General features: G+C 45.2%; 1 protein-coding gene across 1 annotated transcript; it reads right to left on the bottom strand.

The window, feature by feature from the left end:
* Positions 1–43,333: 43,333 nt before the first annotated feature.
* Positions 43,334–121,895, bottom strand: cyld (cylindromatosis (turban tumor syndrome)). Its single transcript, XM_072518231.1, has 17 exons — positions 121,723–121,895; positions 111,354–112,025; positions 104,899–105,198; positions 100,996–101,098; positions 97,699–97,794; positions 96,688–96,813; positions 85,539–85,912; positions 82,989–83,154; positions 78,968–79,109; positions 72,665–72,787; positions 72,117–72,208; positions 70,170–70,236; positions 57,760–57,892; positions 56,816–56,924; positions 53,531–53,649; positions 49,847–50,063; positions 43,334–48,319 (listed from the first exon to the last, which is right to left on the bottom strand). The coding sequence occupies exons 2-17, from the start codon at positions 111,855–111,857 to the stop codon at positions 48,135–48,137; spliced, it is 2,856 nt and encodes a 951-aa protein (XP_072374332.1). The 5' UTR covers positions 111,858–112,025; positions 121,723–121,895; the 3' UTR covers positions 43,334–48,134.
* Positions 121,896–144,179: the final 22,284 nt, after the last annotated feature.

Genomic DNA, 144,179 nt, shown 5'->3' with positions numbered 1-144,179 from the left:
CCCTGCGAGGATGCAGTGATGCTCTGCAGAAAATCCAAGAACTCACCACAAAAGACCTCCTGAATACTTCCAGATACTTTGTAATCAAAAATATTGATGGAAAATTACATTACTTCCAATTTGGGTGCATGGCCCTTTAAGGAACATGAGTGTAAGGCACAGCTTGTAGCCTCATGTGCGATCTTTGAAGCGTGACAAATGGGTACGGTATTAGGTGTCCTGGTGTCACATCAGTTGGGTTGGCTATATGATAACAGGAAGGTGTTAACTCAAAGCCTTCGGGGCATACTGGGGGCATACCTGTGTGTATCCTTCTCCTCTTTTGTAATACTGCCTGGAAAAGAACCCTCAGCACCTCAAGCCCCTAAGAAGTGGCTCCAGGCCTCTGTACTAGCCCTCAAAGTGGCTCTATACCATCAATTGAATTTCTAGTCCAGTGAGACTACAATCAGGATGGACATTCATAGAATCACAGAGTCCCTACAGTGCAGAAGAAGGCCATTCAGCTCATTGACTCTGCACCAACTTGAGAGCACCCTACCTTGCCCTATCCCCATAACCCCACCTAACCTGCACATTTCTGGACACTAAGGGGCAATTTAGCATGGCCAATCCACCTAACTTACACATCATTGGGTTGCTATGGTTACCTTAGACTTGACCTCAAACATGAAGCAAGACAGCCACCATCAACAATAGACATGGTCTGGAGAGAGCTCCATGTGCTCAGCAGAGAGGGGCGTAGTAGTGGACTGCAGTGTCCAGGAGGCAGTAACTGCATAACAGGATGTACAGGCAGAAACTGAGCTTTTTAAAAACATTTAAAGTATCCAATTCATTGGTTTTTCCAATTAATAATAATCATAATAATTGCTTATTGTCATGAGTAGGCTTCAATGAAGTTACTGTGAAAAGCCCCTAGTCGCCACATTCCAGCGCCTAAGGGACAATTTAGCATGGCCAATCCACCTACCCTGCACATCTTTGTGTTGTGGGGGTGAGACACACGGGGAGAATGTGCACACTGACAACGGACAGTGACCCAGGACCAGGAACAAACCTGAATCCTTGGTGCCCTGGGGCAGCAGTGCTAACCACTGCGCCAATATGCCACCTAGAAACCAAGCTTCTTTGACCTCTTAGAAGAACAGTGCTTCAGAGGCCAAAGTTGCTGCATCAGGTGGTGACAGACTTCAGCAGGCTCTTAGAAGAACGCTGCTCCTTGCTGAATTTCATGGCCACACATTACCTCACATAACCAGTAGCTGTGAAAGCCACCACTGGCCTAATTTTTTTTTTTGCCTATGGATCCTTTCTGGCTGCTGTCAAAGCCAACATTTCCCAGGCAGCTGCACACAAATGCATACTGATGGATTGTTTGCAAGAGCAAGCGATTAAATTGACTTTTCCTGTGACAACATCAGTCATGAGTGGCACTAGGGCTTGCGTATCTAGCTGGCACTCCACAGATGTCATTGACTCCATATACTTGGAAATCTGGGCAACCACAGATCAATCAGGAGCGATCGTAAACTGCAGGAGTTTTGTTCGATCAATGTTCAGCTGGTGTGCAACTGGAATGCAGGGAATGATTTTTGTAGGGAGTGTGGTGAATGTATTACTGCTACCATTCACCATTGTATTGTATTACATTGTATTGTATTATGTTGATGCCCTTGTGGGCTCCGCCCCCTCGGGGAGGTATATAGATCTGCAGCCTGTAGGCGGCACTCAGTACAGAGCAGTCACAGGCAGGCACAGATCTAGCTGATTAAAACCACTGATCACTTCAACTCTTTGTCTCGTGTGAATTGATGGTCGCATCAAGGAGCTCCTATGATACTTTCACCCTGCCCCACTTCCAGCTCCCTATCACTTTGGCCCTACAAGCAGACTTAGGGGGTGGCCGTTCAAAGACATAGGATGCCCACTGAAAACTTAGTTGATTACACTGGTGAGAGACCCAACCAATCAAGCCTGGGAGTAATTCAATTCTTCAGCATCTGGCAGTTGCCAGGGAGGGCAACAGAGATTATATTATAATGTGGATTTCGCATCCAACCAGCTCCGAACACACCTTAGATTTAATCTTGCCCTTATGTCACTCTCTCAATGCCTCAGTCAGTCAGTTAATTTGGCACAGCCAGAGATGGAGGTGCAGACGATCCTCCTATCTGTTTACCATTTCATTCATACTGATGGGTGACATTGAGAAATAGAAGAAGGGAAGAAAGGGAGGATAGATATCAAAAGGAAAAAATAAGCAGGAAGACTTCTTACAAACTTTTTTAAAAAAGACATCTGAATTTATATTTTATCCAAAACTTTATTTAAAAATATAAAAATATTAAACTCATAAAAGTTATAATAGACAGAACAATGATAACTATTATTCTCCAAAACATCAATCCAGTGATTTAATCTTGCAGGTTGCAAATTTTATGAGACTTCTTTTGCCTTGGTCCAACTTTAGAATTATATTGGATGAAGAAATCAGTAATCCATCTTATCTGACCTTAAATTCTTCAATACCCCTCATCTTGTGATACCAGCAACCATTCTGAGGGATCTCAATAGAGAAGCCCAGTCATTCTTTTGTAAATCGATTCTTTTTGTTAATTATGGTCATATTGTAAGTTAATGTAAAATGTATTTTTCACATACCTTTAGTTTTTTTTCTTCATTTCAAGTAGCATGCTGTCAGGAAGACCTTTAATTTGCTGGCTTTGTATTGTGTTGATCAAAGTGACCTTTGCTTAAGAGCAGACACAAATCAATTTACTCTTGCTCAACAATTGACAGATAGCAGTGCAACATATAATAAATGACGAGCAAACGGCAGCAATGAGAGAATAGAACTGCCAGCTGTTTTTCACACCAGCAATTTTCAGACAATGTGGTGGTGTTCCAACATCGAATTTATTTGTTCATATTATAATGCAGATGGTAATAATAAATATAAAGTCTTTTGCACAAAAAAAACGGTTCATTTCACAGTCAATATTGACAAGGTTTGAGCCTTCGCCCTGCTGATGGAAGAAGAAACGCGTAGAATTTTACAGACAAAAAGAAAAATTATACCCCAGATTGCTATTTCTTTTGAGGCAAAGCAAATAGTTTTGTTCACCGGAACTGAGCTTTTGGAAAAAAATGACTGCAAGTTCGTCTCCAGTGATATTATTATTCATAGTGAGTCAGCAGATCGTGTAGACACTGGAGTGATGTGGCGACAGTCCTGGTTATGTGTTCTTTTGATGGGTCCATGGTAAGCTGAAGCGGAACAGAAAAGTTGTGACTTTTCGTTTAGTGCAATGGGCATTATTTTTTTAAATTCAGGTACGGGATGTGGACATCTTTGGTGAGGTCAGCATTTATTGCCCATCCCTTGTTGCCCTTCAGAAGGTGGTGGTGAGCTGCCTTCTTGGGCAGTCATTCAGGTGTAGGTACACCCACAATGCTGTTAGTGAGGGAGTTCCAGGATTTTGCCCCAGGGACAGTGAAGGAGCGGCGATATATTTCCAAGTCAGGATGGTGAGTGACTTGGAGGGGAACCTCCAGGTGGTGCGGTTCCCAGGTATCTGTTGCTCTTGCCCTTCTAGGTAGCAGTGGCTGTGGGTTTGGAAGGTGCTGTCTAAGGGACCTTGGTGAGTTACTGCAGTGCATCTTGTAGATGGTACACAAGGCTGACATTGTTCATCGGTGGTGGAGGATTTGAATGTTTGTGGAAGGGGGAGCAATCAAGCTGGCTGCTTTGTCCTGGATGGTGTCGAGCTTCTTGAGTGTTGGTGGAGCTGCACTCATCCAGGCAAGTGGAGAGTATTCCATTACACTCCTGAGTTGTGCCTTGTAGATGCTGGACAGGCTTTGAGGGGGAGGGGTGGTCAGGAGGTGAGTTACTCACCATAGGATTCCTAGCCTTTGACATGCCCTGGTAGCCAAAGTATTAATGTGGCTAGTGCAGTTCAGTTTCTGATCAATGGTAGCCCATAGGATGTTGATTGTGGAGGATTCAGTGATGGTATGCCATTGTATACAAGAGGGCTAGAATACAAGACCAGGGATGTATTTCTGAGACTGCATAAGGCTCTGGTCAGACCCCATTTGGAGTATTGTGAGCAGTTTTGGGCCCTGTATCTAAGGAAGGATGTTCTGGCCTTCTAAGAGGTCCAGAGGAGGTTCACAAGAATGATCCCTGGAATGAACAGCTTGTCGTCTGAGGAACGGTTGAGGACTCTGGGTTTGTACTCATTGGAGTTTAGAAGGATGCGGGTGGGGGGGGGGGCAGCTTATTGAAACGTACAGATACTGCGAGGCTTATATAGAGTGGATGTGGAGAGGATATTTCCACTTGTAGGAAAAACTAGAACCAGAGGCCACCATCTCAGACTAAAGGGGTGATTCTTTAACACAGAAATGAGGAGGAATCTCTTCAGCCAGAGGGTGACGAATCTGTGGAACTCTTTGCCGCAGAAGGCTATGGAGGCCACATCACCGAGTGTCTTTAAGACAGAGATAGATAGGTTCTTGATTAATAAAGGGATCAGGGGTTATGGGGAGAAGGCAGGAGGATGGGGATGAGAATAATATCAGCCTTGATTGAATGGCGGAGCAGACTCGATGGGCCGAGGGACCTAATTCTGCTCCTATGTCTTATGGTCTTATGGGATGTTAAGGGGATGATGATTAAATCCTCTTTTGTAGGAGATCGTCATTGCCTGCCACAAATGTAACTTGCCACTTGTCAACCCAAGCCTGGATGTTGCCAGGCCTTGCTGCATTTGGACATGGACTGCTTCACTATCTGAGGAGTTGCGAATGGTGCCGAACGTTGTGCAGTCATCTGCAAGCATCCCCACTTCTAACCTTATGATGGAAGGCAGGTCATTGATGAAGCAGCCGAAGATGGTTGGGCCTTTTAAAAATGCTGCAGTCTGTATACAGGATTTAAAAAATATATATCTTTTAACACCCATGCTCAACAAAGGAAAGGGAGGTGGGGTAGCATTGCTAATTAAAGAGAAGATTAACACAATATTAAAGAAGGACATTAGTCTGGATGATGTGGAATCTGTTATCGGTGGAGCTGTGGAACACCAAAGGGAAAAACATGTTAGTGGGAGTTGTGTACAGACCAACAAACAATAGTTGTTAGGTTGGGGATGACATCAAACAGGAAATTAGAGATGAGTGCAGTAAAGGTACAGCAGTTGTTATGGGTGACTTAAATCTGCATATTGATTGGGCTAATCAAACTGGTAGCAATGCGATGGAGGAGGATTTGATTTGATTTATTGTCACATGTACCGAAGTACAGTGAAAAGTATTTTTCTGCAGCCGAGAGAACGTACACAGTACGTACAGAGGAGACAAAAAAAGAATAATCGACTGAGTACATTGACAAATGGTACATCGACAATGTGAAACAAAGGGTCAAACAAATACATGAGCAAGAGCAGCATAGGGCGGCGTGAATGGTGTTCTTACAGGGAACAGATCACTCCAAGGGGGAGTCGTTGAGGAGTCTTGGTTTAGTTCAGTGGGCTAGACAGCCAGTTTGTAATGCAGAACAAGGCCAGCAGTGCGGGTTCAATTCCCGTACCAGCTTACCTGAACAGGCGCCGGAATGTGGCTTTTCACAGTAACTTCATACTTGTGACAATAAAAGATTATTATTATTATTGTAGCTGTGGGGAAGAAGTTGTTCCTATGTCTGGATGTGCGGGTCTTCAGACTTCTGTACCTTCCGCTTGATGAAAGGGTCTGGAAGAAGGCAATGCTGGGTGGGAGGGGGTCTCTGATAATGCTGTCTGCCTTCCCGAGGCAGTGGGAGGTGTATGCAGAATCAATGTGGGGGTATCAAGCTTTCCTGGAATGTATAAGAGATGGTTTTCTCAACCAATATGTCGAGGAACTAAATGGAGAGCAGGCCATCCTAGACTGGGTGTTGTGCATTGAGAGAGGATTAATTAGCAATGTTGTGGTACAAGATCCTTCTGGAAGAGTGACCATAATATGGTAGAATTCTTCATTAAGATGGAGAGTGACACCGTTAAGTCTGAGACTAGGGCCCTGAACTTAAAGAAAGCTAACTTTGATGGTATGAGACATGCATTGGCTAGGATTTGCTGGCAAAGGATAGGCAATGGCAGGCATTTAAAGAACACTTCGATGAACTTCAACAATTGTACATCCCTGTCTAGTGCAAGATGAGGTGGAGAAGGTGACTCAACTATGGCTAACAAGGGAAATCAAGGATAGAGTTAAAGCCAAAGAGGAGGCATATAAATTGGCCAGAAGAATCAGCAGACCTGAGGACTGGGAGAAATTTAAAATTCAGCAGAGGAGAATCAAGGGTTTAATTCAGAAGAGGAAAATAGAACAATGAGAGTTAGCTTGCAGAAAATATAAAAATTGACTGCAAAAGCTTCTATAGATACGCGAAGAGAAAAAGGCTGGTGAAGACAAATGTAGGTCCCTTACAGTTAGAAAGAACAAGAACAAAGAAAATTACAGCACAGGAACAGACCCTTCGGCCCACCCAGCCTGCGCTGATCCAGATCCTTTATCTAAACCTGTCACCTATTTTCCAAGGATCTACTTCCCTCTGTTCCCCGCCCGATCATATATCTGTCTAGAAAAGGTGAATCAGGTGAATTCATTTTTTAAAAAAATAATTTTTATTCAAGTTTTCATAAAATATCAATAACAAAATGAAAAATGAACCCAACAGGGTTAAGTACAAAACACGGTCTAGGAAAACAACCCTCCCTCCCCCCCTCCCCCCTGTACATAAATAATAAATTAACATTAACACCCCGACTAAACACAACTGGTATATACACTCCCCTGGACCCTCCAATGTAAATAACAGAAACAGAAATAAATTAACCCCCGCCCCCCGAGTTGCTGCTGCCATTGACCAATGTCTACCGTTCTGCCAGGAAGTCTAAGAACGGTTGCCACCGCCTAAAGAACCCGTGTACCGACCCTCTCAAGGCGAATTTCACCCTCTCCAATTTAATGAACCCCCCCCCCATATCGTTGATCCAGGATTCCACGCTTGGGGGCCTCTCATCCTTCCACTGAAGAAGAATCCTTCGCCGGGCTACCAGCGACGCAAAGGCCAGAATACTGGTCTCTTTCACCTCCTGCACTCCCGGCTCCTCTGCCACCCCAAATATTGCGAGCCCCCAGCCCTGTTTGACCCTGGATCCTACCACCCTCGACACCGTCCTCGCTACGTCCTTCCAAAATTCCTCCAGCACTGGGCATGCCCAGAACATATGGGTGTGATTTGCTGGGCTCCCTGAGCAGCTAACGCACCTGTCCTCACCCCCCAAAAAATGGCTCATCCTTGTCCCGGTCATGTGTGCCCTGTGCAGCACCTTAAACTGTATGAGGCTGAGCCTCGCGCACGATGAGGAAGAGTTCACCCTCCCTAGGGCATCTGCCCACGTCCCTTCCTCAATCTCCTCTCCCAACTCCTCCTCCCACTTACCTTTCACCTCCACTACCTAGGCCTCCTCCTCCTCCTGCATCACCTGGTAAGTTTCCGAGATCTTCCCCACTCCCACCCACCCCCCCAGAGAGCACCCTGTCCTGTACTGTGTGTGGCAGTAGCCGCGGGAATTCCACCACCTGCCGTCTAGCAAAAGCCCTTACCTCTAAGTACCTGTAGGTGTTCCCAGGGGGGTGCCCATACTTCTCTGCCAGCTCACCCAAGCTCGCGAACTTCCCGTCCACAAATAGATCCCCCAACTTTCGTATCCCTGCCCTGTGCCACCCCAAAAGCCCTCCACCTGTTCTCCCTGGGGCGAACCGGTGGTTCCCCTGTATTGTGTCCACGCCGAGGCACCAACTTCCCCTCTATGCCGCCTCCACTGCCCCCAGATTTTGAGTGCAGCCGCCACCACCGGGCTCGTGGTATACCTCCTTGGAGGGAGCGGCAGCGGCGCCGTTGCCAGCGCCCCGACTCGTACCCACACAAGACGCCGTCTCCAGCCTCTTCCACGCAGCCCCCTCCCCCTCCATTACCCACTTGCGCACCATCATCGCTTTGGCGGCCCAGTAGTACCCACAGAGGTTGGGCAGCGCCAGTCCCCCCCTATCTCTACTCTGCTCCAGGAACACCCTTCTCACCCTTGGAGTCCCTCGTGCCCAGACAAACCCCATTATACTCCTGTTAACCCGCCTAAAGAAAGCCTTCGGGATAAATACGGGGAGGCACTGGAACAGGAACAAAAACCTTGGGAGCACCGTCATTTTGATTGACTGCACCCTACCCGCCAAGGACAGCGGCAACGCGTCCCAACTCTTGAACTCCTCCTCCATTTGCTCCACCAGCCTTGTAAAATTAAGCCTATGCAGGGCCCCACAGCTCCTAGCCACCTGGACCCCCAAATACCTGAAGCTCCTCTCCGCCCTTTTTAGTGGGAGCTCGCCAATCCCCCTCTCCTGGTCCCCTGGGTGAATCACGAACAGCTCGCTCTTCCCCATGTTGAACTTGTACCCCGAAAAGTCCCCGAATTGCCTAAGAATCCTCATTACCTCTGGCATTCCCCCCACCGGGTCCGCCACATATAGCAGCAGATCGCCCGCATAGAGCGACACCCTATGCTCCTCCCCACCCCTCACCAACTCCCTCCAGTTCCTTGACTCCCTCAGTGCCATAGCCAGGGGTTCAATCACCAGTGCGAAGAGCAGGGGGGACAGGGGACACCCCTGCCTCGTCCCTCGGTGCAACCGAAAGTACTCGGGCCTCCTCCTGTTTGTGGCCACACTCGCCATCGGGACCTCATACAACAGCCTAACACACCTGACAAACCCCTCCCCAAACCCAAACCTCTTCAGCACCTGCCACAGGTACCCCCACTCTACCCTATCGAAGGCTTTCTCAGCGTCCATCGCTACCACTATCTCCGCCTCCCCCTCCCTCGCCGGCTTCATGATAACGTTCAAAAGCCTCCGCACATTCATGTTCAACTGCCTCCCCTTCACAAACCTCGTCTGGTCATCATGGATGATCTGCGGCACACAATCCTCAATCCTCGTGGCCAAGACCTTCGCCAGCACCTTGGCATCTGCATTTAGCAAGGAAATCGGTCTGTAAGACCCACATTGCAGGGGATCCTTGTCCCACTTCAGGATCAAGGAGGTCAGTGCCCGGGACATCAACGGGGGAAAAGCCCCCCCCTCCCTTGCCTCATTGAAGGTCCTGACTAGCAACAGGCCCATCAGGTCCATGTATATTTTATAGAATTCAACCGGGAAACCGTCCGGCCCCGGTGCCTTCCCCGCCTGCATGCTTCCTATCCCTTTGGTCAGCTCCTCCAGCCCAATCGGGGCCCCCAATCCCACCACCAGTCCCTCTTTCACCTTTGGAAACCTCGATTGGTCCAGGAAGCGGCCCATCCCTCTCTCCACCCGTGGGGGCTCGGATCAGTATAATTCCTCGTAAAAGTCCCTGAAGACCCCATTGATGCAAACCCCACTCCGCACCACACTCCCTCCCCTGTCCATAACTCCCCCAATCGCCCTAGCTGCGTCCCGCTTCCGAAGCTTATGCGCCAGCATCCGGCTTGCCTTTTCCCCATACTCATAAATCGCCCCCTGGGCCTTCCTCCACTGCACCTCCGCCTTCCTGGTGGTCACCAGGTCGAATTCGGCCTGGAGACTGCGCCTCTTCCTCAACAATCCTTCCTCGGGCACCTCTGCATACCTCTTGTCTACCCTCACCATCTCCCCCACCAGCCTCTCCCTCTCCCCCCACTCCCTCCGCTCCTGGTGGGCCCTAATGGAGATCAGCTCTCCCCTCACCACCGCCTTCAGCGCCTCCCATACCATCCCCACTCGGACCTCCCCGTTGTCATTGGTCTCCAAGTACCTCTCTATACTTCCTCAGACCCGCTCGCTCACCTCCTCGTCCGCCAACAGCCCCACCTCCAAGCGCCACAACGGCCGCTGGTCCCTCTCCTCCCCCATCTCCAAGTCCACCCAATGCGGGGCGTGGTCCGAAATGGCTATTGCCGAATACTCAGTATCCTCTACTCTCGCTATCAGCGCCCTACTCAAAATGAAAAAGCCGATTCGGAATAAGCCTTATGGACATGTGAGAAGAATGAAAATTCCCTAGCCCCCGGCCTTGCAAATCTCCAAGGGTCCTCCCCTCCCATCTGGTCCATAAACCCCCTCAGCACTCTAGCCGCCGCCGGCTTCCTACCCATCCTAGACCTGGAGCGATCCAGTGCCGGATCCAGCACCATGTTAAAGTCTCCCCCCATTATCAGGCCCCCCACTTCCAAGTCTGGGATCCGACCCAACATACGCCGCATAAAACCCACATCGTCCCAATTCGGGGCATACACATTGACCAGTACCACCCTCTCTCCCTGCAACTTACCAATTACCATTACGTACCTACCGCCATTGTCTGCCACAATGCCCGACGCCACGAATGACACCTTCTTTCCCACCAAGATCGCCACCCCTCGATTTTTGGCATCCATCCCCGATGAGACGCAAAATAATGGTGCCGGTCCTTGTAGGTGACCCACATTGATGGGATTAAAACCCAATAAGTCCTCAAGGCCTGATGCTCTGCATCCCAGAGTAAGAAGTAGCCCTAGAAATAGTAGATGCATTGGTGATCATTTTCCAACATTCTATAGAATATGGAAGAGTTCCAATGGATTGGAGGGTAGTTAACGTAACCCACCCCACTGTTTAAAAAAGGGAGAGAGAAAACTGAATTATAGATCAGTTAGTCTGACATCGGTGGTGGGGAAAATTATTAACGATGAAATAACTGAGCATTTGGAAGTGGGGACAGGATCGGTCCAAGTCAGCATGGAATCACTAAAAGGAAATCATGCTTGACAAATCTTCTGGAATTTGTTTGAGGGTGTGGCCAGTGGAGTGGACAAGGATGAATCAGTAAATGTTGTGCATCAGGACTTTCAAAAGGCTTTTGACAAGAGATTAGTGCCCAAAATTAAAGCTCATGGTATTGGGGGTAATGTATTGACGGTTGGCAGACAGGAAGCAGAGAATGGGAATAAATAGATCCTTTCAGAGTGGCAGGCGGTGACTCGTGGGTACCGCAGGGTTCAATGCTTTGGACAAAAGAATTGCTATATAATATCTCCAAATTTGCAGACGACACTAAGCTGGGCGGCAGTGTGTGCTTGTGCTGTGAGGAGGATGCAAAGAGGCTGCAGAGTGACTTGGACAGGCTGACTGAGTGGGCAAATACTTGTCAAATGCAATATAATGTGGGTAAATGTGAGGTTATTCACTTTGGTGGCAAAAACAGGAAGGGAGATTATTATCTGAATGGTGACAGTTTAGGGAAAGGGGAAGTGCAATGGCACCTGGGTTTATGGTGGAGCAGTCGCTGAAGGTCGGCATGCAGGTACAGCAGGCGGTGAGGAAAGCTAATGGCATACTGGCCTTCATAGCGAGCGGATTTGAGTATAGGAGTAGGGACGTCTTGCTGCAGTTATACAGAGGCCTTGGTGAGGCCACATCTTGAGTATTGTGTGCAGTTTCCGTCTCCAAGTTAGAGGAAAGACAGACATGCTATTGAGGGTGTCCAGCGAAGGTTCACCAGACTAATTCCCGGGATGGTCAGCCATTCAGGACTGGGATGAGAAAGAACTTCTTCTCTCAAAGAGTTGTGACCTTGTGGAATTCTCTACCACGCAAAGCTGCTGGGGCCAGTTTATTGGATATATTCAAGAGAGCTGGACGTGACCCTTGCGGCTAAAGGAATCAAGGGGTATGGAGAGAAAGCGAGAGTGCGATACTGAATTTGCATGATCAGCCAGATCATACTCAATGGTGGTGCAGGCTCAAAGGGCCTAATGGCCTACTTCTGTTCCAGGTTAAACCAACAATGGAAACGGATGTAAGCATGTGCTTTTACTGCCTGATGCACCACTAGGCACAGGAAGAGTAAACAAGTAGTAAGATTTCATTTGGTACCTGACATCTCAACTGTTTCTGTCCCAGATTGAACAACTGAAGATTGTCCAGCTGCTCTTCCGGCCTCAAGCCCTTCATGCCAGGATTCAATCTAATGGCTTTTCTCCGCATTTGAACGTATTCTCGGTGCCTCAGTAACCAGAACTGACCATAGAACTCAAGGTGGAGACTGAGCAGAGCACTGAGCCAGTTTGATCACTACTGTGGTGGTTTTTAAATTAAGTCTGCCGCCTTTGAGGTTCCAAGACACAAAGCTTTGTTAGAAGAAGTTAACAATACAAGCTGCTATGTTACACTGCCCATTTGCCTACGCAAATGGCTGATCGATCGGTTTCTTAAAGTGCCTCTGTTACACTGCAAAGCTGCTAGTGAGGAAACATTAGAAATACCATGAATGTACAACAACTAGCTCCTTTGATGCATGTTCTGTTTTGGGCTATGTAGCTCAGCATCTTATTAGCATTGGTAATTGCATTGTTTGAACATTGAATCTACCAAGATCAGATGATGGTCATGAAAATAATCTATGAACTAACTGTTCATCCCAAGTTAAATATTATTGCTGATTAATATTAAAATTACTTGCACTGTAATTTTTAAATGTATTTAATTTCTCATTTACAGCTTCTTTTGCTTTGTAACTAGAGATTAATTTTCAGCACCACTGAAGCAGTGGAAGGGGCTGGGAAGTGCTCCAATAGTGGACAATAACTGCCTGCTCAGTTGTTACTGCCACTGTGGACCTTCTACTCTGACTACTGGAAGGCCAGTGGCTCCCGGAGTCAGGTGGTAGGCCCATTTGAAATAGGGCTTGACATCTTTTAATGTCATAGGCACCCCGGTTGCCAATTTGGACCCGAGGGGGGGAGGCCGTGGTGTAGTGGTGTTGCCGCTGGACTAGCATTCCAGAGACCCAAGATAATGATCTGGAGGCCCGGGTTCAAATCCCACCACAGTGGAATTTAAGCTCAATAAAATATCTGGAATTAAAAGTCTAATGGTGACCATGAAACGATTGTCATAAAATCCATCTGGTTCACTAATGTCCTTTAAGGAAGGAAATCTTCTGCCATCCTCACGTGGTCTGGCCTACATATGACTCCAGACCCATAGCAATATGGTTGATTCTTAAATGCCCTCTGAAATGGCCTAGCAAGCCACACAGTTGTATTCAACCGTTATGAAAACACAAAAAAAGGAACGAAACCGGACGGACCACCTGCCATCGACCCAGGCACCGGAAACGCCTGCAACCCAGCCCTGCCGATCCTGCAAAATCCTCCTTACTAACATCTGGGGGCTTGTGCAAAAGTTGAGAGAGCTGTCTCACAGGCTAGTCAAGCAACAGCCTGATATATTCATACTCACAGTATCATACCTTACAGACAATGTCCCAGACACCACTATCACCATTCCTTGGTATGTCCTGTCTCACCGGCAGGACAGACACTGCAGAGGTAGCGGCACAGTTGGGAGGGTGTTGTCCTGGAAGGCCTCAACATTGACTCTGTACCCCATGACGTCTCATGGTCTCTGAAAGAGCACCCTACCTAAGTCCATTCCGTACCCTGTCCCCGTAATGTTAAACATGGGCAAAGATACCTCCTGCTGATTACCACAAACTGGCCACAATCATCTGATGAATCAGTACTCCTCCATGTTGAACACCACTTGGAGGAAGCTCTAGGGTGGCAAGGGTGCAATATATCTGGGTGTGGGATTTCAATGACCATTACCAAGAGTGGCTCAATAGTACCACCACAGACTGAGCTGGCCAGGACACAAAGTTAAATTTTCCTAATATACAACATGGGACTATGCAGGTCAATTACTTATTTACAACAAGAGAAACTCATTTAGTCTATTTCTCGGAGTGTTCCCTCAATGTGGATCACCTGTTTTATCATGACATGCCATCTAGGGGTTTTAAAGATTTACAAACATCCTCTTACAGTGAAAGAGTCTTGCACCTTTGACGTTTCCCCTTGCATGTTGAACAATCCATAGAATCTCTTTGTGCAGAAGGAGGCCATTTGGCCCATTGCATCTGCACCCACCCTCTGAAAGAGCACCCTACCTAAGTCCATTCCGTACCCTGTCCCCGTAACGCCACCTAAAATGCACATCTTTAGACACTAAGGGGCAATTTAGCATGACCAAACCACCTAACCTGCACATCTTTAGACTTGACAATGAATTTGAATTTTGTTTATACTCATGGTAGTTATTGAAGCAAAAGCAAAAAGCTTTCTTGCATCCAAACTGCAGATATCATACACAATTATATCTTAATGTAAGGAAAACTAAGCAATGTTTTTCTAACTAATGCCTTTCTACAACTATGCATTAAAAAAAAACAATTGAATAATTTCCCAGAGTTTAAGCCAATTGATGGGGCACAATCTCTTGTTACCTGGCCTTGTTTTAAGTATGTAAACCTAGAACTTGTTTAAAGTACTCTGCTCAGCAAGGTTATTTTATCATATAGTAGTAGGCATATTAAGTAAAAATAATTACTCAGTGATATCTGATATTGCGGCAGACAATGATGAATTACTTATGCAGCTACTGGTCTTCTCATTCGCTATAATCAGTTGATAAATATGTTTATTCAGGGTTCCTCCAGCCTCATCCATTAGAAATATTGTTTTTCTAAACATTACATTGATTTAATTTAACACTAATCAATTTTAAATGGTTCTGACAATTAACAAAGCTTCAAATATGACCTTAAAGCAATAAGATTCATTAACTATGATTAGGATTAAACTTTTCCTAATGGGACCATTTTTCTTCTGAGGGTATTTTTTGCAGGGCTACTGTTGGTCAGTCAAAACATAATCAATTATTATAAATTATACATGCTCAACTTGATTACCCAGTACTCACTAATTTGTGTAATTAATAGCCTTTTACAACAGAAACAATTTATTCATAACTCTCTGGAACTCCAGCCTGCATACATATCTTCTGTCTTTGTATTGCAGGAGCAGGGTCATCTGTTTGGTATGTAATATCATAATCAATGGTGCCAAACATGCATGCTAATGAATCTCTGAATTAAATGAACCAGTTATAATTAAAATCAACATTCTGTCAACCCCCCTCGTCCTATTATTCATGACAATCCACAGGTTCAAAAGGCAGCACTAATTAACAATTCATATGTTAGCTTATGGCTGATAATGTAGCAGAGTGACTGTTAACAGCTGGTATGCAGGGCCATCCTGGTACATGGAGGAAGTCCACTTTTAACCTCTTTGGTCTAATTGAGGTTGCTCTGTGTATGACTAGAATATGATAAACTATTCAATAAGGATTTCATTTCCCTCTACCATACAGTTGAAATATTTCTCTTGCAGATGACAGTTAACTGTATTTTTTCAGCTAATCAGCCCTCAAATTTTCTATACATTTAAATATAAGAATTAATATAGCCACGATTAGTACGCATCTATCAATGAGGCTGAATGACATTCTTTCAATCACTATTTTGACATAAACTATAAATGATTTACTTTAAATGGATTAAAGTGTTCACTTGAACACAGGAATTTCATACAAACACCTTGAGTATTTACCTGCAACCAATTGCTAATGATACTTTTTAGGTTTAGTATCTCCATAAACAGTTAACCAAAATACCAATTAAGGTCGATTTAGGCTGCAGCCAACTGGGTCCAGCCACTGCCTGCATTAAGTTAATTAGAACATAAAACTTCAGTGAGCTTATTTGAAATCAATGTTGTTTTAAAAATAGAGTTTTAACTTAATGGCAGTCATATGGTGCGCAAAATAAATACTGTAGTTAGAGCTTTAAATTAAAATGCCTTAATGGAGGAAAGGTTAGGAAGCTCATCAAACTTTAAATATTCTGATCATTGTCAAGTAATGGAAAGCTCATTTTTCATGCATCTTAAGCAACTGTATTTTTTTAATAGCACGTCCTGTTGCAATCTATGGAAACAACGTGGGTGACACAGTGGTTAGCACTGCTGTTTCACAGTTCCAGGGACCCAGGTTCGATTCCGGCCTTGGGTGACTATCTATCTGTGTGGAGTTTGCCTGTTCTCCGCATGGCTGCGTGGGTTTCCTCTGGATGCTTTGGTTTCCTCCCACAGTCCAAAGATGTGAGGTTTAGGTCGCTTTGTCATGCTAAAATTGCCCCTTAGTGTTGAGAGATGTGCTGGTTAGGTTACGGGTAGTGGACCTGAGTAGAGTGCTCTTCTGGCAGGTCAGTGCAGACTTGATGGGCTGAATGGCACTGTAGGGATTCTCTGATTCAAGAACACAAAAGAGGGAAAGTAAGTGCATATCAATATTGTACTCTCACTGTCGTGTGGAATAATAATTTACTTGCTTGCAAAATGCAAACTGAAGCCAAATCTGTAACATACATAAAGCAACAACTTCGTCCACTTTGGGTGGGATTGCTTTTCAAATAAAACTATGCAAAACCTTTCACCAATCAGCAAAAGATGATTCTTGAGCTCTGTGTTGAATTCAAATTAATTTTCATCATTTCCATCTTTTTATTGATCACTGAAGATCTCCAAAACATATTGAAGATGGCAGAGTTGGTCAATCTCATTCCATAAAAAATTATTTGAATTATTAAGATAATTGTCAATGTTGTATCTCAACTGAAGTAAATATGGGTCTTGACAGCTAAACTGCAGAGTGGATTTTACAAATTAAACAGGAGGGTGTTGATCAGGAGCAGTATCAGTTCACAGATATATCTTCAGTAATGAATCCATTAGTTCCTATATGTTAGAAAATATGATATGCACAGCTGCACAACAGCATGGTGTTTTGATAAGAGGGGATCCTCAAGAAAATTCAAAAAGACCAGATTTATCACCAAAAGCCTGATATTAATTTGCATTTTTGATATAAAGTTTGACCTTTTAAAAAAAAATCCAAGGCTCGAGTTATATTGATATAAATTAAAACATAAGCAGGCCATCTATCCAAGCTAAATTTGACAGCACAGTCTGCATCCTAACAATGCGAACTCACAGATATTTCCGTTATTTGGTGAGCCACTTTATCATGTTAAAAAGTCAATTTATGGTGACTTGGTACAAATCATTTTAAAGCAGTGTCATTTCTAATTCACTAAACCATTGCACATATTTATCATAAAATGGACTACGCTAAAACAAGGCACAATCTACAACCTGTCAATTAGATATTTTGAGCATTTATTCAATTGCAAACAGTGTCAAATTGGGTACAATGTTTTAACCTACTGCAAATATTGCAGTGTGAATCTTTCTTCGCCTTAAAACCGAACATTTATTGAGTTATTTATCTAACCAGCAGTTTTCACAATCCCGGTCATTATTGGGTTGTTACAAATTGATGCAAATCATCCTTTGTGCAGAAGGCAGTTGTGAATTAATCCACTTTTTAAACTGTATTCTCACTCTGCAGAATGTTGTGAAGTGTTTGGGCCGCAAAATTCTAGTAAACCTGTTACCTGCTGGGTGCACTAATAGTCTTGCCACCACTTGTTTACTTTAACTTGTTTGCGCTAAATTAAGGGTTTACCTAAAAAGTGAATTCTCAGTTCAAGAAATCTACCGCTTCACACAAAGCTGCATTTTGCAGTAATAACATTAACAAACTGCAAATTCCACCTGAGACAAGTGCGTTTAAATGTTTTGCATGCATCTTACTCCTACAGTTTGCAAACATTTATTTTAAAAAGATCTGGCATCTGGATACTTTTTTCCATAGGTGATTTGTATATGTTTTAATACTGTGCTGTTGTGTCACAACTAAATTCTGATTCAACAATTTTATAATTATGACCTTGGGTTTCCTTACAAAGAATATTTCAGTTTTGAACTCTTCAATTCCTCACTTATGAAGCTCCAAATCATACTTCCTTCAGCATTTTCCTTCCTCTGCCCCACCCTCCTGCTAAATTACCCTTGAACTTTAGTTCCAATGGTTTTAACATTTTTGCCCTTGGATGGACAGCCCGGCCCTTCATGGCTTTTAATTCTCCTTCATTCCCATTCTTCAGCATATAGGAGCGTCCAATTACAATTGCCCTTTGCTCCTGTGAAGATATTCTGCAGTTTCTGCCTCGCCACTCAGCACAGAGCAGATCAACACCATAGCACAACAAACATATATTCAGTGATCGAGCACTCAGTCCCAACATTACATACCTATCATCACTTCATTTTTTCTTGCAATGAGAATTGACGGTCTCCATACCTTATTAACAGTTCAAAGAGTGAATCCTGGCACCATGTTTTTTTTACTCTTTCCAAGCCTATGATTTGGTGCTGATGGTCTGATTTCAAGAACTTGATAAAGTGTTCCAAGAGTGGTGTCAATGGTGCTTTCCAGTGCATCACTCGCACTTCTCCAGTCTTGTGACCTTACACCTGGCTATTCAACATGTGCGTGAGTGTGATTTGAAGCACGTGCTGGCAAATGTTCATGCAAGTATGTATGCATCTTCTCAAGCCACCTTTGTAACTCAAATGCCTGTTATGGTTTCATTCACTGTATCTTTCACAATTATTTCGTCTTTTGTTACTTACAATGAACTCAGTATGTAAAAATTTGTAGTTGGGTTAATGAAGTGAAAGTTTTAAGTGGCCCAATAGGCCAGTTATTCTGCCAGCTTAGAGCCGTGGTAAAGCAGTTTTGGCTGAAAACAGTAGGGAGTCGGGTGATGGATCTGGCTTTAGGCCACATCATAGCAAGAGTGCGAGACTACTTCCTGCATACTCTCACACCGCCACAATTTCAGAACATCTGGAAAATTTTTATGCTTAACACTTTTTAATGTATCTAGTGTTAACAGAGCACTGTTATGCCAGCCATATGCCTTTTTTAACATTAAAATCGAACAAGCCATCCCAGTCTGTTGAGTTACGCTCTATACAAGTTTCCACAATTTGCCATATTATTACTAGGGGACAAAAGCAACGCAAAACATGCAGCTTTTAATCGGGTCTGCGCTTTTCAAGCACCGGTCCTAAACCTTCGATTATCGTCTTCTCGCCTTTCTATTTTTCATTCACACCCAGTGTGTTAAAGTTAATCCAGCCTTCAAATCATATACCCTATCTGGGTATGACCTTAAACAATGTCTGAATGTGCAGCTTACATTTTAGATTTTCTACTCATGTCGTACAATTGTAAAATATTTTTTATAATTTAACAAATGTTATAAAAGAATTTCTGCAGAGGACACAGATTGGTGACATTACTTGAACTAATTTTCATTATTGTTGTTGCAAGACACCACATTGGGGACAGCAAACAAAGGCTTTCATTTTTCTTTCCCTATTGTGGCTTAATTTCATGTTATTGGCTCAGTGACCTAGAACAGAGACATGTGAAAATAACAGCCATCGTTTCTTATTTCATCAATAGTACTGTGCATACTAAATGTAGAAAAATGAAGGTAAAACCACTGACACATTTCCAGAAGGACAATAAAGGTATTTGTAATGCTCTAGTAATCCATTAGTGAATGATATACGGTACTACTGCGACACAATGGAACCCCCAGCAAATAGCAAGACAACACGCTCCAAAACTATTCATATATAATTTTCTTGTGAAGTAATTTATTGCAAATAATTAGAAAATACTGTCATGAAGGAATCTGTGACTTAATCCCAGTGGTTCACACAGTCCACTATAGCACACTGGGGTTCGTAACATCAGAATATTTCAATTAGCTAGCCTAACAACATTATTAACTGTTACAGATAAAATAAATACAGAATTAACACTTTTTGCATCTATAAAGTGCCTTCTCACATGAGTGCAAGTCCAAAGCATTGATATATATATTTTTGGAATGCAATGACTGTTGTTATGTAGGCAATCCTGTAAATCCTTCACATTCAGCTCAAGTACGAGGCCGGAATAATGAGCCAACACTGAAGAAATTACACCTCAACCATTTCCTCTTTGCTCACTGTTTCTGTAACCATGCTATAAAAATGCAGGCGAGCACAGCACATCTTTTCAGCCTCTGAAGTAACCTTTAGATGATTACTTCTCGTTTATTCACTGTTACCTTCTTTGAATTTTTACCCTTTGCTTCGCGCGAGAAGCTCTTCAGTTCTTAGCATGCATTGAAATGGAAGAGATTTGCAAATGTTGCTGTCAGATTAAAAAAGTGTTGTGATCTGTTCTCAGGCTTGCTGCAGCCCGATAATGACTTTGGGAACAGAATGCTGAAACAGTTCCAATGAGTGCATGTGAAGACACACCCTGAAGGAGAACAGAGCTGAGAACAGAACACAACCGAAGACATTTCCTGTGAAAAATTTCAAGAAATTTCTCATGTGAGAGGGAGACCAGACTCTGCCTGGTATCAAAAGTTCATCTTCCTCCCTCCCACCCGACTACCTCCTCCAACTCACTCCATTATCAAGAGAATATCCTTTTAGGTAAAGTATTCCCTGATCAGTGTGAGAAAGTTAATGACTAGCTAAAAAGTATTTGTTGACACAGCAGCTGGTTGATAACACTTTTTTTTTAACATCTTTATGCCACAGCATATGCCAGCTACTCAGAGCATGTGAGAATTTAACCAGGGCTGATAATGCACCAGCAGATGGGCTGAAGCATTGTTATTTGCACTCGAGCTTTAAACCCTTGAGGGATCACCCAATAAAAATCAAAGCATATGGACCATTACAGGCTCATTTATGTTTGCAGCAAGCACCTCTCTCTACAGTTTTAATAAACTGCAACACCTTTCTATCGAATGACATGCATGGTAACATGACCCCTTGAAAAATATCGTCTCCGCTATCAAGATATCTGGCAAGTCTCAAAACATTACACTTGCAACACACATTACTTCTGGCTCCTAAAGTGATGCTGTTGGTTTTTGATCACATGCACAGCAAACAGAAGCTAGTTGTAGATCTTGCAGACACTGTCAGCTCTCGATAGAGTTTGTGTTGGCTTTTACATTCAAGTCTGATTTTACACACATTTCGTGCGGAGCAGTGAAGCCATGATTTTATTTAACAGGATTACTTTTAAGTGACAGGTATTGGAGGTGTTGAAATCTGCATTAAAATAAGCAATGGCTTGCTACTGAGATACAACTCATTAGCTGGAATTAGAAAGATTATGTTGTGATCGAGTGTCTGCTGCAGTTTCACTGCAATCTAGCAAAATTAGCTTCCATTGACTTCTGTTGCAGATAGCAGGCAAATGAGAGCATTTTTAATATGTTACAAACAATAAAATAAAAAATGCTGGTGACTACGAAGAAACCACATGAATCAAGCGGCAGCTGAAAAGTGTTTTCAAATAAACTTAAGCATGCACAGAAACAGCGTTCATTTTGGCAAACAACATTTATTCATGGGGTCGTTATTATAAGACTCATTTCGCAAACGTACTTTTTTATTCCATTGTCCTGAACTATTTATTTAGTACGCAGTTTGAAACTACAACAATAACTGCAGACATGTTCTCCGTGTTGATTTTCAGTCCAATACACGCTGTCGCTGGGTTAAAATCCTGGAACTCCCTCCCTATCAGCACTGTGAGTGTACCTACACCACGTGGACTGCAGCAGTTCAATAGGCAGATCACCATCACCTTCAGTAAATGCTGACCTAGCCAATCCCAGGAATGTGAATAGCAAAACAAAGACTCACATCCTGGGAGTTACCATTGACCAGAAACTGAATTGGACAAGCCATATAAATACTGTGGCTACAAGAACAGGTCAGATATTGGGAATTCTGAGTATCTCACCTCCTGACTCCCCAAAATCTGTCCACCACCGACAAGGCACACGTCAGTAGTATTATGGAATGCTCACCAACTTGCCTGGATGAGTATAGCTCTAACAGCACTCAGCAAGTTTGACACCATCTGGGCCAAAGCAGCCTATTTGATTGGCACTCCATCCAAAATACTTCAACGTCCACTTCCTTCACCACTGACCAGTGGCAACAGTGCATACCATCTACAAGATGCACTGTAACAACTCACCAAGGTTCCTTCGACAGCACCTTTCAAACCTGTGACCTTTACCACCTAGAAGGACAAGGGCAGCAGATACGTGGGAACCCCACCATCACTTGCAACTTCCCCTCCAAGTCGCTCACCGTCCTGACTTGGAAATATAATCATTGTTCCTTCATGGTCACTGGCCGAAACTCTGGAACTCTCTTTCTAACAGCACTCTGAATTCACCTACACTAGGTGGACTTCAGCAATTCAAGAAGGTGGCCCCTCACCACCTCCTCAAGGGCAATTAGAAATGGGCAATATAAATGCTTGCCACGGCAGAGACACCCACATTCCATGAAATAATTTTTTAAAATGTAGTGTGGAGAGCAGTTAGTCTAAGAGGGAGTGGCAGCTGGCGAGGTCCAACCAGTACATACAAATAATGGACTTCATCCGCCACAGTCAGGGGAGGGCTGATCGGCGGGGGCTTCATTCGGGTCTGGGGGCAATGTGGGCGGGTGGTCTGGTGCATGTGAACGGCCAATGCGAGGCACTAATCTGGCGGTCCAGACCCGTGGGCTGAGTCCGCTACGATGCACGACGTGGCTGCTGCAGGCTGACGCCGTCGTGTGCATGTGCGGCCTCTGACCTGCCGGGGGCCATTTTGGCAGCTAGAGCATAGAGTTCTTTGACGGCTCCCTGCTAGCCAGTTTTCCTGGCATAAAAGACCATAGTTTTCACAACGGCGTTTGGACTTAGCCTCCAAAACGGAGAATCCAGCCCAACATTCTCCAGTTGGGGATTGGAGGAAGGCTTCCATAACATGTGGAGACAATTCACCAGCCGATTCCAAGACCTGTTTGTGACCAGCAACAAATAAAGGGGGAGGGGGGGAGAAGGGAAGGGAGGGAGGACCAAAATGGAACCGGAAGCTGAAAAGAAAGGGGGGGGGGTGGAGGATAAGGGGGGACATCAAGCAAAACACAGGGCAAACAGGAAGCCGAAGGGAGAAGCAGTGGGGACACGCATGGGCGCAAGCACAACAGCAATACCAAAGCATGCCCAGTTGACACCAAACCTGATATGTTCTATTACCAGGAGGTGGCATGTACATAATTAAAACAGTACGATTGCAGCAACCACCGGGGGTTCATAAATAAGGGGGTGGCCCAACCACTTTGAATGGCTAGCCCTCATTAATATGCATTGGCCCAAGTCATAGAATTTTAAAGTGCAGAAGAAGGCCATTCGGCTCATCAAGTCTGCACCAGCCCTTGCAAAGAGCACCCTACTTAAACCCACGGCTCCACCCTATCTCCGTAACCTTTTGGACACAAAGGGGCAATTTAGCGACAGCCGAAACAGTCCCACAGGTCAGCAGGAGGGTGTTTGTGTGTTAAGATTTGTTGGCAGGAGGCCGCAAGGGGCCGGGGGGGGGGGGGGTGTACTGAGAAAGATTGCGCTTCACCTTGCCCACAATAAATAAAATAATTTTAAAATAATTTGGGATCACATCCAGCACAGGAAATCATGTGGCAATAGGTTTGACCTAGTAAAATGAGCAGTGGGTTTCCTGCTGAGATGCCACTCAGTAGCTGGAGTTCAACAGATTATTTTGCTGGGGGCTATCATGGGTGTGGGTGTAGATAGATCATTTTCTTACAAGTAAGAGATGGCCAGAGACACAAATAAGCAGTGCACCTACTGGACAGGATCACACAACAGAATCTGCTGGAGAGAGCTGCACAGGAGAGTCCAGGGCAAGACAGAGCAGTGCTAATGTAACCTCTGTACAGAGCTCCAGGGACTCTGGTTAACAACATATAAAGAAGAAACTTCACTCGGGAACAAAGCAGTAAGAGAAAGATGATTTATTGAGGTATGGCTTTGTCAATTGTGCCAATGCAAATAAGGATGCAAAGTAAATGTGTGCTATTTGCAGGGAAGTACTGGGAAATGAGAGGAAGAGTTTCAGGTTTTGAAAGAGAAGTGGTGGCGGAAAAATTCCTTTTGAGTTGAGACCCCAGAGTCAGTTATTAACTTACAGCTGACTGCAAATTAAAAGACGATGCTGCTGTATCTGACCTGTGGCACGACATTAAAAACACACTAAAAGCCCATAAGGCTGTCTGCATTCTGGAGTAGCATCTCCCAAGAGTAGCCAGTTCGGAGTAAAAGAAGCATTTTCCGGCTATTGCCCTTCATGATGACCGACATGTGCGAGATTGGAATTTCTGTTTTCGCAAAGTTGAAGACAGCACTAAAGAACTGGCTGAAGTCTGCACCTGATACGCACTTTGCCCTCACCTCCTCTGAACCTGATTCAAGTGAGATCATGAGGATCAAGCAAGCACCCCTTTCACATTAAAGGTAAGTGAATGTGGCATTTGTCCCGAAGGTCAGCTGGCGTGGGGTGCGTAGGTCGGCTGATTGGTAAAAGTGGGTCCTGGGAAAAAATGTTTGAAAAACACTGCTTTAGGGAAGCAAATTAGCCGTCCTCACCTGCTTTGCCCTACTTGTGGCTCCAGATCCACAGCAGTGTGCTTGACTCTTAAATGGCCTCCAAAATGAAACCTGATGGACCACCCAGCATGACCGAAGCACTGAAGACCGAAAACTCAGCCCTGCAAAGTCTTCCCTACGAACATATGGGGGCTTGCGCCAAAATTGAGAGACAATTGTCTCACAGACTAGTCAAACAACAACCTGACATAGACATACTCACGGAATCATATCTTACAGATGATGTCCCGGACACCACTATCAGCATCCCTAGGTATGTGCTGTCCCACTTTCAGAACAGATCCAGCAGAGGTGGCAATCATAACTGCCCCCTAAGGGCTCTTGGGTTCATCCTCTAGGTTGCTCCCAGAACTGCTAATTTGACTGGGGTCATGTTTAGTGCCTATCAGGCCCTCTTTGCATTTTAAACGGCATTTAGGGTTGGGACCTGAAAACAATCCAGGTGTTGGGTTGCTGAATCCAGATTGAAAATCACAACCCGGATCTGCTTAGTTCAATAAAAGTGAAATACAACGGGTGCTGGTGATTGAAATAAAAACAAAAACTGCTAGAAAAACTTAACAGGTGGGGCAACATCATTTCCAAAGAAGAGTCATACTGAATGCTCGAAACATTATCACCGTTTCGCTCCCCAGGGCCGAGCAAAATTGACTACCATTGACTTCTGTTATTGAAAACAAGCAAATTGAGAGTATTTTAAATCTAGTACATAATGGGTGTGATTTGGCGATTGCGTTGCACCCAGCCTGGATCTGGGCATGCCGAGTGAATGCCACAAGAGCCCCAAATCAGTCTCCGGTCCGGGCACCAGGCAGATCGCGAGTCATCCGAGAAACACCCTGCCAAACACCCCGAAAGTGGACTCCATTTTATGTCCGCTGAATCGCGCCCAATGGTTCTGAACAGGACAAACAACTAGAAAACTGGACGATATGAAGTTAACATATAAATTAGGCAGCTGCTGAAAGTTGTTTTGAAATAAACATAAGCATGCCCAGTGAGCAACTTTCACTTTGGTTCAGGTATCAGTCACACCCCAATGATAACACTGGGGGATGACCTCCCATTTAAAGAAGCACCTTCCTGTCCAGGTCTGGTGCAGGATCCAATGTGCTTGTGGAGGAGAATTACCACCAGAATGGGCCCCAAAATGCTACTTGGCCGTTTCTAGTTCTCAGGCATAAAATTTCAGTCTCTGGTTTGCTTTCATTACTTTTGGGGGAAAAAAGGGGGGGGGGGAAAGAGAAAGATCCCAATCCTCTGAGAATGAAGGGCAAACCTTTTCACCCTGTTGGGGCAAGATCTGCAGGTTGAGAAACTGCCAACTCCACACTTTCAGAAAACCTTGACATAAAAGTATTCTGTCTAAGCCCAGGCAGAGATTTTGAGGCAGAGATCTTCAAGTAAAATCTTTATTAAGGGAACAAATGGCAATTTAATTGATTAAATTTAAGTAACTTAGAATAAAATGCAAATAATTCGAATCATTATTTTGAATATTAGAAATTTCAGATAAGAGGAAAAATGGAGCCTGATGTCTTTTCGGAACACATTTTGGGTGATGGACGTAAACCAGATGATCAGATTGCACAACCTCATCGCTGCAATGAAATAGCCTAGCCGTGTATTACAAGGCATGACACATCACACACAAAAAATACAACTCGACTCCAAGGGTAACAGGTAGTTAAAAATGAGTTTTAAACTAAACATGTGCCCTATATTTACTGAATGTAATGCATAGGGACAGGGAAACATAGACACAAATCATTCAATTAGATAATAGCTGATCTGTATCTGAACCCATCGACCCCAATGCCTTGATTCCATAATGCTCAATAGCCTTGCCTTACTATCGATCACAGTTTAAAGTTTTCAGATAACTTCACGTGCTTTTGGGGCGAGACGGTTTGGGATTTCCATGATTTTCTGGCTGAAGGGGTGCTTTTTGACATAATTCCTGAATGGCATTGTTCTAATTCGAAGACTATGCCCCATTGTTCTGCACTCTACATCGAGAGGGAATAGTTCCTCTCTCTCTATCCTATAAAACCTTTCAATCATCTTAAAACAACTCAACTGGATCAGCCCTTAATCCTCTGTATTCAAGGGAATACAAGCCTAATCTCTGCAACCTGTCTTCATAATTTAAGCCTTTTAGCACTGGGTATCATTCTGGTGAATCTGTCCTACACGTCCTCCAAGGCTAATATAGGTTTGGTGCCCAGAATTGAATACAATCTAACCAAAGCACTATACAACCACAACAAACTCCCCCCCCCCGTTTGTATTCCAGCACTCAAGCTAAAAGCTGACATTCCATTTGCCCTTTTAGTTGTGTTACCTATCCACTAGGCTTTAGTGATATCTGTACTTGGGCCCCCAGAACTCTCTGTGCAACCACGGTTGTTATATTCAACCAAGTATTTTCTTTGAACACCTCTTACTGTTCATCCATAGTTTTATCGGTAGCCCAGTCTACAGTGGTCAATTCATGCTTCAACCCTCCAAAGCTAGCCCTACTTAATGTGTAAAACCTTGGTTCGACTCCCCTTCTTCCTTTCAAACCTAACATCGAATTCTATCATGTTATGATCACTGTTCCTTTACTGTTGGATCATTCAAGCACATTGCTCTTTATTGAGACGAAGATGGTCTGTTCTTTTATTTCAAGAGAAAATTGTCCTGAATATACTGAAGAAATGTGTTGCCTTCAAATGTTCTACTTCGCTCGGTCTGTGTGAAAATTAAAGTCTCCCATCATAAGCTTTCTATTTTTGTCCCAAACCTCTCTTATGTCCATATTTTTGTATCCCATTACTTTACCGTTGATATCTGGAGCTCTATAAACAATTCCCACCAAAATCTTAACTCCTTTCCTTTCCTCAATCCATTGTGTTTCTACTGCTCGTTCATCCTTACTAACTTCCCCACTTTCTGATGTTGCAATAGAGGGCGGGATTCTCCATCCAATGACGCCAGAATCATGATTGGACAGAGAATTGGGCTTCAGCCTAAAATCTAGGTCGCCGCCGGGTGCCCAACCCAACGCCATACTCCGATATTTGATAACATTCCACACTCCGCGCCAACATGACCATGCAAATCGTACAGTAACGGCAGTTAGCATTGTTACGTTCTAATGCATTGAAATGATTAAGTCAGTGCACCAAAGAACATCTAGTTCGTGTCTAGTTAAGATTTATTAAATTGGATAGAAAACAATACTAATAACGAACTGTGAACTGTTAACAACTAGAATACGAAAGCTAATACTAAACACGACTATCCACGATGACTCCTCACCCAGACTCTGAGGGTGCAGTGTCACGTGGTGTAGTTCTACTGCCACCTGCTGGTTGGAGGTCTAACATATTAACATACAGAATTGCTGATGCTTATCATTAACGGGCCAACCGGGTAGTCTCCGGCCTCCCGCGATGCTCCGCCTCAGCCAGGCGGAGGTGACGCTGACGTGGTTCACTTGTCATATTTAAAAACAGGAACTGGGCACCGTGGCTGCTGAGGATGAGAGAGGAGGTAAGAAATGTTTCCAAAGGCGCAGCCGTGGGCTGACAGTTGTGCTGTTGGCTGTGGGGGTACATGCCAGGAGAAGTAGCGGGGTGCAACCAGTAGATGGACTGTGGGTTTGGAGTGTCGCCCCGGGACATGGGTGGCAGGACACAGACCACTATTGCCGCTGCCTGCAAGGCAGCCATTTGGCTGCTCTCTCCACTGACTGCCCGCTGTGACCCGTAAATGTACGGAGCGCCACCGGCTGTATAAGTGCCCCTGCTCTCCCGGGTTATCCCTCTAGGAACCCCCAGACCTCAGCTGACACATCAACAGGATGTTTTTGGCCCAGCACGCCAGTGGCCCACCAGCTGTTGGCACCCCTCAGTCCATCCATCCGAGGGGTAGCTCCACTGGAGGGGGGGGGGGGGCAGAGTGCAGCCCGAACAGCGGATGCATGCTATGCACTGTAGCCCTTGCCACCCTCCCCGGCACACTGTCCCCCCCCCCAGGACGGATGCATCCACCAGTGGCACCATCAGCTGGTCCACCCTGCAGGACCACCAGCCATCACCAATCCCTGCCTGCCCACTGCGCCTCTGATCCCATTCATCCTGCCCCCAGACATGTAGGTATTACCCTTTGCTTCGTACAGAAGACCCATTGCACACTACAGCTATAGTCCCAATGGGTGCCCACCCCCCTCGCCCAGCCTCGTCCGCGGTCCTTGCCTGCACATATGCCACCAAGCATGGCGCCAGTCGGTGGCACCCTGCTGGTGGAGTAGCATGCGGCCCACCCAAGGAGGTCAACCATGGTAGACCCCACAGAAGGGTGCAGGCTGTGGTGAGCTAACGCAGGGAGCGACAGGTGGCGGGGCAGGAAGCCCCCCGGTGCCAGGCAACAGCAGGCCTGGTATGAGGTGCAGAGGGAAGAGTGTCTGGACTAGGATGGGGAGGGGGACATGCGGGGGCAGGGGCTGCTGTGCAAACTAGGGCCACTTTGTAGCCCGTTGGACCTGGTTGGGCACGGGAGTACTCATCAGCTAACATGTCTTCCCCTTTTTCCCTTGGAGAAAATGGATTTCTCAATGGGCTCATATAGTTGCATTTTGAAGATATCTAGTGGCATATTTGTTTTGGTCTTTTGGAAAGATTCGGTTAATAGTAAACTATAACAAATGAAAATGCAATTGACCTGGTAGCAAACCAATCTGTGACATTTTAACGGGGATTGGTGAGAGGGGTACAAAGAAATGCTAGAAAAGGTTTTTGTTTCTTTACACCAATAGATACGAGGGTCCAGCAGTGTCTACAATTAATAGTAGTGTAGTGGTTAATGGACTCGTATCATGGGTTCAAATCCTGCTGGGTAGTTTGAGAACTTGAATTCAGTTTACAAAATCTGAAAATTACAAACTGGTAGGTGACAATAATGCTCTCAGATTGATGTCAAAACTCAACTGATTCACTAATGAGCTTTCCAGCCTTTGAATGGCAGAATAGGATCAAGAGGTTACGTAAGACCATAAGACACAGGAGCAGAATTAGGCCACTCGGCCCATCGGGTCTGCTCCGCCATTCAATCATAGCTGATATTTTTCTCATTCCCATTCTCCTGCCTTCTCCCCATAACTCCTGATTCCCTTATTAATCAAGAACCTCTGATTCCCTTATTAATCAAGAACCTATCTATCTCCATCTTAAAGACACTTCGTGATTTGGCCTCCACAGCCTTCTGCGGCAGAGTTCCACAGATCCTTCCTTCATCTCAGATAGCTGAAGAAATTCTTCCTCGTCTCAGTTTTAATGGATCGTCCCTTTAGTCTGAGATCTAGTTTTTCCTACAAGTGGAAACATGACTTACTCCGGCTACTATTTAATGTACTGCACACATATGTCTGCATTAGGATCAGACTGCTCTACTCTAATAATCTTTCTGATAAAATGTGGTTCCCAATTCAGAAACGAAAAGGTAGCTTTCATGACGTGCACATCTGTTTGTATTCAACGTAAATATATGGTTGGATTCCATCTCTGTTTTTACACACTGTAAAAGTAAATACACAACAGTTTTGAAGGTTCATACGCTTTCTTATCCCAACAATAGTATTAAAATATCACACTTCCCTGTCATCGTAAAAAGAAGTTTAACCCAATGCAGTTTGAACAATTTAAGGAAATACTACCCAACCTCACAGAGAATTTGAAGGATTAGCAGATTGTAAAAACATTCACTCAAACACAGACACACCTGATGCTTCTGATGAATTATTTACATTCCCAATCTTCCTTTCTTAATTCAGAAATCTGAGTGCTCCGCATTAGGAGTGTGTGAATAAACTATCTCCCCAAACATCTACCACTATTCTGTTCCTTAATCAGATAAATTGCTTGTATATCCATTACATAGAAAGCGAGCCACAGAAAGGAAATTAGTTTTATCTTCCTCGAGCAACTCAACTTAAATTACCAAGTAACAATTGAATATGCTTCAACATAACTCACATCTTATCCAGTTATTGCCATGGTCTAAAGAATGGACTTCAGGATTACAAAAATATTTGGAACAGTTTATTGACAATGAGATAGATTGGTTATGTAAGATCTGCTCATTTGATCAGAATAACTTGTAAAATGTCCTAATTTTAAAAAAGCATATGTATTGTGGTATCATTTTATTTGCCATCACTGCAAATGGTTCTGTTTTGGGAATTTCTGAAAAATCGCTGAATGGATGAGATGACAAGATTTCACATTGAAAGTTGTTTACTGTGACAAAAGATTTAAAACAATATTGACCAAACACAACCTTTGAGGGAAACTTGTACTCTAAACCCATGGTGGGCAACCAGCAGCCCAGGGACCACATGAGGTCCATCTGGGTTCTGAGTGCCAATCACAAGACATTTTGTTGACTGTTGTCTATTTGCAGGGCTGCCACATTCCACTAATTTCGGTGCGTGTAGTTTTTTTCCTGGTATGACAGAAGTGATACACATGTAAAGAAATAGCAAGTGAAGTGAAGTGCGTGCTGTTTGCACACAACATGGACTGTGAGAGCCATGCCTTCCCTCTGCTTCCAAAGCATAAATATTTATTTTGATTCGTTAAGTCCGGAGGACTGGAGAATAGCCAATGTTGTTCCTTTGTTTAAGAAGGGTAGCAAGGATAATCCAGGGAACTACAGGCTGGTGAGCCTTATGTCAGTGGTAGGGAAATTACCGGAGAGAATTCTTCAAGACAGGATCTACTCCCATTTGGAAGCAAATGGACGTATTAGTGAGAGGCAGCATGGTTTTGTGAAGGGGAGGTCGTGTCTCACTAACTTGATAGAGTTTTTCGAGGAGGTCACAAAAATGATTGATGCAGGTAGGGCAGTGGATGGTGTCTATATGGACTTCAGTAAGGCCTTTGACAAGGTTCCTCATGGCAGACTGGTACAAAAGGTGAAGTCACACAGGATCAGAGGTGAGCTGGCAAGATGGATACAGAACTAGCCAAGTCATAGAAAGCAGAGAGTAGCAATGGAAGGGTGCTTTTCTGATTGGAGGGCTGTGACTAGTGGTGTTCTGCAGGGATCAGTGCTGGGACCTTTGCTGTTCGGATTATCTATAAATGATTTGGAGGAAAATGTAACTGGTCTGATTAGTAAGTTTGCGGACGATACAAAGGTTGGTGGAATTGCGGATAGCGATGAGGACTGTCAGAGGATACAGCAGGATTTAGATCGGCTGGAGACTTGGGCGGAGAGATGGCAGATGGAGTTTAATCTGGACAAATGTGAGGTAATGCATTTTGGAAGGTCTAAAGGTAGGGAATATACAGTGAATGTTAGAACCCTCAAGAATATTGAGCCAGAAAGATCTAGGTGTACAGGTCCACAGGTCACTGAAAGGGGCAACACAGGTGGAGAAGGTAGTCAAGAAGGCATACGGCATGCTTGCCTTCATTGGCCAGGGCATTGAGTATAAAAATTGGCAAGTCATGTTGCAGCTGTATAGAACCTTAGTTAGGCCACACTTGGACTATAGTGTTCAATTCTGGTCGCCACACTACCAGAAGGATGTGGAGGCTTTAGAGAGGGTGCAGAAGAGATTTACCAGGATGTTGCCTGGTATGGAGGGCATTAGCTATGAGGAAACGTTGAATAAACTCAGTTTGTTCTCACTGGAATGACGGAGGTTGAGGAGCGACCTGATAAGAGGTCTACAAAATTATGAGGGGCATAGACAGGGTGGATACTTTTTCCCAGGGTAGAGACGTCAATTACTACGGGGCATAGGTTTAAGGTGCGAGGGGCAAGGTTTAGAGGAGATGTACGAGACAAGTTTATTTTTAGAGGGTAGTGGGTGCCTGGAACTCGCTGCCGGAGGAGGTGGTGGAAGCAGGGATGATAGTGACGTTTAAGGGGCATCGTGACAAATACATGAATAGGATGGGAATAGAGGGACACGGTCTCCGGAAGTGTAGAAGATTTTAGTTTAGACAGGCAGCATGGCTTGAAGGGGCAGAAGGACCTGTTCCTGTCCTGTACCTTTCTTTGTTCTACTAATATATGAATGATTAAGCATTTTCAAAAGTTATCAAGTATTGGGCTTGTTCACTATGTGTATTAAGTATATCTAATCTCACTTATGGGTTCATGGTTAATGAACAAGCCCAATTTCAATTTTGCGGCCGATTGATCTGAAGGAGGGCCACTCATTAAAATCCAAGCATGAGCTGCTACCCACATTCCGGTGTAGTGAATCACAGCATCTGGCTACTGAGCTGCTTTCCCTCTCTCAGATTCTTGGAGGCTATCTTGTAGTGACAATTTTCAGGGATATCTTCCCCTCGCAAAGGCCATCTCCATGGCAATGTGAATCATATGGGCCTTGTATCCAGCTTAGCTATCATTTAGCTTGCAAGTAAGTGGACAGCTTAAAGCACAACCTTTTACAACCCAACATTCTCATCACACTTGGAAACTTGTAGTCTGTCAACTGATGTAACACCCAGGCTACTGCCATTGACTCAAAGTGTAAAGACTTGCACTTTCGTCCTAGTAAAACGATCTGGGCCACTTTACTCTCTAAATATCAAACCACCTAAATTTGCTAACAGGCAGACTTCAGAACAGGTCACATTATCCCCCTTCATTTTACCTTAAATAAAAGACACAGTACGAAAACATGATAATCATATAAATTTCATAACTGTAACAAAATACTGAAAGCTTTTAAAGATGCAAACACAATGAAAATTGTAGTGCAGCCTTTGTTTATAATGGAGATACTTAAGAATGGAGATACTTAAGAACAGTCAGTGATTCATCAGGCATTACGATAAATCTTCAATGAAAAGACTGAGATGCAATCCATCTGACAGATGTTGTTAAAGCTAGGATAATTTTAATGGATTTCAAAAAATAACAATATTGTATGTTTTAAGCCACGATTCATATGTTGGTGTTATCTTCACAGTCCCTGCCAGCAAGAAAAATGAGAAAAGTAGATTTAAAAGTTTGGCCCATAGCGCTGGTCATGGGAATGGATGTCATATGTCCATAAGACATCGGAGCAGAATTAGGCTATTCGGCCCATCAAGTCTAGCAGTGACCAGTCGAGAAGCTCACAGCTTTTGCTGCAGATATAGGCCCCTCAAAATTAACCCGGTGCCTTATAAGGCCCACCCTGTCCTCCAATCGACTGAGTTCGCAGCCGCCACGTTAGTATCCTGACCGGCAGGACCATGGGTGGTTCACGGTGATGGGACTTTGGTCGGTTGGTGGCGGAGAATGGCAGGCGGGCCTCCAGCAATGGCCACAGGTAGGGGATACGCGGTGCGGCATGCTCGGAGTGTACACCGCTTTTCGGGGCCTGGAGAATCGGGGAACGGGCGCGGTCCCAATTCCATGCGCGGAAATGGATTCAGCCGCGATTTTGGCGACGGGATGCGGAGAATCCAGCCCGGGGTTTCCCATTGTGGCCACCCCCGCCTTCGGGAAACCCGTGAGCACGGGTGTGCTGCCGGCAAACCGGAGGATCCCACCGACTGAAAATTCCGCTGATTCACTGGCGTCATGATATTCAGGTGAACATCTTGGTGCAAACATACATACATATTGATGGACAGATGAACGGATCAATCAATACACACACAACACCACAGCCAATCACAGGCAAGACCATACACACTATAAAACGGGGAACACGACACTTCCCGCTGATTCCAGCAGGAGACAGCTCAGGGCATAGAGCTCACAGCAAGCCACTCAAATATCCACCATGTGCTGAGTGCCACTCCAAGATAGTGTTAGGGATAGGTCCACAGATTCAAGGGTAATGAACGAACCACAGTAACCAGTTTACCATTGTAAATATTGTTAATAATAAAACTGAGTTGCACCATCCGCAACCGTGTTGGTTCATCTGTGTAGCAGAGCACCCAACACGACAACTGGCATCAGATAAAAGCACAATTATCCAATCACCTTTTTCAGATGCAAATTCATTTTATTTTCTCTAACGTGGACCTTACGGAAAGAGACAATCATCTCATGAATTAGCTTTGAAATGTGGGTTTGGAGAATGGAAACGATCTGCTGGACAGAAAACGTAACAAGTGATGAAGTACTGTGGAGAGGGAATGAACTAAGACTTTTGCTGATCGTAATTGGAAAAAGGCAGAGGGATTGGGTAAGACACTGGCGCAGGCATGATGGGCTGAAGGGTCTTTTCTGTGTTCTACATCCCTGTGACTCTATGACATATCTTAAGAGGGAAAGGATTTTTAAGAGATGTTACGGAGGGAAGATTTCAAGCAAAAAAAAAAGAGTAAGAGAATATCAATGATGGATGTTATAACAAATAGGATGGAGACATGGAAAGAGAAACTTTCCTGAACTGCAACGTTTGAGAGTGACTGGTCACTGAATTACACCATACTCCTTTCACAGTGATTGCAGAGTTTGAAGTGCCATAGAGGAGCAATTAAACATTAGGATAACAGAGGTTTGATTCTGCCGAATGTTAATTACCAAGATAGCGAAATTAGATGATAGACTGTTTCATGGATTACATACTTAATATGGTAAATGACTGAAAGGGATACAATGGTATCATTAATTAATTAAGCCAAAGACAAGTTATAATAATTACTTTGATACTAAATGAATTAATGTCTGATGTTTCAAAGTCGTGTCTGGTATATGTATATACCTCATTAATTTGAAACACTTAAGATATGTAGCTTTAAGGGTGATGTAGTCATTTATTAAAGGGAAATACTTCTTTATGTTCAAGATGAGCTAATCACAGCTGCAAGAGCCCAAAGAGTGTAATATAATATATGCATTGAATGGATTCGATTGCACTAAGAAAACAAATTGTGCTGCTGAGAATGGGGACAGCGATAACAGCGAACAAGACTATTTAAAGGATTAAAAGTAAAACTGAAAATGCTGAGACTGTCAAGCAGGTTGATAGAACCTGCAAAAAGAAACTGGGTCACAACAAAAGCAATAATCTTTCTTCCATCTTCCAGTGGTGCAGGATCAATGGATTTCCTGTTCTTAATTCAGATTCAAAAGAAGCTGCCCAAAATCGGAAATAAAAACAGGAATGACATGGATAGAAAGTCAAAGAGCTGGTGAGTCAGTAATTACATGATTAGGGTTTCTGAGCTCCACTACTGTCAGACCAAGGAATCCAGAGTCCATCTTTTGCTCGACTTTCTGCTCCTCAACATTTCATCAATGTGAACAATATTTGATTTGAATCCTTCATCCACTAGAAAAAAAGTTAACGCATGTGGCAAAACAAGAGCAACGTGGTCATGCCACCCACCCCCAGACCTTTTTCAGCATGGAACATTAGGGGCTGGATTTTCCCCATGGGGTTTAGGAGTCTGAAGCACACTTGCTGGGAATGAGAATCAGCCTCCTAATTGGCTGCCGGGTTTGGGCACCTCAGAAATGTAAAACAGAGTATCTATAGGGCAGGGGGACCAAACTGCAACCATTGTGGGTTCATTCGGGAACCACACTGCTTGGATTGTTGGGGCCAAAGTAGCCTTTGATTCTCTTGACCACTTTTTTGGGGGATGAAACCTCTGGCTCTGTTACTCCACTGTCCCTTCATTAAGTTGACCACTTCTGCATGCAGCAAGGAGCTGGGGGTGGGGGGGTGGGGGGGGGGGGGGTCACTCTGCAGCCAGCAAACTCCATAGAATTCCTACATGGCCCATTAAGTCTGTACCGTCCCTCTGATAGAGCACCCCAACTAGGCCCACTCCCCCGCAACCCCGCCCAACCCACACATCTTTGGACACTAAGTGGCAACTTCAGAATGGCCTTTCCGCCTAACCTGCACATCTTTGGACTGTGAGAGGAAATCTGAGCACCCGGAACAAACCCACGCAGACAAGGAGAGAATGTGCAAACTCCAGTCACCCAAGACCGGAATTGAACGTGGGTCCCTGGCACTGAGGCAGCAGTGCTAACCTCTGTGCCATCCGTGCAGGTGAGTCCTCAAAATCAACCCAAATTGGGGCCTGAAATATGCAAATTGCCTTCCCCCACTGTCATGCAGGAAGCCAATCCATTTCTCAGGCTGCCTGAGAAATCTCCCTGGTGGTGGGACCATGTCAGGAGCTGTCCTGACCCAGCCTCCAGCTGCGATTCCCACCTGGGCTTGGAAAAATCTGCCCGAGGAACCTATTTTTCAAAGAGAACTGCATCGATTTAGGTGAAGTTTTGTGACTTTATGAAATGCTGAAAAGCGATGTGATTATTAATTCACTAAAGCAAAAGCAATGAATGGCTTTGCCTAAACCATGTCAAGACTTGAAGAAATATTTTTGTTGCACTGACCTTTATGCAAAGAATGGCAAAAAGTGGAGCCAAGTTGGCAGTATCAGCTAAAGGTGTGGAACGAAGTTTCTTGCAAAGGGCAGGAAATACTATTTTAGAGGGATGTGAGGTATATGCAAACTTGTTGTACATTTATGGATGAAAGATAAAGTAATTGTAAGCCAATCGAGTGGGCGAAAAACAAATGTCATCTAACATGGCACAAGGCCAGAGCCAAAGAGGGCATAAAACAGCTGGTTAGGCCCGATGGCGCACACCCCAAGAGAGAGCAGGAAGACGGCAGTCAACCAGACACAGCAAGAGACAGTGCCAGTCAATTGGAACCACAGTCCGATGTCAACTGAACTGACTGCATACCACTGCCTTTAAGTATCAAACGTTGTCCTTATAGTGAAATATCTTAATACATCTCTACCTAGAATGGCCTGTGGCTAGTAAAGGGTCTTTAATTCGGATTGGGCCGGACAGCAAGTCCCTCAGCTCCATTTCTATTTGTGCCAACTTCGGAAACAGAAATTCTTCCAACTCCATTCTGTCATGCAAGAGTGCCTTTAAGAAATGGATGTGTAAGCAATGTACCTTTAAGAAAACAGTGATGTCAGAGAGTGGGTGGAGCTTAGCTCAGTTCAGCCATTTTGAAGTTTCAGTTTTGGAAAAAGTGCCTGGCTGTTTTGCAGTTTGGAGGAAAAGAACTGGGTGTGTGTCTGTGTTTTGCAGTGGGTTGGATCTCTGCCTCTATCTCTGGATCATTTGGGTGATTTAAACTTATAATAGTGAAGCCTTTAACCTGATGTGATTTTGTTTAAAGGTGTTAAGTCTGTTGGAAGTTTGAAGGAACATTTTAAAGAGTTATTTACTGTTGCAATATTTTCTGAGTTATCTTTGAAGTAAGGGGTGTTAAGAGATCCAATGTTTATTTAAGATGTTAAGTTGAGTTCATGGAATAAACAGTGTTTTGTCTTTAAAAAACCCACGTGTCCATAATTGAAATACCACACCTAGGGAACAAGCCGTGCTGGGAAAAGCAACAAATCCATTAAAGGGAGAGGTTGGTTGAACTCCATGATACATTTTGGGGTTCTGAAAACGCCTTGCCCATACAAATTGGGGGCTCGTCCGGGATAAAAGTCGAACTATTGGATTGGCTTTTGTGAACTTAAAGACAGTGAAGGATTGTTGCTTTTCCGGTGTGGTATTTTAGTTTAAGAGTGTTGTGAACAATGGCTCTTTCAGAGGCTCAAAAGTTTTTGGGGGTGGAGAATGTCACACATAGTACTTTACGGACAGAAATGAAAAGCAGACTGTTAGATTTGGCAGGAACATTGCAGTTAACATTACCTGATAAAATGCAAAAAGGTGAGGTAATTATGGCGGTGGTTAAGCATTTAAAGTTGCCTGAGATAGAGTTTGACTCATTGGAAATGGCAAAAATTCAGTTGCAAATTAAACAAATGGAACATGAGAAAGAATTAAAGCGGCTGGAAAACGAGAGTGAGTGAGAGGAAAAAGAAAGAGAAAGAGAGAGAGAAGAAAGAAGAAAAGAAAGAATAGCCCTAGCAGAACAAGAAGCAAAAGAAAGGGAAATACAGATCAGGGAAAAAGATAAAGAGAGGGAGTTTGAACTTCAGAAAATGGCCATGAAACATGACAATCAGTTAAAATTGGCAGACGTAAAGGGAAACGTACAGTTGGATGATAGTGATGAGGATAGTGAGAAACAGCATCATAGTCAAAGGCTTGCTGGGAATCTATTTAAATATGTCCAAGCATTGCCAAGGTTTGACGAGAAGTGGAAGCCTTTTTAATTTCATTTGAGAAGGCCGCTAAACAAATAAAATGGCCACAGGACATGTGGGTGTTACTGATTCAAACAAAGCTGGTAGGTAGAGCTAGTGAAGTGTTTGCATCACTACCGGAGGAGGTATCTGGAACGTATGAGGTGAAGAAATCCATCTTACGTGCCTGAAGCTTACAAAGGTTTAGAAATTTAAGGAAAGAATTTGGTCAAACAAACATTGAGTTTGAAAGGCTCAAGAGTAATTTTGAGAGGTGGATAAGGGCTTTGAAAATAGACCAAACGTATGAAGCTCTCAGAGAAATTATACTTTGAGGAGTTTAAAAATTCAATTCCTGATGTAGTGAGAACTCATGTGGAAGAACAGAGGGTTAAAACTGCGAGATTAGCAGCGGAAATGGCAGATGATTATGAATTAGTTCATAAGTCAAAGATTGGTTTCAGCCGGTGAGGGATAGAAACTGGGGACATGAGAAATACTCAAGTGGTAAAAGTAAAGGTGATCTGATGGGAGATAATAAGGAGAGAGTACCTCATATTAAAAAAGAAATCCAGGAGGGCGGAAAAGAAATGAAAAGTTTCAAATGTTTTCACTGTAATAAATGAGGCCATGTAAAGTCAGTGTTGGTGGTTGAAGAAAAGCACTGGGAAGGCTGATGTGGTAAAACAGGATAAGACAGTGGGATTTGTTAGAGTGGTAAAGGAGAGCCCAAGGGAAGCGAAGGAGGTGCAAATGATTGTACAGCCTGTTCAAGAAGTAATTGTTAAGAAGATACCAGATGTCTTTAAAGAATTTACTTGTGTGGGTAAAGTTTACTCATGTGTATCAGGAGGACCAGGTAAAGAAGTCACAATTTTAAGAGATACAGGGGCTAGTCAATCTTTAATGGTAAGAGATGAGGAATTATGTAGTTTGGGAAGAATGTTGCCAGAAAAGGTGGTGATATGTGGAATTCAGGATGGGAGGAGTAGCGTTCCATTATATAAGGTAAGGTTGGAAAGTCCGGTGAAGTGGTAGGAGGAGTAATAGATAAGCTATCTTGTCCAGGAATACAGTTCATATTGGGTAATGATATAGCTGGATCGCAGGTGGGGGGTGATGCCTACTGTGGTTGATAAGCCAGTGGAAAATCAGTCAACTGAAGTGTTGAAGGACGAAGATCCTGGGATTTTTCCGGATTGTGTAGTAACAAGGTCGCAAAGTCACAGGTTAAGACAAGAGGAGAAATCGAAGATGAAGTGCAATTATCAGAAACGATTTTTGATCAGATGGTTGAAGAAGAACAAAGAAAAATGGACTATATTATTATACCTGTTTACGTGTGTTGTTTTCCTTAAATGAAAATGTATATTTACTGTGTGCATTTCTTAGTGGATGATGCAAAAGTGAAACCATCTTGAAGTTGATGGGGTTTTGTTTCTTGGGGGGAGGTGTCATGCAAGAGTGCCTTTAAGAAATGGATGTGTAAGCAATGTACCTTTAAGAAAACAGTGATGTCAGAGAGTGGGTGGAGCTCAGCTCAGTTCAGCCATTTTGAAGTTTCCGTTTTGGAAAAAGTGCCTGGCTGGTTTTGCTGAGAGCAGTTTAAATGTGCCTTGGAAGTTTATTTATTGTTATTTACTGTTGCAATATTTTCTGAGTTATCTTTGAAGTAAGGGGTGTTGAGAGATCCAATGTTTATTTAAGATGTTAAGTTGAGTTCATGGAATAAAGTGTTTTGTCTTTAAAAACCCACGTGTCCATAATTGAAATACCACACCTAGGGAACAAGCCGTGTGCTGGGAAAAGCAACAAATCCATTAAAGGGAGAGGTTGGTTGAACTCCTTGATACATTTTGGGGTTCTGAAAATGCCTTACCTATAACAATTCATTCAATTAGTGCTGAATTAGAACAAGTTTGTTAATTACAAGCTAAGTTTTGAGTTTCGCATAGGATCTCTACAGGCATCAGTTTGAGGATTTACAATCTATCCAATTGTATTTGAACACAATTCCAATTCCAAAGGCAATAGGCCACCATCTTAGCTGCTGCATAATACTACCCCCCCCTCCCCCCCATAGTAAGGACTGTAATAACCCAAAGTGTTCTTTAAAATCAAAAAATATTCTCATCATGTGCCAGATTAAGAAAGAGCTTATGAATGATTGTCAGCTGGGCGGCGCGGTGGTGCAATGGTTATAGGCCCAGGGCCACTGTCCGTATGGAGTTTGCACAGTGTCCCCGTGTCTGTGTGCGTCTCACCCCCACAACCCAAAGATGTGCAGGGTAGGTGAATTGGCCACGCTAAATTGCCCCTTAATTGGAAAAAAATTGGCTACTCTAAATTTATGTTAAAAAAATGATCGACAACCAGACATGTAGCTGGCAATGTTCAGCATTCTAGACCACACTGATCAAAATTTTGCAGTTGGCCAAATTGGGGCAGATATGATTAAGACTAGAGATTAAGGGAGGGGAGATTTAAGATGACTAGTCCAGATACGTCTACTACCATGAAAGGTGAATTAATGCAGAAGTGAAAGATCCAAAAGTTAGCATCTCTGTTGATTGAAGTTCAGCACTCAGCTCTCTCAAGTCTCATAAGACAAACGTCATTGGTGTGAGGTCAAGGCAACCAGCTGATCCACACCAGCTCACAAGGAGGTTATCAGTTCTGTAAACATTGATAACCAGGCTTAACTACATGCACCCAGGACATGGAATTAATTTGCATAGCGCTGTTGGGAGTGAACATCATGCCATCTCAGTGCATGTAACTAAGTTAGAGGGGGCAATGTGGGAGACATTGCTGCCTACTTTCCACCCGGTCCAATGTGAATCAACAGAATTTGCACATACAGATGTGGCACCTGCCTATGCTTGAAATTGCTGAATGCAAAAAAAATTCGCTCAACTCACTGGCCTGATGCACCACAAAAATGCCAAAATTGATCAACAAATGTGCAGGGAATGCGTAATTCAGTTCAGGTGTTAGGAAGCAGGTGTTTGTTCTGGGACTTTACATTTAAAGAACCATGCAACAGGTTGCAGCTGAGGCAAGGGCAAAGGGCAAGGGAAGTCCATGATCACTTCAGCTGCTGTTTCCATTTCATGGCACCTTTTAGGATGAGGGCGAGTGAATGAAACAGGTGCATAAGGCAGGAACAATGTCACCCAGGATGGTCTTGGCAGTGTCAGATGCCATGACTCCATGGCACTGGTACTCATGATCCAGAGGATTATTGACGCGAGGGTACTGAGGGATGAATTCTTGATTCCCCCGTCAGTTATCAGCCGGTCGTAGATGACCCTCCCATGCAAGAGTCACAGAATGGTAAAAGCACAAGAAGCTGCCATTTGGCATACCGTGTCGATGTCGACTCATTGAAGACCGATCAATCTCCTGGTGTGCCATAGCTTGTCCTTAAATAGAAAACCATTAACCAGCAGTCTGCAGTGTACTGCTGCAACTTCCACTGCCAGCATCCCTATGTGTAGCCTCTGGAGTGCGCAGAGGGTGCCTGCACAGAAACGGAGACTGGGGCTACAGAGGCCACTTGCGGACATGTTACAAATCATGAAGGTGAATAGGTAAACAGATTTTGTGACTTATCTCACCTCAATTCCACACACATGGGAACACCATGAATAGTGGCCCCTGCATCCAGAAACTACAGCAAATAAATTGCATGTCTCTAAAAATTGGAACTTTTCAATAAATTAGTTAAAAGCATTAAAAAGCCAATTATCCTAGGAATTTAATCCTAAATTAATTTCACAACTTTCACATTCTTGACCACAGCTGCAAACCTATCAGCAAGCAGTTAATGCTGAATTACTGTGACATTACCAAACGGTCTCTGTAACTATTCATTTATTTTAACTAATCACACTTACTAATTATTTGAATAATTAAGTGCTATGATTCCATGGTGAGTAAACAATTATTTGTTGTCTGACTTTACCAATGATTACAGTCAATTCACTCTGTAGCTTGCACATATACTATTGAAAGTTTTGTACTTTAAATATTGTTAGAATTTGAACTATTTGAACAAATTGATACAAAACAAATTTAGATATCAGGCATAAAATGATAAACCAGGTGATTGCTTTATGGTGGAGTTAGTGAAGGTTTGTCTGGTGAACTCAGTCAATAATCACAGGTGATCTCATAATATTATGCAAGTACATGCAAAGTTGACAATTGCACAATTATGGAACACAACTGACTTGTAGAGTTTGGTCCTTCAAACAGCTGGTTATATTAAAAAATAGGTTTAAAATCAATAGGAAGTTTGTAACAAAATCTATGAAAAGCCAATTTTTGAATAATGTGATTCAAATAATAGCCTGAAGATGGAGCCATAATTCAAATCATTACTAAAAAAAAAATATACAAACTTGCCTAAACCTTGAAGTACATCACATAAATCACAGAATTGTGACAGCACAGGACACAATTTCATAAAGGTCTCAATTCCCTCAACATTTTGATTAAGTAAAGATTAATTACAACTTTTTGAACAAGTAATGTTTTGGGAAAGGATTGTACAACTTGGAAAGCTCATCCTCCCTTTGAATTTGAATATATTCTACAGCATTAAGTATTTTCCATATAGGCTGCTCTGCCCTCTAACTGTGTGCATCCAAGAACAAACTTGATGCAAGCAATGGAAAAAAAAAACACTCCCACATAAAGTGCTAAAACTATACATTTCAAACATTTTAATTTTGAATTGAACACTTGGTACAGAAGGCAATCACACAAGCAAAGTAATGAAAAAAAATCGACTTTGTTCCAAATAGACTTTGCAATCAGATTGGAACAAGGATCATTTAAAATTGTTCAAGTTATCAGAATTCAGTGCTCCTGTAATATGGCTGCAAAATACCAGGCAAACATTTAGATTATCTTCTGTAAAGTCTGGAACACCGCCCTTCTTTTTCATTGCCCTCAAGTTTTGCACCTTCAAATCACCAAAAGCTATTTTGCCCATCCTAAAAAGACTCTTGAAAACTCAAAGGAATTGAACCTCATTTAAAATAAAGGTTAACCAGGATCTGTAGTTCAAACTTAATTAACAAAACTGTAGCCTTAACTGCTGGTGGTTCTTTGATGGGAGGAGCAAATCACAACATTATAAACAGCCTTACCCAATACTCAAATAGATGCGTGCTATTACTGTCCTTGGTAGAAAAATAAACCAGCTGTGACTAAAAGTCACAATGTTTGAGTTCACCAATTGAGACTTAAAGCTATACATTGCATTTGAGCAGTTGTCACAGATGCTACATGTGCATTTACCAGACTTGAGGCATGAATTTACAAAAGCATACAAAATGCTAAATTATTTTCCAGGATTAGCACAAAATGGACTAAGATACAATACAAATTCAAGTTATTTATTTCTTTAGGTTGTACAACCAAATAAATAAAAACATTAAACAAAATTCAGCTTCACCTCTTAAAATGCCGCTTCATTTTCCAATAGTACATCAGACCTGTGTCATCATTCTGAACCAAGCTATTTAAAAAGAAATGCAAGGACTGAATGCACTGTAAGGCCAACTACACTGTTACCAGTCCAAGATTGGAAGCTGCAAAATCAATTCACAGCCAGCAACATCTGATTTATACCGACTGACTGGAATTGCTCATGCAAAGAGCCCTGCACATGTTCTAAAAAGAAAACTATCAATTTTAAAGTGCCTATGAGATCACTACTTTTAAATACAGACTGGCCCCACATTGGAATTGCACACCACAGTGTCAAGGCCAAGTGACGCAAGAAAGTCTCTCAAAGGCTTCTCGTAGAACTGCACTAAGACTGGGACCTGGTTCCAATTAGACTGTCACTTCATTGAGCTACTGCAAAAAGGTTACTTCATTAATGATATAGAACTCAACTATGCTCTACGTTGTCCCCGAGGTTAAGCAAATTACCACGGAGGAATTAAACATTTTACCCATTCATTACCCAATCATAATAGCAGACACCTTCTGGTCAGATAAAGCACGGCCCAATGCAAACTTCGTAGTCTAAAACACTGCAAGAAGCCACTCCCTGCTACTTTGGTCAGCTTACATTTCCCACAACTACGATCCACCCACTTAATATGACTTTAGAGTGTGGTTGCCAATTTGTGGCCTGGACAGAGTTGAAAAAATTTGACAACAGGTAAAGGAGATTCACATGTGAAACATCCAATTTTCATGAAGAATTGACTTGAAAACTGACAGATAGAAAATGCAAAATGAAAAACCTGATTCAAAAACTTTAAATTAAAAACTATTTCCCAGTTGTGCAAGTTAAATGCTGAACAATAATAAAATTGCATTCTATTTTGGAACTTGCAACCAGGATCATTGTAACAGATTAATTGACGAAAAGCTAAAAAACATAAAGGTACCCTATCATACTTCATGGAATCTTTCTAAAAAACACACAGAAAAGTTAAAAAAAATAATGGTAGTACATGGGAGGGAATTTGAACATTTATGCACTGAAAAGCAATTAAGGTTAGTTTCCCTTTCTATTCTTCTGTTGCCTCCAATCAGCAAGTGGAACAGGAGGAGATAGACTTCTTCCAGGATTTTTAGCTCCCACCAGGTTTGGATCAGCGGTAGGCTGGTCCTAAAAATAGTGCTGCTGTCTGACAGGCTCTTTCCTTGGCTCTGTTTTGCAACAAGGTGCTTTTTCTGGTAGAGGGATGGGGTGGAGGAGCTGGCAGGGTTGCCCACCCGCAAGTGGGCTAGCCCATCGAAGAACCACCAGCAGTTAAGGTCTATTGCCAGAGACCAGATAGAAAGATCCCTTGCCAGTCTGCCTGGTGATTAGGTACTCCCAACCCCACAATGGTGGCCCAGCTGCAAACATCTTTTTGCACATTTGCAGGTATTTCAGATGAGAGATTAAACTGAGGCCACATGTTTGCTCCAGAGGATGTAACAGATCCCATGACACTACTTTGGAGAGTCATCTCTGCTGTCCTGGCCAATATTTCCCTCTCAATCACCACCACAAAAATAGAATAACTGTTTGTGGGAGCTTTCAGTGTGTACAATCGGCCATCGTGTTTTCAACAAGTGACTGCACTTCAAAAGTACTTAATTGACTGTAAAGCACTTTCGAGACATCAGATAGCTGCAAAAAGCACTATATAATGCAAGTCTTTCTTTTGCTTTGTTTCAAATGTTTAAAAAGAGAGGTTGCCTCCATTTTGGGGTACCTTCTTCCTCAGTAAACTCAGCTTCCTAAGTTCCAAAGGATAGTCTTTGAACTCAAAACGTTAACGGTTTCTCTATTCACAGATACTGTCAGATCTGGTGGGCTTTTTCAGCTTCTTCTATTTTTATTTTATGGCATCTTGCTTTTGTTTTCAAGTGGAAAAGTCTCCGATTGGTCCTCCAGCTTTAAAGACCTGTCCAACATTCTGGATTTGACAGTGGGTCCACCCTCTGGCCTTTATTTGTCAATTTGGGGAAAATCACAGATGAGTCACTATTCACTAGACAGCGTGGACTTCGGATTTCCATTTTAGCTGATGGTGGGATTAGGAAGCCCATGAGGAAAACTCTGTCCTGGATCTTAAGCCTACTCATGGTCGATCTTCACCATGGCTGGTGTATTCATTTAGGGCTGTATTCCACACAGCTCAACTCTCAGAAAGCAATGCTGAATCAGAATACCAATCAAATCAGAGTGCAACTGTCTTGTTAGGAAAACTCTGAACCAAAGAAATGCCCAGTGCCTATTTTCCTTATAGCAAACAAATCATCTTTCTTCATGAATAGCTCATTTTGTAACAAAATTTAGAATTACTGAAACTCCAAATGTGAAGGCCAAGGGTGTATTTCCCATGGCATCTGACTTAAAAGGACATATTAAAAGCTAGAGGTACTTAACTGAAATTAAAAAGAAAATAATGAAAATACTCCAAAGGTCTGGCAGCGCCCATGGAGAGAGAAATGGCATTAATGTTTCAAGTTGATGGCGTTTCTTCAAGTGCTCCAAATTGCTGCAAGTGAACATTAATACTTGGCTATTTTGCCGATTCCAGTTATTTCTTTCCAAGTACTATATCAATACACCGTATTCTGATAAAACGGCAGTTAGTTATAGATGCTTACCAACAACCAACCCAAGACTGGTTTAGCACAGTGGGCTAAACAGCTGACTTGTATTTGAGAACAAGGCCAGCAGCGCGGGTTCAATTCCCGTGCCCGCCTCCCCGAACAGGCGCCGGAATGTGGCGATTAGGGGCTTTTCACAGTAACTTCATTGAAGCCTACTTGTGACAATAAACGATTATTATAATTATTGTAGAATTATAAAGACCCCATGCATATAATACTGTACTTTCAGACGGAATACAAATTGATTTTCAAAGCTAATGGGACCATAGTACAATCAGGATGAACCTGTTCGTATATGTATGTATATGATACCCAATTTTATTTTCCAAACTCTCTCTCTCTCTGGATGTGTGCGGCAGAGTCGAAAGGTGAATTCAATTCATTAACTAGGTGCAGGAAAAGGGTTGCATACTTTCTGCTCAGCAGTATTTTTCTTACTACTTTAGAGAAATAGCTTCCCTTTGATCAACATCTCCTTCAGATACAGATTTTGCTGTGCAAGAATAAATAAGAAGAGAATTGCTTCCCATAGTGCATATTTTGCAATGATAAAAATTTAAAAGATAAAGAACAGATCTCTGCAGTTTACTGTATTATCCGATGCAAGGATCCGACCGATTAGGCCTCATCACAAATGAATAGAAAGATACAAATACTTAACTCAAGTGTTGCTGTGTCCCTGCATCTCATTCTCCCACGAGGTTCAAAAGGAGGGAAAATAAGAACTTGCAAAGACAAAACCCTATTCCAGTATAACCAAGATTTTTGGAAATTACAAGAGAATTGCAATAATGTTTTATAGGTGCACAAAAATATCTGATTCATACGTTCATAATACAATGGAAAACATCACAAAACACACGGATATTGATCTACTGAAAAAAACTGGGACTCATGGAAAGTTTCAAATGGGGGCTGACAATAAAAAATAATTTGCATTTGTTAGAATGCAGGATCGCCACTGAGCAACATGTGCCAAATAGTTAACAGGCAAGTTAGGAGTTTGCATGTTGCAATTAGTCAACACTATTCCAATGATGTGTAGGTTAACAAAACAGTTTTCAATGTTAAATCTGTTAAAGCTGTAAAGGCATAGGATTCATTAACAAATCAGTACCTATATACCTTCCCCCCCCCCCCCCAAAGTAAAATGAAGAAAAAATTCATTATTTACACAAGAATTCCATTTTAAAACAGGCCTTAGTCCTACTTTTACAGTCAACTACTGAACACTTAATACTAGATATATTCTACAGTGCAAAACATGTTACAGCAATACTTTCACTTTATTTTATGTAATTTAGAATTTCTTTTTTTAAAGTGTAATAAATTAGTATCCGGGGTTCTCTCTTTAAGCACTGAAGGATTCACAGTCTATTTGTACAAACTCATAGTTGGGCTCTGGTACATGCACATGTATGCATCACATAGCAATCTTCGTGCAAAGCCTTGGATACTTTTAGGATCCAATCCATGTAGCTCCTCTGGTGACATTTTTAAATATTCTCCTATCTCAGGACACTGAGTCACCTGAGGGATGTTGTAACCATTCTGCCCACCTACAAAAAAAAAATCAAACAGCGGTTTTAATTCTAATGCTTTCTAAATCATATCCTCGAAAGAAAGAAATATGCAGATTATGTTGAGTGCAATTAATTTTAGATCTGGAATTTCAAGAAAATCAGTTCAACTTGAATTCAATTCAGTAACCGGGCAACTTACTTGCCAATAAAAAAGGGCATCTACATGACTATGTTTTGAAACATCTACATTAAGGGAAGATTTAAAATCAGTGAGGACATAGCCTCACCCAATAGTTAGCATGATGAAAACAGCATTGATGAGCAACTGCGAATGTTGCAGCGGTGGTGGTGGGAATAGAATCGGAATTTGGTTGCTACAATGCATTAATTTTTGTTTCAGTAAGATATTCACAGGATATCAGTTCCCAATGCCCAAATCTAAGTGAACCCTGAACCGATTGAAAGTAAGGTGAAAAGACACGCAAATGCTTTTATTAAGGTGTTGTGTTTTCATTTAAGCATTTTATCTGATGATGTGCAACTGCTTTCCAGCTCATGCAGTTTAAAAAAATATATATTTATTGTGATCTGAACATCACCGTGAGGTCGGAAATTGTTGCGCAAACTGCATTGGTCTTTAACTGAATGGTTTGCTCGGCCTTTTCAGATGGCCATCAATAGTTAATGACATCGCTGTGCATCTGGAGTCACATGTAGGCCAGAACAGGCAAGGAATATTTCTTTCATTAAAAGGACATTAGTGGACCAGATGAGTCTTTATGACAACCAATGACATCTCAGAAGTACTTCTTTGGCTGTGAAACTTTGAAACATCCTGAAGATTTGAGATTCAAACGGTGCATTACAAGTGTACACCCTCTTCCATGGTGGGAACAGACAAATTAACCAAAATGTAATCTTTAAGCAAGTGGGGGACAATACCATTATTTTCCAAAGCATTCTGCTTTGCATGCATGCACACATCGGATGTTCTGCGATATATTAAAGGCATTTGAATTCCTTGCAACATTCACAGAAATAAAAGTTTATATAACTATAATTTGAGTCGTGCAGAAGCTTGCAGCAGGTTCAGCGACTTAACAGCAGCATCCTGTGTCTCAGTGTTGTGATAAAATGAAATCTTTTCCTGCATTTACAGTATTGTCTTAAAGACAAGTTACTATCACGTAGTATGCCCTTAGCTTTTTGCAACCCAGTGCATATTATAATATACTTTAGCATGTTAAATTGCTTACAGTACCAGAGAAACATCAATTACCTGAGACTTAACTAATTTTTAGCAGTCAGCTCTCCTGTGCAATTGACTAAAAATGCTCATGAATAAAAAATACAACTATACAAATTAGATAAAATAGAACAACAAAACCCATTTGTAGATTCTAGTTAACGCAAATAAAACTTTGGTGTTACATTGCCTCTTATTTGCTACACAGAACATCTCTAGACACAAATTCTAGTTTTCAACACAATGACAACACCACACAAACAGCACAAAACAGCGAAGGCACAAAATAAATACAGGGCATGAAATTTGCACCGTACCATCTCGATCTGCCATGCTGTCAAAAAACAACCAGGCGGAGTCATCTGGGCCATATTTGACAAAAGCCACATAATGACTAGTCTCTATACAGAGCACAGCAAACAGTTTCATCGTCTGTCTGGGTACACAACACTGCCTCCAGGCATAGTCAGCCATCTGTTCTGGTAGAGTTACTTTTCTCTGCTTATGTCCTTGTCTCTTTGGATGGAGATGTACCTGGAACAAAGAACGGCATAAATGCAAGCTTAAGACACCATTATAATCTTCTGCAAGGTTCAGAGTCTGAGCAGCCAAAGGTTCAAATACTCAGATTTGTCCAAATTATTTGGGCATCACTGGCAAGGCTGGATTTAATGCTCAGCTTTTCTTTTAAAACAAACACAGCTAAGTGGTTTGCCAGGTCACGTCAGAGGGCAGTTGAGAGTCAATGACATTGGTGCGTATATAAAAGCTCCGGAGGCCTGAGAAGGTAACATTTATTTTGTTAATGTAAAGACCGCAATGCAGCTTACGACTCAAAAGGTCCACCGGAAATGCCAGTCCCAGTTTGGGCCGTCTTTTAAAGGGCGAGTTTACGAGCCCCAGCTGGGCGGATCTCCACCGAATTGCAGGGAAGCTCTTATTCTGAGTCCCAAGGGGAGATTGATCAATGTGGCCCAGTGTGTCTCATGAGGGTTATTATAGTGTCCAAAACGGAATTGGATATAGGCCAAACCGGGTAAGTTTCCTTCCCCACAGACATTGGTGAATCAGTTAGATTTTGATAACAATTTTACAAATTTATATTCATTCTTATGCTGGTATTTTTAAGTTTGAAGAGAAGAAAGGAAGAATTAAAAGCAGCCACATAGAATGGTTACAGCACAAGAGGCAGCCATTCTGCCCATTGGGTCCATGCCAGCTCTCTGCAAGAGCAACTCGGCCAAGTTAGACTTCCTGATCGTTTCACCGTATTCATGCAATTTTTCTCTCTCCAAATCATGATCAAATTCTCTTTTGAAAGCCACGATTGAATCTGCCACCACCACACTTTCAGCAGTGCATTCCAGATCCCAACCACTCAATAAAAATATTTTTCCTCATTTTATATTGTGTGGATAATTTAATTATAATCCTATAGAATTTTAATTTAACACCTCCAAATGACTGGACAATTTTCCTTTCAATCACTTTGAATAAGCGTCCTGAAGTGGTTAGGATTACCCTTCTCAAATCAACTGTAGGAGAAACAAGCACAGAAATCACCAGATGTTGGCAAGAGCATAATGGTGTTCCCACTGGCAATGTTCCCCCCACCCTTATTGTTGATAAAAAATCCCTACATGTAAAGAACAGTTTCATCAACAGACTGAGAAATTCTAAAAGCACATTGCCACTTTTCAAAACAACTCTGTAGTGTAAGTGCAAGACCCAGTTTAGCATTGTAAAGTAATTCGATTTTCATGCCAATATTAGACAACCAAACATCATTCGGGAACAAATAAGTGATTAATCAAGACTTGAAGACTTGAGGCTATCATTTACTGAACATTAATGGGGCCAATAGATAGGCCCAGCTAAATGCAATTATTCTGGATTTGTAAAGTGTCCTGTTATTTAGAATACTCAACCCAACAGGTGACATGTTCATTAATTAATGGTATTATTTCAAATTAAATTTAGATTTAAAATAAATTAAGAGAATATGGGCAAAATGAGTCCATGTTAGATCACAGTAGATAAATAAATTGGGCACATTTTGCTACAAAGAGGAAAAGTTGAGTGGTGATATGATTGTATAAGGTCTAGTTAATGCAGGCATGACAAGTTATTGCACTTTGTCCAGAACTGTAAAGCCTGCACTTGGAGGGGCCAATTCAGAAATAATCTGCAGAAACAATGCGCGCGATTCACTCGGAAAAAAGTCTGGTTTCGGGTGTGCTTGGCGGGGTGTTTCTTAGCAGCTGCAATGCACAGAATGATACCACTATTCAACGACAAATAGCCGTTTTTTGGGCCTCAGGGAGTTTCTCTCCATGGAGGCCACAATTAGGAAGAATTCTTGCACTGGGGAGCTGAGCTCGCCAACAGGACTGGTTCCTCACAGATCAGGGTTGCACAGACCATTTTTAATGGCTGCCTCGAACTCGACACACAACCCCTCCCCTTCACCCTCCTGAACTTTTTTGTTGGCCCTCTCAAACTCCCTCTCCCCTCCTTTCATGGCATGGCCCCCCATGCCCTGACCCCAGGCAGTGCCAACCAGGCACCTAGGCAGTGCCAGCCAAGCACTCTGGGGAGCTCAGTGGCCTGCAAGATTACTTCCCCCCCGCCAAGGTGCCATCACACTTGGTCCACAATTGTGGAAACTGGTACTAATTGGTGCCCGGTTGAGGCCTCGCAGATGGGGCCATTAACTCTTGGGTGCCAGGCGAATATGGCATCTGGATATTTAAATATCATTATCTGTATCATGCCCAGCGAGGGCGAGATCCAGATCATGCCAGCGCAGAGATGTTTGGGGCTCTCCGGTGATTCACTGCCATGACGCGGTGGAACGAATTGCACCCAATTTTCCAATGAGCAAGTGGTCAATCGATGGAAAAGGTTTGCTAGGGAGGTGGTACAAGCAGTTGGTACTAATTCAAACGTAAATTAGATCTTTTCTGAAAATACCAGTGTGTAGTACAGAATGTGGGGACTTTCAGACAAGTGTAATAGTAAAGCTTGGGAGGAACAGCTGACATTGGAGCTATGGTTCCAGTGTGCACTGGGATGGTATTATGCAACAATATCAAGATGAACCATGGCCAATTATTTTGACCTTCAATTTCTATGAAGGATATAAAACAAAATTATCAACCTGAACATAATCATAGCAATTTCTTCAAGTGGAAAGTGAAAATTTTATTGATAACAGGGGCAAAATTCTCCAGAAACAGCGTGATGTCCGCCGACTGGTGCCCAAAACGGCGCAAATCAGTCGGGCATCGCGCCGCCCCAAAGGTGCAGAAGGCTCCGCATCTTTGGGGGCTGAGCCCCAACCTTAAGGGGCTAGGCCCGTGCCGGACGAATTTCCGCCCTGCCAGCTGGCGGAAAAGGCCTTTGGTGCCCCGCCAGCTGGCGCGGAAATGACATCTCCGGGCGGCGCGTGCGCGGGAGCGTCAGCGGCCGCTGACAGCATTCCCGCGCATGCGCAGCGGAGAGAGTCTCTTCTGCCTCCGCCATGGTGGAGACCGTGGCGGAGGCGGAAGGGAAAGAGTGCCCCCACGGCACAGGCCAGCCCGCGGATCGGTTGGCCCTGATCGCGGGCCAGGCCACCGTGGGGGCACCCCCCGGGGCCAGATCGCCCCGCGCCCCCCCCAGGACCCCGGAGCCCGCCCGCGCCGCCTTGTCCCGCCGGTAAGGTAGGTGGTTTAATCTACGCTGGCGGGACAGGCATTTTAGCAGCGGGACTTCGGCCCATCCGGGCCAGAGAATCGCGGGGGCTGGCCCGCCAACCGGCGCGCCGCGATTCCCGTCCCTGCCGAATATCCGGTGGTGGAGAATTCGGCAACCGGCGGGGGCGGGATTCACGCCAGCCCCCAGCGATTCTCCGACCCGGCGGGTGGTCGGAGAATCTCGCCCCAGATGTCTATTCTGGTGAGCATGGAGTCTTGCATTTTGTAATGGAATTTCTATTATCCACCAAGAAAAATACCTACTTGGGTAGTACAAGCTTTGCAGAACTGCTTGATTTTTCCAGCAGTTATATCAATGTCCTCATAACATTCTTTGCATTCATAAAGGGCAAGACCTCCACAGATACGACAGTCTCTGGGTGCTAAAATAAAAATACAATTAGCTAGTTGCACCATACTTTTAACTGATTTTATATAAGTTTCATTACAAGAGTTTGAATATTTCAGTACTCTTTAAAATGCTTCAGCCAAAATTTTTATATCCACACATTCATTTCTAACGAGCAACACGGATTTTGACTAAGGAATTATATGACTGCAACACAGAATCATAGAATTTACAGTGCAGAAGGAGGCCATTCGGCCCATCGAGTCTGCACCGGCCCTTACAAAGAGCACCCTACTGAAGCCCACATATCGACCATATCCCCATAACCCCCACTTAACATTTTTGGACACTAAGGGCAATTTAGCATGGCCAATTCACCGAACCTGCACATCTTTGGACTGTGGGAGGAAACCGGAGCACCCGGAGGAAACCCATGCAGACACGGGGAGAACGTGCAGACAGTGTCCCAGCCGGGAATTGAACCTGGGACCCTGGAGCTGCGAAGCAACTGTGCTAGCCACTATGCTACCCTAAACATCTTCCATGTTTTTGAGTCAACAAGCGAGTAGACTGCCCTATGGTTCTGCACAGAGGGGTGGGGGGGGGGTTGTAGTATACAACACTACCCTCTCAGATTCAGTCAATAAGTATCCAAGAGGCATATTAATGAATGATACACAGCAGCTGTCAAGTTCCAGATAAGTGTTGTGTGAACTAATTTCAGCTGGATTGAACATGGAAACATTAGGACTTTCTCGGTGCACCTGGAAGGGAGAGAAGAAAACTAGGAGTCACCAAAGGACATTAGGCTTTACGGCAAAGAGTGAATGAGCCACAATTTCTTTCAGTGCAACCAAAGGAAAATCTGTTATCTACCATGTGCAAGTAACTACATGTCTCTGACTCCAATTCCATTAACCAGTCAGGCTATATCAGCAAGCTTTGCATTCTATTTGAGCAATCTTCTCAAGTCTCATGACTGCATATGTACTTTCTATTCTTCTGACACTAAGACTGCCTTGTGTCTTCTACTTTAGTAACGAGGGCAGATCTTCCAGCTACTTTGGTATTTTCTCTTAAAACAACTTTGTTTTGGCTGTCAAAAGCATGAGGAATGTGCTAAAAGTGGTAGCTGTTTTATGGAATAGCTGCCAACAACCTTTAGATTTACAGATGAAAAGGAGCTAATTTGCAGACATACTAAGCACTGTCAGCACCATCATCTGAAGAGGAAAAAGTTAAGTAGGGTACTTCTGCTTCACTTTATTTGTTCCAAAAACCAGAAGGGATATTGTGGCATTGCTAAAGAGTACCGTTTCCGTACAAACTATCTGTCTTGGCACAATAACATGATTGTGGACATGCCAATAGTTACTTCAATTAACCTTTCGTAAAAAATAATTTACGGGACGTGGGTGTCACTGGCTAGGCCAGCATTTATTGCTGACCCCTAATTGCCCCCGAGAAGGTGATGGTGAACTGCTGGAGTCAGAGGTGTAGGTACACCACAGTGCTGTTAGGGAGGGAATTCCAGGATTTTGATCAGAGACATTGAAGGAACGACGATAAATTTCAAGGTCAGGATACTGAATGGTTGGAGGAGAACTTCCAGGTGGTGGGTTCACAGATATATGCTGCCCTTGTCCTTGTGAATGATAACGGCCATGGGTTTGGAAAGTGTTGGCGACAGAACCTTGGATGAGTTCCTGCAGTGCATCTTCAAGAAACTAATGACAAATACTCTGAGTAACCAAGTTTGTATGTGCAATGTTGGATTTGTAGCTAATGTCAGCTACCTGGAGAGATAACTGCAATGATGCGGAGGTTGGTTGAGGATAAATATAAGGGAGGACAGGACATTGGGGTGGCATCTTCTAAACTATCTTAATAAATGTCAAAACAACACAAAATATATGCTACTGAAAGTACAGAATTCTAAACAAATCAATACATTAGCATGATGGACTTACTGTCTTAGTGAACCAACTGTGAATGGCAACAGAATAATATGAAAATAGTTAAAAACAGAAATTGACTATCAAATTATTTAAATTGAGGTGGGGAAATAGGAATCTCTAGTCAAAAGATTTTGTGACCTACTAATTCTGGGCTTCAGGTATTTTCATCTGCTGAAGAACATGCTGTTTTAAAAGGGATCTGCACTGGACTGTAATTGGATTTCTTGCGAAGTGGTGCTCCCTCAAGTGGCTGCTAGCTATATTACAGTTGAAACTTTGTAAAGCAATGAAGAATTGTCACCTTTGCTTGCCTTAGGTGGCCATGTTCATGTTATCATCAATAAGATCTTAAAAACCCATCAGACAATACACATCAGACACCAGACCATCCACAGCCAGACTCAGGTGGAAAATAAACCATGAAAGACAAGAATTCAGAAGAAGGGAGCTGTCGAGGATCAGCAAGTGTGAGATGAAATCAACGCAAACATTATTAAGCTTTGTTGCTTAGGGAAGGGTATAACCTGTACGAAATTGAGTTTTGGAAAACTGTCATTACTCTCAAATGAAAATGTAGGCGGCAGAAATTGTATAATATTAACCATAAAAGTGGTGGAGCTGCTGAATTGGAATTGTTCAATATTGGAGCAATAACCTCAGATAAGAAAGTGGACAAAAAAAAAGGACCACAAACAGAAAACTAAAGTTCATTCAGGATACTAAATTATGTGGAGACATATAACATTCATAAAGAGATGCTCAGACTCAGCGCCAGGGTAATAAAGTGGCAAATGGCATTCAAATGAACATGGGTGTGTGCTAAAATAATAGAATGGTCTACTCAAATGAGGATAAAACCATACAACAAAGATAAATAATTGCAAGAAACAAAGCAAAGGGTCCCAACTATCGTACTTTAGAAAGTACAATGGTTCGCTATTCGGAATAGCCATTCCAAACAGCCAAAATGTTAAGTTTAAGCATTTAACCTTCAATTAAAAATGTTTTGATGATTATGCTTATTCACGGTTTAGCACTCTTGAAAAGGAGCTGCAAATCTGAGTAAATTACATTTATGCAACATAATTAATAGCCTGTGGTGGCTTTTGAGGAGGAAGACGCCAAAGACCCAACAGAAAAAAATGCTAGAGCAGGCCAAATAGTTTTCTAGGTTTCTAATAATAACACCGAAAGAAGCAATTAATTCTACAGCATTTAAAGTACAGTAAAAATGTTACTTACTGTCTTCTAATAAATCTGTGATATCCAGTTCCAAAGATGGAAATATCTTATTGAACAACTTGAAATCTTTTCCGAATCGAGGCATCTGAACTATGAGACAGGAGGGCGCCTGAAAAGAAAAATCGGACAACCACAGGTATTTTGGTTAGTCACCTTATTTATTCAATTCAAAATGAGTTTCAAGCTCAACTGAACTTTCAAAGTTTTATATAATTTACCTGTGAGAACTGAAGCAGTCTAGTTGTTTTAACATGACAATATGATGCAAAGGACTTATGGTGACTAGACTCGCTCAACACTTTACATTTCCTCTGTTCAAATTCACTAAGCTATTTTCCTTGATTCATTTTCAGTAAAATATTTACTCTATTGCAGTTTGTAAACAAAACTTAATGAAAGCAATGATATAATCCCATCTCTAATTCAGAGGGGCAAATATCCAATCCAGTTTTCCTCTGTTAAATACTGTATTTCTGACACAGGATGCTTGATGATTACTTTCACAGGGAAACACAGCTGTTTATTTAACCTCAATATAATACTGTAAATAAAGTCTTTGTCCTCCAAGACGAGCAGTTCCTTATTTAAATCTGTTTCTCTACTACGAAAGACCCACAATAGCAGTGCCAATTCCCCATTGTATTCCTAGTTCCTAGCTCTCTTCAGACCCACCAATTTAACTTTCGATTCCGGTTGCTAGCGTCAGCATCTGTTACGGACATGGGTTTTGTATAACTTAAATGCAGGTCAGGAAACTTAAAGTTAGGCTTGGCTTTTCCACAGTTAGTAAGACAGACGAGTACTGGTAGATCCAAACTGGACACATAAGTAATGAAATCCAGATTAATCAAGAGGATGAACATTTTATTAACTTCCCTGCATACAAAAGTACAAAATGAAATTTTGTTGTGCAACTCCAAGATATTCATTTAAATATCACATACCTCAGCAAATTTAAGGTCACTAGTAATAAAGGACCATTCAAGTAACTGCTGAATTGTTGGGACGCCAACATTTTCATTTTTATCCATGAATATTTGGTAAAAGAAACAATCTTGCACTTTTTGTCCTGCTGATCTGTGTTGAAACAAGTGTTAAAAATGAATTCCACACAAAACTTTGCGCACTTAGTGGTGTAGCAAGTAAATATGGCACCGAGAAATACAAACAATGATTGCTGGGCATACTATAGAAGCACACAGATGCATTAGTATCCCAGTATAACGTGGACAACTAGAGATACTCATATGGTTTTTAGGTGAAGACCTTCCTCCCACTGCCTGTAGAATGATTGCAGGACAAGATGAAAAAAGGTGGTGTGGAGATCCAAATATTTCATGCTATATAAATTTTAGAGCAAGGTTTTTGGCTAGGTAGTGTGATAATCAAAAGGCAGAACAGGCAAGATCTTGACAGGTTTGTAGGTTTTAGTTCAGAAGGTGACATGCACTGATTGGTTCATGGGTATTGCATGGATTTGGCTCAGGGTGTAGGAAACTCTGGCAAAGTCTCATTTTCTTTGGCCATTCCTAGTTGCCCAGAGATGATGGCATTGTCAGTTTGTGAATTTCTGCAGTTCTTCTACTGATGGGGCATCACCGTAATGAGTGTATGATTTCAGAATTCTGTCCCAGAAATAATAGGAATAGTGATAATATGGCCAGTGAGGATGATGTGTGACCTGGGGGGGAACTTGGGAGACAGCAGAATTAGGGACACAGGAACAGGATTAGGCCATTTAGCCCTGTGTGCCTGATCTACCATTGAGCAAGATTATGGCTAATCTGTGACCTACTTCTGCCCCATTAGCTAACAAAAATAATCAATCTCAGTTTTAAATTTTCAATTGATTTAGTGTCAATTACCATTTACAGAAGGGAACTCCAAGATTTCATATTTCACTCCTGAAAGGTCTGCCTCCAATTGGTTCTAGACTAAACTAGCATAAATAATTTCCCCCAATCTGCTGTTAGCCTTAACTTTCCAAATTCTTAAGGATACAACCCAATTCTTTTAACCAATCTTCGTAGCTTAACGTTTGGGAGTCCAGGTATCATTCTATTCGATCTACGATGTTCTGGTCAAGAGTTATCAATCTGAAACTTACTCTCTCCGCAGATGTTGCCAGACCTGCCGAACATCTCCAGCATTTTCAGTTATTTTATTGCAGAAGGTGAATGATGCGTACGTTCAACAAAATGCTTTGTGCATTGGGAAGTCTATCAAAAGTCAGTGTTCAACATCAAGGAGGACTCTGGCACCAACTTGACACAGGACTTTCATGATTACAGAGCCCACCCTTCTCTGGATTGAAGTGGTGGCCAATTCCATCGGTGCACTTGTGGAACCAGCCACGAAGCAGTGTCCGACAGCCAATGTCTCAAGTTTCCATTGAAGCATAAGCAATTTCTACCAAAAGTTTAAGTGCTATAATGGAAGCTCGGACTGGCACCCTTTCTGCTATGCAAGCTCAGATGGTTGCCATCAGGACTGTGGATATCAGTGTTCAAAGGGGTTTGCAGTGTGTTACATCAGTCCAGCAATTTATTTTCCAACAGATTACTGGGTGGCTAAGCTTACTGGGTGGCTAAGCCACTGCTCCGCGGCAGTTGCAGTAGTTAAATTGAATACATGATGACACCATCCATGCTTCCATCCCGCCACTTCACCAGCAACCTTACTGCTGCCGTCAACGAAGCAGCATTGACTGCTGCTACCCTTGCCTAGATATTGCAGCCAGGACTTTCATGCTCAGAGCTGTTGGGGTTATCCTCAAGGCCTGGGTCTCCTACAATGAAATCCTGCAGCCCGTCACCCGGCAGGATGTAGTCACTAGGGTGGTACTGCTTGGGAACACTAAGACTGATAAAGGCACACAGAAGATGGACAATAAACTGCACTGTAAATTCTACGATTCTATGAGTAAGTGAATGTACAAAAGTGACCAGCTTAAAGTTGCATGCAATTTCTTTTTTTTTTTTAAATAAACATTTTGTTGAGGTTTTTTTTTTTGGGCGTTGTAACAGCAGCAATATAAACAATGTACATGAAAATATAAACATAGCGCAAATGCCACCTCCCTCCCCAACAGGTCCCAACATTAATTAACCCCCTAATCTACGCTAACCTAACTGCCCCCCCCCCCTCTCTGCTGATGACTAGTTCTCCACGAAGAAGTCGATGAATGGTTGCCACTCTGGGCGAACCCTAACAGTGACCCTCTCAAGGCGAACTTAATTTTCTCCAGACAGAGAAAGATAGCCATGTCCGATAGCCAGGTCTCCAACTTCGGGGGTTTTCAGTCCCTCCATGCTAGTAATATCTGCCTCCGGGCTACCAGGGAAGCAAAGGCCAGAACGTCCGCCTCTTTCTCCTCCTGGATTCCCGGATCCTGCGACACCCCAAAAGTGGCCACCTCTGGACTCAATGCCACCCTTGTTTTTAATACCTTGGACATGATGTCAGCAAACCCCTACCAAAATCCCCTCAGCTTTGGACATGCCCAGAACATGTGGACATGGTTCGCTGGTCCTCCCAAGTTGCATGCAATTTCATTCATAAATTTGGCAACTCAAGATTTGTAAAATACATGGGACAGTTGGTGAATACGGAATTATATTGATATCTCATTCAAAGTAAGTATTTCTCATGCTTTTGCTCCTCCCTCTTCTAGATTCTGCTCAGTCTCTCAGCCATGCTCTAATCCAAGGGGAATGCCCCCAATGCGCACATCTGGCAGCAACTGGTTTATCCAGAAGCCTTGAAATAAGGGAAAGCCCTTCAGCACTTGCCACAACAATACATAAATTTTTGAAATTTGAAGCAACTACGGAATACATCAAACACTTGTATCGTTCCAACAACAGCAGAAATCAACCATTAACTAAGCTGCACAGTGGACAATTGCTTTAAATATATGGTGGCAGGTTTTTCCCACTGCTTAACACACGTTCAGCTGTGTCAGGCACAACACAGGATGTTGCTGGAGCATCAGGCTCAAATCACTGTGTGCATAATGCTCTCAAACTTCTGGAAGACATTAATTTGACCCATACTAATGTCTTCAATCTAGCATGCTCCTTGACAATAGAAGTGCATGCGCATGCATCGAATACCATTTTACTCTCAAACTTGCATCCATAGCGCTCAATGCGAAGTTCAAGTTTGTATTCTAAGCGAGGTTTGCTTTAGAGGAAGCTGTAGCCATCTGGGATGGCCACTTCCAACTAGGTGCTGAGGAACTCGCAAAGACTGGCGGGTAAAATGGACAAGCCAAGAATAAGGCAGACTCAGAGCCTGAAATGCATATTTGTCAGCAAAAGTTCAGACGGTATCGAAACTCCGTCCCATTAGCATGTTAATCAGGTCGATTAGCATCTGATGGCCCATCTTCCCCCAAAACAAAGGACTGGTACTCAAGCAATCGGGACAGTCCCAGACATTTCGGCGCCACTCCCTGTTCAAGGGGAACGCAAATAACGGGGTCAGTGACTGCTTGGGACACGCCCAGCCATACAGAACCCCGCCCACTTATTGGTTAAGGAATCGAATGGAGTGATCAGGGATCACCCAATTAGTAAGGCCCAAATCGAAGGACCGCCCAAAAGAGCGCGAAAACCCCCTGAGTATAAGAAGAAGAGTTCGCCATCTGTTCGCTCTTTTGGCCTTGGTACCCCCGGTCATGGTCATCGCCAATCGTAGCAACATCAGAAGCAAGTCCAAGTTCAACGCCCACTACCAGACGGATGAGTCCAGCTGAGCAGCAGTTACACCTTCGAACCCGAGAGATCCAGAATTGAACAGCGGCCACTGTTTTCTGACCTAAGCCGGGTGCCCGAAGTTAAGTACAGGTTGTCTTAGTTGATAGGTGTAGTTAACTAGTAGTGTTTATGTTGCATGAACAAACTAACTGGTGTTTGGCTCTTTGATCGATAGCCGGTTGAAACTTGTGGTGGTATCATTCGATACCTGGCGACTCTAAGCATTTGGACATAGATAGCATAGAAAGAAAGGCAAATTCACTGATTGCCCTAATTGGAACAGAGCCACAGAAAAGACCAAGTAGAAAAAGAATCGGCAACAGTTATTGGCGACATCTGACGGGACTTGACCCAGAAGTGACCGTGTCATTCCGAGAGAACCCACAAAAGCATTTAAATTAGAATCCAAATTGGCAAAGTAAAAGAAACCACAAGCGAAACAAGTATCGATCAAACCTCCAGATTTCGGAAGTGTGTAATTTGCATGCGTACTAACAAAGGGATATAAGGTAAACTCGATAGATTTTGTTGCGTGAAACTTTCGGGAGTTGCGTAAACCGGAAAATAGCTTAAGCCGTACCCGTGTTTGCACCACCGCTTTATTCCCCCTTGTTCCAAATTTCCGTTAAGAGACAGAAGTATTTGTAGGGATGGCCATGAAGGCAATGGAACGCCTTATGCATCCACAAGAGCCCGAGGTCGCAGCGACCAATAGATCAGAACAGTGTCCCGTATGGGAAGAAGAGATCAGGAAGCACCTAAAGGGAAAAGGATGGCCTCGGGCTCAAGTGGATGCATAAGGATGGCCATCCCTATAAATACTTCTGACTCTTACCGGAAATTTGGAACAAGGGGGAATAAAGCGGTGGTGCAAACACGGGTACGGCTGAAGGTGTCTCTAAACCCATTTTGAACTGATAGCAGGGATTGCAACCTTGCAATTTGCTGCCTGCATTTGGAATGGTCCAGCGAACTCTGTCTCTGTTCCGTGGTGGAACTGAGGAGTGCTGCTTTTAAATCCTCACACTGTTTCTTTAGCTGCTGTACCTGATTCTCTGTCTCTTCTTTTACCAGTACAGCACGCTGTGTGTCCTGGTAGGCCTTATCGTATTGGATTTGGAAGCTGCTAAGGTGGGCGAGACAGGATTGATGTGCCTTCTGGACATCATCTAGCCCACAGCTAGACCAGGAAGACGGCCCTGATTGGCAGGAACTCCGTGAAACGGCCCAACGGTACGCAAGCGAGACCGAGAATCAAAATAGAGCCCTCCAGGCCCCGGAAAGAAAAGCACCCGCACCACCGACTGTACAGGCAGCACCAAACGCAATGAACCCAATTACCACGCAGCACAGGATTACCATGGAAGGCCAACCCGATTTTGTGTACACCACCCCATTATCGATCACCCAGTTACAAGATGCCCGCGAAAAGGTAAATACTTTCCACCCACATCGGACCCACATTACTTTTTCGAGTTAGTGAAACAACAAACCCTCATGTATGGTTTAGGCGAGCCGGAGCAGGTCAAGCTCATAGTTATGTGCTTAGACCCCTCAGTTAGTTCAGCCCTTCCCGACCCACAAAATGTAGGAGGATGTAGCCTTCACGAAATGAAAATGGCCATTTTTGACGCCACAGGATATAACAGAAGAGACCCGGTAGACGGACTCAATCGGTGCAGGAAGAAAAAGAGAGAGCATCCAACAGCGTTTGCTGGACGCATTTGGATGCCTTACTGCTGTATTTGGTGAGTTAGCCCGCGCCCATTTATCAGCAGACAATACGGCCAAATGAACCCGTACGCTAGTATCCCATGCCACAGAGGCAGGACAGAAGGCATGCACCAGTTATGACCCCTCAGACCCAGCACACAATGAAGTGTGGGTTCTGAAACGAGTGTCCAGAGCTTGGGAACAGTCCATTCAGAAAAAGACAGAGCATGAGAGAGTAGATGCCACAATGAATCCAGTAAGGGCACACCAAGACCCCGCATGGGTAAGTGAAGGCAGAGGTACAGCGCAACACCCCAAGACACAGGAATGCTATAATTGCGGACAGAAAGGACATTACGCCCGAGAATGTCAAGCCCCCCCGAAGCAGCAAAGGAATCAGCACCCAAACGCTCCCCCCCCCCCCCCCCCCCCGAAACAATACCCGACACATTCACAGCGTTAGCGCCCGACCAGATAATTCGGCCATCAGTGGCACCGATTGACAGTGTTCGGGCTCCCCACCTTGGGTCTGCGATACCCTTTGGAATAAGTCCGGAAGACCGGTAGTTGCAGGCACAGTCCGGGGACACCCCGTAGAGTTCCTTTGGGACACAGGAGGGTCCCGAAACACGTTAAACTCATCCATCATGTTCCAGAAAGAGATATGGCCCACTACGGATATCATTACCCTTAGTGGCTTTATAGACCTCCAGCAGGGACACATCACAGCCCCTGTGCACGTACAGCTCGGTAATATCAGGACAAGACATTCGGTTGTTTTAGTAGACTTGCCCCAGGCAGCAGAACACATGCTAGGCATCGATTTCATGAGCGCACACAACGTTTCATTTGACCCAGTCAACCGATGCATATGGAAAATGGCTAGAGCAGCTCGAGCCCCCGCTATGCTCACAGTAGGATATTATGCCCATAAAATCAGCTCAGTAGGAGTGTACTGGTTTGATCCACAAACCATTACCACAGACAAAGCGGTTAGAGAGGTCTTGAAAAGACATAAAGCAGCATTTGCCCAGCACAAGCACGACTGCGGCAAAGTCCCAGGTGTAGTAAACATTACAGGTCCCGATCCCAAGCCCCAGAAACAGTACGGCTTCCCCCAGCAAGCCGAGGGAGAGATAGCCAAGGTAATTCAAAGTTTATTGAATCAAGGTGTGATTCAGCCCGTTGCATCGACAAATAATGCCCCGATTTGGCCAGTAAGAAAACCCGATGGATCATGGCGACTGACCATCGACTGCAGAGAATTGAACAAAGTAACTCCCCTAGCAGCCCCCTCCGTTGCCACAAGTCCCCGAGACCATGTTGAGACAGGGACTCCAGTCGACATTTTCTTCGATATTAGACATCAGTAATGACTTTTGGTCCATACCACTGGACAAAGCATGCCAGTATAAAATTGCGTTTACTTTCCAGGGGCAGCGGTACACGTGGACGTGGCTTCCACAACTCCTCCTCCATCTTTCACAGACAATTGGCAAACGGATTACCTAAATTTTCCTTCCCTGAATGCCTTGTTCAGTATGTGGACGACTTGCGCCTACAGACTGACACCAAGGAAGAGCACATCTCGCTTCTTTCTGAATTATTAGAACTCCTTACAACGATTGGATGCAAAATTAACCGCAAGAAAGCCCAAATCCTTCAGGAAAAGGTCACATATCTAGGTACGGTCATCACGCATGGGAAACATGAAATAGAACTCAAAACGCATTGATTCCATTGTAAATTTGCCCTTGCCCCAAAACGTTACAGCACTCCGGTCATTTTTTTTAGGACTGGTTGGATATTGTCGGAACCATATAGATTTGCCACAAAAGCAGCCCCACTTTCCGAGCTACTAAAGAAACAGGCCCCATGGAAATGGCTTCCACAGCACACGGATGCCGTGGATGTATTGAAACGCGCACTGAGCACAGCCCCCGCTTTGCAAGCTCCAGATCTCCACTCCCCATACACGATAGAGGTGGCGACCACAGATCGCACCCTTTCGGCCGTTCTCCTGCAGAAAAGGCACGATCATCTAGGGCCCGTAGCCTATGCCTCACGAGTCTTAGATCCGGTCGAACAAGGATTTTCAGCCTGCGAGAGGCACCTGTTAGCAGTTTTCTGGGCGGTACAGTACTTCTCGTACATAACCGGACTCAACCCAGTAACCATTTTGACCGAGCGCACCCCGACACAGCTTTTATTGGACGGCAGACTAAAGGACGGCACAGTAAGCCAAATTCGAGCAGCGCGATGGACCCTACTCCTACAGGGACACAACATCACTGTAAATCGGACAAAAACACACACGTTTCTGGTCAATAATTTGCATTATTCAGGGACCCCACATGAGTGCGAGATCATAGCCCCAAAGCACACCACAGGACCCTTTGTTCCCAAGTCGGTACCAAGAAAGACAGGTATCAGACCCCAGCCCACAGACAAAGCACTGAGAATTTACGTAGATAGCTCCTCCACAGTCCTGTGGCATTTATGTAGAGGACGCACAGGGACGCGCTTTAGAAGAGAAAATTGCCTGGACACTTGGGTATGCAGGCAGCCGAGTTAGCGGCCATTGCTTACATTGTTTAGCACCCCGATTCATTCCCGACCCCTGCAGACATATATTCGGACGGAATTCCTACCCCTGTGGGAATCGAGAGGATTTATTTCCGCGGACAGAAAACCTCTACCCTCAGCCCCACTGTTCAAACATATCCTTCAGACAGCTAAAGGCAGAAAATACAGCATCGTCAAAGTGAGAAGTCACCATTGTTCCTCCCCACCTGGTAATGTGAAAGCTGACGCCTAGCGAAGGCAGGCTCACGACATGGCCACTTTTGGCAACCCCCCCCCGCACCGAGAGTGCCCCGGTGCACGCAGTTCAGGTCTCACAGACCAACATCCAAGACCTAGCCCATGCACAGAAAGACGAAGCATTAAAAGACATTTTAAAAGGAAACTTCCCAGCTCCCTACGAAAAATTTAGAAATTCGACGGTCCATGAGGGAATCGTTTTAAAGGATGGAATTTATGTAGTCCCCACCCAGGACAGGAATGAGATAATTTGTAAGATCCATGACGGACATGGACACCAAGGGATTGAATCCACCCTTGCACACCTCAGACCCCTCTGCTGGTGGCCCGATTTGAAAACCGACGTGTTTCATTACGTCGAAAACGGTTTAATTTACGCTCAAAACAACCCTGGGTAGGTATGCGAAAGAAGCCCAGCTACGGCACATCCGCCCTGTAAATGGCCCGTGGACAAACCTTCAATTGGATTATATTGGTCCCCTCCCCCCTGCAGAAATGGATACAAGTATGTGTTAGTGGTGATAGACACATTTACAAAATGGGTCGAAGCGTTCCCATTGAGAACAAACACAGCCAAGGCCACCGCAAAAGATCTTAACAGAACAGATTTTCACGAGATGGGGACTGCCCTGTAGTAGAGTCGGACCAAGATTCCCACTTTACAGGAAGGGTCATGAAAAATGTAATGACGATATTTGGAATTAAACAAAAGTTCCACATACACAGTCCAGCGGCGTTGTGGAGCGCATGAATCGGAAGCTAAAGGCCACCCTCAGGAAAATGGTGCAGCAGCACAATACAACATGGGACGCAGTGCTCCCATTCGCACTGATGTTTATTAGGAACAGTGTCGAGCTCAACAGGATATACCCCCCATACCCTCATGACCGGATGATCCATGTTTATTCGGATTTGATTTGGCCAGTCCCGCAGTCACCGCCCTGACCCATGAGAAAGCAGTCCAGCACATGGTAGAGAATATTAAAGCAGCACAGCTCGCTGCAGCTGTTCGACTAGGCGCTAAACGAAAGCAGAGTAAGACCTGCTTTGATAAAACAGTACACCCGACAGAGTATACAGTCGGACAGCAAGTAATGATCACCTTATACAACCCCAGCTCATTCCTCTCCCCTAAGTTTGCAGGACCTTATTCAATCTCGGACAAAATAAGCCCCTCGGTTTATAAAATCACGTTTCCAAACAGTAAATCAGGATGGTTCCATGTAAATCAGCTTAAGGTTTATGGAACGCAGTGCAGCCAGTCTCACCACCTCTCATTGGCGATGGCAGACAATGAGGACCCGCCCACTGACAACCAGAGTTCCCCCTCCCCCAGCAACAGCAGCACACCCACAGACACGACCTTGACCACGCCCCCAGAATCAAATTTCACCCTGACGCTTGATTCGGCTGCTAGCGACAGCACTACTGAAGCCCCGAGAGACCCGAAGAGATCCCACGAACCAGGCCCAGTCACTGCAGGCACAGAGACCCTGACCACGATACTCTCAGCCTCTTTGAAACGATTTATTTGCCCACACCGGAACCTGACCCGCCACCCGACGATAGCGACACCCCCCTTGCAACCTCCTTACGGACCATGAAGCACTGGCACCGTGACAATTCCTGTCGCTTGATGAGAAATGACGAAATGGACCCCACATTGGCACACGCCGCGTGAGCACGCAAACTCCATGAAAGAGTTTGGCACCCGGGAGAGGGTGACAACTCCGAGTCTGATTCCCACCATGGTAACCCCTTTGCAAATCTTTTTGAAATGGAATCTTGAGGTGTCCAGATGATGAGAGTCAGGAACCGATGGAGATTTACGGTGTCCTGTACCCTGATGGAGCCTGCCCGCTTTCACCTTCTTTAATTTGTTATTTGTAAATGTTGAATGTTTGTTCATCGTGCGACTATTTGTGTCGATCTCACTGAATTTCTTGATAGTTTATTCTTTCGGCCTCACACCAAAATTCCTGATGCAGCCATAATTACTCATCTGACGCCACATGGCAGTTAGTGAAACAGGTTTGTCTGGAGCCCATATAGTTACAAATTCTTACCGCTCTTGGAAGGTCACTCAGGCAGTGGAGTAACGGCACTGATCCCCACCCTCCCTGGGGACCCCCTATACATCTGGTCAGCCAAGCTCGGGTACATAGAACATAGTGCAGAAGGAGGCGATTCGGCCCATCGAGTCTGCACCGACCAACTTAAGCCCTCACTTCCACCTTATCCCCGAATCCAATAACCCCTCCTAACCTTTTTTGGTCACTAAGGGCAAGTTATCATGGCCAATCCACCTAACCTGCACGTCTTTGGACTGTGGGAGGAAACCGGAGCACCCAGAGGAAACTGACACAGACACGGGGAGAACGTGCAGACTCCGCACAGACAGTGACCCAGCAGGGAATCGAACCTGGGACCCTGGTGCTGTGAAGCCACAGTGCTAATCACTTGTGCTACCATGCTGCCCTAGTGGGTAGTGGAGCAACGGCACTGATCACCGCCCTACCCGGTAATCAGGCCGATTAACATTTGATGGCCCATCTTCCCCAAAACAAAGGACTGGTACTCAAGCAACCGGGACAGTCCCAGGCATTTCGACGCTACTCCCTGTTCAGGGGAAACGCAAACAACGGGGGCAGTGACTGCTTGGGACACGCCCAGCCATCCAGAACCCTGCCCACCTATTGGTTAAGGAATCGAACACCCAATTAGTAAGGCCCAAATCGAAGGAACGCCCAAAAGAGCGCGAAAACCCCCTGAGTATAAGAAGAAGAGTTCGCCATATGTTCGCTCTCTTTTGGCCTTGGTACCCCGGTCACCGCCAATCGTAGCAACACCAGAAGCGAGTCCCAGTTCAACGCCCGCTACCAGACGGATGAGCACAGCTGAGCAGCAGTTACTCCTTCGAACCGGAGAGATCCAGAATTGAACAGCGGCCACTGTTTTCTGACCTAAGCCGGGTGCCCGAAGTTAAGTACAGGTTGTCTTAGTCGATAGGTATTGTTAACTAGTAGTGTTTATGTTGCATGACTAATTGTGTGTAAATAAAGTACCCTTGACCTTGAACTAACTAACTGGTGTTTGTTTCTTTGATCAATAGCCGGTTGAAACTTGTGGTGGTATCATTCGATACCTGGCGACTCTAAGCATTCGGACATAGATAGCACAGAAAGAAAGGCAAATTCACTGATTGCCTAATTGGAACAGAGCCACAGAAAAGACCAAGTAGAAAAAGAATCGGCAACAAAGCATTCTTGTCCCTGGATCGGGTGGACATGGGTGTAATGCACACTACAGGGTTTGGTTATTTAATCTAGGCTGGCATTTCAATGCAATACCAGACGAGATGCATTCCTTTTGACAAAATGTTCGAAGAGTTAAATCTCGGGCGGCACGGTGACGCAGTGGTTAGCACTGCTGCCTCACAGCACCGAGATCCCAGGTTGGATCCCGGTCCTGGGTCACTGTCTGTGTGGAGTTTTCTCATTTCCCCCATTTCTGCGTGGGTCTCACTCCCACAACCCAAGATGTGCATGGTAAGTGGATAATTGCCCCTTAATTGGAAAAATAATAATTGAATTTAAAAATTTTTTTTAAAAAGAGTTAAATCTCTACCCACTCAGGAAAAAGTAAACGTGGAAAACAGCAGACTTGGGTTAGCAATCATCTTTCAACTATCAGCAAAACAGATTAGTTGGTCATTCCATTTATTTGCCATGCACAAACTGGCTGCTATAATTGTCTACATATTAACAGCGAGGCTGTTTTTTTCGCCACATTTGGAACATCTTCAGGGAATGAAAACGCAATACAAAAGGAAAGTTTTTTTGTTTCTTTATGGCTACATCTGTTGAGACAAAACTGGACAGGAGGTTTTCAATCACGAAGCTAGTGTCTTGACCACATGCTCGTAATGAAATCATTGACTGGGGTTTTCGAGTTCTATTTTCATCAACTCAGATTTTTCTCAATCCCAAACACTTGAAATGTCGATAAGATTTGTAACACAAAAACCCTTCAGTTGGCCCTGATAAAAGTTTGCTTACCTGATTTTCAACAAAGGTTCTACCTTTAATATATGATGAAACAATATGTTGAGAAATTCTTCAGGATCTATAAAATTGGAAATTTTGGTCAGGTAGACAAACAAACAAATCCCCGAAGACGTGTCTTATTTGCATTATAGAACACTGTAAAATTTACAAAATATTTGATCAGCAATGAATTATGGAAGATGTTCTCTTATCGGCTCGAGATATAAACAAATTAAATTTAGATACCCAGTGTTTATCATTTCCATTTAAAGCTCGCACTTCAAGATGATTATCACTTAAAAGGCCTGAATCATCTGAACAGCAGTAATGCTGTGCACATGGCAGCTAAAGGTTTCCCCAGCCTGACGCTGCTGTATTTCTTCCGGAATCTTCCAATTCAGGTTGTTACAAAAATGTGCACCGTTCCCGGGGAATTCCTTTGGAGCGGAGTAGAGTCAGGGGGAAGACACTTGTGGCCATATTTTGTTTGGTATGTTTAGTCCAGTCTTTTGAGTGTGGGTTGGTGGATGTGTGTGTAGACGGATTGTCATCAGGTCTGGGGTGAGCAATACTGTGGATCAAGATTTGGGACAATACATTCTTGAAACTTCTCAAACCACTATCTCTGGCATTTATTAAAATAGATCCTTCTTTGGATGGATGGGGCAGTTGACAGGCTTCTAAGGATTTGTTTAAATTTTAAATTGAGACTTCAAAGGAAATTATTCAAATTTGACATGCCCCAACCAGCAACTTCTGATCAACTTCATAACAAAGAACTGAAAATTTACAATAATTCAAAAGCAAATATTCTGATAGAGGATGAATCATGGAAGGTTTACTATACACCAGGCTATAATGACTTAGCGATCATGAACAAGACTGGTGCAACACATATTGCATGAAACTAACCGACTTGGTTTAAAAAAAAGATGGCTGCTGATAGAAAGTTATCTGTGGAATCCAAGCTTAGAAACTTCCCATTTAACCCATCAAACGTGTGTCGCTTTTATTATAAATACTATGGTCCTTGACTACAACTCTTGCATGACAGGAAGAGCTTACAGTTTGTCTATCCATTTCATAGTCACCGGAGATGCTGTGGAGAAATTAGATGCCTCAGCAACCGATCTTAGTGGGCAGTCGTGCTTTTTAGATGAATTGGACATTCTGAATTCTCCCTCAGTGTACCCAAACAGGTGCCGTAGTATGGCGACAAGGGGATTTTCACAGTAACTTCATTGCAGTGTTAATGTAAGCCTACTTGTGACACTAATAAAGATTATTATTATTATGCGATGTGTTCAGTGGTCTGGGACTCATCGAATCAATTACACCTTAGTTATCCCTCAGCTTCCACTCATGGAGCAGGTGGTCAGATTATCCACATCCTGTGATGATTATTTTGAGTACTGCCACCATCTTTGAGGGAGACTCAAGTCAGGACCTCTACCGTTGTGTCAGTTATGAATTGTTTTTTGATTATGCAGCATGTGTCCCAAGATGCCCTCCATCCAGGTAGTGGGTTGGTACCAGCTACATGAGTATTAGCTGTGGCTTCCCAGACTGCCCAACGGGTTGGGGAGTTGATGATAACCTACTTGTGGTCTTCCTGTGTGTGCTACTTCATCGAGAACTTGCCAGTTAATGTCACCAAGATAGTCACTGAAAATGGTTTCACGGTTTGAAAAGCGTGAAAGCATCAAATGTGTCAACCAAGGACCAACCAACTAATATGAATGCTAAATAATTTCAGCTAAAATCCTTTTTTCCACATTTAAGAACAAAAATGCTAATTTATTTGAGCAGAGTTAACTGTCACTAAATAGTACAAAGAGGCATTTCAGAAAAATGTATAAAGCATTGTCAAATATATGGTTATATTGAATGATTGTTTCGGGGGAGGCTATATGCAAACACACACAACCTACAACCAGCAAAATACAAAAGCTGACACACCTTTCTCTTCCGAAGTAAATCCTGAAGCTGCCTCGACCTTTTCAAGAATTCTTCGAAGTTTCATTATTTTAGTAGCACATACATACCCATGACTAAAAGGAGAAAAAGGATTTTTTTTTCTGTCGCAATTAGAGAACAGCAGTGTAACAAATAAAACACCACATCAATAGAAACAAAATGAAGTTGTTTTGGTTGATTAATCTAAACATACATAGCAGCACCTAGACAATTTTCATCAATTAAAGACTTTTAAAAAAAATATTTCCTCGTCCTCAAAAACCAGGGGTGCAATCTTTTCAACTCTGAAATAAATGGATTTTGAAAGAATTAAGTCTCACTGATACTCCAATTTCTGGATAGGTACACCCAATCATACAAAACATTAGCAAGTTAACAACCTCAAAAAAAATTGCACTTAATTCTACGTCAATCCAGGATTTCACCTTTTCCAGCTGGCCAATTATGTTTTAGACCTCAATTATCTCGAAGTGCAAAATAGTAAAGTTGCTATAACCATGGGTTTAGGTCATGAAATACATGATACTTACTTTCTCAAAGGATTTACTATTTCTGTTCTTAACAAATCTTGGGTTTCGGTATAATATTCAACATCATCCTTCCCTTTAGGCCTAAGCAATACAGTATCCAACACAGAGCTAAAAGCAAACATACTGTGGAGAAAATGTTAAACAATTATAAATGTTAAATGATTAATGATAATAAAACATATTTTTTCTTACTATTAGATAGAAATGCAATATATTAATAAGTTTAAGTACCAACTAGCGAACAGTCAATTTTGGTCGACATTGTTAAGCCTGCCTGGTCTTGCCTTCCAATTCAGACTGGGCAAGATTCAGGCAGAATCTTCAAGGGAGTCCCATGGATCTGGGTCTTTTTTTTGGGGGGTGGGGTTTCCAAGGGAGCCCCATGGGGTCTGGGTCTGTACAATAGTTACCCAGAAGTTAGAAGTGGTTTCAATCCTTCTAACTTTTTCTGGCTAACTACTGGTGTAGCTCAGAAGTTAAAAGTGGTTTTAATCCTTCTAACTTTTCCTGGCTAACTCGTGGTGACACCCAGTCGGAACCTGTAGTTTATGATTTAAATCACATTTTCAGATGTTTCCCAGTGCAGGGTAATTGTCCAGAGACAGTTTGCACATCTAGGAAATTGCCGTGCAAACCTTACCTAGGAACCTCTGAAGCGGATTCCACAACGCATTTGGAGTACCCCACCAATGTAACACTGGGGAGCTAAGAAGTTACGGGCCAATTAATTTTATATTTAGATTGAAAGTGATTTAATCAAGCAAAAAACTAGATTTTCAAACCTATATAGGCATGAGGGGAGAGTTGTGCAAGTAGACGGGAAACATAGATAATGGCAGATATGCAATGGCAACCGTTAAAATTTTTAAAATTACATTTTGTAAATATGCGTTCCCTGAAGGAAGCAAAACTTGGTGGGAAAAGTGCACAAAAGAAAAGTGGCTAAGAGATAGCATTGGATTAAGGAAAGATTTATAGTGTTGCCAAAATGAGTAGTAAGCCTGCTCTCAAAAGGATTACCAACAAATTAATAAAGTAATGAATGAGAGTACATAGAAGCTTTTATAATCGATGTAAAAAAAAAAAAGAAAAAGAGATTAGAAAAGGTAAATGGGAGTCCCTTACCAGCAGACAGGAAAAATTAAAATGGGGATAAGAAAATGGCAGAGACATTAAACAAATACACTGGGCGCGATTCTCCACTCCCACGGCAGTTGGGAGAATCGCCTGGGCCACCAAATTTTCCCGCGACGCCGGTCCGACGCCCTCCCGTGATTCTCCCAAGCGGCGAGAACGGCCCCGTCGAGTTCCGCGCTGTGCAGGCCGGAGAATCGCCCGAGACACCCAAAATGGCGATTCTCCGGCACCCCTGCTATTCTCAGGCACGGATGGGCCGATGTCTCGACGGCGTGAACTGGGGTCACGCCGTCGCCGTTCACACCTCCTTTTTAAAGTCGTCAGCCAGTCGTGCTGGCTGACGCTGAGCAGGGAGGAGGTGAGCGGGCTGTTCCGCAGCTCCTGGAGACCAGGTCGGCTTACCCGAGAAGGCTGCGGCAAAAGGGAGGGTGCGGGAGAGTGCGCAGGTGGGAAGGGGGGGGGGGGGGGAGGAGAGAGAGTGTGCAGGTGGGAAGGGGGGGGGGGGGTGGGAAAGTGTGCAGGTGGGCGGGGAGGGTGGGAGCGTGTGCAGGTGGGAGGGGGGGGGGGTGGGAGAGTGTGCAAGTGGGAGGGGGTTGTGTGGGAGAGTGTGCAGGTGGGACAGGGTTGTGTGGGAGAGTGTGCAGGTGGGAGGGGAGGATGGGAAAGTGTGCAGGTGGGAGGGGAGGATGGGAGAGTGTGCAAGTGGGAGGGGGTTGTGTGGGAGAGTGTGCAGGTGGGAGGGGGGGTGTGGGAGAGTGTGCAGGTGGGAGGGGGTGTGGGAGAGTGTGCAGGTGGGAGGGGGTGTGTGTGGGAGAGTGTGCAGGTGGGAGGGGGGGGGTGTGGGGGAGTGTGCAGGTGGGAGGGGGAGGTGTGGGAGAGTGTGCAGGTGGGAGGAGGGGGGGGGGATGAGGGAGCGGCGTGCAGGTGGGAGGGGGGGTGAGGGAGAGTGTGGATGGTATCGTCCATCCGCGGATGCCACAGGTCAGCCGCCCTGATATGGTAGGACGGTGACGAGGACACGGACGCAGGGTGCGTGTGGCTGATGGGCACAGGCGAGTGGCACACTGGTGAGCAGTACGGTGTGAACTGACCGTTGGGTGCAGACAGTGACCAGGTGTTAGGCTGGCTGCAGCGAGACCAGGCCACCGGGACACACAGGTACCCCATGCAACCCGGCTGGCGAGGTGTGGAAGAACCTCCGTGTAACATGTCGTTTCTCTGCCCCCCACCACCCTCCTGCAGGTCACCATGTATGCCAACCAGTCAGCGATGTTTACTGCCGTGGTTGGAGCCGCAGCTCTGGAGTTTGCCATCCCACACCCCCCCCTCCCACCTGCACACTCTCCCACACCCCCCCCCCACCTGCACACTCTCCCACACCCCCCCCTCCCACCTGCACACTCTCCCACACCCCCCCTCCCACCTGCACACTCTCCCACACCCCCCCCTCCCACCTGCACACTCTCCCACACCCCCCCCCTCCCACCTGCACACTCTCCCACCCCCCCTCCCACCTGCACTCTCTCCCAACCCCCTCCCACCTGCACACTTTCCCACCCCCCACCCCCTTCCCACCTGCACACTCTCCCGCACCCTTCCTTTGGCCGCAGCCTTCTCGGGTAAGCCGACCCGGTCTCCAGGCGCTGCGGAACAGTCCGCTCACCTCCTCCCTGCTCAGCGTCAGCCAGCACGACTGGCTGACGACTTTTAAAAGCAGGTGTGAACGTGCCATTAGGACGGCCCACAGTGGCTGGAGATGCAGCTGTTGCCGGTGCAGCAGAGGGGATGGCCACGGAGTGGCCCGTCGTCGACCCGAATGTACAGGGGGATGCCGAGGGGAACATTGACCGCCAGACGGCGAGGAATGCAGAGGAAGTGCTTTGGGGGGGGGGGGGGGAAAGAGAGCAGGAGGAGGAGGAGCAGGCGGATCCACTGATGGTGGTGCCAGGGCGCCACAGGCGTCCAGCAAGGCCAAGGGTGTACCGTGACAGAATGTCGTTGGAGGCCCTAACGGACATCACATGCAGGAGGGGACTACGGTTCAGCAGGGAGACGGTCGCACATTTATGCCAGCTCGTGGCGCACCTCGCACCACGTGGAATGGGGAGGACGACACGCGATACCAGTCTCCGTCAAGGTGACGGTGGCCCTAAACGTTTATGCGACCAGTTCCTTCCACGTGCCGAGCGGGGACCTATCCGGGATCTCACAGGCATCGGTCCACAGGTGCATCAGGGCCGTCACCGACGCCTTGTACGCCATCGCGGACAGGTACATTCAATTCCCTGAGGACCGAGCACAGCCCTTTCACCCATTGCCTCCACTGTGGGCGCCACCCGTGCGGTGTCGGCCTGGGTGGCTGTGATGAGCGGCACCACTCCCTGCTCCTGGACACGGATAGACTCCTCCATCTGCGTGTGCAGGTCCTGGAAGATGGCCCTCATCCCGTTATTCAATCCCTGGGTGTCCACATGCATCGGTTGTCCGGGTGGGTCAATTACATCCAGGAACCCGGGAACCGTCTGGGTGGCAGCTGGTTGCTGGGCCTGGGCTGCCCTCAACCGTCCAGCCCCTCGGCTGCTCCAAACTCCAGCTGCTGTACCGGCTCGGCTGTGGGGTGCGCACCAGACAGTGATCCGGGAGCCTCATCACTTATATGCCCAACCGAGGTGGGTGTCTCTGTGGTGAATGGTGTGGGAGACAGCAGTGCCGCAAGCTCGAGGTCATCATCCGTCAGGAAGTCTGGTGTGTACTGGTCCCCCTCATGGCACGGCGCAAGCTCCATGCGGGCCATGTCGTCTTGACCTCCAGTTCGATCCAGCGGGTGTGTGGCCGTGATGTGGGCTTCGGCATGACTGTCAACCCTGTGCCCCTGACTAATGTCTGTCCCGGTGGTCTGAGCGTCCCGGTCCTGTGTCCCAGACTGTGAGGTCTGCCCTCCTATCCGACCGACTGCCAACCTCTGGCGTGCGTCCCTGGGTGCAGTTGCAGTTGGCGATGTTGCGCTGCTTCCTGGGCGAGAGTTCCCTGAAGGTTCGGCGGGTGGCCCTGGGGAACATAAAAGATTCAGGGTTCGTTAGGCCCGGTGGCCCGGGTGTATGGTGGTGGTGGGTGTACAGTGTGAGGGGGAGGGGATGGGGGGTGCAGTGGCCAGAGTGTGAGGGGGGATGGGATCGAGGGTGCAGTGGCCAGAGTGTGAGGGGGGATGGGACCGGGGGTGCAGTGGCCAGAGTGTGAGGGGGGATGGGATCTAGGGTGCAGTGGCCAGAGTGTGAGGGGGGATGGGATCGAGGGTGCAGTGGCCAGAGTGTGAGGGGGGCGATGACGGGTTGGGGGGGGGGGGGGGTGAGGACATGCAGGGTTCTCTCACTTGCTTCTGCGCCTCCGACCTGGTATGGCGCGACCTCTCGGGTGGCGGATCCCCCAGGGAGGTCCAGGGCCCTCTGCTCATGAACGGCTAGGGGGTGCAGGACAGGAGAACACCCTCCGGTTCTCATGCGCTCACGCTGGTTGTGCGCCATCTTGGCCTTGGGGGGGCGGGGGGCTGGTGGTGGATAAAGCATCACCATTAGGCGGGTATCATCAGGGAATGCAGATATAGACAACATTGTTGCTGGTTCAAGAGATAGCACGCCATGGCTTCGCTCCAGGGGGTGTCCCGGGGCTCATGTGGGTCGAGTAGATAGTTGGGCACCGTGACCCCCCCAAACTCCCCTGACCCCCCCAACATCGCCCCTGATGCCCCAGTCCCCCCCAACTGCCCCTGGTCCCTCCCCCAGCACCGCCCCTGATGCCCTAATCCCCCCAACACTCATAACAACCCCCCCCCCAACCCCCGTGCTGGGGCGGGGGGGGGGGGGGGGGGGGGGGCTGGGGGCACCCTCATGGCACTTAACCTGGCAGCCCGGGTGAGGTCGTGCAGCTTCTTGCGGCACTGCTCCCCGTCCGGGGGGGGGGTCTGCCCCACAGCACGGACTGCGGTGCCCACCTCCCGCCAGCCGCGCCTCACCGCGCTGGATGGCTGGCGATGCCCACGTCTTGGGCACAGGGTGTCCCTTCTCCGTTCCACCTCATCCACCAGGGTGTCCAGGTCCGTGTCCCGGAACCTCGGTGCGGCTCTTCGGAGCTCAGCCATCTCCTCTCTTCTTCTCCGGGTCCACTGTGCGCGGATCGCGCAATTTATGACGCAGCGCCGCATCATTCGGGCGTCGCGCGGTGACGACACGGCTTTCGCAGCACGCCCCCCCCCCCCCCCCCCCCGAGGTTCTCGCGGCCCCGATCCTAGCCCATTTTTGGGCCCTGAATCGGTCGGGATCGGGGCCGTTTCGCGCCGCTGTGAACCTCGACGGCGTTCAGGACGGCGTGGGCACTTCGGCGCGGGAGTGGAGAATCACGCCCCTTGTATCTGACTTCATAATGGAAGACAAAAAGAAACTCTCAAACACTGGGGAACCAAGGGAACTAGAGAAATCAGGAACTTGGGGGTATTATTAATAAAGACATAGTATTGGAGAAACGAACAAGACTTAATGACAAATATCCTGAACCCTGTGCCTGACACGAGTAGAAATTTCTACACTCAAGAATTCTCACCCATTGGAGTATAATATGGATAGAAATCAGTGGATATTTGGGAATGAAGGGAAATGAGCATGGTGCCGGTATATCAGCCACGATCGCATCAAACAGTGGTGCAGGACAAAAGACTGAATGGTCTATCTCTCAATTCTCATGTGTTTTTTTGTTCTTAACAGATCATTTTTTCCAACTCAGTGCAAAAACTACCAAGAATTTATCCAGTCTCACATCAGCTATGTGCAATAATCTTTACCCCCTTCCCCATCTGCAACATGATTCTCTTTATCCATCTCGCACTGAGATTGGAACACAGAGATTGGAAGAAAAGGTGGGTCAGGTGCTAAAACGCAAATTTGACCACAGTGTCAGAATAAACTCGAGGAGTTAACAATGTGGTTGACTCTTAACTGCTCTCTTGAAAAAGGCCTAGCGAGTCACTCAAGTCATGTTCACAAAAACAATATCAGCACCATCCCAAGAGCAATTAGGAATGAGCCTGGCTAGCAACACCCACATCCCACGAATTAATAAATACAAACCAAGCTCCCAACTGTCAGAGAGCACTAAAATTGGCATAAACAAACTTACCAGAACAAAGTGGAGTCCAAATAACAGGAATTGTAATGTCCTTGAATACCCTTTTTCTTCCCAACCATGATAGCTAGACCTTCTTTCTCCATCTTGGGAGGAGTGTTTTCTTTAACCACTTCACTTCGATATCCTCCAAATGCTAAAGCAAAAGCAAACCGTCAGCAGATTTTCCAAGCTGCAGCCATTAACTGAGAAATACAAAGCAGGGACCAGCTGGTTTTGAAAAACATCTCAGCACATGATTACTCGCAACAGCCCAAATTTTGCAATAGTAATGACCATGATCCTCTCAGTGCTCGCTGTTATTACTCTGTAAAATGAACAGCAACTTCTGCAATCTTCATATGCCTAATTAAACACAGAAATCCAGGAATTACTGTTGGCAATTCCCCATTCCTGCCGAGAATGATGACGGCCTCACAGAAATCTTCAGAAATCACTCATCTTAAATTAAGATATTTGGTGACAAGGTCACAGCGTGGTATATTAACAAGAATACAAATTGTAGGAGAGAAGGTAACTCAGGAATAAGCAAACCCAAATTTAGGCTTTCACCATTTTGAGACCTTCACCAGGCTGGAATCAAGAACAGGGGACTAAATTTGTTTTTGTAGTCAGTTGGACTGTGGCACATATGGAACATCACTGTATTTAAGTGTCTTCTTATGGAGCTCCTGAACAGTCCACTTGGAGTTTCTATTTGTCTAATACCAAATGCACACCACCTTTGCTCCCAAGGGCATACCTGACTTATCCAAGTTCAGATAACTTGGATTCAGGTCAGCAAGACCCCAATGATGTAAACTACAGTTTGCCAGCATAATAAGCTTCCTATTTGTCTAGGCAGTGCTACTGCCCTTTAAGACATTTGCTTGCAGGGTTATTTTAACTCCAGTGGCAAGAAATCCAACCTCCAGAGACAGGACAGTCCCTTCAAGCTTCACTGATCAACCATGCTGGCTGAACAACCAATAGTGTTCTGAAATGCTACCGACTTCCCTGGCTGATGTATCAGAACAGAATCCAAACTTCCATTGTTAGAAAAGGTTCTCTCAAAGCCCCCCGAAACTGATATTTTTAAAAATCCACTCATAAGATGATACTTAATCAGACAGCTGACAAATACCGGTTTTGAGCCCTCTCTCGGTGTATAGTAAATGAAAAGGTGTATGCAGGACCTCTACCACCTAAAAAGGACAAGGGCAGCAGACACATGGGAATACCACCACCTAAAGTTCCGCTCCAAGCCATACAGCATCCTGACTTGGAACTACAACACCATAGCTTCAATATCACTGGGTCAAAATCCTGGAACTCTTTGCTTAACAGCACTGTTCACCACCACCTTCTTGAACTGCCGCAGAGTGGGTGGCACATGGCACAGTGGTTATCACTGCAGCCTGCGGCGCTGAGGATCCGGGTTTGAATCCCAGTCCTGGGTCACTGTCCGTGTGGAGTTTGCACATTCTCCCCGTGTCTGCGTGGGTTTCACCCCCACAATCCAAAGATGTGCAAGTTAGGTGGATTGACCATGCTAAAATTGCCTCCTAATTGGAGGAAAAAATAATTGGGTATTCTAAATTTATATTTAAAAAATTTAACTGCTGCACTAACTACATCCCCAATTCTCCATTCACCAACCACCTTAAAATTTTGTTCACAGCATCCATACGGCTACAACTCAAAATTAAAAGCTGCCACAAAAATCAGCATTGCTAACCAAATTCACAAATGAAATCATGCCACATTGCATAAAAAAGTCAAGTAAATCATCCAAATGCATTTCCTTAGTGCTTGTGCCCTGTATATCACTTTGTGTCTCTAGTACAATTGACAACTGCAGTGAGAATATCTGAGCTGTAGGCAGGTGTCTGTCATCTGCAGCTCGCAAATCTGATGGCATGTGGGAGGAGGAAGAGGTGGGAAAAAACAAAGCAATTAGATAGGACACTTATCTTCTATAGCTTCAGCCCCATTGTTGGCCAGAGACACCAATGGCTGATCTAATATGGTCACCACTGTCCCATTAGGGGGTTGGACATGCTATCCTCCACCAGTTAGTTCCTGTTGCCTCCAGTTGTGCAATCCCTTGTGTCATCTGAATGATGTTGCTGTCACGATTCAATAGCTGGTGGTGTGCGTAACCTGCAAGATGTGGGTGTGGGGAGCAGTGTTAAGTGTGTGAAGGTGAAGTAAAGCATTTGAATGCTAGCTCTGAGCCCTGATTAATAGAGATTGTTGCGAGAAATTATAGAATAGATGAGTGATAAGGGTGTGATGTTTTGAGCAGTGACAGAGTCCAGTGGTGCAGTGATGGACTATGGCATTTAAATATGCATTTTGAGATCATTGCATGTCTTATGGCACTGCATCCAAGTCCTGTGGGTCAAACTACTGTCTTTGGCCTGCAAGTCTATCTGCTCCCACTGTCTTCTGAATGCATCTCTGTAGAGCTTCTTTCTTCTCCTGCAGATTCAAGCATTTCTCCTCATTTCTACCTCCAAAATCTCCAGTGCATTATCGGAAAACCTTAGAGGCTGTTTGTTCTCTTCCCTGTTGTGGCTTCCTCACTCTTTCCCAGCTCAGATTCTTTTTAATCATGGCTCCCAAAATCTGCTCCAGCCACAATGTATTGCCACTTTGAGCAGTGCAAGCTAGCTTTCAGTGGTGCGAGGCGTTAATGATATTGGCCCCTGATTAATGTGTCTAGCCAATGAACAGCATGGTTAATGCTGGTTGGGCACAGATCATTCAAATGAGTAGATGACACTAAGTTGGCATGCTGCCTACATTGTAATCAGAGGCGGGTTATTTGTGCACCATGATGCCTGCACTTGCTCGTGTGGGGTGAGTATCCAATTTAGTCCCCTGATAATCTCTCAAGAAAACAGTCAAGAAAACTAAATATTTTCCTTAAAAAAAAAAAATCAATTTTTGTTAAACAGATGAAAATGTAATTTTAAAATGCAGCGTTTCCATTTAAAAATATGCTTGAATGCTCGTCCATAAACTGCTATACACACATCTGTTAACAGTTCACACGATCTGTTCACTCGTTCGTAAACATTTTATAAGATCATGTAGACCCTAATCTGAAATGTTGCATACACATATGACAAACATCATTTCAGAAGTACAAGATTCATATCCAAAAGATTTATCAAAAATATTGTAGATATGAAACTGTTCCTCCATAATTGGCACCAATGGTGCTACATGAAATTAACTCAGTTTTCTCCATTGAAACAGAGAGGCACACAAACAAAACACAAGTGAAGCATAATCTCAAAGTTGTAAATCATCAGGAAAACACCCTCCTCTCCTGCTAGGTTAGAATTCCAAAGGATTAGCAATGCTCAGGTAAACATTGAGAGGAATGTTTTTCCACCCTGCGTAAATGTCTGCCAATGGCTTATAATTATTTGTTTTGAATACTGTAGTGGGAACATACTCTCAATTCTTTCTTCATAACACATACATTAAATGGAGCATAAATTAATTCCCAGTTTAATTATGATCTGTATTTTTTCAGTTTTAAATCACAAACCTCTTGGCAAGATTTAAACACATCTCATTTTTTGATTCATTGCAATCTTTTTGCCCAGCCTAAAGGCATACCTATATATCATCACTCTTTTTACTCTCAACAAATATTTTTCACATAGCTTAGCAGTTCCACTTTCAACTATTACCACATTAATTTATTGTTTTTCATTTTGCTCAATTGATTGTTAATCAATTTTCCACTAAACTGATAGCGAGGGGAAACAAAAAGAGGAAACATTTATTTTCTATATATATCTTAGTTAAAAATGTTATCTACACTAACTGGTCCACATGGCAACCGGTCTGTCAAAAATACAAGCGATCCAGAAGATTGACCCAAGCAGCAACTATGAGGATTGGATTAGACAACATTATATAAAGAACTTTCTCAAAAAAAACTATTAGAATTGGCATTAATCACACATCAACAGTAAATAAGCAGAGTGGAAAGGTTAATTATATTTTAAATTACCAATTGAATTGCATCTTTCAATTTGATTTGAGTGATGAGGTAACGACACAAATCTTGAATCGGGCCGGCAACTTTTAAGTTTTACAAATAAGGCCTTCTTCGATGCACATATAAAGTAACGCATTCCCTTGAAAGTACCATCCGTACAACCTGCACTTTCTTCTTCCTGAATAGAAGCAAGAATCTGAAACTATTATTTTGAACCAAAAAAACAAGCAACAATCACAATATTCTTACAACCATGAAAGATCATACTTTATAATTCATGAAAATAATCACATTTTTACAGACATCTAACTAACCTCTTCAAGAGTTAGGGAACTGTGCCAGCCATGGTTCAGTGATAACAGGTGTATCCCTCAAACAAAAGCTGGTGAGTTCGAGTTTCACTCCAGGGTTTTGAGCATAAAATATGGTTGACACTTCATTAGTGCACTATCAGAGGTGCCGTCTTTTTGAAATAACATTGAACTGAGACTCAAGTCAGATTTTAAAGTTGCAACTTAAAGATCCCATGGCATTGAGAGTAGGGAATTTCTCCTAATGTCCTGACCAATATTTAACTCTCAGCTAACAAATAATAACAAATTATCGGGTCATTATCACACTGCTGATTTTGCTGAACATAAATTGACTACCATGTTGCCCTTGTCTGTTAAAGAACCAATGGCACAAACTCATTTGTTTAATGTGACTTGTTATCTGGATGCTTATCTTATTTACAGAGATGATAATAACAGGCACTGTCCTAAACTATGTTTCACTATCTAAAGTCGACAGTGATTACACAAATCCTAAGTTTGCATCAAGACATATATGGCCCGGAATAGGGCATTCAATGCAGAAATCTATCATAAATGTTTATTTTGTGAAGCCATTAAACTCCCCTAACCAATGTTGTCGGCCAATACTGAAAAATGCAAACATCCCACATCAGAGAAATGAGAACTAGAAACCAGATAGAAACAAAGTAACTCTGAGCAGTCTATCGAAATGCAGAAAAGAGACAAATCATAATTATTTTAAAAAGGTTTAAAGGAAACAGATGTCAGGTTTTTAGATATCAAGGGTGGGTTTCATAGTGTTGTGGTAGGTGCAGGGGTGCTTGCGTGCGGAGGTGAATGCAGAGTTTTAGTTGGGAAACACCATGGGCGAAATTCTCCCCCAACGGCGGGATGTCCGCCGACTGGCGCCAAAGCCGGCGCCAATCAGACGGGATTCGCCCCGGCCCAAAGGTGCGGAAGGCTCTGCATCTTTGGCGGCCTAGCCCCAACATTGAGGGGCTAGGCCGACGGCGGAGGGATTTCCGCCCCGCCAGCTGGCGGAAATGGCGTTTGTTTCCCCGCCAGCTGGCGCGGAAATGCGGCGCATGCGCGGGAGCGTCAGCGGCCGCTGTCAGTTTCCCAGCGCATGCGCGGGAGCGTCAGCGGCCGCTGTCAGTTTCCCGCGCATGCGCAGTGGGGAGAGTCTCTTCCGCCTCCGCCATGGTGGAGGCCGTAGCGGAGGCGGAAGGGAAAGAGTGCCCCCACGGCACAGGCCCGCCCGCGGATCGGTGGGCCCCGATCGCGGGCCAGGCCACCGTGGGGGCACCCCCCGGGGTCAGATCGCCCCGCAACCCCCCCCCCCCCCCCAGGACCCCGGAGCCCGCCCACGCCGCCTGGTCCCACCGGTAAATACCAGGTTTGATTTACGTCGGCGGGACAGGCAATTCCTGGGCGGGACTTCGGCCCATCTGGGCCGGAGAATCCAGCGGGGGGTCCCGCCAACCGGCGCGGCCCGATTCCCGCCCCTGCCCAATCTCCGGGAGCGGAGACTTCGGCGGGGGCGGGATTCACGGCGGTCAACGGCCATTCTCCGACCCGGCGGGGGGTCGGAGAATGACACCCCATAAGTCTACTTTCCCCCATGTCTGGCTCACAAACAGTCCTGTAAAAGCATTTGTATTCTCCCCAAAGTGATGATGTGGAGATGCCGGCGTTGGACTGGGACGGACACAGTAAGAAGTCTTACAACACCAGGTTAAAGTCCAACAGGTTTATTTGGAACCACTAGCTTTCGGAGTGCAGCTCCTTCATCACCATGTAGCTGCACCCCGAAAGCTAGTGATTCAAAACAAATCTGTTGGACTTTAATCTGGTGTTGTAAGACTTCTTACTGTGCCCAAGGTGATCATTTCACCCTTCAGTTGCCAGGTTTCCTGGAGGCTGGGAAATTTAGTTTGGCATTGCTGAGCCAGCAAAGCAACTTGTAACAAAAGGTTGCCAGCCTCATTAAAATATTTAAATTGACAACATGCCTCCAAGATGCAGAATGGTTGCTCAGCCCTCTCTCCACCTGCACTAAGCGTGTGGTCGAGTTGCGAATATTTAAAACTTTAACATTTGACTCAATCCAAATCCAGCCATTTTTGAATATTAGAATTCGTCCCCAGGTTTCTCTTTTGTTAAATATTTCACTTTTTTTATTGTAAGGCAAGCCAAGTGAAGGTTAGAATCTATTATGCAAGGGAAAGAAAAATATTGCATTTAGCTTTGTATCCATTCTACTTACAAGTTCAAGTCCAGCTGTTTGTTCATTAACACCAAGAGGCTGACCAATCCATCGAATTACTCCATAAAGAGGAGGATTTTCCTTCACTTGTACCAATGATCCCACTTCCAAACTAGGTTGTTCTTTCATTGACACTCCGACTGGTTCTGCATCCTGATTTGCACTGGCATTCACATCCATCATTACTGATTGGACAGACAAGGAAAGGGTATGACCAATGCTTCCATTAACACTAGGTTTCTTGGTGAGGCTGAAGGGCAACGAATGGAACTTGTTTTCATTTGAAAGGGAAGCTTGAAATGAGGACGTGGTGGGTGGTGACTGACTCAACTTAGAGTCTTCATCTACTAGTGATTTTGCTGTATCTTCACTTCCTACAAAAATATCATACACAGCCAATTTAATACTTTCAGTAAAAAAAGTGTAAATAGTAGCACCATTATAAGTTTTTTTAAAAATGTTAATCAATTTTAAAAGTTCTCAGTTATAGAAATAAAGAATCAAAAGAATGGTTACAGCAAAGAGGCCACCATTCAGTCCATCATTTCTATATTGGTTCTCTGCAGGAATGCAACTAATCCTACTCTCCTGTCTTTCCCTGTAGCCCTGAAAATCTTCCTCTTCAGATAATTAACCAATTTCTTTTAGAAAGCCAGGACTGAATCTGCCCCAATTATACACTCAGGCAATGCATCCAGATCCGAACCCATCAGTAAAAACATTTTTCCTCATTTTAGATCATGTGGATAATTGAATTAGAATGCTATTTGAATACAATAGCACCTCTCATTGCCTACACAACTTTCCTTTCATTCACTAAGAATGTGTGGCACGAAATTACCAGGATTTACATGCAACAGGTTAACAATTGTCATCCTTTCAAACCGATAGCAAGTACAAAAATCACAAACCATTGGTAGGAGCAAGAGAGTTAGTTCTCAGTGGTTAGGTTACACCCACCATCCCTATTGTAGAGAACAGCGTAATTAACGGGAGTGAGAAACTCTTAAACACATGAGACTTTTCAACACAGTTCTGTGGGCAAAACTGAGGTCCAGTTTAGTTTTTTTTTTAAACTTGATTTGCATACTAATTTTATTTAATCCAATATCATTCTGGAACATATAAATTAATGGAAATTTATTGCCGAGTTAGCAGAGACCCACTCGAGTCTGAAGCATGAACCCACTCAAGCCAACTCACCATTTAATAGGTGCGCAAGCTTAAATCTGATGCACTTCAAAACATAGCCACCACTTTCTCCTTCCATTTTCCTAAATACAGACAGCTTCCTGTGCAACCTTCTGCTCCTCCACCCCTTTGCCTATTGTGTCGGAACGACTGAAAAAAATATTTTAAACAAAGGTATGAATTTGAAATTTTAAAAGTGACTACAGTTCTTAAAGATGGTCACTGCAAGTTCCTTTTTTGCAGCCAGTCCTGGTGTGGAAAGGATTCTATGCATTTCCCTCAAAAGCTACTAATTAACTAAATATGAAGGCTTTTTATGAGATCAAGTATAACGTCAGATTCAAAGATTCTACCAAATCCAATTACCTTTTTTAGCAGTAACATGACGTTACAATATGTTTTTTTAAGATACAAAGAGATTTTCTGCTAAAGTTTCCCACCTCCCCTTGTACTGTGTTCAGCTCTGGGCACCACATTCAAGGTCTTGGATCGGGTGCAGAGAAGGTTTACTAAAATTACACCAAGTTCAAGGGGGACTTTGTTTATGTCGAGAGACTGGAGAAATTGAAGTTGTTCTACTCGGAGTAAAAATGCTGAGAACATTTGATAGAGATCATTAATGGTTTTGAGTAAATAAGGAAAAACTGTTTCAAGTGACAGTATGATAATTAAAAAGTGATTAAAGGCAAAGGAACCAGAAACAACAAAAGGGAAAGATGGTTTACATGACAGATTAAGGGAGGCAGTGGCGATGTGGTATTGTCATCGGACTGGTGATCCAGAGACCCAGAATAATACTCTGGGGACCTGGGTTTGAATCGCACCATGGCAGATGGTGGATATTAAATCCAATAAATGTCTGAAATTTAAACCATTGTTGACTGTCGGTAAAAAAAACCCAGCTGGTTCACTAATGTCCTTTAGGGAAAGAAATCTGCAGTCCTCATCTGGTCTGGCCATCATGTGACTCCAGATCCACAGCAATGTGGTTGACCCTTAAATGCTCTCCGACTCTAAAATGGCCCGGTAAGCCACTCAGTTGTATCAAAACACTACAAAGACAATAAAGGGAAAGAGAGCAGACAGACCATTGGAAATGACAAAGACAAACCCAGCCGTGCCGATCCTGCAAAGTCCTCCTTACTAATATCTGGGGGCTTGTGCCAAAGTTGGGAGAGCTGTCTCACAGACTAGTCATGCAACAGCCTGACATAGTCATAATGACAAAGTCATAGTGACAAAATCATAGCTTACAGTTAATGTCGCAGGCTCCACTATCACTATCATTGAGTATTTCCTGTCCCACCGTCAGGACAGACCCAGCAGAGGTGGAGCCACAGTGGCATGTAGTCGGGAAGGAGTCCTCAACATCGACTCCGGACCCCATGAAGTCTCATGGCTTCAGGTCAAACATGGGCAAGGAAACCTCCTGATTACCACGCCATTCACCCTCAGCTGATGAATCAGTACTCCTCCACTTGGAGGAAGCATGGTGGGTGGCAAAGGCACAGAATGTACTCTGGGTGGGGGACTTCAATGTTCATCACCAAGAGTGGCTCGGCAGCACCACTACTGACCAAGCTGGACGCGTCCTAAAGGACATAACTGCAAGACTGGGTCTGCGACAAATGGTGAAGGAACCAACAAGAGGGAAATACATACTAGACCTCATCCTCACCAACCTGCCTGCTGCAGATACATCTGTCCATGACAGTATCAGTTGGAGTGACCACCCCGAGAACCCGGGTTCAATCCCGGCCCGGGTCACTGTGTGTGTGGAATTTGCACATTTTCCCCATGTCTGCGTGGGTCTCACTCTCACAGCACAAAGATGTGCAGGGTAGGTGGATTTGCCATATTAAATTGCCCCTTACTGAAAATAAAATAAATTGGGTACTTTAAAATTATTTTAAAACAAGGAGTGGCAACCGCACAGTCCTTGTGCAGACCAAGTCTCGGCTGCACATTGAGGATACCATCCATTGTGTTGTGTGGCACTACCATCGTGATAACTGGGATAGATTCAGAACAGATTTAGCAATTCGAGGCTGGCATCCATGAGGCGCTGAGGGCCATCAGCAGCAGCAGAATTATACTCAACCACAATCTGTAACCAAATGGCCTGGCTTATCCCCACTCTACCATTACCACCAAGCCAGATCAACCCTGGTTCAATGAAGAGTGTAGGAGCAGCACCAGGCATACCAAAATATGAGGTGTCAACCTGGTGAAGCTACAACACAGGGCTAGTTCCATGCCAGGCAACACAAGCAGCAAGAACTAGGCAGAACAAAGCGATTCCACAACCAATGGATCAGGTCTAAGCTCTGCAGTCTTGCACATGCAGTCATGAATGATGGTCGACAATTAAAATCTCTCTGGAAGAGGCTCGTCCACAAATATCCCCATCCTCAATGATGAAGGAGCCTAGAACATCTGTGCAAATGAAGGAGCCCAGAACATCTGTGTAAAAGACAAGGCAGAAGCATTGACAATAGACTTTAGCCAGGGCAGAACGGTGCCTAGTGGCTAGCATTGCTGCATCACGGCGCTGAGGACCCAGGCTCGATCCCGGCCCCGGGTCACTGTCTGTGTGGAGTTTGCATTCTCCCTGTGTTTGCGTGGGTCTCACCCCCACAGCTCAAAGATGTGCAGACAAGGTGGATTGGCCATACTAAATTCCCCTTAATTAGAAAAAAGAAAAAATTGGCTACTCTAAATTTATTTTTAAGAAAAAGAAAAAAAAACTTCAGCCAGAAGTGCTGAGAGGATGATCCATCTCGGTCTCCTCCAGAGGTCCCCGACATCTCAAATGACAATCTTCAGCCAATTCAATTCACCCCACGTGATATCAAAAAACAGCTGAAGGCATTGGATACTGCAAAGGCTACGAGTCCTGATAATAGTGAAGACTTGTGCTCCAGAACTTGCCGTGCCCCTAACCAAGCTATTTCAGTACAGCTACAACATTGGCATCTACCCGGCAATGTGGAAAATCGCCCAGGTACATCCTGTACACAAAAAGCAGGACAAATCCAACCCAGTCACTTACCACCCCATCAGTCTGAGGAAGGAGCAGCGCTCCGAAAGCTAGTGACATCAAAACAAACCTGTTGGACTTTAACCTGGTGTTGTAAGACTTCTTACTGTACTCTCAAATAGTGATGGAAAGGGCCATCAACAGTGCTATAAAGCGGCACTTAATTAGCAATAACCTGCTCACTGAAGCTCACTTTAGGTTCTGCCAGGTTCGCTTACCTCCTGACCTCATTGTAGCCTTGGTTCAAACATGGACAGAAGAGCTGAATGTCAGAGGTGATGCAAGAGTGACTGCCCTTGACATCAACGCAACATATAATAGAGTATGGCATCAAGAATCCCTACCAAAACTGGAGTCAATGGGAATCAGGGGGAAACTATCCACTGGTTGGAGTCACAAAGGAAGATGGCTGTGGTAGTTGGAGGTCAATCATCTCAGTCCCGGGACATCAGTGTAGTGTCCTAGGCCCAACGATCATCAGCTACTTCATCAATTACCTTCCTTCTAACATAATGTCAGTTGTGGGGCTGTTCGCTAATGATTGCACAATATTCAGCACCATTCACGACTCCTTAAACACTGAAGCAGTCCATGTACACATGCAGCAAGACCGGGGCAATATCCAGGATGGACTGAAGTGACAAGTAATATTCATGCCACACATGTGCCAAGCACTGACAATCTCAAACAAGAGAGGATCTAACCATCACCCCATGACATTCAATAGTATTACCATCACTGAATCCCACACTATCAACATCCTGGGGCTTACCATTGACCACAAACTGAACTAGCTATATAAATACTGGGGCTAGAAGGCTAGAAATACTGCAGCAAGTAACTGGTCTCCTGAACCCCCCCCCCCCCCACCCCCCCCCCCCCCCAAAGCCTGTCCACCACCTATAAGGCACAAGTCAGGAATGTGATGGGATATGCCCCACTTGCTGGATGAGTGCAGCTCCGATACTCAAGAAGCTGGACCCCACCCAGGACCAAGCAGCCCGCTTGCTTGGCACCCCCTTCACAAACATTCATTCCCTCCACCACTGCACAGTGGTAGCAGTGTATCCCATCTAAAAGATGTACTGCAGGAACTCACTAGGGGTCCTCAGGCAGCGCCTTCCAAACTCACAACCACTACCAGATGGAAGGACAAGAGCAGCAAATACATGGGAACACCACCACCTGGAAGTTCCCCTTCAAGTCACTCACCATCCTGACTTGGAAATATATCGCTGTTCCTTTACTGTCATTGGGTCAAAATCCTGGACACCCTTCTTAATAGCACAGTGGGTGTACCTACACCACATGGACTGCAGCAGTTCAAGGCAGCAGCTCACCATTAACTTCTCAAGGACAATTAGGGATGGGCAACAAATACTGGCCTAGCCAGTGAAGCCCACATCCCATAAAAAATGAATGAAAAATTGTTTAGGTTTGGAATGTACTGCTTGAAAGGATGGCCAAAGCAAATTTAATGCAGCTTTAGAAAGGAAATGGGATAGGTACTTGAAGGCAGCAAAATTACAGGATGACAGCAGATGCACAGAGGAGAGGAACTATTTGGATAAGTCTACCAAAGAGCCAGTTCGTGCACAATGGATTGAATGGCTCACTTCTATACTATATCATTCCATGATAATGGTTTGGTATCATACTTCGTCAAAATTTAAAATTAAAAATAAATAAATTTAGACTACCCAATAATTTTTTTCCAATTAAGGTGCAATTTAGCGTTGCAAATCCACCTATCCTGCACATCTTTGGGTTGGGAGGGTGAAATTCATGCAGACACGGGGCGGATGTGCAAACTCCACACAGTGACCCAGGGCCAGGATCGAACCCGGGTCCTCAGCGCTGTAGGCAGCAGTGCTAACTACTGCACCATCGTGCTGCCCATACTTGTCAAAAGTGACCAAAACTAATGCAATACATCTCGAAGTACAAATCCACGATCATCTTCTGAAGAAATTCTTCACTATTTACTCAAAGATTCCTTGAAAGCAAATGGGTTTTAAGAATATTTTGTTGAATTTCGCACCTTCCTATGGCAAGGAGGTGTATGCATGCTTATGGATTATAGTTGAGGTATTAAATGAATACTTTGCGTCGGACCTTACCACGGAAGCTGCTGCTGCACATCATGGTGAAAGAAGAGATAAGTCACACATTTGAAGGGTTTAAAACTGATCAAGAGGAAGTATTGGATAGGTTGTCAGTACTAAAAGTTGATACTGCACCAGGAAATATTAGATGCAGTGAATAATATAGATATAGAGAGGAGTGACAGTGGAAATTGGGGAGACATTTTCCAATTTCCCTTAGACTCAGGGATGGTGCAGAGGACTAGGGCCAGAGGACTAGGATAATTGCAAATGTCACACATTTGTTCAGGAAAGGGCATAAAGATAAGCCTAACAAGTACAGGCCAATCAGTTTAACCTCCGTGGTGGGGAAGGTTCCAGAAACGATAATTTGGGACAAAATTAATAGGCACTTGGGTGAATGTAGGTTGATTAAGGAAAGCCTGTATAGATTTAAGGGAAAGTAATGTTTAACTAACTTGCTGGAGCTTTTCGATGAGGTAACAGAAAGAGTTGATCAGGGTAATGTTGACTGATAGACATTCAAAAGGCATTTGATAAATTGCCACATGGGTTGAGAGAAAAGTTATAACACATGGAATAAAAGGGACAGTAACGACATGGATACAAAATTCCTGAGTGACATGAAGCAGAGAATAGTGGTTAATGGAAGTTTTCAGACTGCAGAAAGATCGGTGTGGAGGTCCCCAGGGGTCAGTGTTAGGATTCTTGCTCTTCCTCATATATTAATAACTAGATCTGTGTACCAGCTACAATAAAAACATTTGAGAATGATACAAAACTTGGAAACATTGTGAACAGCAAGGAAGATAGTGATGTCAAAACGACATAGATAAGATAAACCTTTTCACCGCACGAATAGTTCAGATAGGGAATGATTGAGTATGATGGAGGCAGGTTCAATTGAGGCATTTAAGAAAAATTGGATTATTATTTGAAAAGGAAGAATGTGCAGGGCTATGGGGAGAAAACCAGCCAGTGGAACGAGGTAAACTACTCCTTTGGAGAGCCAGTGCAGACACACTGGTCAAATGTCCTGTGCAGTAACCATTCTGTGACATATTCCCAAGCTGAAGGACAGGCAGACTCTGCCTTTGCAGAGAGTACCAGCCAATAAATCCTTTTCTTACCCTGGGACTCACAAACAGAAACGTGAAGTAGCTTTCCCATTTCTACTTGTGGGCAGACTTACTTTTAACTGAGTGGCTAGCCAGACTGAAGGGCTGAAACTGAACCAAATGATGCACACATGCCTGCCTACCTACTATGTTGACGTACAGATTGTTTACTTACTTAACTTTTAAAAACTTACACTAACAGCAGTAATTTGGATAAAGCAAAGGGAAACTACTGTGGGAGCACCAGCTAGTTACTATTTAATGCTTGAACCAATTACATATTTATCAAAGCTTACAGGGCTAAATCGCTGGCTTTGAAAGCAGACCAAGGCAGGCCAGCAGCACGGTTCGATTCCCGTAACAGCCTCCCCGAACAGGCGCCGGAATGTGGCGACTAGGGGCTTTTCACAGTAACTTCATTTGAAGCCTACTTGTGACAATAAGCGATTTTCATTTCATTTCATTTTTCATTTCCTCTGTAGGAGGTAGTCCACAAGTGATCGACTAAAAGAGATGGTGGGGGAAATAGCAAATGCACTTGTGGTAATTTACCAAAACTCGCTGGACTTTGGGACGGTTCTGGCAGATTGGAAAACAGCAAATGTGATGCCACGGTTTAAAAAAGAAGGTAGACAAAAGGCAGATAACTAAAGGCCGGTTAGCTTAACTTCTGTAATGGAGAAAATGCTTGAATCTATCATCAAGGAAGAAATAGTGAGAAATCTGGATAGAAATTGTCCCATTGGGCTCATGAAAGGCAGGTTATGTTTGACCATTTTATTGCAATTCTTTGAGGACATTATGAGTGGAGTGGACAACAGGGAACCGGTGAATGTGGTGCATCTGGATTTCAAGAAGGCATTTGATAAGGTGCTGCACAAAAGGCTATTGCATAAGATAAAAGGTGCATAGCCTTACGAGTAATGTATTAGCATGGACAGAGGATTGGTTAACTAACAGAAAGCAAAGAGTGGGGATAAATGGGCATTTTTCTGGTTGGTGATCAGTGGGTAGTGGTGTGCCTCAGGGATTGAGTTTTGGGACCGCAATTGTTTACAATTTACATAGATGATTTGGAGTTGGGACCATGTGTAATGTGTCAAAGTTTGCAGATAACACAAAGATGAGTGGTAGAGTAAAGTGTGCAGAGGGCACTGGAAATCGGCAGAGGGATATAGATAGTTTAAATAAGTGAGCAAGGGTCCGGCAGATGGACAATGTTGGTAAATGTGAGGTCATCTATTTTGGTAGGATTAACAGAAAAATGGACTATTATTTGAATGGTAAAAATTGCAGCATAATGCTCTGCAGAGAGTCTTGGATGTCCTTGTGCAAGAACTGCAAAAAGTTAGTTTGCAGGTGCAGCAGGTAATTAAGAAGGCAAATGGAATTTTGCATTTCATTGCTAGAGGGATGGAGTTTAAAAACAGGGAGATTATGTTGCTAGGGTTGTTGATAGGGTGCTGGTGAGGCCACACCTGGAGTACTTGAGAAAGGATGTACTGGCACTGGAGGGGGTGCAGCAGGATTCACTAGATTCTGGAGTTGAGAGGATTGGCTTATGAGGAGAGACTGAGTAGACTGGGACTATAGTCATTGATCTTATAAAACATATACAATTATGAAGGGAATAGATAAGATAGAAGCAGGGAGGTTGTTTCCATTGGTGGGTGAAACTAGAACTAGGGGGCATAGCCTCAAAATAAGGGGGAGCAGATATAGGACTGAGTTGAGGAGGAACTTCTTCACCCGAAGGGTTGTGAATCTGTGGAATTCCCTACCCAGTGAAGCAGCTGAGGCTACCTCGTTGATTGTTTCGAAGGTAAAGATAGATAGAGAGCAGGCGGGTAAGTGGAACTGAGTCCACATAAAGATCGACCATGATCTTATTGAATGGTAGAGCAGGCTCGAGGGGCCAGATGGCCTACTCCTGCTCTTGGTTCTTATGTAAGTGATAATCGAATAGCTTACATTTATTCAGAATATACAGAAAACAAGACATCACAGAATTCAAATAAAGATATTTAGTTGATTAACATTCAGTAACTTGAGCAGCATCAAAAAGGTTAAACCAAGTAAAAAAAATAAATTTCCACGTCAACCAAATCAATGCTAATTTACAAGCTTTAACCTGGAGAAGTACATGTGGCCAGTTCGCTAAAATGACAATGGGAAACAGCTATTACAAGGTGGTAGAGTATGAAGTAGCAATTAAAGATTGGACATAAAAAAGTGGAATTGTGCAGATATATATATCATTTCATACCTACTCAAATGTACCAAAGCACTTCAGATACAGTTAATTACTTTGAAATCGAGTAACTTTTCTTAGTGACAGCCTAAAAAATTGCATATCAAAAATAAAAAAACATTGCTTATTCACAAAGATTATCAAATAACGGAACATACAGCAGGCATACGAAGTCGATCTAATGACTTCCAACAACGTTGCTGCCTTATTGTCTAATGTATATCAAGAAATTATTTTAAAATATGCAATTGCCTACAAATATTAAACTTGTGTTCAAAGCAACCTGCGCTTTCTAAAACATAGGATTAATCTAACTTTCAATCGCTGACAAACGTCAATCAATAAATGGATATTAATGCAAGAAAAATAATTTTTAAAAATTAAACATATTACAAATTGCAACCCGAGATTAGATATGCTTGGTGAATAATTGTTGCAATTTAAAAGAAACAGGGAGTGAATGTTATTTTTTAAATTGCCTAAAAGTTAATTTGAGATAGTAAAGAGCATGATATATTCTAATTTCATGCCTTAAACTATTAATTAGAATTAGTATTTTGATGTAATTGAAAATTTGAGTCAATAAGTGTATGCTAATAAAATGTCAGATTCTTGTCATGAACTTCAATATGAGGTTTTAACATGGTGTCAGTTAGTTGGACAAGGGATATATGGAGATAGCATAGGAATGTGGCATTAAGGTAAATGATCAGCCATGATCTAACTGAATGATGGAGCAGGCTTGGGGGTTAAATGGCCCAGTCCTGTTCCAAAAGAATGTGCCCAGATTCACAACAGTCAAAGATATTGCCAGATTGTCATGTGTTTTAAGATAAGTAATTTTAACATTTCAGTTAAACTTTGATCATTAAGCATTTACTCTCTCAAGAATTCAGAATTTTTTCTTCAATCCAAAGTTTATTTACTAGGAGTCAATAACTAATGATTAGCAATTGACAATCTTAATTCTACTTAACCATTGATTATTATTTAAACCAAACGTATCTGCCCATATTTGCTTACACGTTCAACATTTCCCAATTGAATTGGTGGCACTGCTCTTTTCATAGTGTATAATTCAATGACCTTTAACCTCAGAATTGAATGGTCAATTGCACTGATTTAGAGATAAAAGATAAATTGAACTCGCCATTATAAATACTAATATATTACAGTGCTAAATTATTTTAGCTCGTGATCTATATTAACAGCGCACTTTTTCCAAAAAGCTGGTGCAAAGATTGTGCAAATCTAAAACCAATTTTAAAACTTCAAACCTTTTTATCAAAGATGGGCAACAGCACACCTACTTGATGAATAACTGCTGTAACCAAGTTGGCTTTCGTCAAGGAAGTACCAGTGGTATAGGAAATTGCAATCAATCACAAAATAATGCAGTGATTGCATTATTTCAGATGATATCTGCTGATTCCAAGTTCATTACCTTCGTCAATATACCATGTACTTTTTGATTTTGTTTGTGGATCAATAGATGTGCCATTTAATGTACACCGTAATTCAGATCGGCTCCGATTATGTCCTGGAGACTTTCCCGATTGTGAAACCAGTCCTGTTGATGACAAAATTTAACAAGGTATTAAAAGATCAAAGGAATCTTATTCAGCGTACCATGTGGCTTGATTGAGGAGATTTTCACAGTAACTTCATTGCAGTGTTAATGCAAGCCTACTTGTGACCATAATAAAGATTATGAAATTAACATTGCTATTGATTTTAATCATCATTCCACCTGCTTTTGGAAAACAATCATGGCAAGAGCAAATTGAAGGGCTAAATATTAAACATATTGAAACAATTTACTGTGTAATAAAAAGAACACATTTATCGTTTATGGTAATGTGTTAAATATCAGGACAACATCTTACACAACTGCAAGCAGATCATCAGGAAACAAATATTGCCTATTTTGATACACCAATTAAGTATGGTTTCTGGAATGTAAAAATAACCGCAGTGAATTGTCAACTTTGTGCAAATATTTTACAGGGTCACAAGAAGGCCATTCAGCCAATATCAATTTATCCATCCAGAAAGACCTTAAAAGTTACCCACTGCAGCATCTAATCAGTTCTTGTAACAAAGTCTGAACATCTATGCAAATTAATGCTTATAAAATAACAATTGGACTTCAATTCAGTTCAGGTTACTTGGTCAATACAGCATATACCAAAAAGGTCCCAAGTTTGATCCATAGTCTGTGCAAAGCTACTGGTCCTGAGCAGTTCTATTTTGTACTGTTACATTTATATTCCTGATGGACCAGATTCTATTCTAGATTGTGGTCATCTTGTATCAGCAGCTTCCAGAAACCCATCATGAGGTCATGTTCTAAATAAACTGTAGGAATAGATTTAGAGCACTAGTTGCTTTACAGGTCAACGTTTGATGAATAAAGTATCTTCACAATGTGGAACAGAAAAGAAAACTGCCCTACCTTTATTTTTTGATCTGTTGCTCACATTTGAAGAGATCTTTTCATTGATGCCTCTCGATACAAAGCTTTGTTTCACCGGTCGTGATTCTGGGGTGTCTGCAATGTTTGCACAGTACCCCATTAACACGTAACTATCTTCAACACAGGTTCACATTTTATTTAACAGCAGCATCTCGCAGACCTGCGGGCACACTGTTTACGCATCCCAGAGCATGACACTGCCGTCAGCAGTGCCCGAGAAACCTCATTCCAACAAACCCAATTAAGCTCAAAGCTTTAGTTTATTGTTTCAAACTACATAAAAATACAGCGAAAAGGTAGGTGGAGGAAGACCTATTTCTGTTGTTTACACCTCAATGGAAGCAAGTGTTATGAAACCCCACTGATGTTATGTGCAAGTGCATCTAAAACACTGCTCTTGCACGGAATGTTGTTTTTTTTGGATATTAGTGACAAACGTCTGCGGAAACAGTGGGAAATCAAATCTCTTTGATTAATAAATACTTTTATTGTTGTCTAAAGTAGAAGAAGGATAATGAAACACTACATAGAACAATCTTATACTTTGGCACATTAACAGTAAGCACTTAGTCCCTCAAAGACTGGAAACCCAAAAGCATCTATTTCACCTGTAATCCTAAATTCGACTGAGACTTCTCCATTTCCCAAATAACAAGCCTAAATGTACTGGTCAAATCTAGCCAATGACTACCACACTGTATGGCCTAAGTGACAGGAACTGGGAATGGTCTTTAGTTCAGCGAAGAAAACGACCTTTTGCACAACCGGCTTTTGGACTTCAGTATCTGCGGCTGAGCGGTTTCCGGAGATTGGCAGTCCCCCTCTATCTCTCTGTTAACCTGCTTCCTGGCTCACAGCATTCTATTACCACTAAATGCATCAACTGCGAAGAAAACTATTATTTCCAGTTCCTTCCTTTCTCTTAGTTTCTGCCCAGGCATGGTTTACAAAATACATGACAGTTTGATTTTACTTGTGCAAAATACAATACATTCATTGTAGAGTTTTCTGTAGGTACCTGTATAGCAATTATATATATTAACATTTTGGCTCACATCAATTTGAGAAACTGGAACTCTTTCAGGCACACACAATTTCAACAACCCAGACAGGTAAAACCAGTTTGCTTTGCTCAAAAGAGGACACTCTCCTATACATTGTAACATTATTTTCCGATCGCCCATACCAGACTAGCACCAATTAAATTTAGAAATTATTTCTTTCCCCTTCGTCCTATCCCCAGAATAGTGCAACTTTTTAAACTTCTATGGTATGTTATTTTAAACTGTTCTACACTGATCTTAGCAACAAAGGGAAATGGCAATGGTAAACCGTGTGACATTTCAATAATTTGGTTTATGTCAAATGCTTCAAACTGGGGGAAAAACGATTTGGTCCAATGATTGCGAAATTTGGAAATCTTTCTACTAAGCTTGGAATGGAATTTTAATTACTTTGAATTTGTGAGCAATTAGCATAGTTAATTTACCAGATGATAGCTATTTATCACAATCATGAAATTTGGCCAAATGGACAAACGTGGTAGATGCAGAACATTTAATGATACAGATAAATTTGTGGGGAATATTGTGGGTCATATGTATTAGCAAACTTGCATTGAAAAGTATATTTTCTTCAGAAATAGTTTAGTCAATATACAAGATGTAAAGGATATATTTAATTTAGTTTTCTATTTACCACACTCTCATATATTAGTCATGACAGAAATTTTAAAAATGCTATTCTATTTGTGATTCTTTTGGACATCCACAGTCTCATTACAACACAAGAGGTTCCATATTGACAAAACCCAGTTGAGCATCGTTTTGATCAGAGTAACAATCATTGGAAAAAATGTGGTCCATTCAGCCCCACAAACCAGTTCCACTATTCAGTTAGATCACTGCTAATCCGTACCTTCCTTTTATGCTTTTTGGTTTCTTATCCCTTAATATTCTTGTTTAATGAAAATCTATCAATCTCAGGTTTAACATTTCGAAGTGACCTAGACAGTGTTCAAGATTTCCAAACCTAAGTCCTCACATCACCCCTGATTGACCCAGCTATAATTTTATCAATAGAATCCCTACAGCGCAGAAGGAGGCCATGTGGCCCATCAAATCTGTACTGGCCCTCCGAAAGTGCATTCTACAATCGGTGCAACTCAGCACGCTGATCATGGCCAATCCACTTAACCTGCAAAATTTTGGACTGTGGGAAGAAACCGGAGGACCCTGGAGGACCCTGAAGAAACCCACGCAGGCACAGGGAGAAAGTGCAAACTCACACACAGACAGTCACCCGAGGCCGAATCAAACCTGGGTCCCTGGTGCTGTGAGATAGCAGTTTTAACCCTGTGCCACCGTACCTCCCCTTATTCTGGACTTTCCTCACCAGAATAAATGGTTTCCATCTCTCCTACTAAATCCTTTAATGTTCTTAAACAATTTAATGATATCACCTCTCAAATTTTGAGCATAAAGAATGGTTTACAAGGGCTCTGACATTAACATTGTGTTTTTCTTTTCTGTTTAAAACAAATATTGAGAAAAGTTTTATAATACATACATGTCTCCGTCTTCAGAGATTAATTTGTATCATCTGCTAAACAGACTGGCTCAAAACATTGTACAGATTTACATTGCACGGTTAAAGATAGAGCTCTGTGACATCATAAAGAACGTAACAACATACACTAATGCTCCAGCAACAGTAATTTATGCAAGCAACCATAACTCATGGTGTGAACTAACTGAATGTGAACATACACCTTGGAAGGAATTTAATACCCCCCACCTTCCCCAAGTGGAATTCAGAGACGGGCGGGTTCAGATGAGAACCTTGCTGCTTTCCTACCTCTCCCGGTCAAGCTCAGGGCAGGAAGGATAGGAGGTACCTTTCCCACCTGCAGACAAATTGAGGCACTCAAGAGCCTTATCCCACCATAGATGGCATTTAACCAGCAGCAGGCAGGGTTCTTGCCATCTGAGGAGACTGCCTAGAAAACCCTGTGGCGTTGAAGGGCAAGGGGACCCTAGCTCACAGCCACTCTGTGCCCAATCGAGGGACCCATCATCGAGAATGAGGGGTGCCGCGGAAAGCCATCCCCTCTTGCCTTCCAACAGATCTCTTAGTAAGACAACAGAATCTCATGTGACTTGGTCAATCTTCTCTACAAACTTCATTAAATTTAAAAACATTTTGAATCAAGATTAAATGCAAGGAATTTCCAGAATTAACTCTTATAACTTTAAAGGAACAGAAGGTATATCGTACCTAGTATTACATCTTCTATCCACAGAAGAGAGACATTTCCTTGTGGAATATTGTACAGTACTTTTCCTTCCCATGTGCCATCCCAATCACCCAAGACATTGTCCTGAAAACAGAAATGTTAATAGTTCAGTGGTTTTTATTTACATTAAGCATTCTTGTACTGCGCAAGGGATTAAAATAATGCCCCGGCCTAGAGTATACATGTTTAATGCTGAATACATTGTACATAATACAAATAATGTAGTTATATTGCAGCAATGGCTTTTAAATATTTTTCTCCTCTACCTGAACTTTTCGTCTTGATTCCATTCCATTACCTTTGTGTTTCAGTTTTCTGAACCCTTCACTGCAGCAGTTCATTACCCCCCCCCCCCCCCCCCCCCCCCCCGGCCGCCGCCCCCGCCCCTGCCCCTGCCCACTGCACTATATACAATAGTGGCAGGGTGCGGGAGAGAGAGAAGAGAAATGCTGATTCACAAGGTGCCTCATCGCTCAGTATTGGATCCAAAATAGTTTCCAATTTACAAAAATTTAAATTCAGCAATTCAATGCAAAGTGGTCAGATTTGCTGATTACATCAAGCCGAAAGGAACATAGAATTGGAAGCTCAATTAGAAAACAGACAATACGTTGGACAAAGCATTTAGTAGGCAGAACAATGACGGCACAGTGGTTAGCACCGTTGCTTCACAGCACCAGGGTCCCAGGTTAAATTCCCGACTTGGGTCACTGTCTGTGCAAAGTCTGCATGTTCTCCCTGTGTCTGCATGGGTTTCCTCCAGGTGCCCCGATTTCCTCCCACAAGTGTCGAAAGACGTGCCGTTAGGTCATTTGGATATTCTGAATTCTCCCTCCGTGCATCCAAAAAGGCACCGGAATGTGGGACTAGGGGCTTTTCACAGTAACTTCATTGCAGTGTAATAAGTCTATTTGTGACAATAAAGATTATATCAAATTTAATGCACCCAGGTTTAAAATGCACAGGAAGGAAAATCTGTGACCGAATGGTGCTAAAATAGCAAAGGAACAAGGCAAAGCGACCTAGGAATCTTAGTAGACCAAGTCTGACCAATGCGAAGCAGCAAATCTAATGGAATGTTAAATTGCACTGCTAATACAGTAAAATTCGAGTCACAGAAGGTAATCATCAAAATTTATATACACTGGCCAGACCACACCCTTAATGCTGCATCTAATTCTGGTCTCCAAGAAATCATTCAAGCACAAAAGGCAGCAGAGTCAAAAGGCTTAATCCTGGTGCCAGAGATCAGAGTTGCTATGAAGCACTGCAGAGGCTTGGGCTTTTTGGTTTAGAAAGGAGGCAAGATGCTAGAAATGTTGGAAAAAGTAATTCTGGATACAAAGCATTCTATACACCTGGATCACATATACTTTTGAACGAAGGGGGGAAAGTAAAAACATTATTGGAAAAAGTATCCATTCGGCTCAGGGGGACAAAGTGAGAACATAGGTCTAGAATTTACAGTGCAGATGGAGGCCATTCAGCCCATCGAGTCTGCACTGGCCTTTGGAAAGAGCACCCCACTTGAGCCCACGCCTCCACCCTATCCCAGTAACCCCAACTAACCTTTTTTGGACACGGAGGGCAATTTAGCATGGCCAACCCACCTAACCTGCACATCTTTGGACTGTGGGAGGAAACCGGAGCACCCGGCGGAAACCTACGCACACAGGGAGAACGCGCAGACTCCGCACAGACAGTGACTCGAGCCGGGAATCGAACTTGGGACCCTGGAGTTGTAAAGCAACTGTGCTACTGCACTGCTAAGGTATACTTACTAAAAGGAGAATTTTCCTCATTTAGAATTTTATTTCAAGAGAAAGGAATATTATACATATTTTCTGAAGAAGCTTGAACACAGTTGTCTAAGTGCGGGATCTCCCCACTTCTGAAGATTTTTTCTGAGGTTCAATTTATTGCTGCCAACAGCCCTCTAGCCCCACACCCAGGTGCTTTGTGCAAGCTTCCCCAATAAATGCTGGCAGGATTTCAGGCTGAACAGAGAAGGGCATTACAACGATCCAATCCTTGGCTGATGTCTATCCATCCAAGCTTTCTAACAAAGGTCCATTTATCTGCCAACAGGAGCAAGAAACCAGATATACTCCTCCCCTAGCTGAAAAAAGGGACAGAACCTAGGACCTTCCCTGTCTGCAAGGCTTGGGAAGATCATGCAGCACATTTATCCATTGGGAATCAGACAAAATCAACAGCACTTTTGCTTCTTAGTCATATGGGCCTGCATTTTTAAACAGCACATGGGCTATTATATTTTCTTGCCTGAAACCAGACTTTACCAACAAAAGAAAAATCAGAGGAGGAACAGTGGAAAAATGTATATCACCTCTCATGGGCATTGTTTTGCTATGTTGGATTCTCTCTTCTACTGCACAGACCCCTCCCCTTTTGAACATTTCTTCAGATTTATCTTTCCACCTAAAATGGTGCTTTTAGAGATGTTGGTGAATATAAACAGAATGTGGTATAATTGCAATTCAAATGCAGGGTTGGGGGGGGGGGGAAAGAGTGGGAGGGAGGACCATAATCAAAGAGAAGGGGAATACTTCCAGTGACCTGTTCAACATTTGCCCTTTATTCAACACAATTTAAAAGCAATTTGCCATTTATTGCAGCGGTGTTTGTGGGATCTAGTACACAAGCGGACTGCTTATTTTTCTACAATAAAACAGAGACAACATTTTGAAAAATACTTAATTGGCTGTGAAGATCCTGAGGCACCAAAAGCATTATACTAAAGCAGGTCCCTTCTTTGCTGCAGTGTTGTTGCAGAGTGCAGCTGGAGTTTGGTGAAACAGGTGATGATAAGTCCCTTCTTTTTTCTGCTCTTTAAAGTAAATGATTAGGGATTTTGGAGCGCAAGGGAAAAGAGGGAGTAACTCTTAGAGAGCACTGGAGGCCACAGAGAGTGTGGGAGACAGGCAGACGCACACAGAGAGGGAGGGAGACAGACAGACGCACACAGAGAGGGAGTGTGGGAGACAGAAAGACGTACACAGAGAGGGTGGGAGACAGACAGACAGACAGACGCACACAGAGAGGGAGTGTGGGAGTCAGACAGACAGACCCACACAGAGAGGGAGGGTGGGAGGCAGACGCACACAGAGAGGGAGGGTGGGAGGCAGACGCACACAGAGAGGGAGGATGGGAGACACACAGACACAGAGGGAGGGTGGGAGAAACGGAGACAGGGAGAGATATAATAATCTTTATTGTCACAAGTAGCTTACATTAAAACTGCAATGACGTTACTGTGAAAAGCCCCTAGTCGCCACATTCCGGCACCTGTTCGGGTACACAGAGGGAGAATTCAGAATGTCCAAATTACCTCGAGAGGGAGGACAGGATACTTGCTGAGAGGATGTTGCCCCTCATGGGAGTCTCAGGATTGAAGGGTGCCAATTTAAGCTTGCGATGAGGATTTTTTTTCTCTTAGGATTGAGTGTCTTTGGAATTCCTTGCCAGTGAGCGGAGGGGTCCTTGTGGATATTTAAGGCTGAGATAGATAGATTCTTGATCAGTAAGGGAATCAAGGGTTGCGGGCAAAGGGCAAGCAAGTGGACGTGAGGAACGCCATTTCTGCCATTATCCTATTGAATGGCGGAGCAGGCTCAATGGGCCGAACAGCCTACTCCCGTTCCCTTTCTTTTGGCCTTATGGTTGAAGGGTGTTTCAATTGCGTCATTGATGAAGCTGTATTCATAGGTGTAGTTCTTGACATCATTAGACTCAACATTTCCAAAAGAAAAATTAGTTCAATGCTCACCCTCAGAGACAGGTGACAACTAGTTTCAAATGTAGCAGCAGAAGGTGTTCCACATCAGAGAATAAAATCATAAACACTTACAAAGAAATCTTCTCACCATGTCAACACCTAAAAAATAGCCATAGTCTTCTTTTCCTGATAGTAGACCGCAAAATACGACTGTTCCAAACATTAGTTCATTTTCTATGTATGTAGACACCCTGGAGTTAATTTCTATTGCAGACTTCTCACTGTACAGAAACATTTCAATGTTGCCAGATTGGAGTTCAGTGTCATCTTCTTCTTCAACAAGTTCCAGTTTGTCAAAAGGAACAAAAACTCCACAATCATCTTCACACCTAAAGAGCTGTTTTCCTTTGTATGAGCCATCGGTGTAGCCTTGACCCCTGCCTTCTTCCTGTTAAATCCAAGACATTAATACCTTAATAAAATAGGCTTCAAATAAACTGAAGAATAAAGATATTACACAAAATAAATAACTGGCTATCCATATACAAACCACAAAAGGTTATAATAGCAGGTACATTCCCTACAATCAAAAAGACCAGTGAGAAAACAGTTGTTTGATTAAGTGTCACATTGCGATTTTTTTTTTTTAAAACAGTAAGAATTTTGGAATCTGTTGAAATGCTACATTCCAACCAAAGTGACTGCTCACAGGGTTAAAACATAATCAACAGACCCAAGACATTGATGATGCATGTTAAAGCCAAATGTGTTCATTTGTAGAATTTCACATCTTAGACTAATTCTAATGCAATGGTGGTCCACCATTTCAACCCAAGACAGCCCCAATTCCTTTTGAAATTAGGAGAGTCTTTCTTTATACCAAAGAGGTAGGTGGTAGCCAATTTTTAGGACAGGTTTACTGGTGAATTCACCGAATGGAGAGAATGCGTTATCAAAGTATTTCTCAGTTCATACAAAGGAAGTGCATGAAAGAAAAGCCAATACCCGGTTCAAATCACTCATGGGTCCTATCGTTACACCCCAGGTTTAATGGACAGTACAGTAAGCTTGTGAAGAAAAACATTTGGATCACTTACATTAGTGACAAGGAGAATATTTGAAGACCTAAAACTTTACGTCACTTTTGTGGTACTTACTGTTTTTATTCACTCATGCATTTAGTCTGTGGAGTTCTCCCAATTATTATATTTTGCATTTTAACTTGGAATATCACATGTAAACTATGTAAATTACTTGAATAAGGATTGCAAAAGGAAACAGGAATTCAAAAACGAGGAAATATAGGAAAACAAATAAGGAATAATTTTCAAATTTTAAAGCTATTAATTTGAGGAAACTAGTCCAGAGAATGTAAATGAACTTCAGATAAATGTAAAATGATTACTTTGGCAGCAAGCAACCAGAATAAAAACATGCACATATAAACCCTGCTCATCAGGAAAGGGATCTGGATGTTGCGTGTTTACAAACAAAAATGTTGAAACCATTAGCTGGCTTCAGTGAAAACAAACAAGGTGTGTTGCAGTAACAGAGGAACAGAAGACAAATCAAGGTGAAAACAGGTTTATGCCCTGATTAGCTTTCATGGTGTGTTGTGTCACCATAAACATAGGAAGGACATCATTGAGAAGGGTACAAAGTAACATTGACAGGATAGCAGGTCTCAGTATTTTGAGGAACTTGTCTTATTTAAGTAGCTTACTGTCTTTCTGAAGCAATGACAGAACTGGAGTATAATATTTACCAAGAGAAAAACCTATCAATATTCCAGGAAAATCAAATCTGATCTGTTGAGGATTTCCAGTATTTTCTATTTGTCATTCGCATTGGAACATAGACCCAAGAATTTAGCCACATCTTCCCAAGCTTAATTATTCCCCATTTCCTCTCATCTTATTCCTTCTACTTCTCGGACCACTGCAGACTACAGTAAAGGATGACCATTTTCTGACTGAGATACTGGCATCTGGAAATTCCACACGCCTACTTGTCATCATCTGACTACACAGCTCTGATTCACTGTGTTACTTCACAGCACAGTATGGAAACAGAAATTGAAAATATTTGCAGTCACCACTCCTCAGACTAGAATGCTCTTATTGATATAAAGTACCGTGCTCTTGTGTTGTCATTCTATGTAGAAAATAAAAGTTTGATTTTCAGTAAGTTTCAAATTTCTAAATGAGAACATAATGATGAGAAGTTTAAGGTAGAAAAAAAATAATTTATCATAATGCAATGGTAAAGACTTTAGTGCCTGCTGAAATAAAAATTTATGCTGGCCAAAATCATATTCTAAAAATACTTAAGACTACACAATTTTCTCACGGTCTATTTTATTATGCAAATGATAGGAATATTGGCATACCAAAATTGTCATCTTATGCTTTATCAAAACCACTTTGTCCATGTCACCTGTGGAACTTTCCATGTGTTAACAGTCTACTTAATAATAATCATTATTATTACTTTCCGTATGATAACGGTCTACATAGCTAATCCAATTTCCTGCAATGTCAGTAGGTGCACTCTAATACGATTCCCAATGTTAATCTACGGCTTCCCATGACACACCACCTCATGCTGCATTTTTCTTTTAAAACTCGCCAACTACCTGTCTGGGTCCTCCCAAAGAAATGTTATAGTTTCAAAAATAAAAGTTAAGAGAGAGAGAAATGAGGGGTGGGGGGTGGAGGCAGGAGTTTTGAAGTCTCCTATCCATATATCCTGGGCTGGGAGAAGGAGCAGCAAATGGAAGTCATGAAAAAAGTACCTGAAGGGTTAAGAGTGAAATGAGTGACAGGGAAGTGGGGTTGGATGGTGTTGAGAATTTGTAGGGCTAACAGTGTAGTAAAACAGTGTTAGTGAAGAAAGGGGTTATGGAAGCTAGATAGAAAATAAAGGTGTTAGAGGGGGTGGGAAGCCACATTTTCCACAGACTTTTGCAGGTGGCTAAACTGGTGATGTAGGAGGGAGGGTTTCAGATTTTTGGACCATTGCGATCTCTTCCGGGGCAGATGGGACCTGTACAAGAAGAACGGGTTGCATCTAAACTGGAGGGCACTGATATCCTGGCTGGAAGATTTGCTAGATTCACTCGGGAGGATTTAAACTAGTATGGCAGGTGGGTGATAACCAGAATGTGATCTTAGAAGGTGTAATAACTGAAGGGGAAATAAAGAGCCAAAATAAAAGAACAACATCACCCTCAGGCAGAGCAAAAAAGGTGACAATTGTGAAAAGGGAGGTGGTCAATGCAGGATTGAGGGTGTTGTACCTAAATACGTGCAGTATACGAAACAAGGTAAATGAGCTTGTTGCACACCTTGAAATTGGCCGGAACTATGTTGTGGACATCACAGGGACGTCAGGGCTGGGATCTAAATATCCAAGGATGTGTGTCCGATCGAAAGGACAGGCAGATGGGCAAAGGGGGCGGGGTTGCATTGTTAGTGAGGAATGAAATTAAATCGATAGCAAGGAGCGATGTAGGATCAGAAGGCATAGAATGTCTGTGGGTAGAGTTGAGGAATCGCAAAGGTAAAAAGACCCTGATGGGAGGTATGTACAGGCCCCCTAGCAGTAGTCAGGATGTGGAGCAGAAAATAAATCAGGAGTTAGAAAAGGCATGTAAAAAAGGCAATATCACAATAATCATGGGGGACTACAATATGGAGGTGGACTGGGAAAATCAGGTTGGTAGTGGATCCCAAGAAAAGCGAATTTGAGGAATGTCTAAGAGACTTTTTTTGGAGCAGCTTGTGACAAGAGCCCACTAGGGAACAGGCAATTCTGGATTTGGTGATGTGTGATGAGGCAGACTTGATTAGGTAACTTAAGGTGAAGGAATCCTTAGGGAGCAGTGGCCACAACATGATAGAATTTACCCTGCAGTTTGAGGCGGAGAAGCTGCAATCAGATGTAACGGTATTACAATTAAATAAGGGTAACTTCAAAGACATAAGGGAGGAGCTGGCCAGAGTTGATTGGAAAAGGAGACTAGCAGGGAAGACAATGGAACTGCAAAGGCAGGAATTTTGGGGGGTTATTCAGGAGGCACAACAGAAATTCATCCCAAGGAGGAGGAAACATCCATGGCTGACGAGGGAAGTCAAGGACAGCATAAAAGCTAAAGAAAAAGCATACAAAGTGGCGAGAATTAGGGGGAAGCCAGAGTATTGGGAAGCCTTTAACAGCAGCAGAGGACAACTAAAAAAACAATAAGGGGGGAGAAGATGAAATCTGAGTGCAAGTTAGCTAGTAATGTAAAGGAAGATAGGAAGAGTTTTTTTCAATATATAAAAGGTAAGAGAGAGGCAAAAATAGATATTGGACCACTGGAAAATGTGGTTGGAGAAGTAATAATAGGAAATAAAGAAATGGCAGGCGAACTTTGCAACAGTCTTCACAGTGGAAGACACCAGTGGGATGCCAGAGCTCCAGGAGAACCAGGGGGCAGAAGCGAATGCAGTGACCATTACGAAGGAGAAGGTTCTGGGGAAACTGAAAGGTCTGAAGGTGGATAAATCACCTGGACTGGATGGACTACACCCCAGGGTTCTAAAAGAGATATCTCAGGAGATTGTGGAGGCACTGGTGGTGATCTTTCAGGAATCACTGGAGGCAGGAAGGGCCCCAGAGGACTGGAAAGTGGCTAATGTAACACCACTGTTTAAGAAGGGAGGGAGGCAGAAGACGGGAAATTATAGGCCGGTTAGCCTGACTTTGGTCATTGGTAAGATTTTGGAGTCCATTATTAAAGATGAGATCGCGGAGCACTTGGAAGTGCATGATAAAATAGGACTGAGTCAGCACGGCTTCGTCAAGGGGAGGTCACGTCTGACAAATCTGCTGGAGTTCTTTGAGGAAGTAACAAGGAAGTTAGACAAAGGAGAACCAGTAGACATGCTTTATTTTGATTTCCAGAAGGGCTTTGACAAGGTGCCGGATAGGAGACTGTTAAAGAGGTTAAGAGCCGATGGTGTTAAGGGTAAGATCCTGGCATGGATAGAGGATTGGCTGACTGGCAGAAGGTAGAGAGTGGGGATAAAGGGGTCTTTTTCACAATGGCAGCTGGTGACTAGTGGTGTATCTCAGTGGTCAGTGCTGGGACCACAACTTTTCACAATATACATTAATGATCTGGAGGAAGGAACTGATGGCACTGTTGCTAAGTTTGCAGATGATACAAAGATCTGTGGAGGGGCATGTAGTATTGAGGAAGCAGACAGGCTGCAGAAGAACTTGGACAGGCTAGGAGAGTGGGCAAAGTGGCAGATGGAATACAATGTGGAAAAGTGTGAGGTTATGCACGTTGGAAGGAGAAATGGAGGCAGAGACTATTTTCTAAATGGGAAGCTGCTTAGGAAATCAGAAGCACAAAGGGACTTGGAAGTCCTTGTTCATGATTCTCTTAAGGTTAACATGCAGGTTCAGTCGGCAGTTAGGAAGGCAAATGCAATGTTAGCATTCTTGTTGAGAGGGCTAGAATACAAGACCAGGGATGTTCTTCTGAGGCTATGTAACGCTCTGGTCAGACCCCATTTGGAGTATTGTAAGCAGTTTTGAGCCCTGTATCTAAGGAAGGATGTGCTGGCCTTGGAAAGGGTCCAGAGGAGGTTCACAAGAATGATCCCTGGAATGAAGAGCTTGTCGTATGAGGAACGGTTGAGGACTCTGGGTCTGTACTCTTTGGAGTTTAGAAGGATGAGGGGGGATCTTACAGGATACTGCATGGCTTGGATAGAGTGGACGTGGAGAGGATGTTTCCACTTGTAGGAAAACCTAGAAGCAGAGGACACAATCTCAGACGGAAGGGATGATCCTTTAAACCAGAGATGAGGAGGAATTTCTTCAGCAAGAGGGTGGTGAATCTGTGGAACTCTTTGCCGCAGAAGGCTGTGGAGGCTAAATCACTGAGTGTCTTTAAGACAGAGATAGATAGGTTTTTGATCAATCTGGGGATCAGGGGTTATGGGGAGAAGGCAGGAGAATGGGGATGAGAAAAATATCAGCCATGATTGAATGGCGGAACAGATCAATGGGCTGAGTGGCCTAATTCTGCTCCTATGTCTTATGGTCCTTTATTAACTACACAATGCCATGCTGTCTGGACCATTCAAAAGAGGAAAAAGGGGAAAGAATTACAAGTAAAAAATACAAGATTAAAAAATGTTTTTAAAAATAGATAAAAGGATGCAGAAAAGGTGGGAGAGAGAACCTTCACCAAAGTGACAATTGTGACAAGATAAACTTCATTCTCCAACTTCCCTCGTTAAAGCGTGGAAGGTCCACTAAGAATTCTTAATTTTTCACTCTGTTCAGGATCTGCTCTGACAGATAGAGGCCAATGTGTATCCTATAGGACTTCACAAAGCAGGAAAGAAATTGCTTTTTTCAGAGCAAGCATGCAGAATAATGATTAAGGCAGAAAATGAGCTGATTTAAGGATTGCAGCCTTTGATTATTCAACATTAAAGTTAATTGGGAAAGATATAAAGTTTCTACCTCCCTCCCCCTCTTTTAGTTCAATATAATTTACCTTATTACTTTCAAGAAACAGAAAAGAATTTGAACACTTACCAACAATTCCACTCCAAAACATAATTCACACAGCAACTTGCTCTGTAGCAACGATCCCTTGAATCGTACAATACCGGGCACTTTCTCATCACCAGACCGCAGCTGAACTTTAACCCGAGAATCATAATCAATCTGGAGTGCTTTCTGCAGTTTTGGTTTGTTTTTGGACAGAACATGCCTCTCATCACAGGCTGAAACAGCTAAAAGCAGTTCAGCTACCCTGCCCTCAATTTCTTGCAAATCTTTTTCTTCAACAAGCATGACAGTATATGGCTGTTCTAAGCACTGCACAGTAATAACCCCTCTTTTATTCTTGTTAGAATGAACATTTGACATGTGAGGACCTCGATCATGAAGTATTAGCATACGACCTTTAACTAGTCTTAAAGGTATTTGAGTATGTTTATCAATTGCACTACATTCTTGAGGAACCAAATAATATTTGGGTTCATCACGAAGTGTCACATTGGACTTCTCTTTGCTCCATATAGCAGAATTCAACATGATGCAGGTTTTCAGTAAAAATGTGTTGATCGTATCTCAAAGTCAATGTGTTATTATGATTTTATGGGCCCAGAAGGATGTACACTCGCCATTCTGCTGAACACAGATTCTGCAGCAGAAAGATAAATTCTTCAAGTGAAGGACATTTGTCAAAGGTTCGTTGGACAGCTGGAAAAGAAAAAAAGATAGTATTTTAATATTATTCTAACCATTTTTTAATAAACTGTTCTATAATTTCCACACAAAATACAGGAGGCAGTGCATCACGTATACATGAATTATTCAGCAAAAGTTATAATTGCAACTGTTTTGTGAACTTACAGTCACTCTTGCATAGTGGTCATATGACAGAACTAGCAATCCATAGGTCTGGATTAATGGTCCTGACAAAAGTCCAAATTCTACAATGGCAGCTGGAGGAATTTAAATTCCGCAAGTCAGTCATTTGCATGAAAATGTTTAAGAAGAATAAAACCAGATGGTAAATCAAATATTTCAGCCAACATCCCACACTCCTCCATCCTCATCGCTGGGTACGTACTGTCCCACTGGCAGACTTAACCTGATACCTCATCGCATCGGGTAAACATGGGCAAGGAAACCTCCAGCTAATTATCATCTACCACTCTCCCTCAGATAATGAATCAATATCCCTTCATGTTGAGCACCACTTGGGACTAACACAGAGGGTAGCAAGGGCACAGAATGGGGTGGCACAGTGGCAGAGTGTTTAGTACTGCTGTTTCACAACTCCAGAGACCCGTGTTCAATTCCAGCCTCAGGTGACCATCTGTGTGGACTTTGCACTTTCTCCCCGTGTCTACATGGGTTTCCTTCCACAATCCAAAGAAGTGCAAGGTAGGTGGATTGTCAATGCTAAATTTCCCCTTAGTTTTCAAAAGGTTAGGAGGGGTTATGGGGATACGGTGGAGGTGTGGGCTTTAGATGGGTGCTTTTTCCAAGGGCCAGTGCAGACTTGATGGGCCAAAAGGCCTCCATCTGCAATATAAAATCTATGATTCTATGAATGTGGGTGGACTTAATTGTGTAGAAGCAAGAATCACTCAGTTGTATAACTGATCAAGTTATGAAGGACGTCGCTAATAGATTGGGCCTATGGCAACTGGCACGGAAACCAGGAGGAAAATAATCTACTTGACCTCACCAATCTACCTAATGCTGGTGCATCTATCCATGACAGTGTCAGCATGAGTGACCACAGCACAGTCCTCGTGGAGACAGTCTCATCTTCACACCCTCTTATGTTGTATGCTCCTTACCCTGTGAGACGCGAGGTAGATTCAGAACAGATCAAGCAGCTCAAAACTGGACCCACACAAGACACTACTGGCCTTGTGAATTCCATCACAATCTGTAACCTCGTGGCCCGGTATATCCCTCATTAGGGGAGGCCATAGTCCCAGATAACAATAGGCTGCTGTCCCCTTTGAGGGGGAGAGCTGACTGGCGGTGATTTAACCCGAAGATCACCACACCTCAGGCAAGGGGCAAGGTTGAGAAAGCAGGGCCTTAATGAATAACCTCAGATGGTACAGGAATTGAACTTGCACTGCTGGCCTTGCTCTGCATCATAAACCAGCTGTCTAGCCAAGTGAGCTAAACTAGCCGTTCCACTACTAATACTATCACATCAGGGAGATCATAGAAATGTTATAGCAGAGAAGGGGCCATTCGGCCCATCTTGTCCATGCCAGCCAGCAGACGCCCAGCTGCCCTTTCTAATTCCACCTTCCAACACCCGGTCCATACCCTGTATCTTACAGCACTTACGGTGCAGGTCCAGGTACTTTGCTTCAATGGGAAGTGTGGAACCACATGTCAGAAACAGCACCAGACACATCTAAAAATGAGGCGCCAACTTGGTGAAGCAACATGGGACTAAATGCAATTGCAAAATAACTGAGCACTCTGGATACAAAGGAAATGGGTTCCAACAACTTGCAACTGCAGTATTGAAGACGTATGCTCCAAAGCTGGCAATGCCTCTTGCCAAACTGTCCCTGTACAGCTAGAACACAGCATCCACCTGACAAAGTTAAAAACTGCCCAGCTATATTCTGTTTTTTTGTGAATGGGATAAATCCAATTTAGCAAGATCATTCTACTCTCAATCATCAACAAACCATTAGAAGGTGTCAGACAATCGATTTCTAGACTCTTAAGGTGTCAAGGGAGATATGAGATGAGTGCTACAGTACTGCACTGAGATAAGAGGTTCATCCATGATCATGGCAGAGTAGGCTCCTATTTTTTAATGCTTTTACATTTCTACAATGTTTTCAAGCACCATTTACTCGCCATTAACCTGCTCACCAATATTCTGTACTCGCCAATAACCTGCTCACCAATATTCTGCACTCGCCAATAACCTGCTCACCAATATTCGGTCTGGATTCTGCCAAGGCCATTTGGCTCCAGACCATAAAATACTTTGGTCCAAACATGCACAAAAGAGTTGAAACTCAGACGGAATGTGAGAGTGAGATCAAGGCAGCAATTGACCAAGTATGGTATTAAAGAAAATGGAAATCGGGAGGGATAAAAATCTCCACTGGCTGAAGCCATACTTGTCACAAAGGAAGGTTGTGGTTGGTGGAGGCCAATCAACTCGATTGCAGGATATCACTTCATAAGCTCCTCAAGGCTAGATCCGAAGTCCAAATCACCTTCCGCTGCTTCATTAATGACTCTTTGCTCCATCATAAAGTCAGAGGAGGGGACACTTGCTGATGATTGTCCAGTGCTCAATTCATAGAAACACAGAACATAGAAGGAGGAGGCCATTTGGCCCTTCGAACCTGCTCTGCCATTTATTCTGATCATGGCTGATCATCCAACTCAGTAACCTGTTCCTGCTTCCCACCAGCCCCCACCCCCCATGTTCTTTGATCCCTTTGGCCCCAAGTACTATGTCTAACTCCTTCTTGAAAACATACAATGTTCTGACCTCAACTATTTCCTGTACGAATTCCACAGGGTCACTCTCGGTGAAGAAATTTCTCGTTTCAGTCTCAAATGGTTTACCCTGTATCCTTAGACCGTGACCCCTTACTCTGGACTACCCGACCAACGGGAACATCCTTCCTGCATCTATCGGGTCTAGTCCTGTTGGAATTTTATAGGCTTCAATGAGATCTTCCTTAATTCTTCTAAACTCTAGCGAATATAATCCTAACCAACTCAATCTTTCCTCAAATGTCAGTCCCACCACTTCAGAAATTAGTCTGGTAAACCTTCGCTGCACTCCCTCAATAGCAAGAACACCCATCCTCAGCTAAGGAGACAAAAACTACATAATATTCCTGATGTGGTCTCGCCAAGGTCCTGTATAATTTCAGCAAGTTTGAATTCCACTTCCAACTCTTGAAATAAATAATGAAGCACCGAGTGTCCTCATGCAATAAGACCTGGATAGTATTCAGGCTTGGTGTGATAAAAGACAAGTAACATTCATGCTGCACAATTGTAGAGCAACAACTAGCTCCAACAAGATAGAGAATATCCTCATTCCCTTGACATTCAATGGTATTAGCATTGCTGAATGCCCCACCATCAACATCCAGCGGGAGAAAGATGATCACAGAAACTCAACTGGGCCAGCAGGTCAGATGCTGGGAATTTTGCAGGAAGTAACTCGCCTCCTGGCTCCCCAAAGTCTGACCACCATCTACAATCAGGGGCTGATTTAGCACAGTGGGCTAAACAGCTGGCTTGCAATGCTGAACAATTGGGCAGCACGGTAGCACAAGTGGATAGCACCGTGGCTTCACAGCGCCAGGGTCCCAGGTTCGATTCCCCGCTGGGTCACTGTCTGTGCGGAGTCTGCACGTTCTCCCCGTGTCTGCGTGGGTTTCCTCCGGGTGCTCCGGTTTCCTCCCACAGTCCAAAGACGTGCAGGTTAGGTGGATTGGCCATGCTAAAAATTGCCCGTAGTGTCCATAAGGGTTGGGAGGGGTTATTGGGTTGCGGGGATAGGGTGGAAGTGAGGGATTAATGTGGGTCGGTGCAGACTCGATGGGCCGAATGGCCTCCTTCTGCACTGTATGTTCTATGTCTATGTATGTAATGCCAGCAGCGCGGGTTCAATTCCCGTACTGGCCTCCCCGAACAGGCGCCGGAATGTGGCGACTAGGGGCTTTTCACAGTAACTTCATTGAAGCCTACTTGTGACAATAAGCTATTATTATTACTATTACAAGGCACAAGTCAGGAGTGTGTGGAAAATTTAATGCAGCAAATCCCAAAGGCTCCTTCGAGAGCACCTTCTAAACATGCAATCACCACTACCTCGAGGATCACGGATAGTAGGTGCATGGAAACACCAGCAAGGTCCCTTCCAAGTCGCATAGCATCTGACTTGGAAGCATATCGCCATTTCTTTATCATTACTGGATTAAAGTCATGAAACTCTCAACTCAAAAACACTGTGGGAGTAAGTACAGCACAAGGGCCGCAGTGGTTCATGGAGGTGGCTCACCACCACCTTCTCAAGCATAATGGGAGGGCGGGAGGGGATGGGCAATAAATGCTGGCCTTTCAAGCTATACGCCGCACAGCTCATGAACACATTCCCATGGACAATTGTTTGAAAACGTCAGACGTACTTACCCAAGCAGGATTCACCACCTCGATTTTCAAAATGTATATAATTCAAGCCAAAGATTTTTTTTTCTTAAAATAATATAGAACCAGGGCAGCAAGGTGGCGCAGTGGGTTAGCCCTGCTGCCTCACGGCACCGAGGTTCCAGGTTCGATCCCGGCTCTGGGTCACCGTCGTGTGGAGTTTGCACATTCTCCCCGTATTTGCATGGGCCCCGCCCCCACAACCCAAAGATGTGCAGGCTAGGTGGATTGGCCAGGCTAAATTGCCCCTTAATTGGGTACTCTAAATTTTTTTTTAAAATACAATAATATCAAACCTAGAGATGATTTGCCTTTGTGAGGGTCAGGTTTTCATTTTGTGAATGTTTGAAGGTGTGGCTTGTCAATGTTAAGATCAGGAAAAAACAGTGTTCATTCCTAACCCAGCCTAACTGCATACAACCTGTACAGGGCAGTCCTGCTTTCTACTCTACCATCAAAGAAGCTGAACAAAAAAGCAGCTCCCAGCTCACTAACAACAATCCTTTGAATTCTAATTCTCAGGGACAAAGTTTACATCCTGCCAAGGTCTCACATCCATATTAGGCTTTTCAAAAATCACAAGTTTAATGTATTCAATAAAAAGAATTAGCTGAAAACATTGGCTAGATGTGGTATTTTGAGTGACTGTTGACGTGAACTAATGTTTCTGCCAGGCTGAATGAGTGTTTATGAAGAGCTCTGAAGCAGAACTCCAATATTATAGTTGCAGTCAGTCAACCACTCAAGTCTAAATCATGCTGAAGAGCCACCTGTTTGAAATGCTGATCATGCTGCACACTTGACAGAGAGAACATACCCTTCAGATAGAAGTTCAATCACAGAATTGTTATGGCACAGAAGGGCATTTGGCCCACTGTGTCTGCACCAGCTCTCCGAAAGGGTAACACATAGTTCCCTTCTCCGGCCTTCTCCATGTAATCCTGCACATTTTCCCTCTTCAAATTCCAGTCCTTCTCCACCACACTTTCATGCAGAGCATTCCAGGCCCTAATCATTTCTGCACGAAAAAGGTTTTCCTCATATTACTATTGATTCTTTTACTAATCACTTGAAATCTGGCTCGCTCGGTCACAATCCCTTCACGAATGGGAACAGTTTCGCTCTAGCTACTATGTCTGTACCACTCATGATTTTGGAATGCCTCCAACAAATATTCTCTCAGCCTTCTTTTCTCACAACTTCTCCAATCTACCTTCATCCCAGGAACCATGCTTGTGAATCTTTTCAGCACTCTCTCCATTGCCTTCACCTCTTCCTGAAGTGTGGCACCCAGAACTGGAAGCAATACTCCAGCTGAGGCCAAACTAGGTGACTTATACAAGTTCAGCATCACCTCCTTGCTCTTGTACTCCGTGCTCATATTAACAAAGCATGTGATACTGTATGTTTAATAGGAGTATGTTTAATAGCCACTCTCTAAATCTTTCCTGCCATATTCAATGACTTTAGCACATATACATGCAGGTCCCTCGGATTCGTCCCTCCTTTAGAGTTGCACCCACAATTTTATACCATCTCTCCATACTATCTTTTGTTCTTTGTAACAAAATGAGAGACTTCACTTTTCTCTGCATTGAACTTCATTGCCATCCGTCCGCCCATTCTACAAACCTGTCAATGTTCTTTTGAGGTTCTGCACTAGCCTCCTCAGTTCATAACATTTCGAAATCTTGTATCATCCACAAACTTACTTAACTTTGCTCACAAGTCTGCTGTGTTGTAGTACTGTATCAAATGCCTTTTGGAAGTTCATGTACACCACATGAACACCATTGCCTTCATCAACCTTCTCTGTTAACTCTCCCATCTCGAGTAACTTAGTTAGACATGATTTTCCCTGGCTTTCCTGAATTAACTTGTATTTGCCCTTAAGATTATTAACTTTGTCCCGAATTATTGTTTCTATAAAGTTTCTTCCACCAAAGTTACACTGATTAGCCTGCAGTTGCTGGATGTATCCTTACACCATTTTTTGAACAAGAGTGTAACGTTTGCAATTCTCTAGTCCTCTGGCACTATCCCAGAGTCTGAGGAAGACTGAACAATTATGGCCAGTGGTCCACAATTTCCTCTCTCACTTCTCGCATCTGGAGGTGCATCACATCTGGTTCCAGTGAAGATAACCTGTCCAATGCCTGCCCCTTTTCATTTTGAACCGTGCTAGTGTCTGAATTACCTCCTCCTCTTTTGCCTGGGTGGCATGTATTCTTCCTTGGCAATGACAGATGCAAATTATTCATTTAGTACCTTAGCTATGTCCTCTGCCTCCATGCATAAATTCACTCCTCGGCTCTACGCCTCCTTTTATTATTTATTTGCCTATAGAAGACTTTGGAATTCCCTTTTATGTTAGCTGCCAGTCTCTTTTCATACTCCCTCTTTTCGTTTCTTCACTTCCCTTCTGAACCTTCAATTGTCGACCTGGTTCTCAATTGTAGTTTCGGCCCAACACCTGGCATACGCACTTTTTCTTCTTTATCTTAATTACTATCTGCTTCATCAACCAAGGAGCTCTGGATTTGTTGCCATACTATTCCCTTTCGAGGGCATAAATCTAGACTATATTTGGATAATTAAAATCCACCATTAGAAGTACACTACAGTTTTAGCACCTCTAATTTATTTGCAAATTTGTTTCTCTACATCCTTTCCAGTCGTTGGTGGCCTATAGAATATGCTGAACAATGGAATTGCACCTTTTTTGTGCCTTAGTTATAGCCAAATAGATTGTGTCCTTGAACCCTGAGACATCCTCCTTCCATAACACTGCAATACTCGCTCTTTAATCAATACCACTACCAATACCCCTCCTCCTTTTTCTTTCTTTCCTATATTTCTTGAACACTTTGTACCTAGGAACGTTTAACACGCTTAGCATCCAATTAGAATATTCAGCCAAACTCCTGACTGCTTATTTTACAATTAAAAAAAAAAAGAATTATACCGTCCTTTCTATCAAAAACATCCTCTGGTGTTAATATACATACAATTACATTTATTAGCTGGTCAAACATTGCAGGATGAACATGTCCAACCCCAGTGCAAGCCTAATGGCTGATATCCAAATTTTAAACCACTCACTTCAGGAAAATCATGCTGCCCTTCAATTAAACCCATTTTCCATTGTCAGATCATAATCAAGATAATCGACAGTAAAGAAAATATCACAGTCCAAAAGAAAAACACAACAGCAACAAAAGAATCAAAACTAGTCATAGCCCTTGATCAAAAGGCAATGCAATATAGTGCATCAGCTTGTAGTCCATCATGCATTCCTGAAGCAGGTCAAAAAACATGGAGCTGGCCCACAACCATAAAAATCTGAACAGGTTTATTGGAATGGTTAGCATACACTATTGTATGACCTTAAATTCACCTTAGATTTTTTAAATTCTTTCATGGGTGGGGGATTGGCAACTAGGGCAGCATTTGTCACCCATCATTAACTGCCTTAGAGAAGGCAGTGATGAGCCACCTTCCTGACCCACTGCAGTCCATATACAGTAGGTACAGACACAGTGCTGTTGGAAGAGTGTTCCAGGATTTTACCCCAGTGACAGTGAAGGAACAGCAATATGGTTCCAAGTCAAGATGGTCTATCGCTTGGAGGGGAATTTGCAAATGGTGGTGTTCCATGCATCTGCTGCCCATGTGCTTCTGGATGTTTTGGAAGGAGCTGTCAAAGGAGTCTTGATGGGTGTTGCATTGCACCTTGTATATGGTAAACTCTGCAACCACTGTGCATTGGCTGTCAAGGGTATGAATATCTAAACTTGTAATTAAAAGGTAAAACAGTGAGATAGATCACTGTGGCTGTACTCTGAAAAACAAATCCCTCAAAATTAAAACTTAATTTGCTTGGAGAAAGAACTGTCCTTCCCCCCCGCCCCGGTGGCTCTGTAAGTAAATGCACGAAGTGCTACAGTACTGAACCATCCAAAGCAGTTAACCGGCCAGCTACAATCACATGTCTGGTCTATGCACCAAACCTAGCTCATATCGAGTAACAATCAAGAAAGCACAAAAATGGCTTCAGTTACCCAAAACTTAAGGTGGGAAAACAACGGGGCGGGATTTTCTCAGCCCGGGCCGGAGAATCCCCACGATCAGTGCGAATCGCGCCATGCCGCCCCGACGGCCATTGGCACCAGCGTGGTTGGCGTGGCGTCCCTGGCGATTCTCGGCCCAAGATGGGCCGAGTCCAGCAGGCACTGTCCAAACCTGCTCTCAGCCGGCAGGAACGCGGCGTGGAAGGGTCAGGGGGGCAGCCTGTGGGGAGGGGAGGGGAATCCGACCCCAGGGGTGTGTCGGGGCCCACCGATCAGCAGGCCGGCCTCTCTGACTGGCGGCCTCCTTTCTTCCGCGCCGGCCGCTGTAGTTCTGCGCCATGTTGCGTCGGGGCCAGTGCCACTGCGCATGCGCGGATCCCGCAGCACCCAGTTCACGGCGGGATCAGCAGCTGGAGCGGCATGAACCGCTCCAGTGCTGTGCTGGCCCCCTGTAGGAGCCAGAATTGCTGATCCTGAGGCAGTGTTGACATCATCGAGAAACGCGACGGCATTTTTGACGGCATCAACACTTAGCCTCAGGATCACAGAATCCTGCCCCAGATTTGAAAAGGATATACTTATCCACACACACAGGGCCCAAAGCTTAGGTGCAATCGAACCGCGGAGCAGGGGATTGCCGGGTTTGGGGGTTTGAGGGGTGGAAGGAGCCTAGGGGAATTGAGGGGTGAAGAGGTACTTGGGGGATTGAATGGGGGGGGGGCGGAGGGGGGGAGAAAGAGGTGACGGGGGATCGATTGGGGGCGGGGGAAGAGATGCCTGCTTTGGGGGGGGGGGGGAAAGAGATGCCTGCTTGGGGAGGGGGGCGGTAAGAGATGCCTGCTTGGGGGGGGGGGGGGGAAAGAGATGCCTGCTTTGGGGGGGGGGGAAAGAGATGCCTGCTTTGGGGGGGGGGGGGGGAAGAGATGCCTGCTTTGGGGGGGGGGGGGGGAAGAGATGCCTGCTTGGGGAGGGGGGCGGTAAGAGATGCCTGCTTGGGGGGGGGGGGGGGGGGAGATGCCTGCTTTTGGGGGGGGGGGAAGAGATGTCTGCTTTTGGGGGGGGGGATGTTTGGGGGATGGGGGGGGTAGAGAGGTGCCTGGGGGATTCTGACACATTCACTCACTCAGCTCTAGTTCCCAACTTTCACTTACAGAGCCGGGACACCTCCGCTCTGCCTCTCGGGACCCTGTAATAATGAGCCGACAAGATCCCAGCTGGCGGCCGATTTACGGTGGGGGGGAAGAGAAAGCCTCCCGAAGGGAAGCCCAGAGCAGCTGTAAATAAAGGTCTATTCCCGGGCGGATGTCAACGCGCGACAACCAAACCTGCGCCTGTGCCAAGTCCCGCCTCAACTGACCCCGGCGCTGCTCCCGATTGGCAGCGCCCCCAAAGTAACTGTTCAATCGCAGGAGGCGCCGGCAAGATGCTGCTGCCTTAATGGCCAAGCCGCGACGTCAATCACCGACCTCAGAGTGCTTCCGCTATCACGTTTGGTGGAGCGGGCACCGACTGGGCATGCGCACCAGGCTCTGCTTCTTCTCCCCCCCCCCCCCCCCGCCCCCCGGGTGAGAGAGCTGCTGGAATCTGGCGGTTGGAGCTGGAGGGATCTGAGGCAGAGCGTTCACTGCTCCCAGTGCATTGATAATGCACACTGGCAAGCTGGATATTTAACCTAAATTCTCAGAAGTAAATGGCCGTGGAATTCCATGCTTAAGATTCACCCCGTGTCTGACCTTTAAAGGTTATTGCCAAAATAATATGACTCCACCCCTTTCCTGTTAATATGTCCACACGATCATACTTTCCATGCAAAATACGCATCACAGATTCCATTGGTGTAAAGTTGAACCTGTGTCCTTGAGACCAAAGTGGCACGACAGTTTGAGCATGAAATTGAAGATGTCAATTGAGATTTTAAGAGATTCGACAAGTGTAATTTTGAATATTTTGCAGCAGCAACACAGTGCCAGGGTGAAGGATTCCTCTCACGCTGGAAGGGTTTTTAAAGATGGCAAAATGGTGTAAATCTGAGACTACTGCTGCTCGGTTCATTGGTGTCCATGACATAGAGAAAGCGATTGACCTGATGCTATGTTGTCCTTAATTTAGAATTCTATCAGATAAAACTATTTTTTGTTAAAGGGCTTCCTCCTACCAATGAAGTTTTAAAAAATTTAAACCATGAAGTTATATTACTTTTCTACATGAAATAGAGAAGTACGTTGAGAGAAGTACTCCCTTCTAATTTGATCAAAAATCTAAACAAGTAAATTGTTGGAATGGAACTCGTATTAGCACTATACCATCAAAAGTCTTGAATATAGCAAGGCATTCATACCTGCGCATCTTCACTTTGAAGTAATAGTCACGATTTTTAATGAACAGTTTTATGTCCACATTTACACATTCTGGTGAAATGGCACCAGTGCAGCTGGGCACTTGTTGTCATGCTCCTACTGTGTCCATGTCCTTAATACAACCATAAGGGGTATATTTAAATAATGGGTAAGCAGCACTCAGCAAAAGAAACATGACTTCATCTCAGCACCCTCCTGCTCTGAGAAAGGGGTCGGGGGTCGATCCACCCAATTTAAGAAAATGCCAACATTTTAATCCAGTTCACATAGTCAAAAGAAACTACTCCAACAATCAAACCACCACAGGAATTGGTTGCCACTTGCCTTTTGAATTTTGGGCTCTATATTAAAGCCAGAATCGATCATAAGTCTGTTCTCTACAAATATCAATGCACCAGGGGGCAGCATGTGGCACAGTGGTTAGCACTGCTGCCTACAGCGCTGAGGACCCGAATTCAAATCCCAGCCCTGGTTCCGTGTGGAGTTTGCACATTTTCCTCGTGCCTGCGTGGGTTTCACCCCCACAACCCAAAGATGTGCAGGTTAAGTGGATTGGCCAGGCTAAATTGCCCCTTAATTGGAAAAAAAAATAATTGTGTCCTTAAAATTTGTTTTTAAATGAAATCAATGCACCAAATTAGACACGTACCTGGCAGGATTCCAAAGATACAAAAGCCTACCCCACAACATGATAGTTGGAACATCTGACTGCACAGTTCCCCCCCCCCCCCCCACCCCCGCCCCCGCCGCCACCTTCTCCCAGCCACATCGGAGATAAACAAGATAAAGAGAAAAGACCAGGATCAATAAGGAAAAAAAAATTGGAGGAATACCTGGGGCTGGATTCTCCGCGCCCCGACGCCGGAATCACGGCCGGCAGGGCAGAGAATCCATTTCCCAACATGAACTCGGGACCGGCACCGGTTCCCCGATTCTGTGGGCCCCAAAAGCGGCGTTCTCAGACAGGACAGCACCTACCTGGAGCCATTGCTGGAGGTCCGCTCTGCCATTCTCTGCCCCCGACCGGCCGAAGTCCTGACGGCAAGGATCTAATGTGGTCCTGCCGGTCGGGAAACTAGCGTGGTGGCTGCAGATTCAGTCCGCGGCTGCCCTGGTCGGGGGCGGGCCGATCGTTCGGCAGGGGGTCCTTATAGGCATCCGGACAATGTTTGGGCAGGCGGTCAGGGCCGGGCGCATGGCCGATTGGGGGGTCTATTTTTAGGGTCCAGCTCCATGGTCTAAGACCGCCATGGAGCACGGCGCAGCCGCTGGAGGCCGCCGCCGTGCGCATGCGCAGCCTCCGACCCGGATATGTGGGGGCCCATATCTGCAGCAAAACTGCTAGATTTATGCCGGGTCCCTGCTAAACCCCTGCAAGGCTAGGAATATAGGGCCCTTTCATGACAGTTTTTCTGGCGTGAAAGTCTTCAGTTTTGATGCCGGCGTGGGGACATAGTCGCAAAAACAGAGAATCAAGCCCCATGTATTGCTGGCCAGGATGGAGAATGGAGGCTTGAATCAAAAATTATGGTGCAGTTGAATATCTTAGAAAGCCGGTGGATCGACTATGTACTATTTTGTAATCATTTCCCCTGCATGGAAATTGCACAATTTCAGTCATGTAACTATTACCATCCCTTATGATCCACTTACCATCTCACATGTAAAAGAAATGGGAGGGAGAAGCAGAACAAGCAACTCAGAAAAATCCGTAAAAGGTAAAGTAAAATAAAGGAAGAGAAAACACCAGATTTCAGACACGTAAAAGAGGGACTATATGTGCCAATTTATGAACACTGTCACAGGAGATCCACAAGTACTCAGCAGTATCAGACAGTGATGAAACAATTTTGTTTTTCAGGAATCTATTTTCTTATTACAATGTTTATGTGATTGTTTCCTGGTGGTTGACAATAGCTTACCTAAATTGCTTTGACTATGTGGTTATGTAAAATGAGTGTATTCAAACTAATAAATTATAATGATAAACTGCTGGACAAAAAAGGAAGTTAGTTTGTGCACAAATTTTCAATAGCTATGCCTGAAAGAGGATGTTCTGGAGGAAATAAGGTGTTCTTGTCCATAAATATACCAATGGGTTTGTTTGCAGCAGTCTGGAAAGTTTCAGTTCCACTGTAAATGCGCATTATCCTCTGCATTTGTTTTGAAAATAGTTTTATTGAACTTGTAACATTTTATATTGCAAATTCACAGGGCCAAACAAGACCAATACACATATCAACAAAAGAATAAGTTCCAACTGACAACTGTAACAATAGCCTCCCTTAACAATAATACTTCTCTTGCAGATTTTACATTGCCAGACTTGGCCAAAGCACGTATTTACAGTGATTTATGTACATTGTGGTTCAGGCATTAATTTGCCAGCAAATCGGTCTTCCGTGTTTCTTTTGAGTGCATTTGTACCCCCTACCCTCCCATGCCCTGCCCCCTTTCTTTCTCTTCCTTGTTCCGTGTTTTGCTGTGGTCCCCCCTCCCTATTTTATTGGTTGCTGGCCATGAAAAAAGTTGGTGAACGGCTTCCACGTCCTGTGAAAGCCTTCTTCCGACCCATGGATGACAAACCTTATCTTCTCCAGCCTGAGATATTCCGCCAGGTTGGACAGCCAGTCTGCAGCCTTGGGTGGTGCTTCCAATCGCCAGCTGAGGAGGAGTCTCTGGCGGGCGATCAGGGATGCAAACGCTAAGACATCAGCCCCCCTCCCCATGAAGAGCTCTGGCTGCTCTGATATCCCGAAGACCGCCAGTAGTGGGCACGACTCCACCATCACAACCCTGGACATGGCCTCAAAGAAGGACGTCCAGTACCCGACAAGTCTGGGGCATGCCCAGAACATGTGGGTGTGGTTGGCTGGGCCTCCCTGTCACCGTTCGCATTTGCCCTCCATCTCCCGGAAGAACCCACTCATTAGTATTCTCGTTAGGTGCACCCTGTGCCCCACCTTTAGTTGTGTTAGGCTCAGCTCTGCACATGTGGAGGTGAAGTTTTCCCTTTTCAGTACTTCAATCCAGAATCATCCTCCTATCTCCCTGCCGGGTTCTTTCTCCCACTTCTTCTTTGTCTCGTGCCGGTGTGAGCGTACCCCTTCATGGCCAGCACCCAATAAAGTAGGGAGGGGGGGCACACAGAGCAAGTCATGGAATAAGGAAGAGACAACTTCTAACAGTTGTGCATACATGTCCGCACAGTTCCCTACCCGTAGGTCACCTGCGTTCAGCAGTCTTCCTAATAGTGAATGTCCTGGTATCTGGGGGTACGCTTCCTTGTGGGGGAGGTTTTGACCTGTATGCACCTCAGGTCGTTCCCTCTTGGGCACTAAAACATCTCCATGAGTTTATCCGGGGTCGCTACTCTACCATCCATGTACATGTCCCTACCCCCCGTCCTGTCTCCACCTCTTGAAAGAGACGTCCATTGTTGCGAGAGTGAACTGTGATTATTGTAGATGGAGGCCATGGTGCTTTCTGTGGTGGCCGCCCAGTGACAGAGCTGGAGGTTCGGGAGGGCCAGGCCTCCCACAGTTCTCCTCCTTTGTAGGACCTTTGTCCTAATTTCGAGCTCTTTCCTTTCTGTCCCCCCTCCCCAAACAAACTACATGATTAACCTATTGTGGTAAACCACTGTGTTCCTCTATTAAGGGTTGTACGGTAGAACCTGCACTACAGGTTCACCTGGGCCCCTGCATGCTAGCTCTGCCCAGGAGCCGGGTTATAAATATGCGTGGCCTTCAGCTCGCAGCCATTTCGTCATCTGCTGTAGGAGGCCACACTTCAGAGACTAATGAAGCCTCAGTTTGAATTCAACTTCGTCTCCAGCCAAATTGATCGTGCCTTAATTTATTAGGCTCTGATTCAGAAGATGGACCTCCGGATTAAACCAGATCGACTGCAGCTGGATCCACACTCAAGCGACACCAGAAAGGACTTTCAGCACTGGCTAGCTTGTTTTGAAGCGTATATCAACGCGGCGCCGACCCCTGTTCCAGAGGCTCAGAAGATTCAAACCTTGTACTCCAGACTCAACTCTAAAATCTTCCCGCTGGTCCAGGATGCGCCCAATTACGCTGACGCTATGACTTGACTCAAAGAAAGTTATGAGCAGAAGACGAACACGCTCTTCATCAGACACACGCTCGCAACGCGTACTCAACTACCTGGTGAGTCACTCGAGGACTTCTGGAGGGCCCTGATCCCACTAGTTCGGGACTGTGACTGTCAGGACGTTACAGCTAAGGAGCACTCAGATCTCCTTATGAGGGATGCTTTTGTAACTGGGATTGGGTCCGATGTTAACAGGCATCCTAGAAGGGGCCACGCGCGACCTCGCAGAGACTAAAACACTAGCGCTTTCCATGACGGTCGCCCTGCGCAATGTACAGTCCTACGCCCCCAACCGCGCGGCCCACTCCTCCTACGCTTCATGGGCCCCACCGGCAACCGCCCCAGCGAGGGCGCTACCCACCCAGTACGCCTGCGCTACACGCCAACCAGTGATCTCCGGGGGGCCCCAATGCTATTTTTGCGGCCAACAAAGACACCCCCGCCAAGGCTGCCCGGCCCGCGCTGCCCTTTGTAAGGCCTGCGGGAAGAAGGGCCACCATGCAGCGGTGTGCCAGGCCCGCTCAGCAGCAGCGCCCCCCCCCCCCCCCCCCCCGGTCACGGACAATGGGCGCCGATATCCTCCCCTCCTCCCCAGGCCATGTGCGAGCAATAGGCGCCGCCATCTTCTCCCCCGCACAAAACATGCGTTTCATGGGCGCCGCCATCTTGCTCCACCCCCACAACGTGCGCTCCATGGGCACCGCCATTTTGTGACCCCCAGGACCTCCGGGCGCCGCCATCCTGTCCACCCCGCAGCACACGGAGACCAATGGCTTTTCAGGACCCCGACGTACCGGCCGCCTCACTGCCCGACGATTAACCACGACTCGCATCCATGGTAATCGACCAGTCCAGACCACGCACTCTGACCAACGCATCCACCAGCGTGAAAGTCAACGGCCACATGACCTCCTGCCTACTGGACTCCGGGAGCACCGAGAGCTTTGTACATCCAAATACGGTAAAGCGGCTGCTCCCATAAGGTACACCCTACCAATCAAAGTATCTCCCTGGCCTCCGGATCCCATCGCGTAGCGATCCGGGGGTACTGCACGGTCACGCTCACAATCCAAGGCGTAGAGTTTCACAGTTTTTGCCTTAACGTCCTCCCTAACCTCTGCGCTGCACTTATCCTTGGCCTGGATTTTCAGTGCAACCTCCAGAGCCTGACCCTTAAATTTGGCGGACCCTTACCACCCCTCACTGTGTGCGGCCTCGCAAACCCTAAAGGTCGATCCTCCTTCCCTCTTTGCCAATCTAACTTCAGATTGCAAACCCGTCGCCACCAGGAGCAGACGGTACAGCACCCAGGATAAGGCCCTCATCAAGTTTGTGGTCCAGCGGTTGCTTCAGGGGGGAGTCATCGAGGCCAGCAACAGCCCCTGGAGAGCTCAAGTGGTAGTAGTTAAGTCTGGGGAGAAAAATCGAATGGTCGTGGACTACAGCCAGACCATCAACAGGTACAGGCAGCTCGACGCGTACCCCCTCCCACGCATATCTGACATGGTTAACCAGATTACACAGTACCGGGTCTTCTCAACGGTGGACCTGAAATCCGCTTAACACCAGCTCCCCATCCGCAAATTGGACCGGCCACACACCGCCTTCGAGGCAGACGGCCGGCTATATTACTTCCTTAGGGTCCCCTTCGGCATCACCAATGGGGTTTCGGTCTTCCAAAGGGAGATGGACCGAATGGTCGACCGGTACAGCTTGTGGGCCACGTTTCCGTACCTAGACAATGTGACCATCTGTGGCCATGATCAGCAGGACAACGATGCCATCCTCGCTAAATTTCTCCGCACCGCCACTCTCCTCAACCTCACGTATAACAAGGAAAAGTGTGTGTTCCGTACAAATCGCTTTGCCATCCTCGGCTACGTGGTCCAGAACGGAGTTCTGGGGCCCGATCCTGACCGCATGCGCCCCCTCATGGAGCTTCCCCTCCCCCACTGCCCCAAGGTCCTCAAACGCTGCCTGGGGTTCTTCTCGTATTACGCTCAGTGGGTCCCAAACTATGCGGACAAGGACTGCCCACTCATACAGTCCACTCATTTCCCCCTGACGGCCGAGGCCCATCAGGCCTTCGCCCGGATTAGAGCTGATATTGCCAAAGCTGGAATGCACACTGTAGACGAAACACTTCCTTTCCAAGTAGAAAGCGACGCATCGGACGTCGCCCTTGCCGCCACCCTCAACCAGGCAGGCAGGCCCGTGGCATTCTTTTCCCTCACCCTCCGTGCCTCCGGAATTCGGCACTCATCCGTCGAAAAGGAGGCCCAGGCTATCGTTGAGGCTGTGCGACATTGGAGGCATTACCTGGCCGGCAGGAGATACACTCTCCTCACTGACCAACGGTCGGTAGCCTTCATGTTCAACAACACGCAGCGGGGCAAGATCAAAAATGACAAAATCTTGCGGTGGAGAATCGAGCTCTCCACCTATAATTACGAGATTAAGTATCGCTCCGGCAAACTCAACGAGCCACCAGACACCCTATCCCGAGGTACATGTGCCAGCGCACAGGTAGACCGACTCCGGACCCTGCACGACAGCCTTTGTCACCCATGGGTCACTCGGTTGTACCACTTCATTAAGGCACAAAATCTGCCCTACTCTGTCGAGGAAGTAAGGACGATCACCAAGGACTGCCCCGTCTGTGCGGAGTGCAAACCGCACTTCTACCGGCCGGACTGCGCGCACCTGGTGAAGGCCTCCCGCCCCTTTGAACGCTTCAGCGTGGATTTCAAAGGCCCCCTCCCCTCCTCCGACCGACACACATATTTCCTCAGTGTGATCGATGAATACTCCCGTTTTCCCTTCGCCATCCCATGCCCCGACATGGCGTCTGCCACCGTCATTGAAGCCCTTAATTCTATCTTCACTCTGTTCGGCTTCCCCGCCTACATCCACAGTGACAGGGGATCCTCATTCATGAGTGATGAGCTACGTCAGTTCCTGCTCAGCAGGGGTATTGCCTCCAGCAGAACGACGAGCTACAACCCCCAGGGAAACGGACAGGTAGAAAGGGAGAATGTGACGGTATGGAGGGCCGTCCAGCTGGCCCTACGGTCCAGAATACTCCCGGCCTCCCGCTGGCAAGAGGTCCTCCCTGATGCACCACATTCCATTCGCTCATTACTTTGCAGTGCTACTAACAGTACACCGCATGAACGTCATTTTGCCTTCGCCAGAAAGTCCACATCCGGGTTATCACTCCCAACTTGGCTCACAGCTCCGGGAACCGTGCTTCTCTGTAAACATGTGCGGCTCCACAAGGCGGACTCGTTGGTGGAAAGGGTGCACCTGCTCCACGCAAACCCACAGTACGCCTACGTGGCGTTCCCCGACGGCCGCCAGGATACCGTCTCCCTCAGGGACCTGGCACCAGCAGGTTCCGCCCCCACACCACCCCCGTCGCCCCCGGCGCCACCCTCACCCCCCCCCCCACCCACCCCCCACCCCGCCGCCCCCATCACCCCCCCCTACGACTGTCCGCCCTTCCCCTGCCCACCCCTGTTGATGAAGAGGATTTTGGCACGCTCCCGGAGTCAACTTCGATCACGACAGCACCAACATCGCCGGCCCCACTTCGTCGATCCCAGAGGACGATCAAGGCGCCGGACCGGCTGTACCTCTGACCGGCCCACCGGATGACCAGAGACATTTTTTTTCCACTGTTCTGTGAATATTAAAGATTTCGAATTGTATATAGTTATCCACCACCCCCGCCGGACTCAATTTTAACAGGGGGTGAATGTGGAAAACCACTGTGTTCCGATATTAAGGGTTGTACAGTAGAACCTGCACTACAGGTTTACCTGGGCCCCTGCATGCTAGCTCCGCCCAGGAGCCGGGTTATAAATATGCGTGGCCTTCAGCTCGCAGCCATTTCGTCAGCTGCTATAGGAAGCCACACTTCAGAGACAAATAAAGCCTCAGTTTGAATTCAACTTCGTCTCCAGCCAAATTGATCGTGCCTCACTTATCAACTGTGTTGATAAAGGCCTTGGGGATGTAGATCTGGAGGGATCTGAACAGGAAGAGGAACCTGGCAGCACGTTCATCTTGATCGTCTGCAATCTTCCTGAAAGGGAGAGTGGGAGTGAGCCCCACCTCTGCAGATTCTCCTTAACTTCCTCCACCAGACTCGTCTGGCTCCTCTTGTGGATCCATGTCCATTCATGGATATTTGTAGTCCCAGATAGTGGAATTTGGTCTGAGCCAGTTTGAATGGCAGGTCCCCAGATCTGCCCCTCCCCCCAGCAGGTTCACAGGGAACATTTCGCTCTTACAGGTTAAGCTTGTATACCGAGAAAGCTCTCAACTCCTTCAGGAGTTTCATTATTCTTTCCATGCTGGCCAATGGGTTCGAGATGCAGAGGAGCAGGTCATCTGTATAGAGTGAGACTCTATGCTCTCTGTCTCCCCTTTGCATACCTCACCACCCCTTCGTCGCTCTAAGGGTGATTGCCAGTGGCTTGATCGCCACGACAAACAGCAGCGGGGACAGCAGGCATCCCTGCCTCGTGCCTCTGTGCAGTCGGGAGTATCCAGAGCTGGTGGTGTTTGTCCGTACGCTCGCCATGGGAGCGCTGTACAGTAGTTCCACCCAGGAGGTGAACCCTGGCCTAAACCCAAACCGTTTCAGTACCTCTATTAGGTACTCCAATTCAACCCTGTCGAAGGTCTTTTCTGCATTCAGGGAGATGACCACTTCAGGCGTTTTCTCACCGGATGGGATCATAATCACGCTCATCAGGCACCTGATATTCACTGTTAGCTGCCTGCCCTTGACAAAGCCCATCTGATCTTCCTCAATTACCTCTGGCACACAGCTCTCCAGCCACATTGCCAGGGCCTTCGCCATGATCTTTGCGCCGGTATTAAGGAGGGAGATGGGTATGTAGGACCCGCACTCTATCGGGTCTTTGTCTTTTTTGATGATCAGTAATATTGAGGCCTGAACCAAAGTTGGCAGCAGGGTACCCCTTGCTAGTGAGTCTGCAAACATCTCCTGCAGGTGCCGGGTCAGTGCTGGTGCAAATTTGTTATAGAGGCCCACCAGGAATCCGTTTGGCCCCGGTGCCTTCCCTGCCTGCATGGAGGTAATGCTCTCCATGACTTCCCTAAGTTCTAATGGTGCTTCAAGGCCCTACCCCCTATCTTCCCCCAGTCATGCATGTCCAGTCCGTCGAGGAACTGCTTCATCTTTGAGTCCCCCTCCAGGGGCTCGGAGGTGTACAGCTCTCGACAGAAGATTGCAAAGCTTCATATTGAACAGTTTTGGCGCAGCAAATAGCTTGCCGCTCCTTTTACCTGGGCTATTTCCCTCGTGGTTATCCTTTGTATTGTTTTTAATAATAATTTTTTATTGTCACAAGTAGGCTTACATTAACACAGCAATGAAGTTACTGTGAAAAGCCACTAGTCGCTACATACTGCCGACTGTTCGGGTACACGGAGGGAAAATTCAGAATGTCCAAATTACCTAACAGTACATCTTTCGGGATGTGTGGGAGGAAACTGGAGCACCCGGAGGAAATCCCATGCAGACACAGGGGGAAAGTGCAGACACCGCACAGACAATGACCCTAGCCGGGAATCGAACCTGAGTCCCTGAAACTGTGAAGCTAGGGGGTGCGGAGAAAAATAAAGCTACCTGGTTATGCAGAGAAGTCCATACATATGATGGTGGGTTCACTATGTTTTTGGTAGTGCTGAAATGAAGAGTTTAAAATACACTTCTACTAACGTGGAAATATTGGGCGCGATTATCTGGCGCTGTTGTACTCTCGTTTGAGCGTAACGCAGCCGGAGAATTCCGGGAGATGCCTGCAGCGAGCCTCCCGACAGGCTCCGCGCCTCCCGGGTTTCGTCCAAGTCCCGCGAGATGTTGGAGTCGCAAATGACGTTTGCGGAAGTAGGTCATAAACCTACTTATGGGACTTCCGGGTGCGGCGATGAGCAGCTAAGTCGCACGTTTCAGCAGCTCCCGGTGGAACGGACTTTTGGGCTCTTAATAAGAGCCCCAATGGCAATTTTAACGGCTAGAAGCACTGTGCGGTAAAGCAGAAGGGAATCCCCCCTGGAAATGGATGGAAAAAGGAGAGGGAAGTGGCCAGATTGCAGTGGATCCTTTGGAGCAGCGGCAAGGAAGGCAAGCAAGAACCAAGATGGCGACGGAAGGTGGCAGTTTAACATGGGGCCCTGAACAACAAGAGTTTTTGAAATGTTGCGTGGAAGAACTTAAAAAGGAAATGAAGAAGGAGCTGTTGGCCCCGATATTACAGGCGGTCGAAGGGCTAAAGGATGAGCAAAAGACCCAGGAGCGGGAGCTTCAGGTCGTGAAGGCAAAGGCTGCCGAGAACGAGGACGATATACAGGGCCTGGTGGTGAAGACGGAGATGCACGAGGCACACCATAAACGATGTGTGGAAAGACTGGAGGTGCTGGAGAATAACGCGAGGAGGAATAATTTAAGGATTCTTGGTCTTCCTGAAGGTGCAGAAGGAGCAGACGTCGGGGCATATGTGAGCACGATGCTGCACTCGTTAATGGGACCGGAGGCCCCGGTGGGTCCGCTGGAGGTGGAGGGAGCATACCGAGTGATGGCGCGAGGACCGAGAGGAGGAGAAATTCCTAGAGCTATAGTGGTGAGATTCCTCCGTTTTAAGGACAAAGAGATGGTCCTTAGATGGGCAAAGAAAACTCGGAGCAGTAGGTGGGAGGATGCGGTGATCCGCGTATATCAAGACTGGAGTGCGGAGGTGGCGAGAAGGAGGGCGAGCTTTAATCGGGCCAAGGCGGTGCTTCACAAAAAGAAGATAAAATTTGGAATGCTGCAACCGGCAAGACTGTGGGTCACATATCAAGGGAGGCACCACTACTTTGAGACGGCGGATGAGGCGTGGACTTTTATTGTGGAAGAAAAACTGGAATAAGTGGGTTATTAAAAAAGAACGTTTGAAACAAAGTGGTGGGGCGAGTATGGGGGGCGAAGAGGGGGGAAAAAGGGGGGGAAAGATGAGTTTTATGTTATTAATCCTGCGATGCGGTAACTTTTCTCTCTTCCACAGGTGGTGGTGGAGGGAGGAAGGGAGGTGGAGGAGATGGGGCGTTGGCCATGGGGGGCGGGGCCAAAAGGGAAGCGCGGGCTTTGTTCCCGCGCTATGATAATCATGGCGGGAATAGGGAAGCAGGAAGGAGGGGGTGTTGCACGGTGCGAGCCGAGGTCACGGGGGGAAGCCGAGGTCGGCCAGAGTTTGCTGACTTCTGGGAGCAACATGGGGGTGTAACTACGCTAGTGGGGGATCTAGCGGGGGGGTGGGAGGGGGGAGTTACTGGGTTGCTGCTGCTGGGGAGAGGGGGGAGCCGGAATGGGGTGGGGTGGGCGGGGGGGCACCGCCTGGGGGGGACACAGCTGCGTGGGAACCGGGTGAGGAGCTGGGAAAAAGGGGATGGCTAATCGACAAGGAGGGGGGGGGGTAAAAAGCCCCCCAACCCGGTTGATCACGTGGAATGTGAGAGGCCTGAACGGGCCGATAAAGAGGGCACGAGTACTCGCACACCTTAAGAAACTTAAGGCAGACGTGGTTATGTTACAAGAGACGCACTTGAAACTTATAGACCAGGTTAGACTACGCAAAGGATGGATGGGGCAGGTGTTTCATTCGGGGCTAGATGCGAAAAACAGGGGGGTGGCTATACTAGTGGGGCAGCGGGTTATGTTTGAGGCAAAGACCATAGTGGCGGATAGCGGGGGCAGATACGTGATGGTGAGTGGCAAATTACAGGGGGAGGCGGTGGTCTTGGTAAACGTATATACCCCAAACTGGGATGATGCCAATTTTATGAGGCGCATGCTAGGACGCATCCCGGACCTAGAGGTGGGAAAGTTAGTAATGGGGGGAGATTTTAATATGGTGCTGGAGCCAGGGCTGGACAGGTCGAGATCCAGGACTGGCAGGAGGCCGGCTGCAGCCAAGGTGCTTAAAGATTTTATGGAGCAGATGGGAGGAGTAGACCCGTGGAGATTTAGCAGACCTAGGAGTAAGGAGTTTTCGTTTTTCTCCTATGTCCACAAAGTTTATTCGCGAATAGACTTTTTTGTTTTGGGAAGGGCGTTGATCCCGAAGGTGAGGGGGACGGAGTATACGGCTATAGCCATTTCGGATCACGCTCCACATTGGGTAGACTTGGAGATAGGGGAGGAAACAGAAGGGCGTCCACCCTGGAGAATGGACATGGGACTAATGGCAGATGAAGGGGTGTGTCTAAGGGTGAGGGGGTGCATTGAAAAATACTTGGAACTCAATGATAACGGGGAGGTCCAGGTGGGAGTGGTCTGGGAGGCGCTGAAGGCAGTGGTTAGAGGGGAGCTGATATCAATAAGGGCACATAAAGGAAAGCAGGAGAGTAGGGAACGGGAGCGGTTGCTGCAAGAACTTCTGAGGGTGGACAGGCAATATGCGGAGGCACCGGAGGAGGGACTGTACAGGGAAAGGCAAAGGTTACACGTAGAATTTGACTTGCTGACAACGGGTACTGCAGAAGCACAGTGGAGGAAGGCAGAGGGTGTACAGTATGAGTATGGGGAGAAGGCGAGCAGGTTGCTGGCCCATCAATTGAGGATAAGGGGAGCAGCGAGGGAAATAGGGGGAGTGAGGGATGAGGAAGGAGAGATAGAGCGGGGAGCGGAGAGAGTGAATGGAGTGTTCAAGGCATTCTATAAAAGATTATACGAAGCTCGGCCCCCGGATGGGAAGGAGAGAATGATGTGCTTCCTGGACCGGCTGGAATTTCCGAAGGTGGAGGAGCAGGAGAGGGTGGGACTGGGAGCACAGATCGAGATAGAGGAAGTAGTGAAAGGAATTAGGAGTATGCAGGCGGGGAAGGCTCCGGGACCGGATGGATTTCCAGTCGAATTTTATAGGAAATATGTGGACTTGCTTGCCCCGATACTGATGAGAACCTTTAATGAGGCGAAGGAAAGGGGACAGCTGCCCCCGACTATGTCGGAGGCAACGATATCGCTTCTCCTAAAGAAGGACAAAGACCCGCTGCAATGCGGGTCCTATAGACCTATTTCCCTCCTAAATGTAGACGCTAAGATTCTGGCCAAGGTAATGGCAATGAGGATAGAGGATTGTGTCCCGGGGGTAGTCCATGAGGACCAAACTGGATTTGTGAAGGGGAGACAGCTGAATACGAATATACGGAGGCTGCTAGGGGTAATGATGATGCCCCCACCAGAGGGGGAAGCGGAGATAGTGGTGGCGATGGATGCCGAGAAAGCATTTGATAGAGTGGAGTGGGATTATTTGTGGGAGGTGTTGAGGAGATTTGGCTTTGGAGGTGAGTATATTAGATGGGTACAGCTGCTGTATAGGGCCCCGATGGCGAGCGTGGTCACGAATGGACGGGGGTCTGTGTATTTTTGGCTCCATAGAGGGACGAGGCAGGGATGTCCTCTGTCCCCATTATTGTTTGCACTGGCGATTGAGCCCCTGGCAATAGCATTGAGGGGTTCCAGGAAGTGGAGGGGAGTACTCAGGGGAGGAGAGGAACACCGGGTATCTCTTTACGTGGACGATTTATTGGTGTATGTGGCGGACCCGGCGGAGGGGATGCCAGAGATAATGCAGATACTTGGGGAGTTTGGAGAATTTTCAGGATATAAGCTGAACATGGGGAAAAGTGAGCTGTTTGTGGTGCATCCAGGGGAGCAGAGCAGAGAAATAGAGGACTTACCGCTGAGGAAGGTAACAAGGGACTTTCGCTACTTGGGGATCCAGATAGCCAAGAATTGGGGTACATTGCATAGGTTAAACTTAACGCGGCTGGTGGAACAGATGGAGGAGGACTTCAAGAGATGGGACATGGTATCCCTGTCACTGGCAGGGAGGGTACAAGCGGTTAAAATGGTGGTCCTCCCGAGATTCCTCTTTGTGTTTCAGTGCCTCCCGGTGGTGATCACGAAGGCTTTTTTCAAAAGGATTGAGAAGAGTATCATGAGTTTTGTGTGGGCCGGGAAGACCCCGAGAGTGAGGAAGGGATTTTTGCAGCATAGTAGGGATAGGGGGGGGGGCTGGCGCTACCGAGCCTGAGTGAGTACTACTGGGCCGCCAACATCTCAATGGTATGTAAGTGGATGGGAGAAGAGGAGGGAGCGGCGTGGAAGAGATTGGAGAAGGCGTCCTGTAGGGGGACTTGCCTACAAGCCATGGTGACGGCGCCATTGCCGTTCTCACCGAAGAAATACACCACAAGCCCGGTGGTGGTGGCTACTCTGAAAATTTGGGGGCAATGGAGACGGCATAGGGGAAAGACGGGAGCCTCGGTGTGGTCCCCGATAAGAAATAATCATAGGTTTGCTCCGGGGAGAATGGATGGGGGATTTGGAACATGGCAAAGAGCAGGAGTAACACAATTGAGAGATCTGTTTGTAGATGGGACGTTTGCAAGTCTGGGAGCGCTGACCGAAAAATATGGGTTGCCCCAAGGGAATGCATTCCGGTATATGCAACTGAGGGCTTTAACGAGGCAACAGGTGAGGGAATTCCCGCAGCTCCCGACGCAGGAGGTGCAGGACAGAGTGATCTCAAAGACATGGGTGGGGGACAGTAAGGTGTCAGACATATATAGGGAGATGAGAGACGAGGGGGAGATTATGGTAGACGAGCTGAAAGGGAAATGGGAAGAAGAGCTGGGGGAGGAGATTGAGGAGGGGCTGTGGGCTGATGCCCTAAGTAGGGTAAACTCATCGTCCTCGTGTGCCAGGCTAAGCCTGATACAATTTAAGGTGTTACACAGGGCGCATATGACTGGAACACGGCTTAGCAAATTTTTTGGAGTAGAGGATAGGTGTGCGAGATGCTCGAAAAGCCCAGCGAATCACACCCACATGTTCTGGTCATGTCCGGCACTACGGGGGTTTTGGGTGGGGGTGACAAAGGTGCTTTCGAAGGTAGTGGGGGTCCAGGTCGAACCAAGCTGGGGATTGGCTATATTTGGGGTTGCAGAAGAGCCGGGAGTGCAGGAGGCGAGAGAGGCTGATGTTTTGGCCTTTGCGTCCCTAGTAGCCCGGCGCAGAATACTGTTGATGTGGAAGGAAGCCAAGCCCCCGGGTGTGGAGACCTGGATAAATGACATGGCAGGGTTTATAAAGCTGGAACGGATTAAGTTCGTCCTAAGGGGATCGGCTCAAGGGTTCACCAGGCGGTGGCAACCGTTCGTCGAATACCTCACAGAAAGATCGAGGGAATGAAAAAGAAGAAGACAGCAGCAGCAGCCCGGCGGGGGGGAGGAACCAGAGGGATTCTCAGGGATGTTAATATATAAGTATAATATGTATAGGTTGTTGTTATAGATAATTGTATATTGGACTGTTAAAACATATTTTTGGAGAATATTTATCTGGGACAAGGCAGTTGCCATTTAGTTTTGTTTTGTTTATATATTATTTATTTCTTGTTTATAAAACTGGCCATTGTTATTTATATTGTTATATTACTGTGTAAAGGATACACAATGTACTGTGATGGTTGGCCAAAAATTTTCAATAAAATATTTTTTTTTAAAATAAATAAATAAAAATAAACCTACTTATGAGCTACCTGCTTGGAACACCCCGGCCTCCTCGATTCCTCGGCCTCCCCAAGGAGGCTGCAGCTAGGCGCCGAAAAGTGCTGGTTCACACAAATGTGGACCAGGCAGAATGATACTCGGGCGGTCTCCCGGGCCACCGGAGACACCAGGATGGTCCGGGTCACTGCACTTTGGCTCCCTCCCCCTCCCCCTGAAACATGGGCACAGTGCCCAGATGGCAATGCAAGGGTGTCCAAGTGCCAGGGTGGCACTGCCAAGGTCCAGGGGGCGAGGAGGCCATGCCCATGAAATGAGTGCGGAGAGGGGGTTTGAAGAGTGGGGGAGTGCAGGTCAGGTACGTAGGGGCCTCTGGGAGGTTGGATGGATAACGGGTGGAGGCCCTAGAAGTAGCTGTAAGGGACATGGGGGGGGCCTGAAATGGGGGGCCCCGGGACCCCATAACGGGGTGTCCTCACGGGTTGTGTGGGGTAGAGTCCATGTGAGTAGGGGTGACATTGCCCATGGGTGTGGGGGACCCACAAGCTCACTTAGAGATCGGGGCACTCTTTCAAAATGGTGGCCCGATCTCTGAGTTTAGCTCCCCAGTGTTAAAAAAAATTCTAAGTGTGGGCTAAACCAGTGAAAAACTCCCCAGGGCCCAAATCAATGACTAAGTGTTATTGAATAGCGGTGGGGAACGAGCCAGCGGGAAACTCCCTGAAAAACCTGCCACAAATTAACTTAGAACATTTTTTGAGGAACCGCACCCATTATTTGTTTGTCAATAAGAATTTCCTTTCTTGCATTTCTTGTCACGACCACTGGATATCTCAAAACACTTCACAACTAATTAAATACTTTCTAGACGTGTAGCACTGTTAAAATGCAGGAAATGCAGCAGCCACTTTACACATAGCAAGCCCCCACAACATCAATGTTACAATGACTAGATAATTTTTTCTTGAGTTGTTAATTGAAGGATAAATATTGAAAGTGACACCAGGGATAACTCTTGCTTTTCTTTCAACAGTGCAGCACCTCCTCAATACTGCATTAGTGTGTCAATCAAGTTTGGGATGGGTTTTGAACCCAGGCTCAAGAGGGAAGCGGCTACAAACTGCTGACACAATAACCAAAACCACTGATGACAAGGGCAGCTTTGAAAGAGAAGGCACTGTTGTTGTGTTGGGCGCTCTGGATCCGTGGAACACATACAGGTCACCAACACTTGAAATAGTGCAATAGTGTATTTTATTGAGTCATTAACTGTTTAACATATTGTCACTGTGGGTTAACATGATATTAGCTTTAACTAAAGACCTTTGCATTGTCCTAACCAGTCGATGCACTCAGCACATGGTGAATGTCTGTGCTGCAGGCTGTGAGCTCTGTCCTACTAGCTAGCTGCAGCTCGAATGAGCGGGAACTCTGATGCCCCCTGTCTTTATAGTGCGTGTGCTCTAACTAGTGATTGGCTGCGGTGTTGTGTGTGTTGATTGGTCCCACTGTGTGTCCATCAGTGTGTGTCTGCACCATGATATACTGGTGTATATTATGACATCCCAGCTTTTATAAAAGAATGTACATGTGTGGCAATAAATAGTGTATGGTGAGAATGTCCTTAACTACATGTGTGCGAAAGACATATTTACAGGAGTATGTACATGACAACTAAGCTATTTTCATGGGAAGGTGCCTGGTGCAGAAAAACAGTATGCAACAAAAATAACGACATGAACACTATATACAAACCATGTAAACGATCAAACGGAAGAACAAAACAATTCAGAAAGTCTATACGTCCACAAAGTTCACAAATTTAGTCTCTGAGGTGGACGACGAATTCTGGTTGACCGCCTCAAGGGTGGGTCGGGAGCCGCCGGCTGAGGAGCGGGCTGGACTGTGTCAGAGTGAGAAGGATGCAGAGTGACAGGGATCTCTGCATAGTCCATGGCAGGGTCAACAGGAGGGCGAGGTGACAGTGGAGGACCACGTAGCGAGCGTGGAACGAGACGAAGGGCGCGTCGATTGCAGCGCCGAATGGAGCCATCCGGTAGACGAACCAGGAACGAGCAGGGGGCCACCTGCCGAAGGACAACAGCGGTTGCAGACCAGCCACCATCCGGAAGATGGATGCGGTCGTTGTCATCTGGAGCCAGACCAGGGAGATCAGCTGCACGGGAGTCATGAGCCACCTTGTGCTGTGCACGAGACAGCTGCATCCGTTGAAGGACCGGAACATGGACGAGGTCTGGGACATGAATGGACGGCACCCTCGTCCTCAGGGTACGACCCATGAGCAATTGGGCTGGCGACAGGCCAGTTGACAGTGGGGCGGAGCGATAGGCAGGCAAGGCGAGGTAGAAATCGGACCCAGCATCGGCAGCCTTGCAGAGGACCGTTTGACTATATGTACTCCCTTCTCCGCTTTGCCGTTGGATTGGGGGTACAGGGGACTTGATGTCACATGGGCAAAATTGTACTGCTTGGCAAAGTTGGACCATTCCTGGCTTGCGAAGCAGGGGCCATTGTCCGACATAACCGTGAGTGGGATGCCATGTCGAGTAAAGGTGTCCTTACAGGCACGGATGACTGCAGACGATGTGATATCATGCAACCATATAACCTCCGGGCAATTCGAAAAGTAGTCCACGATCAGGACATAGTCTCTTCCCAGCGCGTGGAACAGGTTGATGCCCACCTTGGTCCAAGGTAACGTGACCAACTGATGGGGCTGCAGGGTCTCACGTGGTTGGGCCGGCTGGAAGCGCTGACAAGTGGGGCAGTTGAGCACTGTGTTGGCTATGTCTTCATTAATGCCGGACCAGTACACTGCCTCTCGGGCCCATCGGCGGCACTTTTCCACGCCAAGGTGGCCCTCGTGTAGCTGTTCCAGGACGAGCTGGCGCATGCTATGCGGGATGACAATGCTGTCCAGTTTCAGAAGAACACCGTCTACTACCACCAGATTATCTCTGACATTATAGAACTGAGGGCATTGGCCCTTGAGCCACCCGTCTGTTAGGTGGCGCATGACACGCTGTAGCAAGGGGTCAGCCGCCATCTCGCGGCGAATTTGGACAAGGCGTTCATCCGTGGCAGGTAGATTGGAGGCCACGAAGGCCACATGGGCGTCAACCTAGCAGACGAATCCCGCTGGATCACATGGAGTGTTGACTGTCCTGGAGAGAGCGTCAGCAATGATGAGATCTTTGCCTGGGGTGTATACCAGCTGGACGTCATATCGCCGGAGCTTGAGAAGAATATGCTGGAGGCGAGGTGTCATGTCGTTCAAGTCTTTCTGTATTATATTGACCAGCGGGCGATGGTCGGTCTCGACGGTGAATTGAGGAAGTCCGTACACATAATCGTGAAACTTAACCACACCGGTCAGAAGGCCCAGGCACTCCTTTTCTATCTGCGCGTAGCGCTGCTCCGTGGCGGTCATGACACGTGACACATATGCAACGGGGACCCATGATGAGGCCTTATCACGTTGCAGGAGCACTGCCCCAATGCCGGATTGGCTGGCATCGGTCGAAATTTTGGTCAGTTTGCTGGATCAAAGAAAGCTAAGACCGGGGCCGTGGTGAGTTTGGTTTTGAGTTCTCTCCATTCGCGCTCGTGGGCAGGGAGCCATGAGCAGGTTCCTGAGAGCCGTGGTATGAGAGGCGAGGTTGGGGTTGAACTTCCCTAAAAAGTTGACCATGCCCTGAAATTGGAGGACCGCCTTCTTGTCCTCTGGCGTTTTCATGGCTGTGATAGCAGCCACCTTGTACGCATCCAGCCGCACACCCAACTGGGAGTAGTGGTCCTCGAGGAACTTGAGTTCCGTCTGACCAAAAGAGCATTTGGCCCTGTTGTTGCGGAGGCCCTGCTCACGCATACGTTTGAATACGCGCTGGAGGCGACTGACATGCTCCTGCGGGGTGGTGGACCAAATGAGCATTTCGTCGACATAGACGCGGACACCTTCAATGCCTTCCATCATTTGTTCCATAATCCTATGGAACACGTCTGAAGCAGATATGATCCCAAACGGCATCCTGTTGTAACAATATCTGCCAAAGTGGGTATTAAATGTACACAGTTTCCGGCTGGATTTGTGGAGCTGGATTTGCCAGAATCCTTTTGCGGCGTCGAGTTTGGTGAAGAGCTTGGCGCGAGCAATCTCGCATGTGATTTCTTCGCGCTTGGGAATTGAATAATGCTCCCTCATGATATTGCGATTTAGATCCTTGGGATCGATACAAATTCTCAATTCGCCGGAAGGCTTTTTTACACATACCCTGGAACTGACCCAGTCGGTTGGTTCCGTGACTCTGGAAATTACTCCTTGGTCCTGGAGGTCCTGCAGCTGCTGCTTGAGGCGGTCCTTAAGGGGTGCTTGGACCCTGCGAGGTGCGTGCACCACAGGCGTGGCATTCTGTTTTAATAAGATCTTGCAGGTGTATGGGAACGTGCCCATGCCTTCGAAGACATCGTGGTGCTGGTTGATGATGGCGCCCTGAAGTCGGTGTCCTGAAAGGCAGACGTGTCATCAGGATAGAGAGTGAACTCTCTGAACTAGGTTCAACAGCTTGCATGCCTGCGCGCCAAGCAGGGAGGCTTTCGAGGAGCCCACGATTTCAAAAGGAAGGATGGCTTTGCGTGACCTGTGCGTCACTTCAAGTTGGCACGAGCCACTGGCATCAACGGCATTGCCATTGTAATCCAATAGCTGGCAGGCTGATGCAAGGATGGCTGGTTTGACACAAAGGCTTTGGAAGTCAGACCGCGCAATGAGATTGGCGGAGGCACCAGTGTCCAGGCGGAATCGTATTTGGGACCGGTTGACCGTCAACGTGGCACACCACTCATCATCTGGATCGATGCTGTATATCGACAGCGACTGGTGTCTTTGCTTCGGGGACACCCTGTTTTTTGTTACAATGCCGATTCGAAAAGGCGCCTTTGGGTCCTCGGTGTCACTGTTGTGTGGGAGGACCGCATCGGACTCGGTGACTGTGGGTGGAATTGCCCGGACACTCCTGCGAGGCTGGCTGAAGCGATATGAATTGGCAGGCTGAGCTGCTCGGCATAAGGCAGCATAGTGGCCAAGTCTGCCACATCTTAGGCATTTGTCGAGATTTGGCAGGGCATTGCCGTTTTAAATGGGCGGAGCTGCAGTTGCCGCACGTCGTAGTGTCAGCACGTTCGCTACGCCACCGCGCATGCGCGGTGCGGTCGTGCGTGGTGCGCGCCTGCGCATTACGTTCTTTGACGTCGCCGTCCCCTCGTTTGGTGCGCACAAGCGCGGGAGTCCGTGAAAAGCGAGCGAAATGGCTACCCTTATCCAGGCTGAGGCCCTGGAGTTGCTCAATTGCTCGGAGCCGTTCTGCCTCGTGGGGACCTTACCACGCCGTTTCAGCCGCTTGGATGTGGGAATATCGACTCGTGGCGTTTTCGTGTAGGACACAGGTCTCAATGGCGGGCGCTAGGGTGAGCTGCTTTACTTTGAGGAGCTACTGTCGTAGGGGGTCCGACTGAACACCGAAAAC

This window comes from Scyliorhinus torazame, chromosome 10 (assembly GCF_047496885.1).
Source record: "Scyliorhinus torazame isolate Kashiwa2021f chromosome 10, sScyTor2.1, whole genome shotgun sequence".
NCBI classification, from domain to species: Eukaryota; Metazoa; Chordata; class Chondrichthyes; order Carcharhiniformes; family Scyliorhinidae; genus Scyliorhinus; species Scyliorhinus torazame.
This window is presented reverse-complemented; position numbering and strand designations above follow the sequence as displayed.

Bases quoted from the DNA above. Each gene is read 5' to 3' on its own strand.
- cyld (XM_072518231.1), bottom strand. From the start codon at position 111,857: ATGTTGAATTCTGCTATATGGAGCAAAGAGAAGTCCAATGTGACACTT. The intron at 57,893-70,169 runs GTAAGCAAACTT...GTTTCAACACAG, and splicing joins GAACCTTTGTTGAAAATCAG to ATCAGCAGGACAAAAAGTGC. The intron at 53,650-56,815 runs GTAAGTAACATT...TTTTTATTTTAG, and splicing joins CACAGATTTATTAGAAGACA to CACCCAGAGACTGTCGTATC.